Source organism: Bufo gargarizans, chromosome 7 (genome assembly GCF_014858855.1).
Source record: "Bufo gargarizans isolate SCDJY-AF-19 chromosome 7, ASM1485885v1, whole genome shotgun sequence".
NCBI classification, from domain to species: Eukaryota; Metazoa; Chordata; class Amphibia; order Anura; family Bufonidae; genus Bufo; species Bufo gargarizans.
Window position 1 is genome coordinate 22,721,989 of NC_058086.1, and position 144,179 is coordinate 22,866,167.

The following is a 144,179-nucleotide window of genomic DNA, read 5'->3' on the forward strand; positions in this document are numbered from 1 at the left end:
GGTAACCCCCGCTCTGCCCTGAACAAACACCACCTGGCTGGGGGAGATTAGTTTAGGCAAAACAGCTGCCAATCTGTCTGCCAGGATCTTGGATGCTATTTTCAGGTCAACACTTATTAGTGATATCGGACGATATAAGGAGGCTAAAGTGGGGTCCTTGCCTGGCTTTGGTAATACCATGATATGGGCTGTGTTCATATATGTAGGGATACTCTTCCCTTGCATATAACTAGTGAAAATGCATGAGAGAATAGGGGCTATGTCTTGTGCTAGAATACGGTAAAACTCCCCTGTGAACCCATCCGGGCCCGGCACTTTCCTCATAGTGAGGTTTTTGACCGTATGCAGGACTTCCTCAGTAGGAATTGAGAATGGATCTCCCAACCACTCCTGGACTCCTCTAGTCTGGCAACTCGAAGTGCCGTATAGTTTGGTATAAAAGTCCTGTAGAATCCCATTTATCTCCTTGGGGTGCGTACAAGTTCTGCCTGTGCTATCTAAGAGACCATGGATATGTGTCTGACCTCTTTGCCCTGCAGCCAATCTAGCCAGCCTTATTCCCAAATTTAAACATGTGGGCCTCCCATTTAGATTGCATCAGCTGTTCCCAGTGGGGAAGCCATGTGTCATAATTCTGCTTGATGCCATTGTGTCAGGATTACTTTGAAAGGTTGAATATGGTAACCTCAACTCATCGCTCAATTATGTGAGTTTTACTTTGGTTGTACGCTTTTTGTTATACATATATGCCATGACTTTTCCCCTGGGATGAATCAGACGCCAAATATCTACAAGGTTAGCATCCATTAATAGTCGCGCTAGGTTTAGGTTCTTGCCTGGTGGGTTTGGTTCCCTCTTTCTTTCCTCCACTTGACTAACAGTGTTCATATCTCCCCCCCACTATTTGTAGCGCCACAGGATCCCTAGTTATACGTTGCCTCAAGGCATCAGTTTCATTCGGCCCAAATACATTGTAAACACTTAAAGGATAACTGACCTCAATTTTCATATATGTAGTTACTAATAGAATGATATTCCAGAATCAGTTACTATTAGACCGACTTACCCCATATTTAATAAGATTCAGCCCTTAGCAACCAGTCTGCATAAAACTGCAATCTCACTATTCAGTTCAGATGGCCGCCACTGCCCTCACCCTGAGGCTAATCCCGCCTGCCCTCACTAGCCAGTAACAATAGCCCCCCAAAAGTGTCAGTAACCAGAGCCCTCCCCCCTAAAGGGTTAATCTCCTGCAGCACAAAGGGGTCCTCTTACCACATGTTGCTTTCATTTATACACTGAGCAGATGGCAGATCTCCCTTCCCTGGTCTGCGCTGCTCCAACTCTGCTGAGTGAGGGAGCGTCTGCCAAGTGCAGGGACAGGGAGAAGTGCACACAGCCCAGGCACTGTTATCAGCTGCTGGGGAGGACCTGGCTTTAATCATTTACCTACAGTCCCTGGCTGTCAGGAATATGACCTTGCACGCTGTGCTTCTGCGTCCTCCAACACAGAGGGACCCTGCATAGCAACCTGATTTTAAGCACAGGTAAAAGTAGGCAGTACAGGGAACAAAACTGTGGAATTAAGGGGTAATTGAATACACAGTGGAAGGTTGAAATAGGGCCACCAAGGAGATACCGTATTAATCACCACAATCCAATACTCCCAAAAAAAAAAAAGATTATACTTTAAGTCCCCCTTCACCGAGGTAAGATGGAGATGAGATATTCGACCCCTGTCATCCTGGTCATGCATTAGTACCTTATATGGCAGGCCCCTCTTCAGCAAGGTGAGGACTCCTGCTTTCTTCCCCATTGCCTCTGAACCAGAAACTTCCCCTACCCACAGCTTTTTCATGCGGTGGAAATCCTGAGATGTCAAATGTGTCTCCTGTAATAAAGCTATATCTGCCCCTAATCTTTTAAGACGTCTTAAAATCATCATGCGTTTACCCGGGGATCTCAACCCTTTTATATTCCAGGATACCATTTTCAACGGGTTAGCCATTGGGGGGTAGATGATTGATTTTGTTGTATATACCCGTGGGCTTGAAGCGGGCACCAAAAATTTCCCTTCTCCCCAAATCCCCAACCCCTAACAAGGACAAACTGTCTAAGATGAAACCATCTAATACAGCAAGAAAATATAACATTATCTCACATATTCGGACTTCACTTTCCAGCATAGCAGTATACGTGATAGCTAAATAATAGAAAAAAAAAAATTAGACCATTTCTACCTAGAAGCGCAGAGCGCTGGTGCCTTCTTAAACAGCTGATTGGTGGGGGTTCTGGGTGTCAGACCAGATACTGATGACGTATCCTGAGGATATGCCATCAGGAAGAAAATCTCGTAAAACCCTTTTGATGAAGCAGCATCCTGATGCCACAGACAATTAGACTCTGCTCCAGTACCCAAAACTTGCATTGCAAGGCTGGGGTGCACCAAGTGTAACTGAGACGGGGAAGGCATGGGCCGCCAGACCTATGGGGAGAGGGGTGGTCTTGAGCAAAGTTCCCCAACTCCAGTCCTCGGGGCCCACCTACCAGTCAGGATTTGAGAATAGCTCACCTGCTCAATAATAAGGAAATCCTAAAAACATGACCCGTAGGTGGGCCCCGAGGACTGGAGTTGAGGAACACTGGTCTTGAGTAAAGGAAACCCTTTATGGCATCCATATGTCTGTACAGTACATATATGGTGAGGAACACCCCAAGACAATCCTTTTAAATGTTTGTATGACATAGGCTACATGCACATGACAGTGGTGTGTTTTGCGGTCCGCAAAACACGGATGGCGCAATTTGCGGAACGGCATGGACAGCCTTTAATATAACTGCCTATTCTTGCCCGCAAAGCGCGGACAAGAATAGGACAGGTTATATTTTTTTTTTTTGCGGGGCCACGGAACGGAGCAACAGATGCGGACAGCACACTGAGTGCGGTCCGCATCTTTTGTGGCCCTATTGAAGTGATTGGGTCCGCATCTGAGCCGCAAAAATCTGATGATTTTTATGCATGATAAGTTTATAATGCTGACAGCCAACAATATCATAGGATAAAAAAATTGGCCATTTATTCAACAGCGGGTTTCTATCATGTAGCTTTAGCCGTCTGAGTTTTATTACACACCACAATTATAGCACTGTACAATTGTATTACATTGATGGTAATATTAACAGGGGAATACATGAAAATGACTGTTCTAAATCCACGTTCATTTACCTGCAATTTTGGATAGTCCCCCCCCCCAATAAAGCAGGGTGATCTACCGTGATTGCACAATGGATAATTACAGTGTTAAGTACTGCACAGCCCTGACAGAGGATCTGTCTCCAGGCTTGGGACACAAAATAAAATACACATACTAATTGTGTTGTCAGACAGACCATTTTATTACAACCGTATGGAAAGAATAATGTGTAACAGGCTCATAAATTAAGAATAAGATGCAAAATCCATGCAGAAAACAAAGGCTGGCAACAAAACAAATTCAAGTCACAACCTGGGGCACGTGTCGCCCATTACGCTGTTAAAATACCGTAGAAAAATTACAAGAGTTTCAGTATCCTTTAAAATGCCCCATTTAAAAATAGTGGAAATGCCCTAGAAAAACAGATCTTTTATATATTGCACTGAAACATTAGCTGCAAAGACAAGTCCTAAAATTCTGCTGTCAAGCAGAAGCAGCCGTTTCTAAACCGTAAAAACATTCAGCACCTTGGTTTATTCTACACAGGTGACTATGGACTGTAGTATTTGTAGGCAACTGGTGTTTGTGCATAAAACATCCTTAGGCCTCAGTTGCGTGTCGGACTATCCCGCCTGGCATACTTACTATGCAGAGTATATAGGCTTGAAATATTTGTACAAGTAAGCGGCGAGTCCATGTGCTACGTTGTTCCTAGCGCTCCTGAGGGTATGTCTGCCTTGTGCCTTTTTTGCTACTTTACCAATGCATCCAACACTAAAAATGAAGCAACTTGCAAATAGTCCATTACAGAATCATACAGGTCTTGTGTAGACCGCTCATAGGCAGGTTTATGAATCTCCATGTAGTCTGATGATGCAGCCATACAATACTTCATTCCATCTGCCAAATAGCAGGCGGTAGGGGCGAGTTAAGATCTTTTATATGGACCTCTGATGGGGCAATTATCGAGAGGAGAATTCTAGGATAATAATGGCCTATGTAAGGGGGGGGGGGGGGGGCATTCACAGGACCGTATTTTTAGCAAAAAATGCAAACCAGTATATTTCAATTTTGCAGACAAGAACAGGAATTTCTACCAAATATCTGATCACCCGAGAGTTTTCTCATTCATCAGGTGATGAGTGGCACCTTAAAGGGGCATTCACACAACCGTATCCATTTTGTGGCCTGCAAATGGCGGATCTGCAAAGGACCGATACCAGCCACGGACTGCAAAATAGATAAGGTCCTGTGAACAGTGGCGTACACACAATCCATGCCTCCACCACTCCCCTACCATTCACCCAACATGCCTCCCAACAGTACCACTTTGTGCGGGACAGGCCAATTTTGGATGGCAATCCTGCTGTACTGCCATCTGTGGAGGACACAGTTATGGGATATCTGTGGATGACACATATAGCATATTATGCTATATATGTGTCATCCACAGATCCCCCATAAGTGCCGTCTAGTAATGTATCAGTGGGGAGGGAGGAGGCGGGGACCCTAGAGGCGGCGCCGGTGCAGTGGCTCTACTCTAATACTCCGGCCCCGCACACAGCTGTAAAGTATATTTATGTAAAGCTTAATCTTTTTAAAAGTAGCCCAAGCTCTGCTGTACTTACTAACTAGGGTGGCATGCAAACTCGCCGCCGCGCCGGCAGCTTGAGCTTAACATCTCTCCCTCCGTCATGCGCCTCCTTCCGGCTTCATTCATAAAGTGGGAGGAGCCGGCAGACGGGGCAGGAGGCGCATGACGGAGGGAGAGAAGTTAAGCTCAAGCTGCCGGCGCGGCCACGAGTCTGCATGCCACGTTTCTGACACTGCACTGACTGCCAGAAGCTTGAGTGGCACAATGTGGCTGAGCGGGGATCATAAAATTGTGAGCAGGGCCACAATATTTGCTGGCCGCCCACCTGCGCAGCTTAGAGGGAACACTGACTGCAGGGGACAGGGGGGGGGGTGGCCGAGCCCCCTGTAGTGCCAGACCCGGTCGCAACTGCCTGTGAATGGCCCCTGAAGGTGCCTCCAATCACCTGATGAATGAGTAAATTCTTGGGTGATCAGATATTTGATAGAAATGCCTGTTCTCGTCTGCAAAACAGACAAGAATAGGACATGTTCTATATTTTCTCTGGCTCCCAAAAATCACGGCTCCTGGACAGCAGATTGCCCTGTGCAAACAGGGATCTGCTGCCCAGAAGCCTTGAGTCATCTCCTCTGGATGGGATCAAGCAATCACGGAGAGATGACTGCTGCATGAAAACACAGCTTCATCCCCACTGGCAATTAGGCAATTATCAAGAACGCTTGGTTCGTTCCTGATAATTGCCCTGTGTAAAAGGACATGCAGGATTCAGACTCCAGCAAAGAGTGTAGTCGATAAAAGGAGAGACACAGTTCCGCATAGAAGCTGTATACTCCATCGTACAGTATTTCAAATCAAGACTACAATGTTGCTCCATTTATTTGTTCGATGTATAAGGGCAATAAAACAATAAACCACCTTTGGCATATATACCTACACCGTATTACAGAATTCTATTTTCTGAAATTCCCCATTGGTAACCGAATAAAAAGGGGTGAAAATTTACAGCAAGATGTTGTAAGTCATATTCCTAATCTGCCCTCCTTACAGAAGCAGGGATTTAGGGAGAGACAGGATACAATTCCAAAATTTTACCCCAGGTACCTCCAAAGCAGAGATACACACACGGGCAGGCAATACATGCCAGGAACAACCAGCACAGCCAACGAGCCAAGCGGATATTTCTTCCATGTAACCAGCCCTAAGTCAGAGTATATAGGAGATAAAACAACACTAATCATTTACATGACACAAATGAAGGGGTCACTTTTGTTTTTCATGTAGCTACCTGGTAATTTGCTTGTTTTGTGCAATATTCCTATTACATAAAACAATATAAATACTTAAAATGTGTCTATATATTATTTTAAAAAGATTTAGGGATAATAGATTTAAAAGTACGAGAGTCGAGAGTCAGAGAAATGGTAAAGTGCAGCAACAATGACAAACATCAGAACTTTGAGGTTAACTGGGTTATATCCTGATAGTAAGTGTATATATATCTATTTAAAACTATATAGAAATCTTTATAAAGTCCTCTTATCACTGTTTGGCACAAAGGTTTCTAGTTGGAAGATCAGGTCGACGGCGGCATTCACATCAGGAACAATGTGCCCAGGTTCAATCAAGGCTGGATCGATCCTGAAATCCCGATGGCCGTGAAATACGGTTTCAGTAACAGACTGTGAAGGGTCGGCAGGCACTTCGGCATGAGGATTGTAGATCCCAGTGCACACGAGAACGGACTTGCACTGAGTCGCGCTGGGATAGGAGAGCTCACTTTCCCACGCCGCTTCCTCCTCCTGAGACACCGTGGTTACTCGCGCTCCAGAGCCAGCTTGCACCAATGCCTTGGAGCCTTTTCTGGAGTTCCTATTCTGAAGGTAGCGGTTGTAGAGGTTACCACCATAAATATCAGTCATTAAATTGTCCCTGCGGGGTGGAAAACAGGGAAATTATAGGCTGTTCTCAAAACAATTCATCGTGTCACAAGTAAAAAAAATAAAAAAAAAAACACACACACTGTGCCCACCGCAACAGTGTACCAAGCAAGCCCCCACTAAGGTGACCCCACAACCTCCCAAGCATCTAACTGATGGGGTTCTGACTGCTGGGACCTCACCATTCATTACAATGGCGATCCTGTTTGAAAGCATGCACATCCCCACACTATTCAAAGCCCATGGGACTTCTGCCAAGGACAGCACTTTGCCATGTCTGGCATCGACCGCCGCTCCAATGAACTGGGGAACATGAATGGTTGTCCTTCTAGTACAAATCTCCTGCAGCTCCATTCACTCCAGGTCCCCATAAAAAGGCCAGTGGCATCTTGCAGAAAGCAGTGGCGGCTATAAGAAATCACGACTAGTAAAGCGGTCAGTTATCACGATCTACTGGTCACGGTGACAGACCGGTAAATGGCGATTGACTATTTGCCCACCCATGGTATAGACTAAACGGTGATGTTCTGAGGCACGATACCATTTCAATAGTCAATTACCCTATTGCATAAAGCGTTTGGACGGGGTTCTTCCACTGCATCTCCGCTGCTTTGGTCCGGATGAGGTATTCTGCATAGTGATAGGTCACCTCACTGGGTTTTCCCATCAAGGCTTCGTATTTCAGCTCCTTCCCTGTAATCTTCTTATAGATGTTCTCTAAACAAACCATGAAGATGCCATGGCCGAACCTGCAAGAAACCGTGTGGAAAGTCAGCATCAAAATAAAAGCTGGAGAAAATGAACAGAATAGTGACCGATCGGCATAGGTTGCAGAGTACATTTTTTATGTTCATAGTCAACAGAGCACCCGTCACCTCCCTGCCATGTCCGTTTTAGTAAATCTATGCGTCCTCGTGGCGGAACTCTGAAGCAGCCCTTCTCATAGCTCTGTATACTGCCGTTTCTCTGTTAACTAAGAAATTGCCACCATTGTTACCCATACCCCTTGTCAAAGGAGTGCGTCCCTACACAGCCCGATACTGGCAGCGCTGACTGGACAATGTCAGACTGTGCAGGGGTACACCCCCTACTGGTAACACCCAGTTATCAATTTATTAATACATTACTAGGAGAAACGGAACAACCGAGAGGTATTAGAAAAGATGCTCCAGAACAAGAGAAAACAGGGATATTCTAAGACAGAGTGCGGACAAGTCCCCTTTAACACAAGAGGGAAGAGCTCAGCCCTGAATGGAAATCCAACCCCCCTTCCCCCACCTTACAAAAAGTTACTAAATATCAATGAAAAGGAAGACTTTGTATCGGCATCACTTAGTTCCTCTATAAAAAACACTCCACTGATACAAAGTCTTCATTTTTACTGGTATGTTAATAAGGACCTGTCACCACTCCGGACATTCCTGGTTTAATAGCTTCATGCATTCCCCATGTAATAACTATTCTGGAGCATCTATTCTTATGTCTGTATGTTGTGCCATTCCTTTATTATTTGTACTAGAAGTTATGAATGAATTGCTAGCAGTCTGCAGTAAGGGTACAGAGGGGAGGTAACCAGATGGGGGGGGGGGGGGGGGTGTACCTGCACAGTCTGAACATGGCAGCACTGATTGGTTAGAGTCAGTCTGCGCAGGTCTGCGCAGTTTGCAACAACGACATTAATTGCAAACTGACTTAATATTCCATAACTGTCCAATAAGTGGGGGCCCCCAATTTTTTGAGGTCCTGCAACCCCCAATGGGTGGTAGAACACAAGCAGGGAGTAAACAGCACTGCATGTTCACAACTCTCTCAATCACAATCAACGGTGAATGTCTTGATAACCCTTCTGCTGCTAGAGGCCTCGTCATAAATTTGGAGCGTCCTCCGGCAGTCTGTGCGACTAAACAGAAATCTGGTGTCAATTAAGATACATTTCTTGTGGCGGTGGTGGGTCACACCCTCTTGGAAATGTGGAGAGGATGGCGTAAAAAAGCCAATTGAGACCATTTTTTAAAGTCTCCTATAAAAAGGTCACGAACAGACGTTTGGAAGTTTAACGCCTTTTTTCTTGTGCAATCCGAATGGTAAATCTCTCCCAAAGTCTCTAGCTGTGCACTGTGATAAATTCGGCGCAGCCAGACTACTTGTCTAAGTAGTAAGCCATCTATAGGAGTAGTAAATTTGCCCCGCTATATTAGAAAGTTCCAAAATCTTAACACCATATGAGTCAGGTTATTTACATCATAACTAGAGAAAAAAAAAGTGGGGGAGGTGTGGACGAAGGAACCCTTTTTAAATTGACACCTTGGATGCAATATTCCTAACAAGCGATTGCACAGCACTTACCTGGGCGAGTGGGCCTCAGCCATCCACATCAGGTCCATGTTACAGGCCAGAATTGGGATATGTGGATAATTGGCAGGCTGATGGGGATTCGCAGGGTGACCGTCAGTCAGCAGAACATCCATGATGATCTGAAGGTTGGTTTCCCATCGAACAGGTTCTCCAAAGAGGATCACAGCTAAAAGTAGAAGACAGTTTATTACAAGAAGGATTTATGAATAAAAAGGTGGTCTACAAAAGAAAGCCTGAAGGTGGAAAGAGTATAAAAGTTTGTGATTGCACATGAAAAAAAAAATGTTATGTTAAAAAAACAAATGGAAGGGAGTCTGGGAGTCCCCCTCCTTTTTTTCCCCCATTGTTGTCTTAAGGCCCTATTACACGGGTAGACGATTGTCGGGAGGGAAGCGTTCCCTTCCGGCAATAGTCTGCTCACTAGAGGAGGAGACATCTGCTATTACATGCAGCAGTCTCCTCCTCAGTATAGGGATGAGTGATCGCTAACATTGCTTGTTCCTATACCGTCTCATTGTTTGCAGGTAGCAGAGCGCCTATTACATGGCTTGATCTGTCGCCGGCAAACCAGGTTTTTGTAACATGTTAACCCCTTAGTGACCACCCATAGGTGTTTTTACGTCCGTCACTAAGGGGCCTTAGGCTGGGCCACCGTTTCTTTACGGCGTTCCAGTCTAAGCCCTGCACGGGCCCCGCGTGCAGCGGGGACCCAGCTCTCACATCATAGGCACCCCGCAAATGCAATCGATGGGGTGCTGATGTGTTTAAAGGCTGCCTGGCATCTGTTGTGGGCTCGGGTCCCGTCTGTAGTAATTTCCAGCAGGCTGCGCCTCTATGGCGCAGCCTGCTGGTCAATGTTAGAGTAGCATTGCCATTAAAATGCAATGCACTATAGAGGGATAATGCATTGCATTTTAAAAGCAATCAAAATATTGTCTGTTATAGTCCCCTTGTGGGACTATTAAGTGGTAAAAAAAGAAACATTTATAAAATTCCATAAAAATAAAATAAACGTTTTTTTCCCCATTGAAAATACGCTTTTCAATGGAAAAAAAAAAAAAATCAAAAAAATAAATAAAAATTCTCCCCCATATGTTTGGTATTGCCGCGTCCTTAACGACCCGAACTACATAAATTATCCACTACGGTGAACGCCGTACATAATTACAAATTTATTCTTAGTTTCCATGAAAAAAAAAAAAAAAAAAAAAAAAAAAAACTTAACAAGCGATCAAAAAGCGGCATTTACTCAAACTATACCAACAAAAAAAATACGTCCCACAAAAAAAATCAAGACCTCACAACTCAAAAAAAAAAAAAAAAAAAAAGTTATGGGTCCTGGGGAGTGGCAATGCAAAAATATTTATTCTTAAAAAGGGTTTATTGCAAAAAAATATATATATATATATATATATATATATATATATATATATATATATATATATATATATATATATATATATATATACACAGACGTGGACAAAATTGTTGGTACCCTTTGGTCAATGAAAGAAAAAGTCACAATGGTCACAGAAATAACTTTAATCTGACAAAAGTAATAATAAATTAAAATTCTATAAATGTTAACCAATGAAAGTCAGACATTGTTTTTCAACCATGCTTCAACAGAATTATGTAAAAAAATAAACTCATGAAACAGGCATGGACAAAAATGATGGTACCCCTAACTTAATATTTTGTTGCGCAACCTTTTGAGGCAATCACTGCAATCAAACGCTTCCTGTAACTGTCAATGAGACATCTGCACCTCTCAGCAGGTATTTTGGCCCACTCCTCATGAGCAAACTGCTCCAGTTGTGTCCGGTTTGAAGGGTGCCTTTTCCAGACTGCATGTTTCAGCTCCTTCCAAAGATGCTCAATAGGATTGAGGTCAGGGCTCATAGAAGGCCACTTTAGAATAGTCCAATTTTTTCCTCTTAGCCATTCTTGGGTGTTTTTAGCGGTGTGTTTTGGGTCATTGTCCTGTTGCAAGACCCATGACCTGCGACTGAGACCAAGCTTTCTGACACTGGCTAGTACATTTCTCTCTAGAATTCCTTGATAGTCTTGAGATTTCATTGTACCCTGCACAGATTCAAGACACCCTGTGCCAGACGCAGCAAAGCAGCCCCAGAACATAACAGAGCCTCCTCCATGTTTCACAGTAGGGACAGTGTTCTTTTCTTGATATGCTTCATTTTTTCGTCTGTGAACATACAGCTGATGTGCCTTGGCAAAAACTTCGATTTTTGTCTCATCTGTCCACAGGACATTCTCCCAGAAGCTTTGTGGCTTGTCAACATGTAGTTTGGCATATTCCAGTCTTGCTTTTTTATGATTCGTTTTCAACAATGGTGTCCTCCTTGGTCGTCTCCCATGTAGTCCACTTTGGCTCAAACAACGACGGATGGTGCGATCTGACACTGATGTTCCTTGAGCATGAAGTTCACCTTGAATCTCTTTAGAAGTCTTTCTAGGCTCTTTTGTTACCATTCGGATTATCCGTCTCTTAGATTTGTCATCAATTTTCCTCCTGCGGCCACGTCCAGGGAGGTTGGCTACAGTCCCATGGATCTTAAACTTATGAATAATATGTGCAACTGTACTCACAGGAACATCTAGTTGCTTGGAGATGGTCTTATAGCCTTTACCTTTAACATGCTTGTCTATAATTTTCTTTCTGATCTCTTGAGACAGCTCTTTCCTTTGCTTCCTCTGGTCCATGTCGAGTGTGGTACACACCATATCACCAAACAACACAGTGATTACCTGGAGCCATATATATAGGCCCAATGGCTGATTACAAGGTTGTAGACACCTGTGATGCTAATTAGTGGACACACCTTGAATTAACATGTCCCTTTGGTCACATTATGTTCTGTGTTTTCTAGGGGTACCATCATTTTTGTCCATGCCTGTTTCATGAGTTTATTTTTTTACATAATTCTGTTGAAGCATGGTTGAAAAACAATGTCTGACTTTCATTGGTTAACATTTATAGAATTTTAATTTATTATTACTTTTGTCAGATTAAAGTTATTTCTGTGACCATTGTGACTTTTTCTTTCATTGACCAAAGGGTACCAACAATTTTGTCCACGTCTGTATATACACATACATACTTGAAAAAGGCTCAAGAGCAGAGCCGAAACGTTGCACCTGGGTGAATAAAGGTTCACTTGTATGTATATATATATATATACACACACACAAACTTCTAAAAAAATTAGCATATTGTGATAAAGTTCATTATTTTCTGTAATGTACTGATAAACATTAGACTTTCATATATTTTAGATTCATTACACACCAACTGAAGTAGTTCAAGCCTTTTATTGTTTTAATATTGATGATTTTGGCATACAGCTCATGAAAACCCAAAATTCCTATCTAAAAAAATTAGCATATCATGAAAAGGTTCTCTAAACGAGCTATTAACCTAATCATCTGAATCAACTAATTAACTCTAAACACCTGCAAAAGATTCCTGAGGCTTTTACAAACTCCCAGCCTGGTTCATTACTCAAAACCGCAATCATGGGTAAGACTGCCGACCTGACTGCTGTCCAGAAGGCCATCATTGACACCCTCAAGCAAGAGGGTAAGACACAGAAAGAAATGTCTGAACGAATAGGCTGTTCCCAGAGTGCTGTATCAAGGCACCTCAGTGGGAAGTCTGTGGGAAGGAAAAAGTGTGGCAGAAAACGCTGCACAACGAGAAGAGGTGACCGGACCCTGAGGAAGATTGTGGAGAAGGACCGATTCCAGACCTTGGGGGACCTGCGGAAGCAGTGGACTGAGTCTGGAGTAGAAACATCCAGAGCCACCGTGTACAGGCGTGTGCAGGAAATGGGCTACAGGTGCCGCATTCCCCAGGTCAAGCCACTTTTGAACCAGAAACAGCGGCAGAAGCGCCTGACCTGGGCTACAGAGAAGCAGCACTGGACTGTTGCATGTCATTCGGAAATCAAGGTGCCAGAGTCTGGAGGAAGACTGGGGAGAGGGAAATGCCAAAATGCCTGAAGTCCAGTGTCAAGTACCCACAGTCAGTGATGGTCTGGGGTGCCATGTCAGCTGCTGGTGTTGGTCCACTGTGTTTTATCAAGGGCAGGGTCAATGCAGCTAGCTAGCAGGAGATTTTGGAGCACTTCATGCTTCCATCTGCTGAAAAGCTTTATGGAGATGAAGATTTCATTTTTCAGCACGACCTGGCACCTGCTCACAGTGCCAAAACCACTGGTAAATGGTTTACGGACCATGGTATTACTGTGCTCAATTGGCCTGCCAACTCTCCTGACCTGAACCCCATAGAGAATCTGTGGGATATTGGGAAGATAAAGTTGAGAGACGCAAGACCCAACACTCTGGATGAGCTTAAGGCCGCTATGGAAGCATCCTGGGCCTCCATAACACCTCAGCAGTGCCACAGGCTGATTGCCTCCATGCCACGCCGCATTGAAGCCGTCATTTTTGCAAAAGGATTCCGGACCAAGTATTGAGTGCAGAACTGAACATAATTATTCGAAGGTTGACTTTTTTTGTATTAAAAACACTTTTCTTTTATTGGTCGGATGAAATATGCTAATTTTTTGAGATAGGAATTTTGGGTTTTCATGAGCTGTATGCCAAAATCATCAATATTAAAACAATAAAAGGCTTGAACTACTTCAGTTGTGTGTAATGAATCTAAAATATATGAAAGTCTAATGTTTATCAGTACATTACAGAAAATAATGAACTTATAATGAACAATTTTTTTTTTAGAAGGACTAATATATATATATATATTTCACTAATTGTAATGACCCAGAGAATAAAGATATTATGTTATTTATACCAATGAACGCCGTAAAATTTAATGTAAAAATGCAGTGGCAGTATTGCTTTTTTTCCTCATCTCCATCCCAGAAAGAGTTATTAAAAGTTAATCATAACGTTATATGTACCCCAAAATGGAGTGATATAGACAGTATAATAAAAAAAAAAAGTTATAGCTCTTGGAACAAAACAATGAAGGAAAAAAAAAAAAAAAAAAAAAAAAAAAAAAAAAAGAAGAAAAACGCTTGGTCAGTAAGGCCCAAACAGGCTTGTCACTAAGGGGTTCAAAGATCCAGATTACCTGATGAACGAGTAATCGGCAGCAGTATTAGGCCGAATGCACACGGCAGTGTTCCACGGCCAAGAGTGGTCCGTGGTATGCCGGGCTGGATTCCTGTTCAGAGCAGGAGCGCACGGTGTCATTGGTTGCTATGACGCCGTGCGCCTCATTCCACCGCTGCACTACAGTAATACACTCGTATAGCCTTACACTGCCAGATGCTCACTAACAAGTGTTCGTCGGAACGCTCATTAGCGATCATGTTAACAATCTGTCGGTGTAATAGGGCTTTTAGCAAAGTCAATTAAAGGGCAGCAACTAAAGGCCCCTTTACACCGACCAAGAACGGGCCAGATAATCACTAACAAGCGTTTGTAAGAATGCTAGTTATCTGCCCATGTAAAGGTGCCGCCGATTATCCGATGAACAAGCGAAACGGGTAATATGATAATTTATGCGGACACCAAAATTGTATGCTAGCAGCAGATCGTGCCATCTAATCACACTCTGCTGCCGGCAAACAATGATTCTGTATGGAGAGGAGCGAAGGCAATAGTGATCACTCCTCCCCATACTGTGGAGATCGCTGCACGTAATTGCTGAAGTCTCCTTCACTGACGAGCAGGCAATTGTTGGGAAGGAACGCTTCCCTCCAATCGCCTGCTACATTGTCCAGTTTAAAGGGGCCTTAACAGATGGGGCTCACCTCAAGCGGCACACACAAGAGTATTATGTAGATCTGGTTTCAAACACGGATTGCACCAGACAGGATCTGATGCCCTGTACAGCATAGGCCCAGAGGACGACCATAGACATTAAAGGGCACCGTCAGCAGATTTGTATCTATGAAACTAGCCGACCTGTTGCATGTGCGCTTCGCAGCTGAAGCTGTTGGTCCCATGTACATATGGGCCTGCATGGCTGAGAAAAATTATGTTTTGATATATGCAAATTAGCATCTAGGAGCAACAGGGGTGTTGCCGTTACACCTAGAGGCTCAGCTCTCTCCAACTGCCGAGCCCGCCCCACTTTAACTGACAGACACAGGCATGATCACGTTTATATTGCCTGGCCCTGCCAATCAAAGTGGAGGACGCTGCAGCTGCAGAGAGAGCAGAGCCTCTAGGTGTAATGGTAACGCCCCCGTTGCTCCTAGATGCTCTTTGCATATATTAAAACATCATTTTTCGTAGCGGAACGGGCACATATGAACATGGGACCAACACAGATGCCTTCAGCTGCCAAGCGCACATGTAACAGGTCAGCCAGTGTCATAGGTACAAAGCTGCTGACAGATGCCCTTTAAGTGGACTTCTTGCCGATGTCTTGTTCGCCCAGGAGAAAAGTGCTCTCAGAGGTGTCCAGCAGTATTCTCCTGTGGTGGGCACCACCACAGAGGAAATTAAGCATTACATTTTGTGACATGCAGGTCAGGACTGGCTGACTAGCTCTCTAGAACTGCTTTCCACCGAGGCCAAGAGATGAGGGTCCTGAACAGAAGACCACTGAATAACCCCTGGAAGAACGATCAGCTAATGTGGAGGGAAATAAAAATGAAGAAAACAGTGTACCTTCTATTTTGGGAAGATTCACGGCTGCAGATGGCTGTCAATGACAAAAGAAAAGAAATCCCATTTTATTCAAGTTCTTAAACTTTTCCGCACATTAAACAAAACCGGTTTCACAGCTAAAGTAAAGGTGATAGCCTGACGAAGACTGAAATTATGTACAGGACTGAGACGCCAGCTGGCACGATCAGTAGGTCACAGTGACACAGGGAACAAAATGGCATTGTAAGAGCGTCAATACATAAACACAGGGCTAAGATAAGGAGGATCCCTTCCCCAAAACACATCTACAGTAGATATTATATAGACAGACATATGTTGGGGAGCTTCTAATCAATTAAGTTTCCATCCCTGGGCCCTAATCATTATACTTAGGGATGAACGGATCGACTACGGATGAAACATCCGAAGTAGATTTGCATAATACTTTGTTTAAATACTGGGGAGCAAGCGCTCTGTACAGTATTAGTATTTGCTCCGATGAGCCAAAGTTATTACTTCGAAGTCTTGCGAGACTTCGTATAATAACTTCATAAATAAATTTCTACTATAAAAAAATGTTTTTCCTGAACTCTGGTTCAGTTCCAAGTGGTACCTTGGAACCAAACACAAGTTCGTGAAATGTTTTTTTATAGTAGAAATTAATTTATGAAGTTATTATGCGAAGTCTCGCAAGACTTCGAAGTAATAACTTTGGCTCATCGGAGCAAATACTGTACAGAGCAATCGCTCCCCAGTATTTAAACAAAGTATTATGCAAATCTACTTCGGATGTTTCATCCGAAGTTGATTCACTCATCCCTAAATATACTATATGAAAATGGCCCAAAAAAATAAATATACAACACTCACCAGAATTTTAGGTCTTTTACTATGATCCACCATATCCAGGAAAGGGTATGACTCCAGCACAGAGTCTATTGTGATAGGATTCGAAAATCCTAAACTGAATGATCAATTAAGGAAAACTGATGGAGGGAAAACAGAACATGACATATATTTGTTCTCCATTAGGCTGGGAAGACCAGGCATCATGAGAATTTTAGTTAAGGCCTCTAAGTCCTGAAACATCTATCCTAGTAAATACTTGTATCCCTAATGAAATAATTCTGGAACATCTGTTTTTATAAGTCTGCATTGTGCCATGCCTCTTATTATTCCTCCCGGCAATGTAAAATATATTGACAAATGGTCATTACCACTCCCCATTTGTAGGGTATGACCTCTACAGTCGGACACAGTCAGCAATGATTGGCCAAATTATGTATACACGTCCAGTAGGAATAACTAAGGAACAGCACAATGCAGATTTCTAAGAAAAGATGCTCCAAAAAGGCTATTTCATGCTGGTGTATTAATTAAAACTGGCAGGTCAGGAGAGCGGACAGGTCATCTGTGTCCGATTATTCACAGGTACGGGCTCAGTGTTTCAAGTTGCAGGTGAGAGAGTTGCAGGGGCTGGCCAGTATCTATTACTAGCGGCACATGTGCTGGGAACAATACATGCATGCGGCTAGTGATAAACATGTTTAAACTATTGGAACCAACATCTGATAGTTTAATATGAATAATTCATGTTTACATGCAGGTCCGCTCACCTGCTCTCTGGCGCTGGGCTCCAAAAATGGTCCCGTCCATCAGCAGCCTCCATTCATTTACAGTGGCAGTATACTCAGGGGTGCACCACCAAGGAGACCAGGTGAGGCGATCGCCTCGAGCAGCACCAGGTAGGGGCAAGAGGGGGGGCAGTGGAAGGGCCATGGGGAATGAGCGCTTTCATTGTGGTAAAGAGGTTAGGTTAAGAAATTGGCATGGGACGGGGGGCGCCCAAGTGTACTGTCCATGCGCAGTGTAAATGCATGGAGGCTGCTGATGGCTGGGACCCTCCACCAGCAGCCACTTTCAGAGTGCAGCACTGGCAAGCAGGTGTCGGACCTGCATGTGAAGATGAATTATTCATAGTAAAACTATCAGATGCCAGTGAGAATAGTTTAAACAGGTTTATATCTAGCTGCACACGTACTGTTCCCAGCACACATGTAATAGATACTGGCCAACCCCTTTAAACAAGCGGGCGGTAGCTAGCCTCAATACCTTCCCTGTTAGGCCCCCTGCACACAAACGTGTGCTTCCCGTTGCCGTATTGCGGACCACATTTGCGGATCCGCAATACACAGGTGCCGTTCCGTGGGCATTCCGCATCACGGATGCAAACCCATTCAGTTGAGATGCGGAATGGAACCCTACAGAAGCACTACGGAGTGCTTCCGAGGAGTTTCGTCCCGTAACTTCTGTTCTATCTTTTTGCGGAACGGCCGGATCGCGGACCCATTAAAGTGAATGAGTCTGCGATCCGCTGCGGCTGCCCCACGGACTGTGTTCGTAGCATTGTGGCCCGCAGCACCACCATGGGGTGCACACATTCGTGTGCAGGGGGCCTTATGGGTTTTCCTGCTGGCACAATTTCCTGTAGTATGGTGCTAAAAATAATGGGAAGCTACTACTAAGTAGTGTTTGCCTGGAAAATCACTGCGGTTAACAAAATGCTCCGCTGAACCACAGAGAAAATCCTTCTCCACTGACTTCACATCTGAATTAACTAACGGCACACTTCTCCTGCATCGGAAGCTCTCCGCACAGACCTGGCCGAAGCCGCGGCTCCATACAACTGCTGCCTGCCAGCTCTGACTTGCAGATGTCCTTGCATTCCAATAAAGATGACTTTCTGCTGGCAGTACTGACGAGGGCGACTACTTCCAGTGTCAAGAACCACTCCTGGGCCGCACGCCAGTGAGAGCAGATCTCCTTGGGAAGCAGGACACGGTCATCAGCTCGGTTATGGTTCACTTAGACTATATCTCTACCATCTTCTCTCATAGTTTCTCTCTCCTCCTGCTTTTTCACTCCAATTAACCAGGCACACACACTCTGAACTGGTAGGATGCTGGGCTAGTGGACGCACCAGACATTTTAAAGTCCACAGAGGTGGCTGTACACAGATGAAAGCTGTAAAGTGGGAATATTAAACTCACAATTCCCATTCCCATGCCTCCTGGGTCCCCACAGAGCCTCTGTCTTTCCTTTTACAGCTATGATATGCCAACATGAATTTGTGACCGCTGCAGCCAAGCACTGACCACAGTGGTAAACCTCTTGACACTTCACTTCTACCACTATCAAATGTTCCCGTCGACACATCTTTGCTGGAACAGGAAGAAAAGAAACCGACAGGGTAACTGGGAAGCTCTGGAACAGGAGCGGCAGGGGATTGGTAAGGTAGGACTTCTTACATTAAAAATGTATGTGGCTGAACAACCCCTATAAGTTTTAAAAGCATCATGGGTCCCAACCCGTAACTGAGGCCCATTGTACCATCAGTACAAAATGTCAATGTCACTACTATATCACAGCATACAAACTCTGCAGGCTAACCAGGAGGGGGCGTATTACCCATACATGCTATCCATCGGCTCATGACGTCAATGCTTCGGACCGCTGGGGAACACAGGTTTTAGGCTTCTCTGGATTGGCATTTCTCAGATAAGGGTACATTCACAGTAGCGGATGCCAAATAGAGCAGGCTGTTCCGCAAGGAATCAGCCTACCAGAGCTTACTGGATCGGACATATTCTACCATACACCGCTGGATCCCTATTGACTATAATGGGATCTGGCCACTTTACGGCATGAATGCTAGGATTAGGAGAGACAAATACCGTTGCATGCATGGGATTTGTCCGCCCAAAAGCTGGAATTTATGCCGGAACAGACTACCAGAAGACACATCAAACAATAGCCGTCAGCTCTCCAAAAGTGCACAAACTCAGCGTATCCCCCTGGAACAGCCTGCCAGATCTGAACTGCAACTGTGAACGTACCCCAAGACAAACTTTAGTGGGAAGTGGGGGGCATCAAAATTGTAAAATCTCCTTGCTTTAACACTTTATTGTAACCCAATACAATCCCACCCCATACACGCACAATTGGTTCGGCAGAGCATTCATCCATTTTAAATGAGAGAGGGGTGAAAGTGGCTACCAGACATCTGTGGCTGGCGGATTATCTGCACGAGAACAAAAGGATCGGACAGGTTGAAATCCGACCCTTCTCTCCCCGACGTCTCCTGTTGAAAGAGAGTTGGGAGCTCCCCCATACACATCAGATGGTCGGCCGGTCCTGCAAAAATTGACATGTTTGGCCAATGTGTTTCATATGCATGTACACGGCCAGCTTAAGACCATCTTCTCATGTAGAAAGGATACTATTTTGCAATATCGAGAGTAGGTCCTTGTCCAGACACCAAGACACACTTATTGTGATACTGCCTGAAAATGCGCAGAGGACTGTGCGACATCATCACTTGATCCTGAGAAATCTGTCAAATGGGAGAGAAAGGGAAAGCTTTATTATAAATGATATCAGGAATACAACTTTATCATATTTAGAATGATGCAGAATATAAAGCAGAAGGGACCCAACCGATGGACTGTGACCAAGAATACACCATCTGCATGGTTCCAGTTTCTCCAATTAGATCCAGCATACAATCAATTTGCTCCTCTCTAGTCCATGCAATAGTTGTCAAAAATTCGGATTACATTACACTTTAATAATCCATTCAGAATGTGACTGTCTGGCATTTGTCTTGTACCTTTGGCACGTGCTCCAGAAACACCAGACACTCCTTTCGGCATCTAACAGGCAAACATTGCACTTTCCTACATGGTGGTCAACTTAAAAAATCATATTGCACAGCAGAGGCCATAGGACTGGCCATAGACCCTACAGGGAAAATTCCTGGTGGGCTGGTGCCCTGGGGGCCGCCTGAGCTCTTCTCACTGCCACTAGCCAGGTGCATAATGATCTGATGCCCTCAGTGGTAATTAATGCTGGGAGCATCAGTACTTTTACATCTGGCTGCGGGCTACAGGAGTCCTCCGAATTTAATCGCAAGACCCCTTTCAGACGAGCGAGTTGCACACTGCAGACTTGCAGCGCGAGTATAACCCTGGGTTCACACCTGAGCGTTTTTGTCGCGCGTTCTTATGCGCGTTTTTTGTAATAGTAAACGCGCGTTTGACGCGCGTTTGTGTCATTGACTGCAGTGTCCTATGGCCACAAACGCGCGTCAAAACGCCCCAAAGAAGCTCAAGTACTTGTTTGAGCGTCGGGCGTTTTACAGCGCGTTCGTACGCGCTGTAAAACGCCCAGGTGTGAACCATTCCCATAGGGAAGCATTGGATTTCATGTCTTGAGCGTTTTACAGCGCGTTTGAACGCGCTGTAAAACGCTCAGGTGTGAACCCAGGGTTAGACTACTCTCCTGTCCTGTCCTCCCAACACTGCTGGTGGGCGCATAGTATTGATTTATGATGCTATGTAACCCTTAGGCCTCTTTCACACGGGCGTCGCGTGTGAGGGCCGGATAGGATGCGGGTGTGTCACGGGAAAATGTGTGATTTTTCCGCGCGAGTGCAAAACGTTTTAATACGTTTTGCACGCGCGTGAGAAAAATCGGCATGTTTGGTACCCAGACCCGAACTTCTTCACAGAAGTTCGGGTTTGGTGGTCTGTAGATTTTATTACAGGGGTGTGGAAATAAACTACTTGTCGAAGGACTAAAGCAGGGGCTCGATCTACTTGTCCCGATACAAAAAATAATTTTAAATCAAAACCATATTTCAATGCACCGTCACGCTTCCTTAGGCAGGGAGGTGGCTGGCGTGGGTTCCAATCTTTGTGGTGTGAAATGACTCCAAATTTAGTCCTCGTTCACAGAGGATTCCGTCTAGAATGCACATCGCGGCCGGCTCACCATGTTGTGGGGCAGGAGGGGCGTGACGATCCATTGAAGTGAATGGCACCATAGCCACAGCCGCAGGCTTGCAGCATTTTGTTTGGACTGGACCGCAGGCATAATGTGCCTTGCGATCCTGTGCAGCAGATTGCATTGCAGCCGTTGGGCATGGTTATGGTGCCAATCACTTCAACAGACCACTACGCCCCCCCCCCCCCGCCCCACAATATAGTTAGCCGGCTGCAATGCGGTGCAGTGCATTCTGAACAGAATCAGGCCGGAACGCACTGCCTGGTGTGAACGAGGCCTTAATGTGATCAGAGCAATTAGTTTAGTGCACACTCTTGCTCTTAGCACATTACTACCCGTACCTCTAGGTGGTTTATGCAAATTAGCTGCTGATGTGGCATGGAAAGGACACCCCTCACCTTCCCAGTTTGACAACACCTGCAGAAAGGGGTCCTCTGAGGGATGCTGGCAGAGTTGAGAGTTCATCAATGCCCCTGGCTCTGTAACGGCTCTGTCACTGCTCCTCCCCCGAGCCGGAGACGTGACAGAACCTTTCACTGCTCCACCTCTGTCATTTCTTCTTCCCCACGCTGTCACTATACCACCCCCCCCGCTCTGTCACCGTGGCTGTGTCACTGCTCTACGCCCACTGCTTGGTCACCGCTAGTGTTGAGCGAACACGGTGAAGTTCAATGGGGACCCAAACTTAATACTATTAGCTTTTTCAGATCTGAGTTTTCACAATCATGAAAACTCAGATCCGATGGTATATTCTAACAGAGGCGTTCCCCATGGTGATGGGGACGCTTGAAGTTAAACTATACCATCGGATTGGAGAAAACTCTGATCAGATGGTATATTCTAAACCCGAGGCGTTTCCATGGTGATGGGAACGCACCTCTGACAGGGCGCTGCCATCCGCGGCACCTGAGGGGTTAATTGCGCGGGCTGCAGCTCCCTGTCAGAGGTCTGGTGCCGGGAATGTTTCTACAATGTTTGCATTGGTGGGCAGTGCTGAAAACTTGGTATTGCTGACCTCGCCTACTTGTGTTGCCCCCTGCATTCTGTCAATTTAGACCTGTCTACAATATGGGGTCCACTAGTTGTTTTTTTTCCCCCAGGGCCACTTTAACTTCCCAGTTTGCCCCTGTTGCACAGCATACATTTTTGCAAACTTATGGACAACATATGCAGCAGTATGGTATACAGCTGCATACGTCTGAGCTTTGGTCGCCGCGTATGCTGGGGACGGGGACACAAAATGAAGGAAATACAACACACTTACCGGCACGCCGAGTATGTCTGACAGCTGATCAGCTTTGGTCTGACGGAGGCAGTTTCCAGCATTGGTGACAAATACGACGGGCACCAAGAATTGGCCTTGGCTGTTCACCAACTTCTGAAAAGCTTTTTTAGCAGCAGGGATCGGGGTCTTTCCTCGGACAAGTACTCCATCAATGTCGAAGAGCAGGCCAAACGATGGCTGGAAGCTTGACTGAAAAGAAACACAACAAAATTACATACTGAAGAGGATGCCCATCTAAATAAAAAAATGTCAGATTTATGGTCACTGCTGGGGAAAGCTGTTTCTGGCCAAACTAAAATGTCGTACTAGACGCCAGCCACTCAAATCCAGCATTATGCTAGGTCAGCTCCACCAGATTTACAAGAATCTCTTTGGCAGTAGTTATCTGCTCTAGTAAATTGAGAGTTGTCCCTCTACGACCTGACTGGTCAAACACAAATAGGCAATTATGGTCGAGACAACCCCTTGAAAAAAAATATAGCCTGCGTTTCTCCTTTTCCGTCAATTCAATACCAATCAAGGGGTGGTCTGGGACACTGTTGGTTGCACAAAGTCCCCTTGATTACACAGAACATAAATCAGAGGACTGTTCCTGTTTCTGTCAGGTTTCTTTTCATTCTCCCTTCCTTCTAGCAGCAGGTTGTACTGGACAGATCAGATTGTGGAGAGGGGAGTAAGAATCCAAGGAGGGCAGCTCACACAGGCCATATATAGAAAGAAAATCATCCTGAACACACAGACCTTACATTCAGCATGTTTTACTGGGAGGCACACATCCACATGAGAAAAGTCTGAAACTAGGAGTAGGAACTGAATACGAGTCCAAAAATGAATGAAGACTGCAGTCAAACTTTTTATACATGGTAACCATTAACATTATGCGGAAATGTCTTTTTTCCTGGCAAAGATGTCCATAGCCTTTAACCTAAAACTCAGTGTGATACACTGCCTAACAACTAGTATGGGGTAGCCAGGTAGTGTGTCTCTAAAGTCGGCCAAACACAGGATATTGGTCAGCACCAATGTGGTCAGTCAGTCATCTAAATTGGTATGTACGATCCCACTAGAAGCTGGACAGAAAAAAACTTGTCAACCAGTGATTCAGTTATAGAGAACACAAGGACAAGATTTTCCTACCTGAAACCTCACATTTTTGGCAGACAGAACTTGGGATCGACAAATATTGACATTTTGTGATTGATTTCCTCAAAAAGAATAGTTCGCCATCTGCTGCTCCCACACAGATAATTACCGTAGAGGTATTCTCCATGTAACTTTAAGGGAACCCGTCATCAAGAGATACCACAATTACTATGTACATTATCAGGGTGTCCCAGATTGTGCCATTGTTCTGGGTTTGGACTTATTCCCCGCTCAGAAGCACTTTCAAGTCAAGGGAGCTGGCTCTTGCATCCTCCTGTCACGGTCACCATGCCCAAATCCTGCCTCCTGCCCCTTGTTTGACATTTCAGAGCTGAGACATCATCATCCATTCGAATCTCCACATCTCAGGCAGGTGCACCCTACATCCTCTAGGGCGCCTGCACAGTGAAGCAGGGTGTACAGGTCTTGGCTTCTTTGCTCATCCGCCAGACAAGGGGGGCAGTGCACTCCCAATCCCCTGTTCATCCTGGATGTGTGCGACCCTTCCAGCCAAGCACTGTCCCCCTTGTCCGGCGCATGTGCAAAGAAGAAGTGCAGAAGCCAGGAGCTGTACACCCAAGCTTCACTGCGCAGATGTCCTGGAGGAGATAGACTGCACCTGCATGAGATGTGGAGAGGTAAGAGGAGGACACTGCCATTTCTCTGAAATGTTAAGGGCCAGAATATTTGGGTGCAGTGGCCAAGACTTGGAGAATGCAAGAGCCAGCCTCCTTAACTCGAAAGCCCCCACTGGCATCTGGCAGGAGCGGGGAATAAACTTGAACAATGGCAGTATCTAGGGCTCCACGAAAAGATATGGCAATGTGCACTGTGGATTATCTTGATGACTGGTTTCCTTTAATGTTGATGGATCCAGCAGACAACCTCACATCAAATGGTCCCTGCGTCACTAGATTATTCACAACTCTCTGCACGTCATTAAACTGCAGGATCTCATTCACTGAGAAGAAAGCTTCAAGGTTCCTCTGAATCGATATTCTATACTGTGAAATCCTTCAGCATATGCACTGGCTGATGTACACGTCCCAGGAACAGAAGATTTCCATAGTCCTTTAATTATCTGTAGATTTTCCAGTATTTCATGTTCTAGTAATATTACATAATGTCCACCGATCTATACAGGACACGTTCACGGTGGTGTAATATATCAGATAGGCTACAAGTATCGTAGCTATACCTTGTGATAAGATTTGCCTCTCCCCTTATAATTTAAACCAGACTGAACCTGAAGTTGTAACGCAACATCTCGTGTACCAGTACTTCCCAATGTTCCTGACGCAAGAGCTCATGCACGAAAAAAAAATTACCCCTGAAGCCATGATCTTCCTTAACCCCAATCCTGCCGCAACGATTTTCTGTTTTTTTTACTCTCTGGCTTCCCAGAGCCATGACATTTTTAGTTTTCCATTCACATAGCTGTATGAGTGCTTTTTATTTATGGGACAAGTTGTAATTTCTAATGGCTCCATAGCTGGAAAAAAAAAATAATAAAAAAAAAATATATATCTATCTATCTCTTTTCATGACAGGTATGTATGTGTTCCAGTGATCAGATCGTTATCCCCCTATCCAGTGGATAGAGAAGGAGTTTCTATCTTGACACAAGCCCTTTAAAGGCCCAAACAGGCCTGGCCATTTAAGAGTTAAAGGAAACACACAGTGCTTCCACTGTCCATAGGTTGTGCCGGGTATTACAGTTCAACCCCATTCAAGTGCATCAGGTGGAGCTGTAATACCAGACACAGTCCACGAAGAAGTGTGGCGCAGTTTCTCTGGGAGGCGGGTGGGGGAATGTTTTTTCCGATTTCTGACAACCCCTTTAACACAAGTGCTGAGTTAGCAGAATTTCTGGACCAAAGGAGTTTTACTACATGCTGCCTATGTGCATAGACAGGGACAACGCCCACAAACGCCATGCACTTTTGTCCTATGGAAAGGACCAGGACGCGTCTGAGAGGAAATAGGCGCAGTTAGCTTGTCACGTAATTTGTAGACAGCCACATTATGGCAAAGCTTCCACCTGTGAACCATGACTTTGTGGGAACAAGGAAGGTCTGTGGCAGGACAGGGGGCTGGAAACAAGCTTGTGGCCCCCAAGGTCACACATGTTCTCCATGCTCAGTATCCAGAGCAGGCCCTCAGGCCCTAAAACAGCTCTGAGGCAAAGGTCATGGGAGGAGGTCGCAGCCTTGGAGGGTTTATATCCAGTACGTATATATAGAGACAGAGGGTATAAATAGATGGGAAACAAGTCGTGCTCCTGTGAGACGCAAAGGCTGAGGATCGAGCTGTAGAAGATGATAAAGAGACAGTACATCGATGGTTTACACCGCCATCAGAGACTTGCCGGCAGATCTGACAGGAACAATGAGGCTCCATGTAGCGGTAGCCTTCCTTTCTAAAAGTTTAAACCCTACAGACCCCACTGTAAAGTTACTGGGGTCCACTGGATGCAGGTGGAATCCGTTGCACAGCAGATCCAGCAACACCATAGGGGTCCGGCTACACTGCGATCTTGGTTGCGGTGCCCAAGGAACACATTGTAGCGGTAGAAAAGAATAGGGTTGTAGCGTGACTTTCGCGTATGCTTCATCAGCACGTGGGAGGCACAGAGCGGTGAGGGAATCGCTCTGCACTGTGTACTGTTTTAGGCCTCATGCACACGACCGTTGTGTGCATCCGTGGCCGTTGTGCCGCTTTCCGTTTTTTTTCACGGACCCATTGACTTTCAATGGGTCCGTGGAAAAATCGGAAAATGCACCGTTTGGCAGCCGCATCCGTGAGCCGTGTTTCCTGGCCGTGAAAAAAATATGACCTGTCCTATTTTTTTCACGGCCAACGGTTCACGGGCCCATTCAAGTCAATGGGTCCGTGAAAGAACACGGATGCACACAAGATTGGCATCCGTGTCCGTGATCCGTGGCCGTAGGTTTTAGTTTCATACAGACGGATCCGAAGATCCGTCTGCATAAAAGCTTTTTCAGAGCTGAGTTTTCACTTCGTGAAAACTCAGATCCGACAGTATATTCTAACACAGAGGCGTTCCCATGGTGATGGGACGCTTCTAGTTAGAATACACTACAAACTGTGTACAAGACTGCCCCCTGCTGCCTGGCAGCACCCGATCTCTTACAGGGGGATATGATAGTACAATTAACCCCATCAGGTGCGGCACCTGAAGGGGTTAATTGTACTATCATATCCCCCTGTAAGAGATCAGGGCTGCCAGGCAGCAGGGGGCAGACCCCCCCCCCCTCCCCAGTTTGAATATCATTGTGCGGCCCCCCCCCTCCCCTGTTGTTAACTCGTTGGTGGCCAGTGTGCGCACCCCCCTCCCTCCCTCTATTGTTTTAATACATTGGGGCCAGTGTGCGCGCCCCCCCCAACCCCCCCCTCCCTCCCTCTATTGTTTTAATACATTGGGGCCAGTGTGCGCACCCCCCCAACCCCCCCCCTCCCTCCCTCTATTGTAATAATAGCATTGGGGCCAGTGTGCGCACCCCCCTCCCCCCCCCGATCATCGGTGGCAGCGGAGTAGAAGATTTTCATACTTACCTGGCTGCTGGCTGCTGCGATGTCTGCGTCCGGCCGGGAGCTCCTCCTACTGGTAAGTGACAGCAATGCGCCGCACAGACCTGTCACTTACCAGTAGGAGGAGCTCCCGACCGGACACAGAGATCGCAGCAGCCAGCAGCCAGGTAAGTATGAATCTTCTACTCCGCTGCCACCGATGATCGGGGGGGGGGGGGGGGGGGGTTGGCGCACACTGGCCCCAATGCTATTATTACAATAGAGGGAGGGAGGGGGGGGTTGGGGGGGCGCGCACACTGGCCCCAATGCTATTATTACAATAGAGGGAGGGAGGGGGGGGGGGGGGGGGTTGGGGGGGCGCGCACACTGGCCCCAATGCTATTATTACAATAGAGGGAGGGAGGGGGGTGCGCACACTGGCCACCAACGAGTTAACAACAGGGGAGGGGGGGCCCACTGGCCACCAATGAGTTAAAAACAGGGGGGGGGGTCTGCCCCCTGCTGCCTGGCAGCACCTGCCAGGCAGCAGGGGACAGTCATGTACACAGTTTTTTTGTATATTCTAACCTGAAGCGTCTCCATCACCATGGGAACGCCTCTGTGTTAGAATATACTGTCGGAAATGAGTTTCACGATGTAGCTCATATCCGACAGTATATTCTAACATAGAGGCGTTCCCATGGTGATGGGGACGCTACAAGTTAAAATATACCATCGGATTGGAGAAAACTCCAATCCGATGGTATAACAGAACTCCAGACTTTACATTGAAAGTCAATGGGGACGGATCCGTTTGAAATGGCACCATATTGTGTCAACATCAAACGGATCCGTCCCCATTGACTTGCATTGTAATTCAGGACGGATCCGTTTGGCTCCGCACGGCCAGGCGGACACCAAAATGACTTTTTTTTCATGTCCGTGGATCCTCCAAAAATCAAGGAAGACCCACGGACGGAAAAACGGTCACGGATCACGGACCCACGGACCCCGTTTTTGCGGGCCGTGAAAAAAAACTGTAGTGTGCATGAGGCCTTAGGGACACAATATGACGTCAGGTCATAGTGCAGCGCAGGCCAGAAGACGACCAGGGAGCGGTGAGCATCAGTGCCGTCCCGAGCAAGTGACGCAAGTTTATTATCATTTTTTTTTACTTCTGATTTGAGACTGACAGGGGTTCGGTCTGATGGAAAAAAAATATATATTTTTTTTCTAATTTTCCTCCTCCAAATCCTAGGTGTGTCTTCTAGTCCGAAAACTATAGTAATATAAAACAGACCCATAGGTCCCCACTCCCCTCCTGGAGCTGGTATCCATTAGGGATCACATTTTTTTCACTGTATGGAATGGCACAGCAGATTGCACTATTCCATGCGAAGAACATATACCTCATGGAATGCTTTTTTCTTTTACCCAGATGCCTACGGGTCGAAAAGCACACATCCAGGATGATTACTATGCAACAGTGGGGAAAGAGCCTAATCGTATCAGATGTCGTTCAGCATCAGCACGTCAGACCATGGTGAAATCTGCGTCTAGGGACACGTAAAGAGACACTACGGCTTTTCTTGCACAAGCGTGTTCAGTCCAGGAAACATGCTCCATGGCTGCATTTCCCTCCGCACCATCATGACTTAGGATGCTGTGAGCTCCTGCTGTAATAAACCCATGGCACTATGCGAGTACATTCCAGTAGATCTGCGGTCAGGCTGAGAGTTCGTATCAGAGGAGCAGCGTTCGGTGTGAGAAAGGCAGCCCGTCAGGCAGAGATTGTTTCACGGCCTGAACATTCTCATATGATATGAGCCTAAGGGCTCATGCACACAAATGTATTTTCGTTCCGCTTCCGTTCTTTTTGCGGACCATATGCGGTACCATTCACTTCAATGAGGCTGTAGAAAATACAGAAGTTACTCCGTGTGCTTCGGTTTGTCCGCATGGCCGTTCCGCAAAAAAGTAGCGAATGTCCTATTATTGTCCGCAAATCACGGTCCGAGGCCCCATTCAAGTCAATGGGTCTGCAAAAAAAATACAAAACGCACACGGAACATATCCGTATTTCGCAGAACCATACTGTAGAAATGCTATGCCCAGCCCATATCGCTCATGTGTGCGATGATTAATAAGTTACCGTTTCCGATCCGCAAAAAAACTGATCAAATACGGAAACCATACGGATATGTTTTGTGGAATAACAGAACGGAAGAGGACTTAAAACTGAGAGAAAAAAAAACTCAGATACAAACAAAAAGGATCCGTGAAAAACAGACCTCAAAACAACAAAGGTCGTGTGTATGAGCCCTAAACCTGTGAATTAAACACAGAACACCCCATTAGGCGCCATGCACAAGACCGTATTTTTGGTAATTTCTGACCCATTTTATTTCGATGGGGCCACGAAAAAAAGCGGATGGCACACAGTTTGCCTGTTCGGCAAAAAAAGATAGAACATGTCCTATTCTCGTCCTTTGCAGACAAGAACAGGCATTTTGAACGTAATAAAGCAGGATGCACGTGGCCAGCATTTGTTTTGCGATCCATAATTTGCAAACTGCAAAACTGATAGTCATGGGCATGAGGACTTACATAGAAGTCATCCAATCACGCACATATCACCAAGATCCAGACACAGCTCAATGTGTTTGGGGACATAAACACCAGTGGAAACAGATCAACATGTTGGGATTGCAACATGCACAATCCCCTGGAGAGAGACCCTCCATGTTTATGTCCAACAGCTTCCACATGTGTCTGACCAGCGGAGAACAGACCTGGTTTTTTTTTTTCTGCTGCTGAAATCCACCTTCCAACTAGAACCAAAGCACCCCCATCATCCTTCCCAACGTTTCCCACACAGGCAGACGGGCACACCGGGCATCACTCTTGTTGGGATATGGTAAAGAATTACATAACTAAGAGGGGGCGATTCATCTTTTCATTTGCACGCCCCGTTAGCAGCAGACATTTGCTCGGGAGCAGTTACAATCCCTGATCTGCTGTGATCTCTTAATCACTACAGGAAGGATCATCAGGACAATGAGACGACTTACTGGAACCCAATTACAGAAGAGGATCACATGGTGATTAGTAGAATCCCAGGTAATGACAGGACAGCAGAGAAGAGAACCATGACACACCCAGGAGAGAGTCAGTGGGTGTAAAGGGTATATTAGAGGGGCAGATTTCTGCCCAATGATCGCTAACGAACGTTCCTAGTAACGCTCATTAGCGGTCATTTTGCAGTGTAATATTGCCGCCCACTGCACGACCAACAAGCAAACACTAGTTCATCAGGCAATCCAGATCCTTCAGAATGCTGAAAGATCAGGATCTGCCGCCGGCAAACCACTGTACAGCATGGGGACGAGCGATGGCATAGGCGATCAGAATGTCTAATACACTCGTATAGTTAAGGGTCCTTTCACACGTCCGCAAGTGTCTATCATAGCGCACATGGCCAGCCCTATGATAGAAATGCCTATTCTTGTCTGCGATTGTGGACTAGAATAGGACATGCTCTATATTTTTTGCATGGCCGCGGAACGGAACTACGGACGCGGACAGCACGCAGTGTACTGTCCGCATCTTTTGCGGCCCCATTTGAATGAATGGTCACACCCGTTTCACAAAATTGCAGAACGGATGCGGACCCGGAGCTACGGACATGTGAATGGACCCTAAAGGGACTGTCCAGTTTCAGGAGGACAATGACAATTCCCTGAGATCCCCCAAAAGAAAGAACAGCAAAGTACTAAGGCCGTCCTGTATAGTTCACCGGAGCCTGGCCTTTTATGACCAAGTCTCCACCAGACACAAAATACAGGGCAGGCTCTCCGAATTAGGCCGAATGCACACGGCCGTGAGCGGTCCGTGGTAACACGGCCTGGATTCCGGCTGCGAGCAGGAGCGCACGGCGTCACTGGTTGCTATGACGCCTCTGTACAACAGTAATACACTCGTACTAGTGTATTACTGTTGTACAGCGGCGGCATGAAGCGCACGGCGTCATAGCAACCAGTGACGCCGTGCGCTCCTGCTCGCAGCCGGAATCCAGGCCGTGTTACCACGGACCGCTCACGGCCGTGTGCATTCGGCCTAATTCGGAGAGCCTGCCCTGTATTTTGTGTCTGGTGGAGACTTGGTCATGGAGGTTAGATCTGCACTGAGGAGACAATTAAAAGGGTTGTCCAGGATTGGAAAAACATGGCTGCTTTATTCAAAAAAAACAGCCCCACACCATCATCCATTGATGTGAATCTGCTGAGCTTAAAGTGTAACTGTCAGGCTTTTTATATTTCTGTAATGAATAGGGGCAGTGATAATGACCATTTTTTGTAATATACTTCAATTACTGAAATTGTGCATTTCTATCAGAAAAATATCTGTAAAGTGGCTCATTTTGAGCCTTAGGCTACTTTCACACTAGCGTTCGGGCGGATCCGTTCAGAACGGATCCGCCCATAATAATGCAGACGGAGGCTCCGTTCAGTACGGATCCGTCTGCATTATTTTAGCAAAAAAAAGCTAAGTGTGGAAATAGCCTGGGACGGATCCGTCCAGACTTTCAATGTAAAGTCAATGGGGGACGGATCCGCTTGAAGATTGAGCCACATTGTGGCATCTTCAAACGGATCCGTCCCCATTGACTTACATTGTAAGTCTGGACGGATCCGCACGCCTCCGCACGGCCAGGCGGACACCCGAACGCTGCAAGCAGCGTTCAGCTGTCCGCCTGTCCGTGCGGAGGCGAGCGGAGCGGAGGCTGAACGCCACCAGACTGATGCAGTCTGAGCGGATCCGCCTCCATTCAGACTGCATCAGGGCTGGACGGCTGCGTTCGGGTCCGCTCGTGAGCTCCTTCAAACGGAGCTCACGAACGGAATACCGAACGCTAGTGTGAAAGTAGCCTTAGCGACGCTCCTCTGTCTTCTGTTTACATAACAGTCAGTGTTAGCAAGTCTCCACTGTTATGTAAACAAGAGAGGAGCGTTGCTAAGGCTCAAAAATTCTGATAGAAATGCACAATTTCAGTAATTGAAGTATATTACAAAAATGGTCAGTATCACTGCACCTATTCATTACAGAAATAAAAAAATAAAAAAAGACCGACAGTTACACTTTAAAGGGAGTCTGTCACCAACCTGACCTGGGCACCTGCAGCAAACTCTCCACCCCTGGGCACTTGTGATGGCTCATTAGCATATCATAAAAACTACTTTTTGGGCGATTTGGAGGATTTGAAAAACTAAACAAAGGCAACATCTGCATCATCTCTGTGTCCCACTGAACTATGCGATTCGTTGGGGGCTGGGAAAAAAGCAGCCAGTTTCTTCTAACCCTGGAGAACCCCCTTTAAGCTATGTTAATGCACTTGTCAGATCTCTGCCATTATAAATCAAGTAGTCCCCAGTTCATGAATTAGCTAGACAGACGCAGGACTTATGATTTACATACAGCTCATGAAAATTCAGCTCTTCTCCTCATACTCAGTAGGTGATCTATGTGCTGCACAAATATAGGAACTGAGAGGGGGCACTAGTACCCACATGGAAGGGGGGGGGGGGGGTGGCACCCACGGGTACCTCAAACATGCACAGAATATGAAAGTGAGCAGAGGCGATAGGCTGTCTGGGTTGCATGGGTTACATGAGCCGAGTTCTGCGGGGGTGACGACCCCCCGAGGAAGAGAGCTCAGCTAAGAAACATCATAGCTCATTCAAATGTAAAAAGGATCTCGGTCCTTGTGCATTAGGATACTATGTGCGCAGGAAGTGGAAAGCTAGGACCTATGGAGCGGCCGTCAGTCTCAGTCATGTGATCGATTACTATGGTTTACAAATGCTCAAGGCAGAATCGGTCAGACAGCGGCTTAGGTTGGATGCACCCTGGCCCCTAGATTCCGATATTCTGTTCCAGCCTAGAAAGAAAATGCTGGATCCATCACAGATAATAATGCATAGATGCAAACATGATATATAGACTAAGCCATCACTGATAAAATCTGAGACTCTTAGCCAATATATTTTGATCAAAACACATCTGTGCCCGCCTGCCAGCACCAAGGTGGTCTCATCAGGCAGGTCCTACTCTAAACCTACCTATGCCGTTGGGCATCTACTTTCAGGAGAGCAGACCCTGCACATGTAGTGTACTGCTCCTAGTCACTACCCAGTCTGACTGAGATCACCTTGGCGCTAGTAGGCGGGCACAGATGTGTTTTGATCAAAATATATTGGCCGAGAGTCCCAGATTTTATTATATCCGAGTGACAGCTTAGATCATATATAATGTTTGCATCTATTGTGCATTATTTTCATTGATTTTTCTTTTATATATGTAGCCATGCACAGCCACATATTCATTGATTCGGGCCGAACTGGATGGACAAATGTCTTTTTTCGGCCTTATGTACTATGTTACTATTGTTATATGTTTTGTATCTTTTTAAGTAATTTTTGAAAACGCTGGATCTAGTATATACCATACACCGCCGGATCCCATTCCCTATAATGGGGTCTGTCGGGTACCAGCATTTGACCGGATGAAATACCGCTGCATGCTCCTTATATTTGTGCCGCAATCTGCGATAGAGGCTTTGAACGGATCCTCCACCGCAGATGTGCACGTAGCCTAATTTATCAAGGATAGATATACACACACACACACACACACACACACACACACAGTATATATCCATTATAAAACTGGACACACTAAAATCCAACACACCACTGGTAATGCCCACATTATCAGCAGCACACCTGGGCATCTAAGGCTCCGTTCACACCTTGTTTGTATACGGTGGGAGTATTCCCTGATGTACACTGGGTCAGCATGTGTTGGAGTTCCTTATTTTTTCCTTTTCATGCTATAGCCTGCTATCCTTCCCCATGCAGAGGGACACAGTTAAAAAAGCGTATGCGACATGGGAGCCCAAGGGCGACCTACCCCGCTGTGTGCCTGTGGAGACACGGGCTGGGAGACCCTCCCAGTGCACAGGTGACCTACCCCGCTGTGTGCCTGTGGAGACACGGGCTGGGAGACCCTCCCAGTGCACAGGTGACCTATCCCGCTGTGTGCCTGTGGAGACACGGGCTGGGAGACCCTCCCAGTGCATACCTCAGACGTAGGCTCGGAATGTCAACACAGCCTCGGTCGCAGATTCCGCCATGTAATGCTGGGCAAATAGCGCAGCGCTATCCCATCCAGCGACATGACGCCTCTCATTATAGCCAATGGGTCTGCGGTGCCCGTATAGCGACATCTGCCACCGCTGTCATTTTTCATTGTCCTGCTTCTGTGACAGAACAGGGGGAAATGAATAATGCCAATGTGAACGGAGCCTTAGATGGTCTGCGAGGGGAGCACACCGCCTAGGACAGTGATGGTGAACCTTTTACAGACTGAGTGCCGAAACTGCAACCCAAAAGCCACTTATTTGTCGCAAAGTGCCAACACGGCAATTTAACCTGAATACCAATACAGTATATCTTCCATGTACTTTATCATTTATCTATAATATCCTGCCTACATTCAGTGCGCTGCCTGTGCCGTTCATAGTGTCCTGTGCTGATGAATGGTAGGAAAAGCCTGGTACACCATAGACTTTTTCCAGAGTGTGGGTGCCCACAGAGAGGGCTCCGAGTGCCACCTCTGGCACCAGTGCCATAGGTTTGCCACCACTGGCCTAGGACATAATGACAGACCCCCATGGCAGATTTGTGCCCACCCAGCATGAAACCTGCACACTCTGCCAAACAGTCCCGGGTGGAGAGATTACCGACAACCAAACCAGTGTCTGCCTGACAACTAGGGGATACAATGTATATAGATGGGGGCTAGACTGGACCTGACCACATACTTCTGTCTATGGACAGCTCTGTAAAAGGCCCCCTGCGACCTCCATATAGACCCCCATTCTGACAGGACAGTCTATGATACCAGGTGTGTAGCTCTGACAACCCCCAAAAACTTCTGTAAAGTGAAAGCCGCACAAGTCAATAAAAATCGCATGAGACAGAGCGCTTTCTATGCGGTGGCCGGAAGGCGCACACCTCCCCCTCCTCGCACACCTGAGGTATGTAGCGGCTGAATGGAGCTCCCGCACCCGGGCGTTACCTGCGGCTCGTCGGCGGCCATGCACATCCCGCTCTGGTGGAGCCTCCGGGTGGATCCACGTGTCCTCAGCAGCCGGAGCCCCCGACAGAGCGGCCATAGCCCCTTCATCCTGCCCGGGACCCCTTCGAAGCTTCCGGCTGTACAGCGCTGTCGCGTCTCGGCAGGAGACACCGGGATCCTCCGTTATCAGTGCGGCTTTTGCGGGAGGTGCGGGGTCCGGCTTTGTCCGGGGGTCTCTGCACTGGCGATGTATACACGACTCCTGGGATATATCTCAACTGTGCGGAGACCGTGAGCCAATCAGCGGGCAGCCGCACGAGTAGAAGCGACCAATCAGGGGACGCTCAGATGTCCCTCCCCCAACCATCCCCTATACTGGGGGACAGGGACACTTCCGCCCGAGACAATAACCGCAGCTGGAGGAGCCCCAGCCCCCACTACCAGAGCCAGCGGCGGGCAGCGGTAACGCACGGCGATCGGCAATCATTGTACTCTGTATGGGAGCCCCGGAGCCTAACATCCGTGCAGACTGATAATATATTATCTGCACGGATATACATATATCTATCTAACTATATCTCTATATATAATATAATTTTATTTTTTGTATATACACACATATTGGTAGTACTACTAATTACCAATTAAGGCGGGATCAAGTGAAGATCATGTCCCCCTGGATTATTTATTGTATTTTATTTCCTGCCAATATTTTTAGTGATAACAATGAATTAATAACTGATCCCCATCGTTTAGACTACTTTCACACTTGCGGCAGAGTGATCCGGCAATCTGCATGCAAACAGAGAGCATTTGTAGACGGATCCGTCTCCCTGTTTGTCATCCGTAGAAACTGATCTTTTATACATTTTTACCGGTCTGTGCATGCGGATCCGGCATTGCGGTACTTTGAATGACGGATGGATCCGGCGCTAATACATTCCAATGGAAAAAAAATGCCAGATCCGGCATTCAGGCAAGTCTTCAGTTTTTTTGACCGGAGATAAAACTGTAGCATGCTGCGGTATAAGGGTACTTTCACACTAGCGTTTTTCTTTTCCGGCGCAGAGTTCCGTCCTAGGGGCTCTATACTGGAAAAGAACTGATCGGTTTTATCCCCATGCATTCTGTATGGAGAGCAATCCGTTCAGGATGCATCAGGATGTCTTCAGTTCAGTCTTTTTAACCGATTAGGCTTTTCAGAAAAGAGTAACATGTTGTATTTTTACACTTTGACTGAACGCCGGATCCGGCCTTTTTCCCATTGACTTGCATGAATACCGGATCCGGCGCCGTGGGTTCCATCAAAACGGATCCGGCTTTTGCATGTTAAACCCGAAAAATATGAAAATAAAGTTAAAGTCCATAAATGGCGGATCCGTTTTTTCCAATGCATTTTTTCATTGTGATCAAAATCCTGCTCTGGATTCAAATGTAATCAGTTTTCACACGTTTTTCTAGATCCGGCGGGCAGTTCCGGTGACGGAATTGAACGCCAGATTCAAACAACGCTAGTGTGAAAGTAGTTATCTCCATCCTGATCAGTCAAAAAGACAGAACTGAAGACATCCTGATGCATCCTGAACAGATTACTCTCCATTCAGAATGCATGGGGATATGCCTGATCAGTTATTTTCTGGTATAGAGCCCCTAGGACGGAACTCTATGCCGGAAAAGAAAAAACGCAAGTGTGAAAGTAGCCCAACTGCTTGTTTTATATTTCATCCAGAAATTTAGTGATATAAATAATCCAGGGCGACATGATCTTCACTTGATCTGGTTAAACTGACTGAAGATTTAATCAAATGTATATCTGACATGGACATCCCCTTTAATTTTTTAGCTGGAGGCGCATTCACACAGGCCAGTTGTACAAATGATGCCTGATCACTGCCACATGTACACATGCCCAGCAACGTGCCGACAAATGAGCGCTCTTTTACTGTTGATTCGCCTGTTATGAGGGCAATTAAAACCATTGTTTTTTTGCCACCACATCCCCTCAGTTAAACCTGGGATGTGCTGCTGACAATATGCAAACTATATGGGGGATGAACGATCGTACTGATGATTGTTCGTTCCCATACAGAGTACAATGATCTCGCCATTTAAAAGGGGTTTTCCGGGTTCAGAGCTGAACCCTGACCGGTCCCCATTTTCACCCCTCGGGCCCCTAGAGCGTGAGATCGCACAAGGTAAGGGCTGCTTCCGCCTAGCGGTGTTGCCTTAACCGTTTTACAAGCTAGGGCACCGCTAAAGCATGCCCATAAGCGCCGGTGACGTCACCGGGCTCACTGCTGGACAGAAGCCTTCACCTAGCTTAACCCTATGGAGAGCCCAGTACGTCACCGGAATTCCAGAAAAAGCCCTTGGGGCAATGGAGAGCATTGGAAGACGAAATGCTCATATCAGGGGGGCTGCCTGGGTGAAAAACGGGGATATGTCCGGGTTCAGCTCCGGACAACCCCTGTAAATATGCTAAGCGACCACCGACTGACATGCTTTATCATTGATCAGTGCTGGTTTTTGATCGTGGAGGTCTGACCTATGGACCCTTGGTGATCCGGGAAAGAAAATACCGCAAAGCCGTGGCCCCTTCACAACAACGCTTCAGCCACCCGCTGTGCAGGGAACTGCTGAACAGTCCTATTCATTACACTACAAGGCGTTGCAGCACCATGCCTTCACTGCAGCCACATCATTCTCAGGATCGGTGGGGGGAAACTGCACGCGCAGTGCGCACGTGTCGTCTCCTGTCTCTCTTCCTGCTCACCACCGCTTTGCTATAGACAGCAGCACTGAGGATAGGTCATCAATATAGGAGAGCCCGGAGAACCCCTTTAATCAATATCAGAGGAAGCAGAAGGTACCATCCACTGTGTCACGGCCGCGCTGGCGGACTGCAGCTCCGCTCCTATTCAAGTGATTGGGAGCGGCGCAGTACACTGGCACAGCCTCTCCGCACAATGAAAGGAGCCGTCTGCTTCCAGCTCCATCCACGGTTTAGTTTTCACTGCCTGCCCATACCAGCTGATCACCCACCGATCTGAAACCGATCACCTATTCTGAGGATAGGTCATCAATATCAAACATCTGGAATACCCCTTTAGAGCCATGTTATTTCTATAAGCAGCGTCTGACCCACAGTGCTGCCTATCCCTTTTTGACAGTCCCCAAAATGCACCATCTGAGGCCTGTTTCACACTTGTGTCGTGGCTTTCCGGTTTTGAGATCCGGTTTGTTCAGTTTAGATTAAATACAACCGGATCTAGCCGAAACTGGTGCATCCGGATGTATTAAACGGCACGGATCCGTTTAATTCCGGTTTTGAGATCCTCTGCCGGATGTCAAAACTGGAAAGTCACAATGCAAGTGTGAAAAAGGCTTTCGCCTGATCCTCGGTATAATCTAGTAGCTTTCCTGTAATAACATAAGCAGATCAGCGCAGCGCTCATGCACAAAGTTGTATCCTGACTCCTTACAGCTCCTGAGCGGCGCCGTGCCGTTAATGAAGCCGATATGGAGCCTTAAGAACTTAAAGGGGGGAAATTCATCATAGACCAGAGTTTTATGAAGGATCTATGACACCCCCCCTACACTGCCAGAGGATGTGGTTTCTGTCACCACAGTTTTCGCTATTAAACAGGCGGACATTATACAGGTGAAACTTGAAAAATTAGAATATCGTGCAAAAGTCCATTTATTTCAGTAATGCAAATTAAAAGGAATTGCATTAATGCAGCTTAAAATTTGAATTTTGTGAAAAGTTTCAATATTCTAGGCTCAAAGTGTCACACTCTAGTCAGCCAATTAATCCAAACCCCCTGAGCAAAGGGTACCTCAAAATTGAGACTTTGGGGTTTCATAAGCTGTAAGCCATAATCATCCAAATTATAACAAATAAAGGCTTGAAATCTCTCGCTTTGCATGTAATGAGTCTCATATGTTAGTTTCACCTTTTAAGTTGCATTACTGAAATAAATTAACTTTGCACGATATTCTAATTTTCCGAGTTTCACCTGTACATGTGCAAATGTCACCTGAATTTAAGTCTGCTATTTTTTTCTTTTCAGTGTGCCCACGTTTTTTTGTGCAATTATAACTTTTATAATATGCAAAATAGCCTCTAGGAGCAGACTCTCTTCCTCTCTCACCATGCCCCCTTATCGGGAAAGTGGAGAGGGCAGCGTAGAAACGCCACTTGTACCTAAATTTAGGCGCAATGTCATTCAAAAAGTCGTAAACACAGGGTTTGCAACTTTTTTACACCAGAAAATCTCCAGCACCTCCCCATCTCTTTATATGATTGGCGAGTGGCTGCTAGCATGACAGGGAAGTCTAATGTAAACTAACCATGATTATATACAGGTCCTTCTAAAAAAATTTGCATATTGTGATAAAGTTCATTATTTTCTGTAATGTACTGATAAACATTAGACTTTCATATATTTTAGATTCATTACACACCAACTGAAGTAGTTCAAGCCTTTTATTGTTTTAATATTGATGATTTTGGCATACAGCTCATGAAAACCCAAAATTCCTATCTAAAAAAATTAGCATATCCTGAAAAGGTTCTCTAAACGAGCTATTAACCTAATCATCTGAATCAACTAATTAACACCTGCAAAAGATTCCTGAGGCTTTTAAAAACTCCCAGCCTGGTTCATTACTCAAAACCGCAATCATGGGTAAGACTGCCGACCTGACTGCTGTCCAGAAGGCCATCATTGACGCCCTCAAGCAAGAGGGTAAGACACAGAAAGAAATTTCTGAACGAATAGGCTGTTCCCAGAGTGCTGTATCAAGGCACCTCAGTGGGAAGGAAAAAGTGTGGCAGAAAACGCTGCACAACGAGAAGAGGTGACCGGACCCTGAGGAAGATTGTGGAGAAGGACAGATTCCAGACCTTGGGGGACCTGCGGAAGCAGTGGACTGGGTCTGGAGTAGAAACATCCAGAGCCACCGTGTACAGGCGTGTGCAGGAAATGGGCTACAGGTGCCGCATTCCCCAGGTCAAGCCACTTTTAAACCAGAAACAGCGGCAGAAGCGCCTGACCTGGGCTACAGAGAAGCAGCACTGGACTGTTGCATGTCATTCGGAAATCAAGGTGCCAGAGTCTGGAGGAAGACTGGGGAGAGGGAAATGCCAAAATGCCTGAAGTCCAGTGTCAAGTACCCACAGTCAGTGATGGTCTGGGGTGCCATGTCAGCTGCTGGTGTTGGTCCACTGTGTTTTATCAAGGGCAGGGGCAATGCAGCTAGCTAGCAGGAGATTTTGGAGCACTTCATGCTTCCATCTGCTGAAAAGCTTTATGGAGATGAAGATGTCATTTCTCAGCACGACCTGGCACCTGCTCACAGTGCCAAAACCACTGGTAAATGGTTTACTGACCATGGTATTACTGTGCTCAATTGGCCTGCCAACTCTCCTGACCTGAACCCCATAGAGAATCTGTGGGATATTGGGAAGAGAAAGTTGAGAGACGCAAGACCCAACACTCTGGATGAGCTTAAGGCCGCTATCGAAGCATCCTGGGCCTCCATAACACCTCAGCAGTGCCACAGGCTGATTGCCTCCATGCCACGCCGCATTGAAGCAGTCATTTCTGCAAAAGGATTCCCGACCAAGTATTGAGGGCATAACTGAACATAATTATTTGAAGGTTGACTTTTTTTGTATTAAAAACACTTTTCTTTTATTGGTCGGATGAAATATGCTAATTTTTGGAGATAGGAATTTGGGGTTTTCATGAGCTGTATGCCAAAATCATCAATATTAAAACAATAAAAGGCTTGAACTACTTCAGTTGGTGTGTAATGAATCTAAAATATATGAAAGTCTAATGTTTATCAGTACATTACAGAAAATAATGAACTTTATCACAATATGCTAATTTTTTTAGAAGGACCTGTATATCCAGTGTACCCTCCACCGGCGGTCCATTTTTGGAATGTAGCACCGGCAAGCAGGTGAGCGGACGGGCAGGTAAACATAAATGGGTGCCGATAGTATAATAATGCTTATTACTAGCTACATGCATGTGCCGCTAGTAACAGATAATGGCCAACCCCTTTAATTTAAAGGGAATCTGTCACCTCAGAACCACCCCCTAAGGCCTGTTTCACACTTGCATTGTTATAGTCCGGTATTGAGACCCGGCAGATGATCTCAAAACCGGAATTAAACAGATCCGTTTAGATTTTACACATCAGGAGGCATCTGTTCCGTTAGGATGCGGTTGTATGAAATCAAAACGGGTCCGTCACTAAATACATTAAAAGTCAATGGTTTTTTTTTAAGGATCCTAATAAACCGGGTCATCTTGACTTACATTGTTTTAAGTGATGGATTCGGTTTGTTCTGTTTCCATGCTTGCAACGATTTTGTGTCCAGTCGCAAAACGAAATACTGACGGAACGGACAACATCCTGACGCATCATGAACAGATTTCTTTCCGTTCAGAATGCATGAGGGCCAAACGGGGCCATCTTTTTTTTTTCGGGTTCCGATATCCTTTGCCGGATCTCAATACCGGAGAACAACAACGCAAGTGTGAAACCGGCCTAAGTTAGAGCAAGCGATGAATAATGTAAGTGATGCCGATTCCGGTTTTGGCCCTTTTCCCTTCACACTCGCTTGCATTCCAATGCCGTGCCCTGACAAACCGGCTGAGAGGACTCCTGTGCTCACATACATGATGGAGAGGACTCCAATGCATTTTACTGCTGGTTTGTAGGAGCATAGCGTCGCAATTCAAGAGAGTATGAAGATATAAATTACATAAACGGACACTATACACCGTTTACTCTAGTTTAGGGGGTCGTTTTGGTGCTGACACATTCCCTTTAAAATCGCTAATGTCAAGACACTGGCTAGTGATTGTTTTGATAGATTTTTGAGCAATGATTAATATGAAAAAAAAATTGCATGTCAAAGAGGTTGGCCCATGGTTGCCTCTTATCACCCCCAGAGGATAGGTCACAAGTGTCTGAACGGTGGGGGCTGACTGATGGGACCCCCGCCAATGATGTCCTCGTGTGAATGGAGACCGGATATAGCCAAGTCTTGTATTAGGCTTCTCTCAGCAGTCCCACAGAGTTTGAAAGGAACAGGAGAGCACATGCTGGACCCCGGGGGGGACAGGACAGAGGGGGGGCCTTGGGCCAGCCTCTTTAAATTAACATTGAAGTCCACCATATCCAACACCACTGACCCCAAAAATGCCACACAACAGCAACAAAACCAATGTGCTTTGTATGTAGTCGTTTCTATATTTCATTACAGACTTTAAAGTAAAATCCGGCCACAGTTTTTTTACTGCAAAAGTCAATCAAAATGCTACATAAAACAATTCAGCCTTACTACAAATAAGTGGCAGAAAAGTGCACCAACACGTGGTTTTACCGCAAGCTGATTGTTAATGGCTGCTGATTTTGCAGGTAAGCGGTAGCAGCTAACAATCAGTTTGAAAACCGCACCAATTTACAGGAACACTACATGGCGGTACATGTGGCTCTACTTAAGGTGTATTTAATGGCACCAGCAGTCACCTGTATCACCTGGCACTTTGGTGAAGTGTCCTGAACGGTCCGTGGCCAGGACACCAAGTTCATCAGTTTGATCTGTTGCCAGTCCATTCTTTCCCAGGCTGGAAGGAGAAAGAAGGTGAGGACTTTTAATGATCATGAATGATCCTATACATCTGGCCCTGACGACAGAAGCAGCTGCTTGATCATGCCCAGTTAGGTAATTTTTAATTATATCTTTTGCACATGAAAAGTATCATCAAAGTCGCAGAGTTCAGGGAAGGTAAATAACACAGGAACATGTAGGACCTAAAAATAAATAAATGTCCAAGCATTAGTAAATTAGAAATTATGATGGTAAAAAGTTGTCTATTATCTTTTTCCCTTACAGAAGATACTTTGTTGTGACCTCAATTTTTGCAAAAGTGACGACAGAAAATGCGGCCATATTGGTTGTCAGCGTCTCACAAATGAATGACGCACTCATTACACATTATACAAAACTGAGAGGTGAGGATCTAACATGTATAGGGCCTTCTAAGTCTCCCCCAACAGTAGGTGTTAGGGGAAAGAAGGATTGTCCCCACGGCTGAAAGAGGGGTCTGCCTCCCCCACCCCTTAAAATAAACATGCATGTTCATCAGAACATGTATGTATGGGACAATCAGAAGTAGCTGTTTGGCAAACAGTTAATTTCCCCATAAACAACATTCATCACCCATCCATCATGAGAGCGGGTAACCTCAAATTCCCTACATGAATGTAGCGGTGGTGTGTGCGCGTGACCATTCTTTCATTGGACTCTGACAGTTCTCTACAAGTTAAAGAGGTTATCAGGAACTTAGAGACTTGCTTTCCTTCCCCTAGCTCGGTGGTGAGAGGTGCACCACAATGTCGGCTCACTTGCAGTGGATGATTATCAGGAACTGCTCTAGTTTCTTGATTAAGAGGAACAAGCAAACCTACAGCACTGAGCCCAACAATCTGAAGGCCAGGAACTCCTTTCGTTACAATGGGCTCATCCACAAGAAAACAGTTGGCATTGAGCCCGCTGCTGATGGAAAGGGCATTGTTGTTGTCCTGAAGAAGTGTGCTGGCCAATGTAAGCCTGCTACATCATACGAGAAAATCACCATCAACAAGAACTCACGTGCCACACTTAGTAGTGTGCGCAATATTATCTGCAAGAACAATTACAGGAGAGACCTTCGTATGGCTGCTCTTCGTCGTGCAAGTGCTATCTTAAGGAGCCAGAAACCCGTTGTGGTGAAGAAAAAACGTACCCGGGCTGCCAAGACTGCCTAAAAATTCCAGCAAACTGTTTAATAAAAAACTGAACACAAAAAAAAAATTAACTTGAGACTTCAGAGAGCGGCTGACCCGCAGTGGGGTTCATACTTACCTGGTCCTTGTCGCTGGCTTCCGGCTCCATTGCTCCCTGTCTCTGCAGCTCTGTGATGCTCTGGCATTACCATCCTATTGATGGGCGCCTCGTGACCACTGCAGCCAATCGCTGGCTGGCCAGATGCAGCTAATTGGTGGGGGGTGCCGGGTGTCATACTCCAACGATCTGATAATTTTGTGAGCTATCCTGAGGATTAGCCATCGATATCCAAATACCAGAAAACTCCTTTAATACTTAATGGGATAAATTATGTCCTATAACCACAGGAAACATGCTAGGGGGGGGGGGGTTGGTGTGTCTTGGTACAAATGAAAATATAACCAAGAAAAATAACCATTCAGAAAAATTAGTGTTAGGCATCATGCACACGACCGTTGTGTGTATCCGTGGCCGTTGTTCCGTTTTCCGTGATTTTCTGCTGACCCATTGACTTTCAATGGGTCCGTTGAAAACTCGGAAAATGCACCATTGTTCATCAGCAGCCGTGATCCATCTTTCCTGTCCGTCAAAAAAATATGACCCATTCAAGTCAATGGGTCCGTGAAAGAACACTGATGCACACAAGATTGGCATCTGCGTCCGTAGGTTACTTTCATACAGACGGATCCGAAGATCCGTCTGCATAAAAGCTTTTTCAGAGCTGAGTTTTCACTTCGTGAAAACTCAGATCCGACAGTATATTCTAACACAGAGGCGTTCCCATGGTGATGGGGACGCTTCTAGTTAGAATATACTACGAACTGTGTACATGACTGCCCCCTGCTGCCTGGCAGCACCCAAACTCTTACAGGGGGCTGTGAGCCGTACAATTAACCCCTCAGGTGCCGCAAGTATGATGCTTCTAATATTGCTAAGTAACCATGGCAACCAGGACTGCAGTAGCGTCCTGGTTGCCATGGTTACCGATCGGAGCCCCAGCGATTAAACTGGGATTCCGATCGGAACTCTCCGCTGCCACCAATGATCGGGGGAGAGAGGGGGGCCGCACACTGGCCACCAATGAAATTTATACAATAGAGGGAGGGAGGGTGGTCCGGGGGGGGGGGCCGCACACTGGCCACCAATGAAACTAATACTATAGAGGGCGGGGGGGGGGGCCGCACACTGGCCACCAATGAAATTTATACAATAGAGGGAGGGAGGGGGGCCGCACACTGGCCACCAATGAAACTAATACAATAGAGGGAGGGGGGCCGCACACTGGCCACCAATGAAATTAATACAATAAAGGGAGCAGGGGGGGGGGGAAACGCCTCTGTGTTAGAATATACTGTCGGATCTGAGTTTCACAATCTAACACATATCCGACAGTATATTCTAACATAGAGGCGTTCCCATGGTGATGGGGATGCTTCAAGTTAAAATATACCATCGGATTGGAGAAAACTCAGATCCGATGGTATAATAGGGACTCCTGACTTTACATTGAAAGTCAATGGGGGACGGATCCGTTTGCAATTGCACTATATTGTGTCAACGTCAAACAGATCCGTCCCCATTGACTTGCATTGTAAGTCAGGACGGATCCGTTTGGCTCCGCACAGCCAGACGGACTCCAAAACGATTTTTTTTTTTTTTACTTTCCTTCATGTCCGTGGATCCTCCAAAAATCAAGGAAGACCCACGGAAGAAAAAACGGACACAGACCTACGGACCACGTTTTTGCACACCTTAAAAAAAAACGGTTGTGTGCATGAGGCCTTACCCAAATATTCCACTGAAGCCATTATACCGCACAGTGCTACATCATTTCTTACCTGCGTGATAATCCATAGTTACTGTGTGACTTTCTATTTTGTGAAACTCCTGGTTGGGAACTGAACGACCATATAATTCCATACTGGAAAGTAGGTTTGCCAAATTGCATGTAACTGCCTGACAGTTCATCAGTGCAGCACCTCCTTTCACCAGGCTATAGAAATCAGTGTGTGAACCAGAGTACCAGTCAATGCCTCGTATACATAACAGTAGATGCCACATGATTAGATCTGCATTGTTACTGCAAATGATCCAACTGATCTTCCGGCATGGAGCTACTGTATAAGGCTCCATTCACACGTCCGTAGTGTATTGCGGATCCGCAATACACCCGTCCGGCACCCCCATAGAACTGCCTATTCTTGTCCGCAACTGCAGACAAGAATAGGACATATTCTATTTTTTTTCCGGAGCCGCGGACCAGAAGATCAGGGGGGAAGGGCGCTCCGGAAATGCGGATAGCACACATTCCTGCCCCATAGAGAATGAATGGGTCCGCACCCGTTCCGCGGACGTGTGAATGGACCCTAAAAAGCTGTTATTCTGGAGATCTGATAACACTTGTGCTATAAGGCCTGGAAGAGGAGGCAGTACATTGAAGAGGACCTGTTGCCTCTCCTAACGTGCCCATTTTAGAAACTACGTGCATTCTCCATGCAATAACAATTCTGGAGCATCTATTCTTAGGACTCTGTGCTGTGCCATTCCTGTAGTAAAGGTACTTCTGGGTGTTACCAATAGATAGTGTGTGCGACTGTCCATTCACTGCTGCTGGTGTCAGACTGTGCAGGGACACCCCCTAACTGGTAACACCCACCTGTACCTTTACTGCAAGCTGCTGACAATTAATTTATAAACTGCTAGTAGAAATAATAGAGAAGTGTCGAAGAGTGGGCGGTAGGGCTAATAAGCTTACAATAAATTACGTTTTAAACCAAATAAAAAAAAAAAACACAAATCTATGCCTGCTCAAAGTGAGAAACAGTCTTTATAAATTCGGCGCACTACACTTCAGATTAGGAATGGCGCATGAAAAGTCATTTACAACACTGACAGAAAGAAGAAGGAAATGCTTCTATACATTGTAAGAGAAAGAGTCATTTTACTGTCACAATTCCATGACCATTAGGCATCATGCACATGGCTGTTAGTGATTTGCAGTCTACAAATAGCGGATCAGCAAAACCCGTATCCTGCCGAGTTCATGGCTTTTTTTTTACTTCTGTAGAAATGTCCTCTCTGTCTGCAAAACGGACAATAGGACATGTTCTGTTCTGAAGTGAATTGGTCCGCATCTGATCCGCATACTGATGAGTATGCGGACAGAAGCTATGGTCATGTGCATGAGCCCTGATTTTAAATGGGTTTTCTCATCATAGACAATGGGGGCATATCGCTAGGATATGCCCCCATTGTCTTATAGGTGCGGGTCCCACTACTAGGACCCGCACCTATATTGAGAACGGAGCCCCGCAAGGTGGTGGCTGGAGGACTCCCCATAGAAGTGAATGGGAGCATAACGCGCATGAGCGGCCCCTGCACCCATTCATTTCTATGGGGCCAGCGCTCGTCTATTTTCGCCGGCCCCATAGAAAATGAATGGAGGGCAGCTGCACAGGCGCAGTGCGCCCTCCTTTACTTGCGGGGCTCCGTTCTCGATATACGTGCGGGACCTAGCGATATGCCCCCATTGTCCATGATGAGACAACCCCTTTAACTCCACCAAGATATTAAAGCGTTGCCATCACCTCTCCTGATAGGTCTGTTTCAGAAACTACTTAAACTCCACGTGTAATAATTATGGAGCAGCTATTCCTATGACTACGCAGTGTCATTCCCTTATTATTCATGCTAAAAGTTATGAATAAATTACTAGCAGTCTGTAATGAAGGTCCGGATGGGCTTTACTAGTTGGGAGGGTGTCCCCACACAGTCTGACAATATTCAATCAGTGCTGCCAGGGTCAGACTGCTACCCCCAACTGGTAAACCTGATCTAAGTTCAGTACAAGAGATCCGTGATCAGGTATGAACTGATTGCATCATAAAATAAACCTTTATGAATGAATTGCCAGCAGTCTGCAGTAAACATCTAGCAGGAATAATAAAGGAATGGTACAACATAGGGTCATCAGAATAGATGCTCCAGAATTGTTGTTATAAGAGGGATGCAAGCAGTTACTACAACAGACCTTTCAGGTCTCTCTAAATATTTCCCCCTTTCACCTTTATCATGTTAATGACCAGACAATACTCAACTGTGCAGCCCAGTTCACAAAGATTGGCCCCGCCACACCCAACTCTATATACCTGCAGGGGATGAAAGGGAAGAGGAGAAAACTGGACTTTATAACAACGCTTGAATACACTAAGGCCTCTTTTACACAAGCGAGTTTTCCGCGCGGGTGCAATACGTGACGTGAACGCATAGCACTGAATACTGACCCATTTTTTTTTTCATGCATCAGTTCTGCGTTGCGTGAAAAATGCAGCATGTTCTATATTCAGCGTTTTTCACACAGCCCTGGCCCCATAGAGTTGAATGGGGCTTCAGTAAAAACGCAAGCAAGTGTGGATGCAATGCGTTTTTCACTGATTCCTAGGAGATGTTTGTAAAACCTTCAGTTTTTTATCACACGCGTGAAAAAACACATCAAAACGCATTGTACCCGCACGGAAAAACCTGAACGCAATCGCAGACAAAACTGACTGAACTTGCTTGCAAAACGGTGCAAGTTTCACTGAACGCATCCAGAGCCAATCCCTCACGCTCGTGTGAAAGAGGCCTAAGGGCTCATGCATATGACCCAGAAAACATGGTCCGTGTCTGCCTGTTCTCCCAGGCCGACCGTGGCTCCCCTGAACTAAACGGACGGTATCACAGTGTCAGTGGCGTAACTAGAACCGACTAGGCCCCATGCAACCTGTTACTGTATATAATGTCATTGTATAATACTGTTGATGGGGCCCTGACAATAAATCTTAGTCTTCCTCCCAGGAGGGCCCCTTCTGAGATGGGGCCCCATAGCAGCCGCTGCCCCTGTTTTCACTACAACTACGCCCCTGCATAGTATTTTATGATGCAATCAGTTCATACCTGATCACGGATCTCTTGTACTGAACTTAGATCAGTAGAAGGGATCCGCGATCAGATATGAACTGACTGCACCATAAAAACACTATGCTACAGTCAGTCCAGTTCAGGGGAGGCGTGGTCGGCCCTGGAGATCTGGCAGACACGTGGACCACGTTTCCTGGGCCGATCACAGTCTTGTGCATGAGCTCTTAATGTTTATGTACCTAGAGATAATGCAGCATGCAACTGCTTCATGTATTAATCAGCATCAAGCTTCTTTAAAACCTTATTAGCGTGCGCAATGTTCCAGTCAATTATTGGGAAGAAGCGTTCATAGGAAATCCCGTTCCCGATAACTGGCCTATATTACCATGCCGCAAGTCAACCAATAAACCAGCAAACTCATTTGTTAGCTGATTTGCATCTTTGATCAGGATAAGCGATGCACGATTATCGGCAGCACATCTCCCTGTGTAATCCGGAAATCAATATAGAACTGAATGAGGAAGTGATCACTGCGGTAACAAACGGACGCCAGCGGGTGTGTTTACCATCCAGTGGCGCTAGTTCCTGCCTGAATATTAGACAGCCTGATAGGACCCTTACATTCCAGGTCAGACGCCTATAAAATATTCAAGGCTTCTTAACAGGTCTGTGGTTACAAGGAAAAACTGTCAAAATCCCGAAGAAAGAAAAGGTGGCCATATTTACCATCCACAATGTGCTCTTACATGTACAGATATCTGGCGGATTTCTGTGCAAATTAGTGTATGTAAATGACCAAATGATCTGATTTATCACAATGACTGCAGGATGTAAAACATATCATATACAGCAGGGATCAGCAACCTCCGGCACTCCAGCTATTCTGAAACTACAACTCCTAGAATCCTCCTTTTACTTGACAGTTACAAGCACAGCCCAGAAAGTTTGCATGCTGGGATTTGTAGTTTCACTTCAGTGCTGAAGGTTGCTGATCCGTGTCATAAATGGAACCTGTCTTCATGAGAATGCAGTGCAATCTTCAGGCTGCATGCTTTAGAGCAGGAGGAGATGGACAGATTTATTTCTGGTTTTATGAGAAGAGACTCGGCATTCAATGTAATGTATTCATTGTGGGAGAGAAGGAACCAGTCTATACACATTAGATGGTGGAGCGATACCGCAAAATCTAAGGGTTCAGGCAACTTTCATCTATAGTGTACGGGCACCTCAGCACACCATGCCAAATGTTCATGGTATTCCTATAAAGCCTAGATGGGTGAACCTCTGGCACTTTTCCAGCAGGAGGAAACATAAGGGAAATGTGGAATCAGAAAATGACCAATCATGTTTTTATGTTAAGCGTGTTTTTTTTTAGAATTTTGGCAATTTAAAAAAAATATGTCCCTATATACATTTCAAAAAATCCTGCAGTTCTAGCACTGGCCATTGGGTCAATTTCTGTTGAAACATTGCCTTTAAATCTTACTACCCACACTAATGTATATAAGGACCTTAAACAAGTCTTAAAGTAGTCCTCTGGGTCTTAAAACACCCAGCGGTGTAGCTAAAAACCCTTGTGCCATATAAGAAGACATCGGTATTGTAGAAAGTGCACACTGGGAGGGCTCTGTCAGATTTTGCACTGGGGCCTAGTATCTTCAAGTTACATTTCTGGAGGGAAGACGTTAGGTCAAGAATGTGGCATGGGGGGGGGGGGGATGGGGGGGGTGCCATTTCAATTTTTACCTCAGGCAGAATGAAGGCTATTGTGCTCCCTGGCCACAGAGCACTGAGGGAAGGGGGGCCCAAGCTGAACTCTTGCACCAGGGCCCATGAGCGTTTAGCTACGTCCCTGGACCCACCGATCAGTACAATGTAGTTTGGCTGCACTCCTGCCAGTGCCATGCCCCCTTCTTTGTTTACACAGACATTAATAATCATCCATATGACCCAATTGTTTTTGTACAAAATCAGTCTATATTTTATATTTTCTGTACAAAAAGTGACAAAACAGGATAATTTACAAGGACCTGGAGGGTTGCTGCATGCATTTACAATATTATACGCCTAAAAGCCGCTTGGCGTCTTCACTTTGAGCCATGAGAGCCTCGCTTGCGTATTTCTGGAGAAGTTCCATTTTCTTTCGTCGTATCAGGGCTTCTTCAATCTGTAAATGTAATAAGGAGAGGTAACTTTCTGAAACACATGAATCTGGATATTTATATAGCTGCTTTTTTTTATTGCCTGGACATCTTTTTAGAAATCACTGCAGGTCCAGTTATTGCCCATATAGCAGTAAGCCCCGGAGCATACAAAATGCTCGGAATGGTTAAAACTTCAGAGAAATCTATGGGGGGGGGGGGGGGGGGGGAAGAGTTTATTAAGACTGGAGTTTCCTTCTAAGGCTGAGTTCACATCACCATTTAGCTTTTTGTCCTCCATGCAGTACTTTTTCTTCCGTCAAAAATAACTGATCTCTGATGGAAGTGACGCAAACTGATCAGTTTTTTCGGGGTTTTTTTCCCCTGTTCTTCGACAGATCAGAAGAACAGAAAGCTAAACGGCGATGTGAACTTCGCTAGAGTAAGGAAGGTCTCTAAGTACATTTCTGGCAGTCCACATGCCAGAAAAGCAAATCTAGGCCAGGTTCTAAAATAAATAAGAATACATTTGACATTTTTTTAAATGTAAAGAGCAAAAAAATGTCACAAGTTCCATATTCCCCCTAACAGTCCATTTAACCTCAAATTACCCACAGGACTAATGTAGCCAATCATTGGCCCCAGTGGTCTTGTGCCATACACTTGGCAGTAGTGGTCACGTGGGCTTACTGGCATGTCATCACTGTAACATAGTAAATAAAGACCAGTGGAGTAATGGGTCATTTATTATTATGGTATCTCCCCCACTTGGCCACATTTTTGCTGATCTCGGAGAGAACCCTTTTAATCATTAGTAAATTCAATTTCGAGTTCCAAGTTGAATCGTAATTATAGCACAGTAGTCTGAAAGCAAATATTTACCTGGAAAACATGCAACTGAATGACAAAATGGTGAAATATGATGAATGAATGAAACACTAATAAAAATTACCAGCAGTATATACAGTATAAATGCAAAGGCCGGCCATATACATAAGATAGTTGTCATTCCTGATGCCCTCATACACATGCCTGCTCAACCAAGAAAGCATGCGTTCTCAGTAAAGGTCCCTCCCTGGCAATCGCCTGCTCGCCAGTGAAATAGGCCAGTGCATTTACATGCAGCAATCTCTTCTTGTTCCCATAAAGACTTGTTTGCCGGAAGCAGAGGCTATTTACACAGTACGATCTGCTGCTGGCAAACGACGATTTAGGTGCCTACACAAACTATCCAATTACCCGACGAATGAACGTTTCGCTGATCAGGTAATCAGCAGCACCTTTACACCGCCAGAAAATCACTAACGAGCGTTCCAATGATTGCTCATCAGCGTTTATCTTGTGGATTCTTGGCCTATGCAAAGGGACCTTAAGAAGGGGAAGGAAGCAGGGGCTTATCTCCCCGAGAACAAAAGGATCAGCAGATTCAGGGGAGACAAGGATTGGGTAGGTGGATTTTGACTGCTCTTTATCTCCTTTGACATCTGCCGTCAGGGGAGTCATCAATTTGTTTTGCTTTCTATCTAAATGTTATGATAATGCGTCATAAAAAGGGAAGGGCAATAATTCTCATGGGCATCATATTTGATGGCACTTTTCGTATTGAGGGGTGTATAAAATAAAGTGCCCATTACACAGCCTGATGTTCAGGTAGAATATCGTTAACAAGCACTCGTATGGACGCGAGAGATAATCTGCCTGTGTAAAGGTGCCACCGATCACCCATTGAATGAGCGGAACTGAATCGCTGGTGCAGTCCTCTATATCATCATTTGCCGGCAGCAGGACGTGCCATCTAAACAGTGCTCTTCTGGCACATAATCATTCTGTACTGGGACGAGCGATGGCATTAGCGATTACTCATCCCCTTACTGTGGAGGAGATGGCTGCATGTAAATGCAGCAGTCTCCTTCACTGACGAGCAAGGTGATTGTCAGTAAGGAACGCTTCCTTCCCAACAATTGCTTGCTAAATTTGGCCATGTAAAGGGGCCTTAAGACATGACAGCACAGCGCTGGGGTCCTAGGTTCGATTCCGACCAAAAACAACATCTGCATGGAGTTTGTATGTTGTCCCTGTGTTCTGTGGGTTTCCTCCAAGTACTCAGTTTCCTCACACACTCCAAAGACATACTGCGAAGTTTAGATTGTGAGCGGTACATTACCTCTTTCTGAGATGGTACTGGAACATGTGCAATAAACTTCTGCTGTCCCTCCTCTCTTTCATTCTCATCGTTGCTGTCTTCTCCAGACTGAAACAAAACAGATATTACGATTGTCAGTAAGAAGACCATAAAACAAGCAGCACATGGATGTCCCCTGTACACCTAGATTAGTGGTGACCTCCTCCATTAGGTTCTTTTTGTAACTTTAGAATATTTTAGGGGCACCCTCAAAGTGGTTTCACATCTTTAACTGCTTCTGCTGACAAGGCCAAGAGTTACCCATGATACTTATACAGGATAGTTCATACCCATAACAATATAACAAAACAATAACAAATACAGGTGCACTCTGCAGTCTCACTAAACCCTCAAACTGATTTTAAAATTGAGAGATTAGTCAACATGTCCTACGGTGTAGAACATGTCTAAGCCCGGGCACCACGTCAAGGTTTCTCAAGTAGCCCGAGACCTAACGCTCTCCTACCTGTAATTTGCCCACTGGCTCCTGGTATCGCCCATACGGCTCAGTTAGGAGAGCGTTAGGTCTCGGGCTACTTGAGAAACCTTGACGTGGTGCCCGGGCTTAGACATGTTCTACACCGTAGGACATGTTGACTAATCTCTCAATTTTAAAATCAGTTTGAGGGTTTAGTGAGACTGCAGAGTGCACCTGTATTTGTTATTGTTTTGTTATATTGTTATATTGATTATGACATACGCACTTGTTACCTTGTGTGAGATGTCTATTGTGGTACTTGTGGTTCGCCGCGGGCATCCTCCACCGTATGCATTTTGCTGGGGATCGCCATTAGCAACGGGCCACAAGTGCAGGATTTGCTCCCCTGTATATATGCACGACTGCATGTGGGTTTGAGCACCTCCTGCTAATGCCACCCTGCCTTTTTAGTTTGTAATTCATACCCATACCAACGTGTCTACATACAAGACCAAGTCATTTAGTTTTGCTCAAGCGAGCTGCAATAAACATAAATCTATACTCTAGGGTACACAAATAAAAAGATAAAAGGCTAAACTGTGCCCATAAAATGGTATAAACATTGCCCAAGCGCTAGGACTCTGCTCAATAAACAAACATTGAGTAACCCCTGGACATGCAGCATTTTCATGACCATTGTGTCAATCTGCCTTATGAAGCTTTGTTCTGGCCACAGGTTCTAGTCACGTTCTGTCCTAATCATATGACCCGTGTCAGACAGTGCCCTTGTCATATGTCCAGAATCACGCTCCAGACACATGAACACTCGGTAACCTGTGCTAAAAAGGTTCCTAAAAAGGTTAAAGGGTTTGTTTAGACTCATTTTGATCAGTTTTTGTCAGGAGTGGTCAAACCTTTTCATACATTTTTTTCTGTAACTCTAGTTATAAGATCTACCTGGGAAGCAGGGAAAGGTGGGTTTGTTAAATGGTGAACAATTCTGACAAATATTTAAATGCCTTTTTTCTTATGTCCCTTGAATCCAATATAGCCATCGCACTCACTGCACCTGCACAGCCATGATGCATTCAATACACCACCTTTTCCCCCTCTACCCTATGTGAAACCCACAACATATAGTACTGGTCAAACCTCACAATTCCCTATAAAAGGTATTACACTAGGAAAAGGTAGTGACAGGCACAGCGATCCATGGGCCTATGAGGATGCAATATTACCACCTCTGTGTTGAAGCAATTAGGAACATATTATGTGGCCAAACATCAAGATCTATTGACCTTCAGCTTACCATTTGGCCACTACTGCTCTAGACCCTAGCCACTCCTGCCTCAACGGCCCTCCAGGGGATTCACCTGTTCCACTGGGGTCAGTCCAAGCCTTCACTTGCCCATTTTAACGGCTTTAAAACTTCAACTTTAAAGGGGTTTTCCAGGAGAAGAATATAGACAACCTATCCTTAGGAAAAGGTCATCAATATCTTATCAGTGAAAGTCCAACTACTGGCGCTATGCTTGGTATGCTGTGGAGGCCACAGAGCTCACCGGAGCGCCGGAGCCTCTTCAAACAGCTGATCCGTGGGGGTTCTGAGGGTAGGACCTCCACTAAACAGATATTGATGACCTATCCTGAGGATGGGTCATTAAAATTCTACTGCAGGAAAACCACTTTAAGAACTGACTGACCACTTGTTGCCTAATATATCGTTCCCCTTGCCATATGCCCTAGTCACAAGATAATCAGCGTTATTCACTTCACCTGTCAGTGGTTTTAATGATGCACCTCATCAGTGTGTATTCCTACATGCCTGTGCAATAGCTCAGGGCAAGTCTGAGATCACATCAATTACCATCAATGAATGAAAGGAAGAAACCAGCAAATAAGCCTCATCTCCTTGTCATGTGCTGCATGTGATTATATTACTATCCCTAAATCCGCTTCAGACTTCATAACTAGCTCTTAAATGCTTAATGAAATAATTGGAGGCATACGATCACCTCATCTTCTGGAAATTTAGAAAATTTAACCTAATTAACCCAAAATCCTATAGAATGTTCCATCGAGGGGTTCTGAATTACTGCGGCTTCCAAACCCATTACCAAGAGCAGAGATTGATACAAAAAGCCACCATACTCATTAGTGTACTGACAGCCAAACCCACCAAGAATGCTGGGTTTGGCCAACAGACTAATGTGTGTGGAGAGCCCCTGATAGAAGATGTCAGGGAGAGAAAGATCGGGCAAAGTGAATATTTTCACTTAAAGGGGGTTGTCCCATAAAAATGAATCTAGTCTTCAAACCATTACCTGGATCTGAATACTTTAGTAATTGCATGTAATATAAATTTTAGAATAGCTATAGAGTTATTCAATACAATACATTTGTATAGCGCTACCTGCTGTTTTTTATTTTTCTTATTTCTTTGTCCTGCTCACTGAGATGGCTGCACATGCTCAGTTTCAACCTTCAACTGCCTCCTGAGCTGTCATAGGGAGAGCTAAGACACACCCCTGAGCTGTGATAGGGAGAGCTGAGACACACCCCCTGAGCTACAGCAGAAAAGACACTCCCGAGTTGTCAGCTTGATATAAATCTAGCAGAGCAATGACTGGGGAGATACAGGGCTGGTTCTAGCATTGTTAGATAGAGATTGTCATGTACTATATGAGGTCTGATTTTCATTTTTTTACATTAGTCATGGGATACACCCAGGAGACACCTCTGACGGTGCCTTTCTGCCCACGGAATACACATACATGTTTGGCTGAACGGAATGGATGTGGATGAGAAAGTCGGGAAACCTAGCTGTCTGCCGAATGATTAAGGCAGCCTTAAGGCCTCACTCAGACAGCTGTAATGCAGCTGCAGATCCTAGCCCAACTGTGGGGATAATGACTAGAACTGACAGCATCAAAGATTCCTATACGTCCACATTAATATTACCTGATTTAGGCCTAAAAATGTATTTCCCATGCGTAAGATGCGACGGAAAAGTGCACCTACCTCATTATCAGCAGTCACTGCATATATATTCACTTCTTCCTCCTCCTCTTCATTCTTCTCCCCTGGCGCCAGACGGGCTTCCTTCTCTATTCTCCATTTCTCTATAGCCTGAGCAATGGCTGAATAAAAATCAAACCAGAATAGGACAATGTTTTAGGACAATTGGCATAACCAGAGAAACACATTCATAGATATCTTCAGTCTCATATGGGAGCAGTGAAAACTGACACAAGATTATTACATGACCAAATTTGGACCAATACAGTCATCGCTTAATTTTATAACGGTGCAGGGTACTAAAAGGACACTAATGTTTAAAAGGACTCAGGAAGTAATGTATAATTTTTTTTCTCCTTGGGCCTATGACACATCCTTACCAAATAAATGAGGTTTTTGCCATCCTAGGAGGAACAGACAAATGGCTACAGAGATGGTACTGCTGATACACTCCATGGTCAGAAATGCCGGCATCATAGGAATAACAGCCAGCTGGTATTACTACATAAAAGTACCAGAACACAAAACTTTAAAGGAATTCACCATTAAGAGGGAGATAGTACTGTAGTTTAGGTTAGTATGTCATTCGTGATCTCCTGTGTGCTAGAGCGAGATGCACCTAATCTATTACCACATTGCTGGCCTTCAGTGCACCACACACACATCTATGGTCACTTATGGAGGGTCCTATAACCAGTCCCGTCCATCTGCGGCTTCCTCCAAATTACACAAATTTTGCGCAAACAACTCCAAAAAGTCTCAAAAGCCCTATTTTGTGACTTTTTGAAGATAAAATTCTGGAGTGCAGGGTTGATAAATAGCCCCCATAATGTTCAGTTCCTTTAAGGAAAATTGTCACAGTGTCATGCTGACCGAGCGGTTTATTTTTTTCTTTCACAGTTTGTCGTCAATAAGAATATGTAGAAGTCTTAGGCTTCTACATTAAAGGGTTTCTGTCACCTGAAAAATGGGTATTAAGCGGGCTGACAGTGGTGATGTGCTAATGTCAGCTGCACATAACTATATTAGCGCCATCTCACTGCCTGAAGCCTTTATTGAGAAAAACAAACTTGTATAATATGCTAATTAGCTTCCAGGAGCGGGGGGGGGGGGTTGCACTTGCTCCTAGAGACTCCATTTGCCCACCTCTTTTCACTCCCTTCTTCTCCCAATTGAAAGGGCCAGGGCAGCGCTGCTCTCCTCCCGCTGGCCGTGTCTACTAGGAAAATATCGCACCTGCACCGTCCCGTTCAGTATTCGGTGAGGGAAGGACGCTCGGCGGCTGCTAGCTTCCTCACTGCGCCTGCGCTGAATACGTCAGTGAGGAAGCCGGCTGCCGGAGAACGTCCTTCACTCACTGCGCCGAATACTGAGCAGCACTGCCCTGGCCCTGTCAATCAGGAGAAGGGCGTGAAAAGAGATGGGCAAACGGAGCCTCTAGGAGCAGGTTCAACGCCCCCCCCCCCCTGCTCCTAGAGGCTAATTAGCATATTATAAAAGTTTGTTTTTCTCTATAAAGGCTTCAGGCAGTGAGATGGCACTAATATAGTTATGTGCAGCTGACATTAGCACATCGCCAATGTCAGCCCGCTTAATACCCATTTTTTAGGTGACAGAAACCCTTTAATGATATTTTGAAGCTGTAGGAATGTAGAAAGACAAAACATTCCCATGAAAATTATCACTTAAAATCCATTACCTTTCTTCTCTTCCTCTATCTCCAGAGGGACCAACACACCATCATCTTCATCCCTGTACCCATAATACTCTGCATCAATATCTTTCATCAGCTCAGCACGTGCTTTCCTGGGTGGAGGAGCAGCTAAAAAAATAAAATAAATAATAAACATATAAAATAAATAATAAATCTAAAGAAAACATTGCCAAGGGGAAGAGAAAAACCAGTTCAGAAGATCTTATTTTTAAAGACAAAAACTTTACTACTATGAGAGGGCCTGGGGTGCATTACATATGACAACAATTAGGTCTTATTTAAAGGACTGTGCCAAAATTCAAATGTATCCCCTATCCACGGGAAATAAATGTCTGACTGGTGGGGGCGCTGCATTCCTTGTATGAATGGAGTGGCAGTCAGTCAATCATGTCTGCTGCCAATCCATTCATCTCTATGGGACTGCAAGAGATAGCCGTCTGTTGCTGTTCAACAGTCCCATAGAGATGAAAGGAGGGGCCCCCCATATATGCTTGACTGGTAGGGGTTCCAGGAGCCCCCACCAACCAGACATTTATGTCTTGTGCTGTGAATAGGGAATACATTTAAATCTTGACACAACCCTTTAAATAAGCCTGCTTGAAGAAGAAAATGGGGGTCATTTATTGAGGCACTTGCGACTACTTTAGTCGAAAAAAATAGTTGCAAGGCCCTTTTTCAACCGGTCGTGCAACAATATTTAGTCGCACAGCTGGTTTCACACTTTGTCAGCTGGGCAGGAGTGGGGGCGTGTCGAGGGCCGCAACTCCAGCCCTGGCAAATTTACTAAAATTTACGCCTAGGAACAGGCATAAAAATGTTACTGAAAAACTACGCCAGACAGGCATTTTCCCGCCAGGCGCAATAACTGCCATAGATGCTCTTAATTTAAGACTAGGCACATAAATTAGGACGACTAATGGCAGCTCAAGGGGACAAAACTAAGAACGGTGTCTTAGTGATGGCCAGTTCGCAGTGTTCGCTGACACACACATACGATCTGCAATCTTCACGCCCAAGTCCGGAGATGCAGAGGTAAGTCCTTACCTGTGCCTGCGACGTGAGCCGGTCTGAAACACATGTGGTCACTGGGAGCAGGCAGTTCTGAGAACAGGCCGATGAAGGCCCCCAGCGGCTGTTCTCGGAACTGCCTGCTCCCGGTGACCGCATGTGTTTCAGACCGGCTCACGCACAGGCACAGGTAAGGACTTACCTCTGCATCGCTGGATTTGGGAGTGAAGATGGCAGATCGCATGTGTTCGTCGGCAAACACTGCGAACTGGCCATCACTGGTCTTCGTAAATGTTCCCCAATACCTTAGAGCAGCTTCTCGCCAAATGTCCAGGCATCATAAATCTCCCCCGATCAGCTGCAATCCAAAGAAGCAGTCACCACAGGAAAAATGTAGTATTATATGCCTGCTATTCAGAATGAGAGTGAGGAGCCCCTCGGTGGCATAAACGTCACAGCCTCCAAATACTGGCATATGCATGTACATGTGTCCCAATAATGCCCTAGCTGCTCTGGCTTACAACAACTATTAAAAGAAAAAAAAAAAAAAACACAACTGCACGACTAGTTCAATTAGTGGAGGGAACATAATGAAAAAGCTTTTTAGCTCCAGATCTCGTTTCATATGACTGAGCTTGTGCAGCAAATTAAACTGAATGAGCCCGTGATGCAGCATCTTCCCAATGAGCGAGGAGTTCATCCATCATCTCTCGCAGACTCATCCAACTTCAATTATAAACCTCCTAGCGGAAAAATGAAGCCGTTTGATTTTAAATTAGGTAAATTTTAATCACATTTAACTTATTTAATGAAAGCACTATACATTTTAGTAAAATGCTGGAATTCATCTTAGGAGGACATTAACTTAACATTCAAATTTGGTTTAACCCTTTGGATACCGGAGTGTTTTATTTTTCTTCCCTATTTTCCGTGAGCCATAACTTTTTTATTTTTCAGGTCACATAGCTGTAGGAGGGCTTATTTTTTGCGGGACAAGTTGTACTTTCTAATGCCAACATTCATTATGGCATAAAATTTTGTGGGAAGCGGGGAAAAAAAGAAAATAAAAATAAAATAAAAAGTTAAATGGGGTGGAATTGAAAAAAAAAAAATGCAATCCCACCGTTTTACAGGTTTTGTTCCTACGGCGTTTTGTTTACCGCAAAACTGACCCATGCAGATCATTCTCTGGGTCAGTACGATTAAACCGATATCCCATATGTATAGGTTCTTTATGTCTAAATAGTGTAAAAATGAATGTAAACTTTGAGAATTTTTTTTTTTTTTTTTTTTTTTTTTTTATATATCACCATATTCTGCCCCCTATAACTTTTTTATACTTATGTCTACTGAGCTGTTTAGGGGCTCATTTGTTGTAGAACAATCTGTACGTTTAATTGATACCATTTTGAAGTGTGTGTGACTTTTTGATCACATTTTATTACATATTTTTGGGTAAGAGAAGCAATGAAAAAAAATGGCAAATTAGCCATCTTGACCCTTTTTCCCATTCGCCGTATTGTAATTTTTAATTTTTTTCTATTTTAATAGTATCGGCATTTTGAGTCGCGGTGATAACCAGGATGTTTATACTTATTGTTATTTAGGTATTTATTTTTTAATTATACCGGCGGGGGTGGTGATTTAAACTTTTATATATTTTTTATATATTAAAGTTTTTTTTTTTGGGGTTTAATCAGGAATTTATTATTAGCTTATTTTGCTCACTTTTGTTCTTTTTTTTTATCCTGGCCTGCCATCTGGTGGCCAAAATAAGAATTGCAGTTTGAATACTGCTAGCTTACTCAGTAAAGCTACCAGTATTCAGCGCAACTATCGATGGCGGGATTGGACACAAGGGGCATAGGTAGGAAGCCCGGAAGCGCGACCTTCCGGGTTTTTGAGCATTTAGGTGCCGTGATCTCACTTGATCACGGCATCTAAAAGTTGGATTTTTTGTACTCACCGTAAAATCCTTTTCTCGTAGTAGGCATTGGGGGACACAGCACCATGGGTATATGTCCAACTACCACTAGGAGGCACTAGACACAAAAAGTGTTGGCTCCTCCCAGGTGGGCTATACCCTCTCCACAGGCACGAGGCTATTCAGTTTGTACCAAAAGCAGTAGGAGAGAGAAGAAAAGCAAGGAACCAACAACTCCCGTACCGGGAAAGATCAAGAGACCAGCCCGGAGAAGCGGAAGAAAAAACATAGGGAGGGATCTGTGTCCCCCAATGCCTACTACGAGAAAAGGATTTTACGGTGAGTACAAAAAATCCAACTTTCTCGTGCATGGCATTGGGGGACACAGCACCATGGGACGTCCCAAAGCAGTCCCTGAGGGAGGGAAAAGAAGAGACGCGCCACCGGTTGGGCATACAGGTGCAGGAGAACCATGTGACCCAACGGGAAAAAACACGAGATGGGCAAGAGGTTCCATAACAAGGAAGAAACCTCAGAAGAAGCAGGGAAGACTGCCAGCACCCCAGGACAAATGACTGGAAGAAAATCCCAAATGCAAGAAGGTGGCAAAAGGAAACAGAGCGCAGCCAAGGGCTGGAGAAAAAATTAGGACAGCACCGCGTGGTGAAACTACCCAACGCTCTACATTGTTCCAGACCCAAAAAACCTGTGGCCATCCCCTGAAAGGCCAGGGGAGAAAAGAAACAGGGAAGCACTGAAAACCAAACGAGTGGGGGAGCCATAGCAAGGCTCACATGTGAAGGGAGGGGACTCCCCTCACCGCAAGGCCAGGAAAGAAGCTAAGCGCCCCATGTAAAGGTGAAAACCCAAGGCTGCTAGAGGAAACCGCCAACCCTGGAGAAGGAGGGGGTTGTAGGTAAAAAACCAGGAAAAGAACGATAGCTCCTGCGTCCCCAAAAACAGGAGACGAGGCGCAAGCCTCCGAAAACAAGATATCACCGTGAAGCGTAAGACCAGAGGAAACACTGGGCATGTGAAGTATCATGGAAAAAAGAAGCCAGATACAGGCCAGGCAACCTCGGCAGGACACACTGGACTGAGAGACATGGGAGTAGAAGGAGAGCACTCCAAAAAACCTAAAGAGGAAAGGTCCTACAACAGGAGGAGGTCCCTCCCGAAGGAGACCATACGGTGGAACTGCAAACCGCAGCACTAAACCACTCAATACCAGGTACTTGACGTGGGAGGCTGGAAAAAGAGACACAAATCCCAAGAGGACCTCAAATGAACAGGGACAGGGACTCCAGAAAGGAGTACCCAGTATGGGCTCACAAGGAACCAGAAGCTGAACCACCAGAAGACAACGCAAGCCAGAATATCCAGGAAAGGCGAAAAGAAACCACCATAGGGGAAGGGGCATTGGCCATGGACAACTAGCCGTACCAAGAATATTGACCAGCAAACCTTAAACATTGTCCCAGAGAGGGCAAGTACAGCAGCTCGGGATGTACCACAAAACGACAGACATCCATATGCATAAGGAATGCAGAAGTCGCCATGAAAAAACCGGGGTAGCCTACATAGAAATGTAGAAACCAGCTGCGACCGGCATACAGAAAACTTCCAGGGGGGAGAAAGCACCAGACAGGTGCAGACGACGGCAAGGTCCAAGAGGACTGCCCCTCCGCCATGTAGCACAACTAAGCAGAAAATACAAGGGAATACCGAAAACACCTGGACCCAAAAGGAACTACGGGGCCCTGTCCGATACCAGAGCAATCAGCTGAAAATTCAGACAGGTGTGTGTGGCGCTCAGAGGTCCTGTCCTTGACCCATCAGGGAGGACGTCCAGCAATGATAAAAGCCGTGGACCCAGAAGGATTCCGTGTGGCGGACATCCAGCGATGACAGAAAACCGCAGCCGCGGCCGATGCCACCAGCTACGTGTCCAAACAAGGTAGAAGATCCAGTGGAGATCCTTGTACTTCACCAGGAATGGGCCGCTCAGCAATTAGGAAACAACGCGAGTACTCCCCTATAACATGGGGTAACGCGGAGCACAGCATACCGTAGTACCGTAAAGAGAAGGCAAGAGCAACTACAGCACGAAGGCCAACAACCACCTGGCCACGGAGTAGGGAGCGTGGTTGAATGAGGACCACCCGCCGGATCAGACAGATCAGTCATATACTGGAGCTACCAGAAGTAGCAGTAGACCGACAAGGTGGGGGTTGGGCTGGCCCACACCTGCCAGACATGGAAACCATGCACACGCTGAACGAAGGGGGCCTGGTGCAGACAGTGCCTTGAGAGGTAGAAGGAGACCAATGAGCGCGACAGTAAAGGAGTGGCAGATGTATGGAAGAACCAAATGGATGGAACCAACATCCGCAGCACAGATTAGAACCCGTGGGCAGAAAACACCCAGTGATACAGAAACTGTCTGAGCTACAGACCGCACCACAGGGCCCAGCGCTTGGGGTACTACAAACACACGCCTAAAATATGGGCAAAGTGGCTGCATGTTGCCAACTAAGGAGAGTGGAAACATAGCCACAGCATCTGGGAATGAGACAGCATTCGGAGGGTACAGGTACACAACCTGTAAAGTAGAAATATGGCTGTGTTAGAGGAACTACATTTAAGATCGAAGCAATGTGGCCGCATGGTGCACCCTAGACCCAGAGCGGTGCAACAGCAACCGCGTTAACAATGGAACCCAGTAGGGCCGCACGGTACCACAAAGAACAAGACAGGTGCACACCACAATCAGGTAGGTGCAATGGCAACAGAAACAGGGCCGCATAGCACACCCTAGAAGCCAGACAGGTTGAACGGCAGCAGCATCGGAGACGGTTCAGGGACTCTACCCATGAAGGGAGTAAGATGGCCGTTTGGTGCACACTATGATGAGGTAGGTGCAATGGCCACGGCAATAGGAGGAGGCCTCAATATCTCGTCCTGTAAGGAGAGAAAATGCCACATGGAACACCATAAAGCCGGACAGGAGGAACGGCTACCGCATCCGGAGATGGCTCAGGTACTCCACCTGTTAAGGGATCAAGGCGGCAGGGAACAGACAGGTAACTGAACCGGACAGGGGCAATTCTACGGCAATTGAAAGTGGCCTCTATATTCCGCCCGTAGGGAGAAATGTTGCCGCATGGAACACAACAGAGCCCGCCAGAGGTATCGGCTACAGCACCGGTGATGGCGTAGGTACTCTACCTGTGAAGGAAGCAAATTGGCTGGGAACAGACAGGCGCAATTGCAGCGGCAATTAAAGGCAGCCTGTATATCTCGCCAGGAAGGGAGAAATAGTGTCGCATGGAACACCATAGCGCCAAGCCAGGGGAATCGGCTACAGCATCAGGAGATGGTGTAGGTACTCCACCTATGACAGGAGCAAAGTGGCTGGGAACAGACAGGTGCAATTGCAACGGCAATTGAAGCGGCCTGTATATCTCACCCGGAAGGGAGAAACAGTGCTGTATGGAACACCATAGAGCCAGCCAGGAGTAATGGCTCCTGTAGGTACACTACCTAAGAAAAGGGGCAAGGCGGCTGTACAATTGCTCTGAACTCACCAACCTACAGGAGGCGATAGCCGAGCTAACCGCTTGCCCAGAACAGGAACTTCCCGTAATGAGGTAGAGTGGCGAACACCAACACCAGGATGGGAACCCCACGGAAACACTCTCAAATGTGTAGAGGATAACCCCTGGTATAGGGGAACCAGGAAGGCTTGTCAGGGACAGCCTATGGCAGTGGTGCAGGAACCCCCCTGTTAAGGAGAAGGCGTACGTATCAGACACCGGGTAGGTGACTCAGTATGCTAAACACGGGGACGGCTGCCTTACCTGTGCGGTTGAATACCTGTGCGGTCAGGGGAGCACCATCCGAAAATCCACTAGAGGGGATACCAACCCTGTTTAGGTAGGAGAGGTTCCTCCGTGCACGTAGTCTTGACCTCCCAGAGGGCTTCTATATGGAGGAAGACCGCCTGATGCTCTGTTCCGAGGGAATCGGTGCAGAGGTGTCCCCAGAGGCAACGGATGGGGTGACAGGAAGGATTCGTCACCAGCCTCAGGCCTGTCCTGGGGGGGATCCGAGGATGCCGAGGAGGGGTGGGACCCCGTTGAGACCACCCGAGGGTGTACTGTGAGCTACCCCTCGCCGAACCCGGGTGCAGGTACCCCTAACTGAGCATGCCCCATCTGCAGGGAGGACCCTGGGAGGGCAGAGGTGGCCGCAATTTGGGTTGGTAGCGTTCCAGCGACACTGCCAGGGAGAGTCGGCCAAGGTTCCCATGGCATTGACACGGAGGGACCCATTCATGGGGAACCTACACAAAAAGATTGTTCAGGGAAAACAATGGGATCTGGGAAGAGGTACTGCACACCAGCAGGGACAGGATGACCACATGGCAGCCATTGTAGACAGCGGACGCACGTGAAAACACGTGGCGACCGAGGAGCTGTTGGGAGAAGAGATGCTCAAAAAGCAGCCAGCAGAGGCTGTCTATCCTGACCCGGACGCAGTGTTCCCCCAAAGAGGTGCAGCAGCAGCTGTTCCCCAAAAAAGAGGTGGTCAGTAGGGCTGCAGGGGACATGAAGCAATCGAGGGGTTAACCACCCCCTCCAACAGAAAAAACATGTTAGCCCAGGAAAGGGTGAGGAGATAGCTCCTCCCGAGGGCCGGGCGGGGCTCAGAAAAGCCCGGGAAGCAAGGGGGAGGGGCCGGGAAGATTGCGGCCTAGCAGGCCCAAAAGCCGGGGCCTCGATTTATGAGGCGGCCGGGAATGGAGCAAGGGGGGCGGGGCGAACCGCGGCCGACAGAGGGCCCACCGAACCATAAAAATAGGTGAGTAGGGTAGGGGGGGAGAAGCGACACCTGGGGATAGGCAGATCAGGGCAAACAGAGCACCTGGGAGCCGGGGACAGGCCATAGAAGATGAGGCCTAGTCCCGGCAGAAGCCGGGGACTAAAGTAGCGGGGAAGCCAGGGAGAGACTGTGGCCAGGGAGGAGAGAAAAGACCAACCGAGGGGGAAAAGAAGGGAGGAAAAAAATGAATATAACCCCCCCATGGAGGGGGAGGGGGTTGGCTAGGAGGAACGAAGAGGCTCCCCAGGACCCCCAGCTAAGGTGGATCCCATCCCCCTGGCCACAGAAGGGAACCTAACCCTGGGGCAGGGACACAGGGACAGGGGAGTATACTCACCATCCGATATACTCACCATCCGATGTCTTCGGGCGCAGCACGGTCACCCCTTCGGCAGACTCAACACGGGAACCGTGGGAATGCCGGCAAGCCACTGCGGATGCAGTCCGTGGGGACTGGGTGACCGGCGATGGTACCGAAGTACGCGCCCGCAGGGGGGGGCAACTAAAGTGGAACACGATGGAGCCCCAGCCTGCAGCAGGTATAACGGTGGAAAAAAACCGACCTGCGGAAGAGAGAAAAAAAGAATAAAAATAAACAGCAGAACCTGCAAAAAAAGCAGGACAGGTCTGCCTCCTACGGACACTAGACTAAAACTGAATAGCCTCGTGCCTGTGGAGAGGGTATAGCCCACCTGGGAGGAGCCAACACTTTTTGTGTCTAGTGCCTCCTAGTGGTAGTTGGACATATACCCATGGTGCTGTGTCCCCCAATGCCATGCACGAGAAAGCATTTAATTACCGCGATCTGCTATATTGCTGGTCACTGTAATTAGCAGCAGATCTCTGCTGTATGAAACAGCAGAGATTTGGCAGCCATGACGCCCGCTGCGAGCGGGCGTCATGTTTACACATCACACCAGTGCCATACATGTATGGCGCTGGTAGCCTAAAGGTTAAAAAGAATACCATACAGACTCCAACGAGGAACATTTAAAGGGAGGGGAAAAATAAAATGAAAAAAAAGTCCCAAAACAGATGTGTGTTCTATAAATACGCAATGTGAGTGCAAGATGTGGACCATAAGGGTATGCCTACACGTAATGTTATTTGTGGTAGCAAAATCTGCTTACATGCAGATTTATAACAAATTTCTCCATATGCATTACAAAGGGTGAGATCCGTGGTGAAAATCTCTAGGACAAATATGGCATAGTGTGGATTTAAAAGGGGTTGTCAGGGTTCAGAGCTGAACCCAGACATTAGGGCTGCAGTAAACGATTATTTTAGTAATCGAGTATTCTGTTGATTATTTTTTTACGATTAATAGAGTAATCTAATAAGAAAAAAAATGAATAAATAGAATTTTCCTTTAGAAAACTCCTAAGACCCCCTGCCATTAGTCCCAAACACCCTTCGTCGTCGTCGTCCACCGTGCGATCAGCCCCAGTGCCATCAGCTCCACTCCCCCACCCCAGTGCCAAAATGTGCATCGAGGATTTTTTTGTGTTGAATTACTCGATTTAAATCGAGTAATCCTTTCAGCCCTACCGGACATATACTCTTTTTTCACCCAGACAGCCCCTCTGAGATGAGAGTCATGCTCCGATGCGCTCCCATGACTGCAAAGGGATTTTTCATTAGATCCGGTGATGTACCGGGACTATGCTAGGCGGAGGCTTCCGCCTAGAAGTGCAAGTTTGTAGTGGGGTAGGCGACCCGGAGAAAAGGTGCTTAGTGCATGGTTTATCTTAGACAGGTTGGGTGTGGAACTTATGGTTAGAGAGTTTGCAATATTCTTCTCGGTGCTCTGTCATATTATACCAGTATTGGTGGGGTGGTGCCCGTCTCATCGCTGGTTGGGATGTGGTTTATGCAATGTTATTATGTACTGCAGATGAAGGGGTATTTTCCTGTATCATGTACTCTGTGTATCGAAAGTTGGATGTGATATACAGACGTGGACAAAATTGTTGGTACCCTTTGGTCAATGAAAGAAAAAGTCACAATGGTCACAGAAATAACTTTAATCTGACAAAAGTAATAATAAATTAAAATTCTATAAATGTTAACCAATGAAAGTCAGACATTGTTTTTCAACCATGCTTCAACAGAATTATGTAAAAAAATAAACTCATGAAACAGGCATGGACAAAAATGATGGTACCCCTAGAAAACACAGAACATAATGTGACCAAAGGGACATGTTAATTCAAGGTGTGTCCACTAATTAGCATCACAGGTGTCTACAACCTTGTAATCAGCCATTGGGCCTATATATATGGCTCCAGGTAATCACTGTGTTGTTTGGTGATATGGTGTGTACCACACTCGACATGGACCAGAGGAAGCAAAGGAAAGAGCTGTCTCAAGAGATCAGAAAGAAAATTATAGACAAGCATGTTAAAGGTAAAGGCTATAAGACCATCTCCAAGCAACTAGATGTTCCTGTGAGTACAGTTGCACATATTATTCATAAGTTTAAGATCCATGGGACTGTAGCCAACCTCCCTGGACGTGGCCGCAGGAGGAAAATTGATGACAAATCTAAGAGACGGATAATCCGAATGGTAACAAAAGAGCCTAGAAAGACTTCTAAAGAGATTCAAGGTGAACTTCATGCTCAAGGAACATCAGTGTCAGATCGCACCATCCGTCGTTGTTTGAGCCAAAGTGGACTACATGGGAGACGACCAAGGAGGACACCATTGTTGAAAACGAATCATAAAAAAGCAAGACTGGAATATGCCAAACTACATGTTGACAAGCCACAAAGCTTCTGGGAGAATGTCCTGTGGACAGATGAGACAAAAATCGAAGTTTTTGCCAAGGCACATCAGCTGTATGTTCACAGACGAAAAAATGAAGCATATCAAGAAAAGAACACTGTCCCTACTGTGAAACATGGAGGAGGCTCTGTTATGTTCTGGGGCTGCTTTGCTGCGTCTGGCACAGGGTGTCTTGAATCTGTGCAGGGTACAATGAAATCTCAAGACTATCAAGGAATTCTAGAGAGAAATGTACTAGCCAGTGTCAGAAAGCTTGGTCTCAGTCGCAGGTCATGGGTCTTGCAACAGGACAATGACCCAAAACACACCGCTAAAAACACCCAAGAATGGCTAAGAGGAAAAAATTGGACTATTCTAAAGTGGCCTTCTATGAGCCCTGACCTCAATCCTATTGAGCATCTTTGGAAGGAGCTGAAACATGCAGTCTGGAAAAGGCACCCTTCAAACCGGACACAACTGGAGCAGTTTGCTCATGAGGAGTGGGCCAAAATACCTGCTGAGAGGTGCAGATGTCTCATTGACAGTTACAGGAAGCGTTTGATTGCAGTGATTGCCTCAAAAGGTTGCGCAACAAAATATTAAGTTAGGGGTACCATCATTTTTGTCCATGCCTGTTTCATGAGTTTATTTTTTTACATAATTCTGTTGAAGCATGGTTGAAAAACAATGTCTGACTTTCATTGGTTAACATTTATAGAATTTTAATTTATTATTACTTTTGTCAGATTAAAGTTATTTCTGTGACCATTGTGACTTTTTCTTTCATTGACCAAAGGGTACCAACAATTTTGTCCACGTCTGTATGAAAGTGTCTTGATACTTTTCTAAATGTCCAATAGGATTGTATGTACCCATTCATGTATTCTTTGATGGGATGTTTTTTCTTTTATTTTGTTTATGTACATTGGGGGGGAAAATTGTTAATAAAAATTATCTGATTAAAAAAAAGAAGTGTAAATTTGTAAACATAAAACTGAAGCAGAGGATATGTGAAAGGGGATGTCCAGGTTCAGAGCTAACCCACCACGGGTTAGTTTATACTGCAGATTTCTTTTTCTGCAGCATGTGTATATAAGATTTCTTAAAATCTCAGCCACTTTGCTCACATTTACATGCAGCCAGGGCTGTGGAGTCGGAGCAATTTTGGGTACCTGGAGTCCGAGACGGCAAAAATGAACCGACTCCTACTAAATTGAAATACATTTTTATTTTATTTTTTTTAAACTCTTTAAATGTCCCAATTCACAAAAAGTTATAATTAATTACTTTCACTACTGTAAGAATAAAGGTCAATGCATGCAGTGCGTCACGTTACCGCAAAACGAACACGTTAAGTGACCGTGAAGAAGCATGCTTTTCAAATGCTTCACTATATGGCACGCAACGCACAGTTAAGGAGCGGCAATATTTATACTTTCCATTGTGTTGTGTTCCGCTGTTACAGGGAATGCAACGCCCATGGTTAACCTCGCCTCTCACTGATAACTGATTAAGTAAATAGGTTTTTTGCAGGACTAGAGACACTTGTATAAGTGACGGGAATGGATAGTCAATAGCTCAAGACTGAAGCTGTAAACCATTTGAAAAACAGCTAAGGCTATAAAAACTTGTAGACTCAGATTATTAGCTTAACCTTTAAACATGACTATGGGATTCTACTAGGGAAATCATGTTTTCAAATAAATGCCCAGTCCTGGATCCCCCCCACTGCCCTATCTTCAGCAGAAGATCAGCACATAAAGGAGAAGGCAGCAGCTTCCTAGCCAGTAGTTCTGTGGTAATGTCATGTATGTTGCCTTTCTTTCCTTCAAGGAATGTATAAAACACATTTGCATATTAAATACAGAGGAGTCGGAGTCGGATGAACCAAAAACTGAGGAGTCAGAGTATTTATCTACCGACTCCACAGCCCTGCATGCAGCGATCTCCTTCACAGTATGAGGACAAGGGATCGCTATTGCGATCGCTCAACCTCATACAGCTACACTGTTTCTGGGCAGCAGATCGACGTTTCGACAGCACCATCTGCTGCCCAGAAACAATTTATGTGCTTTGCAGGAACAACAGGATCAACCGATGAACAAGCGTTTTGCTCGTTCATCGGGTGATACGTGGCACATTTAGATGAACAGATTGTCAAAAACGTTTATTCCCGATAATCTGCCTAAATATCTGGCAATGTAAGTCCACCTTAAGGCTAGTTTCATGTAAAAAAAAAAAGTGTGAGGCTGTTCTGGCAGAGAACAGCCTGCCGGAGTTCTCTGAATCTGGCATAGCCAGACAATGCCGTGTGCCTGCCAGACACTACTGACTACCCTTGCCGTCTGTGGCAGCCACATGGATGCCAATGCACAGAACGGCCGGGCAACAGCCATGTGCATGAGGTCTAAGGTAGTAACAAATCTGCTCAAGATGTTTTTACCTTTTTAGTGACACCACAAAATTCTAAGGGACAAAGCACTTACGCTCTTTTTCAAACAACTCCCGAACGCCTGGCAGATCTTTGGCTGCTCCAAAGTACTTGTAGCCCCTGTTTCCTGGCACTTCTTTGCCTTCATGATCAAGCATCTTGGGCCCGATGCGCTATCAATAAAAAATACATTTTAAAGACAAAATGCTAAATGATTGAGCATGAAGGGCAGATTTACTAAGCCTGTCTAATATTTAGAATGTGTAAACAGGCAAGCAAGGAGCAAAAATTAAATTTTTTGTTCAAATGAAGCCACAATTTTAGAGCACGTAGATAAGTAAATCTCCCATATTGTGTAATATATAATAAAATATGCATAGTGTTCTGATGTCATAATGCCATACTGAAATCATATTAAGTGAGCAAAGCTAGATAAGTAGTTAAATAGGTACATTGCATGTAATAAAGGATTTGGCCATACTAAATGGTAAAAAAACAAATGGGCTACTAAATACGGTTTTAAAGGTGTTCTAAAATTCAATGCAAGTGACATTTATTGAAGCAGTCAAAGGGGGGGGGGGGGTTCCTTCCACAGTCTGATACTGGCAGCACTGATTGGATAGTGTCACATTGTGCAGACAACCATTTGCTCTTAGTCTCCTCTGCTTCATAGTCTTACTTACCCCATAATCAGGACCACCCAGCTCTTTAATTCGGTATTCCCAGTGCCCCTTTTCTCGGATTAGCTTGTTAATTTCATCATTTAAGTCACGGATCCTGAATTCGCCAAGACCAGCTGAACAGAAAATGACAGATTTTTAATATAAAGGCAAAACGCATGACCTTCACTACTGTGTAATCTCCATTGTCAAACCCTGGATGCCACATACAGGACAGATTTCATGCAAGGAATATCACAGGATTGTTGGGAAAGATTTAAAGGGGTTGTCTCATCTCAGACAATCGGGGCATATTGCTAGTATATGCCCCCATTGTCTGATAGGTGCAGATCCCGCTGGGACCGCACCTATAATCGGGAACCGAGCCCCAGATGGTGGCGACTCAGGTCTGGCCACCACCAAGAACTCTCCCCATAGAAGTGAATGGGAGTGCACCGCGCATGACCGTCCAATGCTCCCATTCACTTCTATGGGCGTGACGGAAATAGTGCTCGGCTATTTTCAGCGTCCCCATAGAAAATGGATGTAGGGCGGCTGTGTATGTGCAGTGTGCTCTCCGCCACTTTCGGGGCTCTGTTCTCGATATAAGACAATGGGGGCATATCCTAGTGATATGCCCCCCATTGTCTGAAATGAGACAACCCCTTTAACCACTTCAGCCCCGCTAGCTGAAACCCCCTTCATGACCAGAGCACTTTTTACACTTCTGCACTACACTACTTTCACCGTTTATCGCTCGGTCATGCAACTTCTTTGCAAAAAAATGACATTTTTCACTTTCAGCTGTAAAATTTTGCAAAAAAAAAACGACATTCATATATACATTTTTCGCTAAATTTATTGTTCTACATGTCTTTGATTAAAAAAAAAATGTTTGGGCAAAAAAAAAAAAAATGGTTTGGGTAAAAGTTATAGCGTTTACAAACTATGGTACAAAAATGTGAATTTCCGCTTTTTGAAACAGCTCTGACTTTCTGAGCACCTGTCATGTTTCCTGAGGTTCTACAATGCCCAGACAGTAGAAAAACCCCACAAATGACCCCATTTCGGAAAGTAGACACCCTAAGGTATTCGCTGATGGGCATAGTGAGTTCATAGAACTTTTTATTTTTTGTCACAAGTTAGCGGAAAATGATGATTTTAATTTTTTTCTTTCTTATAAAGTCTCGTATTCCACTAACTTGCGACAAAAAATAAAAAATTCTAGGAACTCGCCATGCCCCTCACGGAATACCTTGGGGTGTCTTTTTTCCAAAATGGGGTCACTTGTGGGGTAGTTATACTGCCCTGGCAATTTAGGGGCCCATATGTGTGAGAAGTACTTTGCAATCAAAATGTGTAAACAATGGCCTGCGAAATCCGAAAGGTGCACTTTGGAATATGTGCCCCTTTGCCCACCTTGGCAGCAAAAAAGTGTGACACATCTGGTATCGCCGTACTCAGGAGAAGTTGGGGAATGTGTTTTGGGGTGTCATTTTACATATACCCATGCTGGGTGAGAGAAATATCTTGGCAAAAGACAACTTTTCCAATTTTTTTATACAAAGTTGGCATTTGACCAAGATATTTTTCTCACCCAGCATGGGTATATGTAAAATGACACCCCAAAACACATTCCCCAACTTCTCCTGAGTACGGCGATACCACATGTGTGACACTTTTTTGCTGCCAAGGTGGGCAAAGGGGCACACATTCCAAAGTGCACCTTTTGGATTTCGCAGGCCATTTTTTACACATTTTGATTGCAAAGTTCTTCTCATACATTTGGGCCCCTAAATTGCCAGGGCAGTATAACTACGCCACAAGTGACCCCATTTTGGAAAGAAGACACCCCAAGGTATTCCGTGAGGGGCATGGCAAGTTCCTAGAATTTTTTATTTTTTGTCGCAAGTTAGTGGAATATGAGACTTTGTAAGGAAAAAAGAAAAAAAAAAGAAAAATCATCATTTTCCGCTAACTTGTGACAAAAAATAAAAAATTCGAGGAACTCGCCGTGCCCCTCACGGAATACCTTGGGGTGTCTTCTTTCCAAAATGGGGTCACTTGTGGCGTAGTTATACTGCCCTGGCAATTTAGGGGCCCATATGTGTGAGAAGTACCTTGCAATCAAAATCTGTAAAAAATGGCCTGTGAAATCCGAAAGGTGCACTTTGGAATATGTGCCCCTTTGCCCACCTTGGCTGCAAAAAAGTGTCACACATCTGGTATCGCCGTACTCAGGAGAAGTTGGGGAATGTGTTTTGGGGTGCCATTTTACATATACCCATGCTGGGTGAGAGAAATATCTTGGCAAAAGACAACTTTTCCCATTTTTTATACAAAGTTGGCATTTGACCAAGATATTTTTCTCACCCATTATGGGTATATGTAAAATGACACCCCAAAACACATTCCCCAACTTCTCCTGAGTACGGCGATACCAGATGTGTCACACTTTTTTGCAGCCTAGATGCGCAAAGGTGCCCAAATTCCTTTTAGGAGGGCATTTTTAGACATTTGGATCCCAGACTTCTCACACTTTCGGGCCCCTAAAAAGCCAGGGCAGTATAAATACCCCACATGTGACCCCACTTTGGAAAGAAGACACCCCGAGGTATTCAATCAGGGGCCTGGCGAGTTCATAGAAATTTTTTATTTTTTTTTGCATAAGTTAGCGGAAATTGATTTTTTTTTGTTTTTTTCTCACAAAGTCTCACTTTCCGCTAACTTAGGACAAAAATTTCAATCTTTCATGGACTCAATATGCCCCTCACGGAATACCTTGGGGTGTCTTCTTTCCAAAATGGGGTCACATGTGGGGTATTTATACTGCCCTGTCTTTTTAGGGGCCCTAAAGCGTGAGAAGAAGTCTGGAATATAAATGTCTAAAAATGCATTTGGATTCCGTGAGGGGTATGGTGAGTTCATGTGAGATTTTATTTTTTGACACAAGTTAGGCTACATTCACACGTCAGTATTTTCCTATATCCCGATTTTCGGTCCGTTTTTTGCGGATCCGTTGTTCCTGAAAATGTTTCCGTATGTCATCCGTTTTTTGCGGATCCGCAAAAAACGGAAACATGTATAAAGTTCAATAATCAAATAAAGTTGTTTGGATTTCTTTGAAAAAAAATTGAAAAAATAAAAATAAAAAAAATTTGTTATGCGTTTCCAGGAACGGATTCCGCATAAAACGGATGACATACGGAATGACATCCGAATGTCTTCCGTTTTTTGCGGATCCATTGACTTTGTATTGTACCAGGATCCGAATTTTGCGGACAAGAATAGGACATGTTTTATATTTAAACGGACATGCGGAACGGAACAACGGAAACTGCTGTCCGATTTTTTCCAGGACCCATTAAAAATGAATAAGTCCAGATCTGGTCCTGATCTGTTCCGCAAAAAACGGAACAGATCAGGAAAGAAATAACGGACGTGTGAATGGACCCTTAGTGGAATATGAGACTTTGTAAGAAAAAACAAACAAAAATATATATATTTCCGCTAACTTGGGCCAAAAAAATGTCTGAATGGAGCCTTACAGGGGAGGTGATCAATGACAGGGGGGTGATCAATGACAGGGGGGTGATCAATGACAGGGGGGTGATCACCCCCCTGTAAGGCTCCATTCAGACGTCCGTATGATTTTTACGGATCCATGGATACATGGATCGGATCCACAAAACACATGCGGACGTCTGAATGGAGCCTTACAGGGGGGTGATCAATGACAGGGGGTGATCAGGGTGATCGCCCCCCTGTCATTGATCACCCCCCCTGTAAGGCTCCATTCAGACGTCCGTATGATTTTTACGGATCCATGGATACATGGATCGGATCTGCAAAACACATGCGGACGTCTGAATGGAGCCTTACAGGGGGGTGATCAATGACAGGGGGTGATCAGGGTGATCGCCCCCCTGTCATTGATCACCCCCCCTGTAAGGCTCCATTCAGACGTCCGTATGATTTTTACGGATCCATGGATCGGATCCGCAAAACACATGCGGACGTCTGAATGGAGCCTTACAGGGGGGTGATCAATGACAGGGGGTGATCAGGGAGTGTAAATGGGTGATCACCCGCCTGTCATTGATCACCCCCCTGTAAGGCTCCATTCAGACGTCCGCATGTGTTTTGCGGATCCGATCCATGTATCCATGGATCCCTAAAAATCATACGGACGTCTGAATGGAGCCTTACAGGGGGGTGAGCAATGACAGGGGGTGATCAGGGAGTGTATATGGGTGATCACCCCCCTGTCATTGATCACCCCCCTGTAAGGCTCCATTCAGACGTCCGTATGATTTTTACGGATCCATGGATACATGGATCGGATCCATGGATCGGATCCGCAAAACACATGCGGACGTCTGAATGGAGCCTTACAGGGGGGTGATCAATGACAGGGGGTGATCAGGGAGTGTATATGGGTGATCACCCGCCTGTCATTGATCACCCCCCTGTAAGGCTCCATTCAGACGTCCGCATGTGTTTTGCGGATCCGATCCATGGATCCGTAAAAATCATACGGACGTACGGAGCCTGACAGGGGGGATCATGACAGGGGGGTGATCAGGGAGTTTATATGGGGTGATCAGGGGTTTATAAAGGGGTTAATAAGTGACGGGGGGGGGGGGGTGTAGTGTAGTGTGGTGTTTGGTGCGACTGTACTGAGCTGCCTGTGTCCTCTGGTGGTCGATCCTAACAAAAGGGACCACCAGAGGACCAGGTAGCAGGTATATTAGACGCTGTTATCAAAACAGCGTCTAATATACCTGTTAGGGGTTAAAAAAAAATCAGATCTCCAGCCTGCCAGCGAGCGATCGCCGCTGGCAGGCTGGAGATCCACTCGCTTACATTCCGTTCCTGTGCGCGCGTTCATAGGAAATCCCGGCCCTCGCGAGATGACGCGTATCTGCATTAGGCGGTCCGGAGGCGGTTAAAGAGAGAAAGAAGCCACTGGAAATTACGACCACCATGCAATCCATCATCGATTGTCGTTCTTGCACACTATAAAAAAAAGTGCCAGCCAATGTGAGCTCCCACAGTCTCGGACACCAGAGAGGCTGCCACTTTTTCCTATAGTGTGCAAGCACGGCCACCGCTGCTGGATTACAGGGTGGTCGTAGCCATAGAAACGAGCTGTGTATAATATGATGGAAACATGAATCCAGCCAGCAAAGGAGGCAATATGGATAACAATACATTAGAAAGTGGCTTGTCGTAACTTTCTCTACATGATAAATGCCACTTGCTGAAGTGCCACAACCCCTTTAAGTACTTTTCCAGAGCCCAAGCTGGGCTCGGGCAAAACAGTTATGTGGTTATAGAGGTCCTGTCAACTGTCATGATATGTCTACCTTATTAACTACTTGCATTCCCCATTCTGGAGCATCTATTCTATTCTTATGACTATATCCTTTATCTTCATGATTTCTACTAGAAGTTAATCCTAGCAGTTTGCAAAGAAGGTTCAGATGAGTACCGCCTGTGTCAGACTGTGCAGGTACACCCACCCCAAATAGTAACATCCAGCTGTACCTTTAGTGAAGAGTGCTGGCAATTCATTCATAAACTTCTAGTAGAAATAATAGGGGAATGGCAAATCACACAGCCATAAGACAAGCTGCAGAATTATTATATGTAGAATGCAAGTAGTACTAAAATAGAGGTCAAGAGAGATGACTGGTTCTTTTTAAGGCCCATGTTACATACTGTCTTACCATTTTGAATCTGTGCCACTTTCTTTGAGATTTCACCAATGATCTATTAAAAGACAAGATAATTAATTAGTCAAACTAGGAGGGAAAACGCAACATCTGACACTGAATAAGACCGAGGTGGATAACAGACAGAATATATAACACTCCAGCAGGACCCTCTTCCTCCCACGTCCCATAAACTGCAGAGAAACAGGCCACAGAGTGCAATTTATTCAGAATTTACATGCCACGCTGCACTGGGATGTGGACTGACATAAGGGATTAAGAAAGTTTAGGCGATAAGAACTTTGCATACACAGAGCCAAAACATTTTAATGCTGTAGGGAAACATTAAAAACAAAGGTTTTGAACGAATCTACTTCGGATCTATGAACCAAAGCTCGATTCACTCAAGCCCAATTGTCAGCATTGATTGGGCAGAGTCAGATAGTGTAGGAACTCACCTCCAGCTGTTAACACCCAGTTATAAATGCATTCAGAAACTTCTAGTAGGAACAACAGCCGAATGGCACACACAGTTATAAGAATAAATGCTCCAGAATTGTAGTTCATGTGGAATGCAATTATTTCCATTTTTTTTTTAAAGACATATCTGAGTGGCAACAGGTCCTCTTTAATGTCTCCCCATCATAACACAGTTTATATCCTTTTGAGACTGAAATTTAGAAGTTCCTCCCTTCAAAGTCTCTCATTCTGGGATTTTTAACCATCAAACAAGACAGATCACATACCTGTCTTCTCCATTTCTCCGCTTTTGGCAACTCATTACATTCAGAGGCAAGAAATGGCCGCCGTTCCTGTTTGGAGAAAATTTTAAATAATTATACCTAGTTTTAACCAACGTCTCATATACTCCTTCATGTTTCCATTATGGTGTCCAGCATTCTGACGCAATCTGCAAAGGGGGCCATTGTTAGGCATATGCCATCAATGTCAGACAGGTGTGGGTCCCACTTGGGGTGAAGAGGGATTCCTATGGCAGCCAGGGGCCCAATAATGGCACCTTGGCCTGCCTTGTACAGATGCCTATTCAACACACAGTTATTGCAGGGTATTATATGAAAAACATAAAAATCAATGGATCACACGCTCAAGTCCCCTAGTGATATACAGAAAAAAAAAAAAAAAGTGTTTGGAAATAAATATTTACATTGATTTTTTATTTTGATTTTTTTTTTTAGAAAAACACACATAATTGACATCACCACATCCGTAATAAAATTATGACTTTTTTTTAATGCAGTCCAGGATTTTCATATTGATGGTCTAGCCTTAGGTCAGGCATCCATATCAGATCGGTGGGGGTCTGACATGACGTCAATGGACAATACAATGGACAGTTGCTGTGTAGTTCCAGTGTATATTTCTGGCACCAGAGCCACAAGATAACAGCTGATTGTCAAGGGAGAAGGGTGCAGAGTATAAGACCCCCGCCGATCTAAAACTGAGGGTCCATCCTGAGGATAAGCTATTAAAACAAACCCTTTAAAGAGGAGGTTTCACCGCTCCAGTAGCTGCTTATGTTACCCATGCAGTAAATTCTGGGAATCATTTCTTATGATTCTATGCTATGCCCTTCATCTCCTACTGCTACTTGAAGTTTATGAATAAAGGTACTGATGGGTGGTACTAGCTGGAGGTGTGTCCCTGCATAGTCTGTTACTCGCAGCACTGACTGAAGAGTGTCACACTGTGCAGGGACACCCCATCAGCTAGCTGGTAACTCCCATCTGTACCTTTATCCATAAACTTCTAGCAAGAATAGCAGAAGAATGGAAAACAGTCACAAGAACATATGCTCCAGAATTGTCATTTCATGTGGAGTAAAATTATTTACTAAAACAGTCATGTTAGTAGTGGTGATGGGTCCTCTTTGAAGAAGACCTGTCATCACTTCTCACGTGCCTGTTTAAATAGCTTCATGCATTCCCCATTTAATATCAATTCTGGAGCATCTATTCTTATGGTTCTATGTTGTGCCATTCTTTTATTACTCCTGCTAGAAGTAATTGCTAGCAGTCTGCAGTAAGGGTACAGAGGGGTGGCAACCTGTTGGGAAGGGAGGGATGTGTACCTACACAGACTCACTCTATCCAATCAGTGCTGCCATTGTCATTGGGACACCCCCACCCAAACTGGTTACCTCCCCTCTGTACCCTTACTGCAGACTGCTAGCAATTCTTTTATAATTTCTAGTAGAAATAATAAAGGAAAGGCCCAACATAGAGCCATAAGAATAAATGCTCCAGAATTATTACATGGGGAATGCATGGAGCTATTAAAACAGACCTGTCAGGAGCGGTGACATCTGAAGTCGATTGGCATAAAACTTTGTTCTAATACTGTACGGAGCAGGAGCTCCATTCAGTATTAGAATGTATTGGCTCTGATGAGCCGAAGTTATTGCTTTGCGAAGTCTCACGACACTTCGGGCAATAACTTCATAAATTAATCTGTACTGTAAAAAACATTTCCCGAACCACTTTGAACCGAACCGAAGTTCGAGAATTTTTTTTTTTTACAGTACAGATTAATTTATGAAGAAGTTATTGCCCGAAGTGTAGTGAGACTTCGCAAAGCAATAACTTCGGCTCATTAGAGCCAATATATTCTGATACTGTATGGAGCTCCTGCTCCGTACAATATTAGAATAAAGTTTTATGCGAATTGACTTCGGATGTTTCATCCGAAGTCGATTCGCTCCTCCCTAGAGAATACAGTTAAATTATTTTATAAAGAAAGGCATTTTAAAAAATTGTAGATTTTCTGCTTATTCTCTCAGTACCCTCTCAAAAAAATAAAATAAAATTATATTACAAAAATGTTACAAATAAATGTTACAAATAAAAACTACAACTACAACCTACAAATATATGCCGTAGAATGGTATTCCTTGTTGCAGTAGCCGTGTGGGGTCGAAACACCTCACACACTATGTGGGCAAGGTTTTCAAACAGTGTTAGGCCTCTTTCACACGAGCAGGATGGATTGGCTCGTGATGCATTCAGTGAAAATCGTACCATTTTGCAAGAAAGTTCAGTCAGTTTTGTCTGCGTTTAGTTTTTTCTAGGCAGATTCAATGCGTTTTTCACACTTGTGATAAAAAACTGAAGGTTTACAAACAACATCTCTTAGCAACCATCAGTGAAAAACGCATCGCATCCGCACTTGCTTCACTGAAGTTCCATTCACTTCTATGGGGCCAGGGCTGTGTGAAAAATGCAGAATATAGAACATGCTGTGTATTTCACGCAACGCAGAACTGATGCGTGACAGACACATTGAAATGAATGGGTCAGGATTCAGTGCGAGTGCTATGAGTCCACGTAATGCATTGCACTCGTGCGGGAAAACTCGCTTGTGTAAAAGGGACCTTAATTAGTAACGCTCAACTAATATCAATCATGCTAATGGCCTTGTAATTTAGCATAATCTATTGTTTTCACCAATTGTTGGGCAGATTATTAGGAACGAATGATCTGACTGTGTAAAGATGTCTTAAATCACCTAATGAACAGGCAAAACGCTCGCTCATCTGTTGAAATGATCTTTGGTGCGGCCACCTCAATCACCATTTCTGTGCAGCAGATTGTGCTGAGGGAAAAGCTCTCTGCCCAGAAGCAATGAATGTGTATGTGGACGAGCAACGGTGGTAGCCATCCTGAAACAGTGAAGGTGATCGCTGCATGTAAATGCAGTGCTTCACCTCCACTAACAAGCCATTTTCTGCTCATTGGTACAGTGTAAACGTGTCTTGTCTAATAATAGCTAGAAATCCTTTTCACATATTACCTTAACTTTCCCTTCTTCAAGTTGTGCTTGGCGAAACCTCGCCAAAGCCGTCCTAGAAAAAATAAAATTTAATTAATTATTATACCAATAATTTCAGAATTACAAATAAACAAACAAAGCTTTCACTCTGAACCAGAAATGTTGTTGCATCCGTGTTTTAATAAAATCACTCAAATATTATATATTTTTTTTTTATAAGGCTGAGTTCACCGCAGTGTTCAGCCTCCGTTATAGGAGCAAAAGAACAGAAAGGACGGACTGGCACATAACTGAGCCCAACGGAGCCTACAGACCCAGTAGACTATAATGGGATCGTTAGGTTTTCGCTCAGAGGAAGATTTTTTTTTTAAGTGGAGACAAAAGTCGTGCTCCATTCGGCTCTGTTATGTGCCGATTCCGTTCTTCTACTCCTATAACGAAGTAGAAGAACAGAAAGGCTGAACGCTTGCTGTGAACTCAGCCAGGGTTACCATAGACATAAGATACGTGCATAAAATGATCAAGAAAGTTAAACCGGGAGCAGATTATCAGATTTAGAATATCAAACTTCAATCAATAGTACAAGTGAATATTATAAATTTTTCTAATATATCTTATCAGAGACAAACAGCTCTTTCCCCCTTTAGCAGCTAACCCCTTCCTTCTCCATAGACTTCTCTTCAGTCAGCTGACAGTCCATCACATCTCTCAAAATGTTAGTTTAGAAGGAGGGGAGAGAGATGAAATAGACATTTACCTCTGATAAGATATATTACAAAGCTTCTTATATTCAGCAGTACTACTGATGTAGGTAAAGTTTGTTTAAAAGTTAATGACCATTTAGGTGCTCATTTTGTTTTGTTTGGTATTTACTAGACATGAGCAAATCGATTTGTCTCATCAACAAATGTTCTTCACCTATGACGTGCCATTCCTGCTGCTAAACAAGCTCCCTCTGCCATGACTGACAGGGCCAGACTTCTCGCCTGACCCTGCCAACCTTGTGTCTGCGCCACCGTTCATGGTAATGTCGCCAACACGAAGGCCCTGCTTCCGTCTCCAGCATAGCAACTGTGCAGCTTTACCTACTGCCTTGTTAAAGGGGCATCAGCATTTCCTAATGTATGAAATCTTATGAAAAATACAACACTGATATTGTCAACTTGTTATGGAGGATTGGACCTCAGAATAAAGGCTGATATCTAAATAGCTAAAGATGCGTGTAGAAAGTAAACAGATACTTACATGGCTTTCTCTGCATTACGAGCCTGTGATTAAGAAATATAAAATATTACAATATTAACAGATAATCAGCCATAATTTCAGTTATGACCTAAATATTCATCTAATTACACATGCTCCTTGGTGATGGAACTCTTCATGACACCATTTGTTCCCCGAGCCCCGATTCCTCACTGTGGGCCATGTGATAAGTGCTGGTTTACAAATTCATCCAAGGGCAACAATCTCATGTGTCTGAAAACAGAAGTACAAACACTGCTCCCCAATCCACCCACTGCATTGGTACTTAGGGACGGCTTGCTATGAAGACAACCTCAGTCCACATGACATAAAAGGATGTAATAGAGGGTGGACCCCCGCATCCTCCATTACAAGGACCACCATTCATTTAAAAGGAACCTGTCACGTTGGACATGGTGTCTGGCGTCCGTGTTTTTGTAGGAAACAATGCTGTGAAAAACACCGGTGTCAAACAACAGAAAAAAAAAAACTATATCTGAAAGTAGCCTTGCGTTATTTAATGGGAACCGGTCATCATGAAAATGCTAATTTTTCTGCAGGCAGCATATTATAGAGCAGGAGGAGCCAAGTAGATTGATATAGCTTTATGGGAAAAGATTCAGTAAAAGTTGTAATTTATACATTTAACATACTGCACATTCTGAGATTTGAAGCAGAGGAGGCGGTCCTATCGGTGATTGACAGCCTTGCTTCCATGACTGTACATGCACAGATAGCTGTCAATCACCGATAGGACCGCCTCCTGGACTTTACAGCCCAGAATGAGCAGGAATATAAATAAAAGTCTATGGGAAATAGGAAACGTAGGACACACAAGAGTATTTTTGCTTCTGACATTTGTTTATTAAGTGTTTGTTTGTTTTTTGTCTTTACAAAGATGCAGTGGCTTTTGTTGGTTTTCCATTTTCTCTATCGGAGAAACAAAAGAATAATTTAACTCATCTTAATCCACTTGTTCGCGCACCTGGGTAAAGGACCTGTGGTGACATCACTGCGCTCATCACATGATCCATCACCATGGTCCTTTTTCTCACAGATGAAGACAGAAGAGAAGCCGGGCTGCGCGAACAAGTGGATTAAGGCGAGTTAAATTAATATTTTTTAACCCCTCCTGCCCTATTTTACTATGCATTCTGTATTAAGACTGCTATTATTATTATCCATTATAACCAGGTTATAAGGGAAAATAATAATGATCGGATCTCCATCCCTTTCATCTCCTAGCAACCATGCATGAAAATCGCACCACATCCGCACTTGCTTGCTGATGCTTGCGATTTTCACGCAACCCCATTCATTTCTATGGGGCCTGCGTTGCGTGAAAAACGCACAATATAGAGCATGCTGCGATTTTCACGCAACGCACAAGTGATGCGTGAAAATCACTGCTCATGTGCACAGCCCCATAGACATGAATGGGTCCGGATTCAGTGCTGGTGCAATGCGTTCACCTCACGCATTGCACCCGCGTAGAAATCTCGCCCGTGTGAAAGAGGCCTAACAGGGGCCTTTGGCACTACAACTGTTGTGAAATCATAACTCTCAGCATGCTCCACTACAACTGTTGTGAAATCATAACTCTCAGCATGCTCCATTCACTGCTGTTCGTTCCAAGAACACCTGAGCCAGTGTGCATGCTGGGAGTTGTAGTTTTAAAACCTCTGGAGTGCCTGAGATTGCTGACACACAACACCATAAAGTGCAACACACCAGGGAGGAGTGCAGCACTGAGACATTAGATGGCGCTATACACAGACACAATGGATGCCCATGCCCACCACTGGGGGGACCCTGCAGCCACAGCTGCTTTCCCCCCTCATTTATCAGCTAGACATAGACTACACGGACTGACTGGAGAAACGCATCTCTCCACATACAGAAGCGCAGAGACTGCAGGTTGAGGACGGAGATGGGGCAGCAATGCATGTCGTTCAAGCTATTGTGGAACTACAACCCCCAGCAAGCTAGGACAACCTGCGTTGCTGAGAATTATAGTCCCGCGACAGAAGCAAAGCCGCATGTCACACACACAACTGCTCCGTCATACAATAAATCACATCTCACCATTGTCGGAACACTGACAGCACCACTGCGTGAGGCTCACTGCACACAACTGGGGCACCGGAAATGACGACACCAAAGCGGCGCATATAATAAACGTAATACCGTTCTCTGCGTGGCATCTCCGTTCTTATCTTGAGCTCAGCGCCACCTGCTGTCAGGAAGTCATATTGCAGCCATATAAATGATTATATTATACTAAATTGCACATGAGCTGCGTCTATTCTGTTCACCGGTATGGCTGGGGCTTACTAAAATAGCAGAGGGGGTCTGCTCTATTATTTTCAGAACTCCCATAGAAGAATGGAGGGTGGCCATGCATGCAAGGGTTGCTATGTGCAAGAGTGCTATCTCTTCACTTTGTGGGTCCAGTCACAGAGATAGGAGTGGGTCCTAGAGGTGGAACGTGTCTGACATTCGTGGCATATCCTAGCGATATGTCATAAATGTTGTGATGGAACAACCCCCTTGAGGCCACTTTCACACAGTCACCAACTGTCCCAAGTTTGCCAGGACTGTCCCTGGTTTTCAGAGATAGTGTCAGCAAATGGGACAAAAATGGACGGGGCTAACACAAACCCCGCCGATAAGTGGGTGTTTCCATTCGGGGTCAGGGTTGCCAACCAGAATTTTTCTTTTTTCTGTACAACTTATCCCAAAATCACGGACAGCCAGCATTATTTATTGACAAATTGGAAAACCATAATGAAAGAAGTGCGGTCTGCCCCGGGTGCCGGCTCTCAGGAGGGTGCCAGAAGCAATGAGCGCTTCCATCAATACAGATGGAAGCACTTATTGCTGGAACGCTGATGCCCACATACTGCGGCGGAGCACAGGAGTGTATAGTTCCCTGCCCGGCCTAATAGGCCTGAAGCCTATGCAGTAGTGAAATCCTGGCGCAGGTGTGCGTGATGACGTCATCGCCCGCGCCTGTGCCGGAACGCAGCAGCACAGTGAAGTGGGCGCACCTTCCTCTCCTCTGCAAGCGCAGGTGAGTATTTCGCTTTTATTTATTTTTTTATTTTATGTGCCAACTTTGGGGGACGACATGGGGGGGCACACAGGAGGACAATAGGGGGGCACACAGGAGGACATGTGGGGAAAAAATATTATGGTGGGCTACTGTGTGGGGGAAAATTATTATAGGAGTGATTACTGTGGGGGGAAAATAATTATGGGAAGGATTACTATGTGGGGGGCAAATTACTATATGGGGCAATGTGGAGGAAATTACTGTGTTGGGGGGGGGAATTACTATGGGGGCGTTGTTATTGGGGAGGCACTATAGGGGCAATTATATTATTTCTGGGGACACTATACAGGGATTATTGCCTGGAGCACAATATAGGGTGTTATTATTACTGGGGCACTCTAGGGGACATTATAGCTGCTGTGGACACTATAGGGACATTTGGGGTCATTTATCAAACTGATGTAAACTAGAACTGGCTTAGTTGCCCATAGCAGGCAATCAGATCTCACCTTTCATTTTTGACAGCTCTTTTGGAAATCCAGTTCTACTTTACACCAGTTTGATAAATGACCCCAATTATGTCTATTAGGGTCACTATTCTTTCAGCAGTATAGTACCTGGGGCATTGGGGGCACAGTAATGGGAGTGGCAGCAGGGTGACATTGTGGGGACACTAGGATGGGGAGGTTGATGGAAAAACTGAGAAATCTAACGTGTGTATGTTACAAACTCTGTAGAGACGAGATGCGGCTGAAATAATTTTTCATGGTGGTCTAACGGAGGAGAAGAGGAAAGAGAAGGTCTAAATGACAGGAGATGTCCCTGGATGTAAGAGGTATGTGGTCAAGTATTGGAAGGGGGGTGCCAGAGAAAAGACGCCCCCCCCCCCCCTCCTCCTCAGGTGCCAAGCATAAAATTAGGATAAAGAATATAAGTAATCCATGTCTATTGCTCAATATACTGGTAAAATCTCATTACCAGCATTTACTGTGAGCTGTAAAATGATGATAATTACCTACCACCAGCCTCCAAAATATCACAGACACATCTTTTTTTTTTTTTTTTTTTTTCACGGATACAGGAAAAAAGTTGCCTATTTTTATAGACTGTAATTGTAAGCCAAAACCAGGTGCGGGTCAGGAACACAGAGCAGGTGCAGATCTTTCCATTATACCGTTTCTCTGTGGAGGCCATACTCATGGTTTTAACTGAAGGTCACAGATGAAAATCATTCATCAAACACTGACTGGAAGGCAGTCTAAGGAAATAAAAGCAGACTAGAGACGGGAAATGATAGTATTATATACTTATGTACTTGGCTTCTCTTCAGGAGTCCCATAGAGATAAATGGTGCAGCAAAGTGCACGTTTAGCCCCTCCACTCCATTCATATGGGGAGACATAGGATCCCCATGATCGGTGGGGCCCCAACGGTTGGACTTCCACCAATCACTCTCTCTTTTCTAGCTGCAAGACATTGACTCAAATGTGAGTGCTTCTCTCTCCTTGTTCTAGCAGTTGGTGGAGGTCTCGTCATTCAGACCCCCACCGATCGAAACCTTTGACATATCGCTATGACATGACATTTCTTCTTTCAAAGAATAAAGGGAGAAAATGGGGGAAAAAAACACTCAATAAAATCTTGTTAAAACAAAAAAGAATAAAGGGGTTGTCTGAGATTTTAATATCGATGGCCTATCCTGAGGATAGGTCATTAATATCTGATCTGTGGGAATTTGACTCCTGTCACATCCACTTCAAACAGCTGTATGAAGAGGCTGCAGCCCTCATTGGTGACATGGCCTAGGCACAGATAAGTCAAAGCCACTATACAATGTATGACGTATGAAACAGCTGCTTGGCAGGGGGTACTGGGAATCAGGGAATCCTAAAGATAGGCTATGAATAGCAACATCTCGAACAACTCCTTTAATTTTTCCCAATTGCAGAATCATTTTGGGCAGCAAAATGTATGTGTAAGATGTAGGGAGGCTACTAGGCATTGTGGTTTAATAGTTATATTCTAGTTAACGGGCCCTCATTAAGATGGATATATTAGGGCTGTTTCACACGAGCGGATGCCGTGCGTGACATCCGCTCCGTGAATGACAGCCAAGCATGGAGCATTAACATGACTGATAATGCTCCGTGCTTCTGCTGTCCGCATCGGGTCTTGGCACTCTTTCACGGAGCGGATGTCACGCACGGCATCCACTCGTGTGAAACAGCCCTTAGGCTTTGTAAATCTCACCATCTGATGGCTGATATACGGAACGTCAGACCTCTCAGGACAGGAGCAAAAAAATAAATAAAAATCAAACATCTCCCTGGGTACTAGCCAGGCTAATTGTGGAATCATGAAGATCAGAGGGCAGCATAGTCGGCCATTGACAAGAGGCTCCATGTGCACATCTATACCATCAGATCTTCCAGCCGAGTGGAGTTTTTCGGTATCCTTACTGTGGGGCAGTGAATAAGTGGTGCATTCACACAGCTATATTTATGTAATAATTTAATACATTATATATTTTTTTATATTTATGGAATAATTTAATATATTTTTTTGGTGTTAAGAAAAAACGTATATATGCGTAATATGCTTAATTATTGTCCAAAATGGTCGTCCACATTTTTCCTCCAGAATGTTGAAGAGTATGCAAAGTTTACAATTACACTAATGGGAAGGGGGGACAACTTTAAAAATATATATTTATTTTATTTTTGTAATGTTAAATAAAAATATAGAAATAAATGTTTAAAAGAGACTTTTTTTTTGCTTTATTTTTCAAAAGTTGTAATGCTTACATAACAATGGCGCACCAGTGTGGCTCAGTGGTTAGTACTGGGTTTGATTTTCCATGTCTGCATGGAGTTTGTATGTTCTCCCAATGTTTGGGTGGGTTTCTGCAGGAGATAACCGAGCGCTGCACTCAGCATGAAGGAATGTAGCAGCAACCTGCCCCTCCATGGATTTTGGTAACGGCCTCCATTATTGTGATCAGTCACAGTTGTTGGATTCCACCAGATGTTATGTTCACATAATAGGGGATACATTAAATACTTGGTGCCATCTTTAAAACTTATCCCATATCCTATGTGCTTGGCTGTCTCCAACTGGACCCCCGTTCTCAGAATCAGTGGGGGTCCCAGCAGTCAGACTAGTTGAATAGTTATCCCCTATCCTGTGGACAGAGGATAACTTTTATAGATGGCACAACCCCTGTAAATTTACACATTTCTAGCCTATCCAAAGACGTATCCACCTCCAGAACCCATACCTATCTCAAGAAAGGCATGCATGGCTCGCTCCATTCACTATTGAAGTCCCCAAAAAATAGCCGAGTAAAAGTGTGCTCAGTTATATTCAGGACTCCCATAGGCTGCATTCACATGACAGTGAAAAAAAATGGCTATTAAAACCGGCAAAGCGGTCTGTTTCAACAGCGTTTTTTTTCCCACTGATGCCTTTTTGAGAAAAGGCCATTAAAAACAGTTCCCTTTAATTTTATGGGGGGTGTCTGTGGAAATAGGAAAATGTTCTATTTTTTTGATGGCCATTATTAACAAGCCGTCCAAAAAACAGTTGTGTGAATAGCCCATGGCCATCACACTGACATTTTTCACTATCGTGTGAATGTAGCCATTTAAGTTATTGGTCTTCCCTTTAGCCACTAAATAGTAAATAAATAGATAAAAATCTATGTATTAATCTTAGGCTACTTTCCCACTAGCGTTTTGGCTTTCCGTTTGTGACATCCGTCATGGACTCTCACAAGCGGTCCAAAACGGATCAGTTTTGCCCTAATGCATTCTGAATGGAAAAGGATCCGCTCAGAATGCATCAGTTTGCCTCCGTTCCGCTCTGGAGGCGGACACCAAAACGCTGCCCGCAAAGTTTTGCTGTCCGCTTGGCGAAACTGAGCCAAATCCGTCCTGGCACACAATGTAAGTCAATGGGGACGGATACGTTTTCTCTGACACAATAGAAAACGGATCCGTCTCCCATTGACTTTCAATGGAGTTCATGACGGATCCGTCTTGGCTATGTTACAGATAAAACAAACGGATCTGTTCATGACGGATGCATGCGGTTGTATTATTTTAACGGATCCGTTTTTGCAGATCCATGACGGATCCACCTAAAACGCGAGTGTGAAAGTAGCCTTGAAAAAATGTTATGCAATATGATAGCAGCATGTTACAGAGCAGGAGGAGCTGAGCAGATTGATATATATTTTGTGGAAAAAAGATTCAGTAAAACCTGTAATTTATACATTTATATCTCTGCCTTTTCCACCTCCTGTGAACAGCTATCGGTACAGGAGGGAGGTGCTACCAGTGACTGACCGCTATGTCTTATACACACAACGCTGTCAGTCACTGGTAGCACCTCCCTCCTGTACCGATAGCTGTTCACAGGAGGTGGAAAAGGCAGAGATATAAATGTATAAATTACAGGTTTTACTGAATCTTTTTTCCACAAAATATATATCAATCTGCTCAGCTCCTCCTGCTCTGTAACATGCTGCCTGCAGACTGCACTGTATTTTTTGGGTGAGAGGTCCTCTTTAACATATTTGATCATTTCTGACTAATAATTTACAAAATAACACAGAGCTTAGAAGTGTTTTGTTCTGTAGGTTCAGTCTTTTCTGCTAACTGGTCATTCATACTGCAGATAGAGGCAAACTCCTGTAGCGTCTGTCGGGTCTCCCCGTGGGCACCAGTCTGAGTGATCTTTGTTTTCACATCTGTGGTTTTCTCAGATTTCAGGCATAAAAGGCTGCGGCATTTTATAACTTCTTCTGTCAGCAGGAAGATGTCCTCTTCTTTTCGTACATTTTCTCTGTGAAGCTCAGCTACTTTTTCTTTTAAATACTCAATGGTTTGCTGAGCTTCCCATAGCTGCAATAAAAAAATAAAAATAAAATAAAAAACAGACAACTAAACCATATGTAATCTGATGTGGTAGGAATGAAAAGGAAACTGTCAGCATGAAAATGCAGTGCGATCTACCGGCATCATGTTATAGAGCGGGAGGAGCAGAGCTGATTTAGATGGATTCAGTATTTGGTACCTCGGCTCACTGTGTGCTTAGGAGTCATGTGGGCAATCCTACTCATGCATGGCTAAGCCTACAGAGCTGTCAGTCAGTAAGTAGGAGCATCCACATGACTCCTCAGCATAGAGAGAGCTGAGGTTTAAATGTAAGTTACACAGAAACCTTTTCTTATAAAACTGTATATGTCCATCTGCTCAGCTCCTCCTGCTCTAGAACATGCTGCCTGCAGACTGAACTGCACTTCGCTTAGAAACGGATGTAAATCAGCTTTTAACAAGCTCTGCCTCTGATGCCACAAGATGTAAGGTCGCTATCCTATAAGTCAATGTTTAAGACATGACTGCTATTAACCCCGTAGTGACCAAGCCTGTTTGGGCCTTTATGACCAAGCATTTTTCTTCCTTTTTTCATGGTCTCGTTCCAAGAGCTATAACTTTTTTATTTTTTCGTCTATATAGCTTTATGAGGGCTTGTTTTTTACGGGACAAGTTGTAGTTTTTAATGGCACCATTTTGGGGTACACATAACTTTCTGATTAACTTTTATTAACTCTTTCTGGGAGGGAAATGGGGAAAAATAATTGCCACTGCGTTTTTACATTATAAATTTTACAGCGTTCATTTTTCGGTACAAATAACATAATATCTTTATTCTCTGGGTCAGTACAATTACAGTGATACTAAATACTTATAATTTTTTTTACGTTTTACTACTTTTTTTTCCAATAAAACCCCTTTTATTAACCAAAAAAATGATTTTGCATTGCCACTTTACAAGACCCATAACTTTTTTTTTTCTTTTTCTATGGAGTTGTGTGAGGGCTTGATTTTTGAGGGACAACTTGTATTTTTCATTGGTATCATTTTGGAGTAAATGGTGCTTTTTGATCGCTTGTTATTACGTTTTTTTCGGTGGAAACTAAGAATAAATTAGAAATTGTCTCTTTTTTTTTTTTTTTTTTTACGGCGTTCACCATAGGGGATAATTTATGTCATATTTATGTAGTCCGGGTCGTTACGGACGCGGCAATACCAAACATATGGGGGATATTTTCTTTTTGCAATTTTTTTCATTGAAAAGCGTATTTTCAATGGAAAAAAAGCATATTGTTTTATATTATGGAATTTTTTTTATTTAATAAATGTGTATTTTTTTTTCTATTTTTTTTACTACTTAAAAGTCCCACAAGGGGACTATAATATACAGTATTTTGATTGCTTTTAAAATGTAATGCATTATCTTTATAAAGCATTACATTTCAATAGCAATGCATTTCAAACATTGACCAGCAGGCTGCGCCAGAGAGGCACAGCCTGCTGGAGAGAACTGAACACAGGCTCGGGGCCCTGAACGGAAGCAAGGTAAGCTTCCGAACACATCAGCACCCCGCGATCTTATTTTCGGGGTGCTGATGGGAGACAGAGGGAGTCCGCTCCCTCTGTCACCACTTTACATGCAGCGGGCGCCATTGCGCCCGGCATGTAAAGGGTTAAACAGCCTGGATCGGCACTCCTGCCGGTCCGGGCTGTTAGAGCAGGGCCCTGGCTCTCATGTGAGAGCCGGGTCCGCGCTCCCCGCTGCACGGGGGAGCCGTGCAGCGCTTAGACCGGGCCGCCGTAAAAACGCGGCGGCCCAGCCTAAGGCCCCTTAGTGACCGCCGTAAAAACACGTATGGGTGGTCACTAAGGGGTTAAATAAGCCAGCACCTCATCTGCAGACATCTGCTTCGGGATGATTGCCCCTCATCAGTGCAGAGCAGAGAGTACTGGCGTTTCTTCCCAGAATTCCAGAGGAGCATGTGTGGCATAAAAGTTTTGTCACGTTGATTAAGGCGCTCTCTCCCCAAGGAGATATAGTTGTCACGTTCGGGTGTGGGAGAAAAACACCACACCGAAAATAGGAGGGAAAAGGGTGAGGGAATAAGGCCTGGAAACTAAGGAAAGGAGATGGACACCTCCTAGTAAAACCCTGATCAAAGTCCTTACTACCAGAGGTAGGTGAGTTCATACACAGGAATACCTAGTGTCCTAACTCACCCTATAGGACCCTGGTACTAATGTCAGGACTGAGACAATCTGTTTCTCCAAAAGGAAGGACGAACAGGAGTCTCACTCAAGCCTTAATACTAATTATAGGAAATGCAACACACAAAATAACCCAAACAAAATACAAAAGGGAAAGAAAACACTTAACTTTAAGTGGCTATGGCAGCACCAGGAACTCAGCCGAGATCCACAACTCAAACAGAAGCTATAAACCGCATAGCATAGTGGCAGAAACAACCATAAATAGAAGGTTAAAAGACCATAATAGCCACCCCTGGGGAAAGAAGGTGCGGCAAGCACCAGAAACAACACAGACGTGATTTGATCCAAACAGAAAACATGTCAGATCAAACCATGTGTTGCCAGTCTCACCGATCTCCTGCCAAGGGAACGTCCGTGACAATAGTACCGCCCAAATACTCACTTATCAACAGCCCTTCTCCCCATGTAAACAGGAAGTGCCGCTGGAGCAGTGTATGGGGGATGAACAATCTCAGTAACAATCGATCGTCTCCCATCCAGTTTCCATTGGCTGGTGTGCAGGATCTTTAAATTATCACTCAGGCTCAGACTTGCCCACAGGGGTACATGTGAATCCCCCGGTGGGCCCCTGAGCAAGGTGGGTCTCTAGTCTCCCACCGCTTGCACAAATGGCACATAACACAGTAGATGTACTGCACTACATAGAAATAGACAGTGTAGAGCACCTCAACCAGCCTATAATCAAATAAAAAGCTGGGTAGATTATTTAAGAAACTACCCAGTTTATTCTTATATACTCGATGAGGTGGTTGGGATGACTTATAGGTACAGAGGCAGGACAGCAAGTATCTTCTTTTCCTAGGAACTTACCTTCTCAAAGTAGCTGCAGGGACCCCTATAATTAATCATTTGGTAGCATCTTGCTGTTGTGTGAGCAGGTAACATATGAATGTACCGTAATGGTGGGCCCCCAAAATAAATGTTACTGGTGTGTCCTAGGCATACCAGTCCGACACTGAGGGTACTGATTGCCTTGTTTTATCATTAAACTGTGCTTGTTATGTCCTTGAATCAGGCCTGTAAAACCACCCTTATGCTTGTGGGGTTTTTTTTAGGGTGGTACGCACGCCCAATATAGGATTCTACCGGGATACTTGACAGTTACCAATTAAGAGGTATATAGCTGGTAAATATGTAATTTTCTAATCCTAATTTTATCTGATAAACCTATGATTTAAATCAATAAACAGAAAAAATACATACATTTTGCATTCTAAAATGATAATTTGTAGTACGAAAGTATAACAAATAATCAGTAAAATAAACCTTTAGGGTCCATTCACACGTCCGTTGTTTCTTTCCTGATCTGTTCCGTTTTTTGCGGAACAGATCTGGACCCATTCATTTTCAATGGGTTCTGAAAAAAAATCAGACATTGTGCTGTCCGATTTTTTTCAGGACCCATGGAAAATTAATGGGTCCAGATCTGTTCCGCAAAAAACGGAACAGATCAGGAAAGAAACAACGGACGTGTGAATGGACCCTTAAGTTGTTGTTTTTCTGCTAAATTGTTAATATTCTGTTCTGGTAATTCTTCCTTATAACTGTTTGTGGGGAAGCTGGATGAGAAACAGTTGGTCCACCACCACAAATGCCATAGGATTTTGGAATCACAAATTCAAATTTTCCTGATGCTGGGGAATTTACCACTGCAGTACTTGGTATAATCCTAGAGGTTTATGTTATCTAGGGTTTAACCCGTTCATGGCATCCACTGTACATGTACGGTGGAAGTCGGGTCTTTAAAAATGGCGCCCACTCAGCAGACTCTATTATACAGCAGAAAGCAGAGTGTCAGAAATCAGAGATAACTTTGGTCATGGACATTTAATTTTAAAATTTTTAAGAGCCTGCTCTGACAAGATTATATGAGCGGCCTGGGTGCTATAGCAGCCAAGTGTCTTCTAAAGGCTCCCAGGCCTGACATAGCAAAGTACTTATTATGCCCTCCCTGTGGCATGGTTTAATAGGAAAACAGTAATTTTACCATAGACTGCAATAGTGTATTGAAGTCCCCTTGGAAGACTTAAATTAAAGTAAAAAAAAAAAATTCTAAATACAAAAATAAACAAAAAACTAAAAAGTAAAATCACCCCATTTATCTTTTACAAATAAAAATGATAAAATATATAAACATAATTGGCATCACCGCATCTGAAAATGCCTGAACTATCAAAATCGAAAAGTATTTATTTCATTGGTCAACAGCTTCCCCCCCCAAAAAATGAAAAAATAAACCCCAAATACAGAGCATTCACAGAGCTCCATAGACATAAATATAAGGCTACATGCACACGACCGTTGTGTGTTTTGCAGTCCGCAAATCACGGATGGCGTCTGTGTGCGTTCCGCAATTTGCGGAACGGCATGGACAGCCTTTAATATAACTGCCTATTCTTGTCCGCAAAGCGCAGACAAGAATAGGACTTGTTATATTGTTTTTGCTGGGCCACTGAACAGAGCAACGGATGCGGACAGCACACTGAGTGCTGTCTGCATCTTTTGCAGCCTTATTAAAGTGTGCATTAGACCTAAAAAAGTTATGGGTGTCAGTTTTAAGAATATTAAACATAACAAATACTATATGAATTTGGTATTGCTACAATTGTACTTACCTGCATGATAAGGGTAACATGTCATCTTTACCGCCCAGGGAATGTTATAAATGAGAAACCTGAAAAAATTGTGGATTGAGTGTTTTATTTTTTCCCCAGCTTTCCAATACAATGTATGGAATATTGACTGATGCCCAGGGGCGGATTGGCCATAGACCCTACAGGGAAATTTCCCGGTAGGCTGATGCCCAGGTGGCCACCCAAACCCTCTTCACCACCGCCAACCAGGAACATAATGATCTGATGCTCTAATGCTAGAACCAATTAATGCTAGGACCATCAGGCACTTATGCACCTGGCCAACGTTTGCAGGTACCCCTCTGGACTCAACTGTATCACCATCCTCAGTACAGTGATACAGTTGAATACTGTGACTAGGGCGGCAGTATTGTGCTGCACTGTGGTATTTGCTTCTACTGGGGTGGCATTTTGTGCTGCACTACAGTATCGCAAGGCCTGCCTACTTCTGTTGTCTCTGCCTACTTGTTTTGGCCCTCCTTCTGTCAATTTGGACCTGCCTACAACATTGGGCCACTTTTAGTTTTTTTCAGTTCCCAGTCCACCTAAGTTTTTTCCATTTTAAGTTCCCAGTCCGCCCATGTTGGGGCCATTAGTACAAGTCCTCATATGACTGTAAACAGAAGAAGTTCTTGGCTCTTGAGAGGCAGCGAGGAAAATACGAAAATGATCTAGCAACTATAGCGATATTTTACTTTTTATAACAGTGCTGTTGGCCAGCCACAAGGGCTTCGAAACCTTCAGATGTACAATTATTTTTCTGATATTCTCAATAATATCTCCTTCTGATGAATCTTTTTGACAATTTTCATATTACGTATAGTGCTGTAAAGAAATCTAAAGTAATAAGCTGGTTGTACTGTACACATACTGTAGGACTGGCCAACAATGTAATGTGCATGGAGGCCCAACAGTACCTCAATGGTAGATGTTGGGGGGGGAGAAGGTTTTGGGGGGTTGGATTTCAGCATGTCATATCCTTTGTTCCTACAAGAGGTAAGCTGTTGACAGAGGTATCATGCCATGGCTCATTTCATTCTCCCCATTGAAATAACCATGCACACTCAGCTGAGCTGAGGAGGTTGAGCAGTATCTTATTTGTCTTAAAGGGCATCTGTTAGCAGATTTGTATACATGAAACTGACTGACCTGTAGCATGTGTGTCTGGCATCTGTGTTGGTCCCATATGTGTCTGCATTGCTGAGAAAAATGATGTTTTAATGTATGCAAATGAGCCTCTAGGAGCAACGTTGCCATTACTCTTAGAGGCTCAGCTCTCTCTGCACTTTGATTGACAGGACCAGGTGGGATGTTTTCACTGCCTGATCCTATCAAAGTGCAGAGAGAGAGGCAGTCGCAGAGAGAGCAGAGCCTCTAGGTGTAATGGTAACGCCCCCGTTGCTCCTAGAGGCTCATTTGCATATATTAAAACATAATTTTTCTCAGCAATGTGGACACATATGAACATGGGACCAACACAGATGTCTTCAGCTGCCAAGCGCACATGTAACAGGTCAGCCAGTGTCATAGGTACAAATCTGCTGACAGATGCGTTTTTCAAGAAATAAGTAGCTGCTATAATGATATATGACCATGGGAGGTGGTTGTGATATTTTTTTTTTTAAATCAAACTTACAGTACACATGACTTTCCTGCAGTAATGTTTTAACTCCTCCATTTGTTCTAGTTTGAAGTGACATTGGGAAAGTAGATCAATTAAATATGAGTTCTCTGCTTCTCCATCACTTCCCTGAGGATTTTCATCTTGTTCTCTCGGCTCTGGAAACTTTGAATCACTTTCGTCTGAGCTTGAAGAGGACTCATTATTACATTCTGATATGGGATGTTCTGGATGTGCTAACTGTTGACTATTGTATTTCAGCTTCAGGTCAAGGAGTCTAAGGTTTCTCAGCGTTTTCTTAAGTGGAAGGTAGATTTTAGCATTGTTTTGCATTGGTTCCATTTCTACCGTGAGGTGGGGATCTGTCTCGTCAACATCGTACTTTGAGTCATCTACAAATGTTGGAAAATCTTCCTCATTTAGTTTCTCAGCTCCGCCACCTGTCCAGTATGTGGCCGTTTTTTCATTGCACATTTTGGGTTCTTCCTCTAAATATTTAGGCTCCTCTTCTCTCCCGTCTGCTTCCATGCAAGAATGTTGAAGAATCACAAAGTCTTGGCCAGTTGTGTCCAGATTCATCATGTCCCTCATCTTTATTTCCAGTGAATTTTCTGAAGGTTGTCTTGTGTCCTCGGTCAGGGATGTGGGACACTCAGCTTCTTGATCAATTACTGTGTCATCCTTTATCGGTGTAGTAATAGGTTCAGTATCGAAAGGGATATCTGTTTTCCATGGTGCAAATGAGCTTTCCATGTCTTGTCACTTTGTACAGCCTGGAAATATGTGGGGCAGAAAACAGTGAAAGCTTATGTTATAGAAATATGTATGCATACTGTCATGCATTTTCATAAGTGTACAGTCTTATCTGAAGATATTATAGTCTAAATATCAATGCTCATTGCCTTTAAAGAGGACATTTCACTACAGCATGCCCTGTCTATCCCTGCAGAGCTTACAGGCTGAGGCACACACTCTGTGCTATGAGACCCTTGTGTATTTAAATCTCATTTACCATATCTTTCAGAAAAGTTTCCCCTGGGATTCAAACTCACAACCTTCCACATCAGAGGCAAGGCATTTACCCACACAGATATGACAGCTGTATTACAAATTACTTAAAAAAAAAATAAGACTTCTACTGTAGGTAACTTTGATACCTAGTGTACATACACATGACAGCTGCCCCGGCACACTGTGTATGGATGTAGCAGAGCTGGGTGTGTTGGGGCAACTGTCATGTGTATGGTTGTACACTAGGTATTAAAGTTATCTACAGTAGAAGTCTTATATATATTTTTTTAAGTAACTGGCTGCACAGCTCTTATGGCCGTGTGGTTAGGTGCTTTGCCTCTGATACAGAAGGTCATGGGTTTGAATCCCATCTTAAACTTTTCTGAAAGACAGGCTAAACAGGAACACGAGCACCAAATCTTCAACACTAGAGGCTGCTGGGAACACAGGAAGAGGAAGAGGCCTGCATCGCATAGCTGACATGGAGGTAAGTAGAAAAGTTTTTAGTTTTTTTTTAATACTGAACTGTTACTTTACTGGCACATGGAGGGGGGAGGGGGGAGGAGAGAGGCACTTGATACTGGCACATTAGGTACCAGGGGGAGAGGATGGCACTATGATATTGGCACATGTGGCGGGAGAGGAGAGAGGCACTTGATACTGGCACATTAGGGGGCAGGGGGAGAGGATGGCACTATGATACTGGCACATGGAGGGGGGAGGAGAGAGGCACTTGATACTGGCACATTAGGGGGCAGGGGGAGAGGATGGCACTGTGATACTGGCACATGGGGGGGGGGAGAGAGGCACTTGATACTGGCACATTAGGGGGCAGGGGGAGAGGATGGCACTATGATACTGGCACATGGAGGGGGGAGGAGAGAGGCACTTGATACTGGCACATTAGGGGGCAGGGGGAGAGGATGGCACTATGATACTGGCACATGGAGGGGGGGGGAGAGGCACTTGATACTGGCACATTAGGGGGCAGAGGGAGAGGATGGCACTGTGATACTGGCACATGGGGGGGAGGAGAGAGGCACTTGATACTGGCACATTAGGGGGCAGGGGGAGAGGATGGCACTGTGATACTGGCACATGGGGGGGGGGGAGGAGAGAGGCACTTGATACTGGCACATTAGGGGGCAGGGGGAGAGGATGGCACTATGATACTGGCACATGGAGGGGGGAGGAGAGAGGCACTTGATACTGGCACATTAGGGGGCAGGGGGAGAGGATGGCACTATGATACTGGCACATGGAGGGGGGGGAGAGGCACTTGATACTGGCACATTAGGGGGCAGGGGGAGAGGATGGCACTATGATATTGGCACATGGGGGGAGGAGAGAGGCATTTGATACTGGCACATTAGGGGGCAGGGGGAGAGGATGGCACTGTGATACTGGCACATGGGGGGGGGGGCAAGAAATGGACATGAATCATGAGGGGCAGAAATGTAAAATTTGGGGGGGGCGCCAAAATGTAGATTCGCTACCGGCCCTGGATAGGTGTATAGTGTGAATCCAGCACAGTAGTGTGTGTGGTGTATGTAGCAGAGCTGTATGCGACAGAGGGATGTATAATGTGCACAGCACAGCTGTGTATGTAAAATGTGTAACACAGTGATATATAATGTGCCACTCAGAGCTGTGTGTGTAGCAGAGCTGTGTATGTAAAATGTGTAACAGTGATATATAATGTGCCACTCAGAGCTGTGTGTGTAGCAGAGCTGTGTATGTAAAATGTGCAAAAACCCTCATGCTCTCAAAATGAGCAAGCAATATAAAACATTGTAGTTTGATACCTTTTACCCCTTGAAGACCAGGCCCATTTTCATTTTTACATTAGCCATAACCTTTTTATTTTTCCATTCACATAGTCATATGAGGGCTTTTTTTGTGTGGGACAAGATTCATTTTTTAAATGTCGCCACTTAATTTACCATGTCTTGTATCAGAAAGCAGGAAAAAAAAAAATTCTTTGCGGGTTAAAAAAAATAAAATAAAAAACACACACAATTCCGCCAAGGTTTTTGAGGTTTTGACATCACGGCGTTCACTAAAAATGACGTCTTTATTCTGCGGCTCAATACGATGCAAAGCTTGTATAGTTTTTATTTGGTTTAATTACTTAAAAAAATTACTTTTCTATATTTCGGTCTATGTGAGGGCTTGTTTTTGTGTAACGATTAGTAGTTTTCTTGGGGAGGAGGGGGCCCCATACAAAAATTTGCTGTGGGGCCCAGTCACTTCTAGTTACTCCCCTGGCATACAGACATGGAGAACGGCGCCCAGGGATCTCCCTGCACTTACTATTATCCCTGGGCGCCACTCCGTTCTCCCGGTATAGGCTCCGGTATCTTCAGATTTTCGGCTCAACTGGGTGGAGCCTGCCGGCGTCTCCTTCTCCCAGGCTGTAGCGCTGGCCAATCGCAGCGCTCAGCTCATAGCCTGAAAGTTTATTTTTTCTCTCGGGCATGAATTGGGTCTTAAAGCAGTACAATATTTCCTTCAAACTAGAGTTGGCCGTACCGTGCCCACAGTCACCTGATCCTTCAGTTACTTGAATTCACCTTAACCAGAAACGTTTTTTCATTCAATGGGCGGATATACCACCAGCTCAAGGGCACTACAATGGGAAGCCCGTGTGCCCCATCATATGCCAATCTGTTCCTGGGCTGGTGGGAAGCAACCATGGTATTCACCGAAGACAACGCCCTACATACCGAGCCCATAGGACTGTGGGCATGGTACATTGATGACATCTTTGTCTTATGGCACGACACTAAGATGTCCTTTGAGTCCTTCGTCAATGACCATAATAAGAATGAGGTAGGGCTTTGATTCACCTGTGAATCGGATGAACGGGCCCTCCCCTTCTTGGATGTCCTGATTGCCAAGAGCCAGACGGGTGAGCTAGACACTTTGGTGTATAGAAAACCCAACTCGACTAACTCACTACTTCGTTGGGAAAGCGAACATCCGCTCCCCTTAAAGCGCGGGATCCCTAAGGGCCAGTATTTACGCCTAAGACGAAACTGTTCCACAAAGAAAGAGTTTCTACACCAAGCTGCTGACCTTCGCCAGGGGTTCTTGGCAAGGGGATACCCTGTTCGCGTTCTTAAATCAGCTTTTAGATCAGCCTTGACAAAGGAACGCTCTACTCTACTCACTCCTAGACACAAATCGGTATCAACAAAAAAACTGATTCGCCTAATAACTTCCTACGATGGCGAAGCCAAGTCTATTAGAGGTATAATTAATAAGAACTGACACATTCTGCTGATGGACCCAGACCTGAGGGAGGTGTTGGGAGATTTTCCCCATATAACCTACAGACGAGGTAGGAGCCTACGCGACAGATTGGTACAAAGCCAATACACTCCTAAACCGTCGCTGGGATGCACCTGGCTCCATAACCCGAACCGGGGCTGTTTTAGGTGCAGCGGATGCATCGCGTGCCAGCATATTAAGACTGGCAAATCCTTTAAAAGTAATGTCACAGGCAGGGAATTCACCATCCGTGACTACATCAATTGCCGCACTCGAGGGGTTATTTACCGGCTTGTCTGTCAGTGTGGAAAAGAGTACATTGGCAAGACAATCCGGGAATTTCGCAGGAGAGTAGGTGAAGACCTCAATGATATTGCCAAACACAAGGACACTCCTGTGGCAAAACACAATTTCCATAATGGCTGTGCACATCTTTCTTTCATGGCCATTGACAAAGTACACCCACCAATGAGGGGTGGTGATTGGGACAAGATGATATTGCAGAGGGAGGCCAAATGGATCTATGACCTTAAGACCATGGCCCCCTCAGGCCTCAATGAGAAATTAAACTTTGGTTGCTTCCTATAATCATGTATGGGCAACCACTTGGCGGCCTGCGCATCTACTCTATTGACCCATCACCTTATTAACTAGCATGCCAGGGCGAGGTTAGTCCACAACTAACAAGGGGACATTTCGTGCCATTCCATGGGCCCCCCTCCCCCCTATTTATCATAACTTGTCCTGGGTATTTCAGAACTATGACACCTACTGTCCCCCTATTGAGGGACTTACTGTTGTATAGTCCCTCTTCCCCTAGTTCTTCCCCACTTTTTAGCTATTCTCTTTCATTATTTTCCCATCTTTCTCTTTTGTGCAATAGTATATTGCTCTCTGTTTTTGCTTATATACGAGCATATATGCCATGTTACCTGAATTCCTGGATGAAATCCTTTCCAAATTGTTGTACGAGCCTTGACTATTTTGTCCGCTCTGTCGCAGCATGCATCAGATGTCAGTGCACTCACTGGCGTCTTTCTGCTGCCTAGCAACGCGGGAATAGTTCTTGCCTGTCTCTCACCCATCCCACGTGACCGGGCGCTGCGTTCCACTTGTGGGGTCTACCAGTTTACAAGGGACCATTGTTGTCCTGTTCTAACATCCTAATGATCCACTGATCCAAGGTATGTCCCAGTTTAGTCTTCATATAGTTCTCTTTTTCTGTGAACCATCTTTTATGTTGTCTATAGTCTTATGTTGATTATATTCTCTTTGCAGGACTATCTTTTTGCACCTATTCCGGATCAATTCCTCTGATGATAGACCACTTGAAAGGTGACACGTTGGGAACTATCCAATAGGGCTTACTAGGGACACCTCCCTATCTTAGGTTTAGGTATCCAGACAGAGCCGCCCCTTGCGGGGTAGGAACTCTGTATAGACAGGCAGGGCTGCATCAGCAATGGCCTCATCCCCAACCAGGGATTTGTAGGGACATTGGTTCCCTTCACTGTCTACACCTAACAATTACCAACGACCATACCTAAATAACAGCCTGGACGTGGAGCATCCTCTTTACCACGCTCGGTTGATCCTAACCAGGGTTGCATCGGATCGGTAAGACTGTTCCTTATCTCTTAAGCCATATTTATCATTATCACCATTTATTTGTGTGTGGCGCTATGTTTTAACTATATTAGTAAAAGTTATATTTTAAGCTCCCACATTACTTCTGTTATTTTCAAAACTGCCAGTGGGAGCGCCAGTATTTATCATCCATTGCTATATACTTTGTCCTTCTATGAACTGAGCGCTGCGATTGGCCAGCGCTACAGCCTGGGAGAAGGAGACGCCGGCAGGCTCCTCCCAGTTGAGCCAAAAATCTGAAGGTACCGGAGCCTATACCGGGAGAACGGAGCGGCGCCCAGGGATAATAGTAAGTGCAGGGAGATCCCTGGGCGCCGCTCTCCATGTCTGTATGCCTAGTTTAGATTTTTTTTATTGTAGTGAAAGGTCCTCTTTAGGTGTAAAGTCAGACTGAACCAGAGTCTAAAAACTTTCTGTAGGATTGAAATAGGCCGAGATGAGTTCATGCTGAGTTTAGTTCGGGTAAAATGTTTATAGCGGACATAGAGTGTATGGTCTCTAAAAAATTATTGTGAACAGATGTAGTGTATCTGTTAATACTATAATGGGTCCTACAGACATGTGTCTGTGAGAGATAACCATTTAGATTGCAATGTATTATTTTACTTTATTACAAGGTCATTAAGGAAGTCATGCCTTATGGGAAACATTTGGTGTGTGAATGTCCCATTCATTTATTCATAATTATATTCTATATATTTCTGTGTGGTATATTTAGATTTGCAATATATCTTAACCAATGATTTATATAATGTGACATTTATGTATAACAGTGGGTCGATATATATATATATATATATATACATGTATATATATATATATCTATATCGTACCATGTATGTATCATTTAGAATATATATTTTATGCCGTGTGTATCTCACTGACTGAATATAGCCTTAGAAGGTCTAAAAAGTATTGAGGTTGTTTTCCTACTAATTGGATTTCATGAGGAGAGCTGAATGTTATTAGTCATCCATGTGGACAAGTTAAATATATGAACCCGGATGCCAAATAAGAAGGCCCATTGTCCCAATATCATGAATTTAAAAAGACAATAGAGGATAGTGACTCCAACATGTCTTAGATAACATGGGGTATAAAGTATGCATGTAAAAGGTTAGGCAGGTCTTTTCAACTGACAGAACTTCAACTAACAACTTACTTCAACAACTAAAATACAACTACAACACAAGAAAATCTTGCTACAAAGAAACATTGGCACTGAGAAAATTGCCCATAAGAAGGATTAATCACAAAGAAACTTGGATTAATTGTTGTCTACTGGAAGAGTTTTTGAGAACTGATCACACCCGAAACCCTGTTCATCCTTGACCCAGTAACGTATATTTGTACTCACTGATTGTAGTATTAATAAGATATTCCTCTCGGCATATAGTCAAGCGTCCCCATACTGAGGGAACATATACAGTGGGATTCTAAAGTTTGGGCAACCTTGTTAATCGTCATGAATTTCCTGTGTAAATCGTTGGTTGTTACGATAAAAAATGTCAGTTAAATACATCATATAGGAGACACACACAGTGATATTTGAGAAGTGAAATGAAGTTTATTGGATTTACAGAAAATGTGCTATAATTGTTTAAGCAATATCAGGCAGGTGCATACATTTAGGCACTGTTGTTGTCATTTTATTGATTCCAAAACCTTTAGAACTAATTATTGGAACTCAAATTGGCTTGGTAAGCTCAGTGACCCCTGACCTACATACACAGGTGAATCCAATTATGAGAAAGAGTATTTAAAGGGGTCAATTGTAAGTTTCCCTCCTCTTTTAATTTTCTCTGAAGCGTAGCAACATGGGGGTCTCAAAACAACTCTCAAATGACCTGAAGACAAAGATTGTTCACCATCATGGTTTAGGGGAAGGATACAGAAAGCTGTCTCAGAGATTTCCGCTGTCTGTTTCCACAGTTAGGAACATAGTGAGGAAATGGAAGACCACAGGCTCAGTTCAAGTTAAGGCTCGAAGTAGCAGACCAAGAAAAATCTCGGATAGACAAGCGACGAATGGTGAGAACAGTCAGAGTCAACTCACAGACCAGCACCAAAGACCTACAACATCATCTTGCTGCAGATGGAGTCACTGTGCATCGTTCAACCATTCGGCGCACTTTACACAAGGAGATGCTGTATGCGAGAGTGATGCAGAGGAAGCCTTTTCTCCGCCCACAGCACAAAAAGTGCCGCTTGAGGTGGGCTAAAGCTCATTTGGACAAGCCAGCTTCATTTTGGAATAAGGTGCTGTGGACTGATGAAACTAAAATTGAGTTATTTGGCCATAACAAGGGGCGATATGCATGGAGGAAAAAGAACACAGCATTCCGAGAAAAACACCTGCTACCTACAGTAAAATATGGTGGTGGTTCCATCATGCTGTGGGCTGTGTGGCCAGTGCAGGGACTGGGAATCTTGTCAAAGTTGAGGGACGCATGGATTCCACTCAGTATCAGCAGATTCTGGAGACCAATGTCCAGGAATCAGTGACAAAGCTGAAGCTGCGCCGGGGCTGGATCTTTCAACAAGACAACGACCCTAAACACTGCTCAAAATCCACTAAGGGATTTATGCAGAGGAACAAGTACAACGTTCTGGAATGGCCATCTCAGTCCCCAGACCTGAATATAATTGAAAATCTGTGGTGTGACTTACAGGGAGCTGTCCATGCTCCGAAGCCATCAAACCTGAATGAACTAAAGATGTTTTGTAAAGAGGAATGGTCCAAAATACCTTCAACCAGAATCCAGACTCTCATTGGAACCTACAGGAAGTGTTTAGAGGCTGTAATTTCTGTAAAAGGAGGATCTACTAAATATTGATTTCATTTCTTTTTTGTGGTGCCCAAATTTATGCACCTGCCTAATTTTGTTTAAACAATTATAGCACACTTTCTGTAAATCCAATAAACTTCATTTCACTTCTCAAATATCACTGTGTGTGTCTCCTATATGATATATTTAACTGACATTTTTTATCGTAACAACCAACGATTTATACAGGAAAATCATGACGATTAACAAGGTTGCCCAAACTTTTGCATCCCACTGTAATGTTTAACACCTCCCAAATGCTAGTTGTCCTCTTACCAAAGATGCATATTGCTAATGGGAGATTGGACATTATCTGAGTAGAGGGAAAAACCCTTGGGAAATTATATTTCCATAGTATGATTGCCGAGTGGGGTATAATATCATATTAATATCATATATTTTTGATTGGTCATAAGGAGACAGTGGATCAGTTATGCTTCCAGTATTAATCCATGTTTATCCTTTTTATATTCAATTTTGTATGATATATATTTCATTATTCTTCGGACAATTTTATGCTGGTGAGAAAGCAATAGTGGGTTACAGCACCTTCTAGTGGTGGTTTGTTGGTACTGCGTCAATTTGTCTATCCATTTATCTTGTCTGTTTTGTATTGGATTATCCTCTTTTATAAAAAAAATTATTTCATGTATTTTTACATAAATATCTGTCCCTTGTTTCACTGATTGCACACAACGAATTAAGATTTCTTATCAAAGAACTTAGAGGTGATATGTCAGCCTAGAGGATCCGATCATTTTAATATTTTATTTTTCTAAGATCTTCTCTTTTATATGAAGATTAATTTTATATAGAAGATAATTCGACAATACCTGTGTATGTGACATGTTTAGCTGTATATCATGTTTATTATATTCCATAGTAGCAGTAAAATGCTGTGCTTTTTCCACAAACCAGGGCAAAAAAACGCATCGGGGCCGCAATGTGTAAACCTTGTGTTACAAAGGCGGCTCATGGCCGCTGCGGACCTGTACGCACAGGTGCTGGCTTTGTGCAAATTAGGGCTTGCATTCATTGTACCCATCTCTACAGCACTGCTAGGGTTAATCTCCTGCTCTGCGAGCTGCTGAATGGCTGCTTCTATATATCCCTGGCCATTTCCTTCAGTCCTTGCATGGCAATTGGTCTCTACAGGTCTTGTTACATCTCTCTAGTTTACTAGAATCTGTATTAGAGCTATTATCCATTTGTCTGATGCCTGACCTGTGCCTGTTCATCGTACCGATCCTGTGCCGCTAGCTATGACCTTTGGATTGCTTCATGTATTCGCACAAATTCTGCCAGGTTAGAACAAATCAGGGCATGTGCACGCTGGCAAGAGCACACACAAACTAAGGACAGAATAGGAAGGGACTCTGCTGGCAGGAGCAGGCTGCGGCCTGCAGAAAGAAGACACATTGGAATTGCAGGTCCAGAGCCTCGGGACCCCAGCGGCAGCAGCAGCAGGAGGAGGGTGAGAGATGCTGTGCCCATGTCCGCCCCAGACAGTGGGATATTAAGGCTACATGCACACGACAGTGAAAAAAAAGTCTGTTAAAAACTGACATTTTTAACGGACATTTATTTCACTGATGCCTTTCTGAGAGACGAAACATAAAAAATTGACCCATTCAATTGTATGGGGGCAGTCTGTTAGTGAAAAACAGACAAGATAGAACATGTTAAAAAAATTTACGTCTGTTTTTTTAACTGACAGTCAAAAAAACTGCTGTGTGAATAACCCTGTAAAACCACCATTGGTCTTAAAACAGACATGTAATGGGCGTTAAAAAAAAATGTACATCACATGTCGTGTACATGTAGCCTAAATGTTCACACAACCGAACGGAAATAAAAGTTGAGACTTCCAAAGATGCAATAATTTTTTTTTCTTTTTTTTTTTTAGAAACAAGCTAACCAGAACAAAAAACAGCCCATTTTCGAATACACTATATCTGTTTATTATAGGGGCATTTAAGCTTCATTACCATTGTCTCCAGATACTGGCTGAGCTTTTTACATTTGGTTGTCCCTGACTGCACTTTACCCATATAAACTCCAGGATTAGAGACAATGTAATCTGAATAAAACAGCAACATGCCCTATAAATCATGCGGTTTTATGTTGCATAGTGTGGATGAGTTCACAGCCATGTACCATCTGGCTGCTGTGAGCAACAAAAAAATGAATGCAGTTAAAAACAAGGAGCAGGCCCTTAGAGATTAAGAATTGGGGGAGGGTGCAAACTGTTTTTTTTTTTTTAAATCGTATAATATAAAACGGTAGGAAAATTTCACTCATGATAGACAGTATGCAGAATAATACAAAATGTGTAGGGAAAAGCGGCTGCACCTGCTAGGAGAACAATGGTGTGGTGCCCCGATGTCTCAGAAATAAATTGGTATGGCAAAGCTAAATCAGGGTGGAGGGCACTTAACTATCTGGGATACGAACATCCCAGATAGTTGAGTATGCAGAATAATGTTCCCTTTTACTTCAGACTGGTTTCAGAAAAATATAGAGTTTATTTATTTTATATACATTTGCACTGTCCATTGATAAGGCCTCAGGCACAAGACCGTATCCGTTTTGCAGTACAAAAAAAGGAGATCCGCAAAATACAGATGCGGTCCACTTATTTTTTTTTAGCACCCAGTTTTTAATAGATCCTTTGTCTGCATTTTGCAGACATAGGGGGTCATTTACCAACAGATATACGCCACTTTAGTGGCGTATATCTGGCGCAGATTCTGTTGCACACCATGTAGCATCAGAATCTGCAACTTCTTCCCTGCTCACGCCAGGTCTAAAAAAGTGGGCATGGCGCGGGCCGGCAGACCCGTCTCTTTCATCATTTTCTACGCCTTGTTTAGGTGTAGAAAATGGTCTAAATGTAAGACAGCAAGGAAGCTGTCCTGCATTTAGAATCGGCGGTGGATATTCCGAAGTTATACAGAGGTCGGTGCCTCTACATAACGTCAGCGATCCACTGCCAGCGCAGGGGCTTATTAAGACCGGCGTCTAAAACTCTGATCTTAAGAAATGTGCCCCATAATCTTTTGCTTTCTGGTAAAGGCGTCCGGATGCAGAATGCACAGAGAGGATACGTGTGCTTTCTGCATCCGGATGTCCATTCTGCAAAAAGATAGAAAATGTCCTGTGGCCCACGGACTGTAGAACCCATTGAACAGACCGTTACTATTACTAAAGAGTCTCACTGGATCACATCGCACAGTACTTACTCCTAAACTATAATGAGACTTACCTGGCGTTGGGTGCTCTGCTTCTGCTGTGTAAGAACCTGTTACTGAGGCTTTGGCTTCTGCTGTAGAGATGCTGGACAACGGACCCTCTCATGTAACAGATGGGGTTACACTTTCTAAGCTGTGAAACGGAGATGTGCACAGCGTAATACAGCAACCATTAACTACTTCTTTTCTGAAGGAAATTATATTTACACCTCTGCATATAAGGTACATGCTTTGTTCATAGTATGCTTCCTTGGAATTGTTTGACAAGGGAAATATAATAAATATATTTTATGGGTTGAAAACCAGACACGTTGTGGGTCTTCACTTAGATTCTGCACATATACATAATAGACGTTCACCTGCTGTTCATGCTTTGCATTCTCTCAAATGTATGTGCTGTGCAGTAGCCATCTGAGGTTACTTTTTTTTTACTTCCATACCAAGTTGGCCATAGATGTACAGATTATGATTAAAGGGATTCTGTCACCAGTGACCTCCCTATCCACCTCTGCATAGGCACACGGCTATGGTTCACCTGTTTAAAACAGTTTTTCTTTGGGTGGTCCAAGGTTTCGTTCCCGAGTTACGATACATTTTCTTAATATGCAAATTAGGCATATGGTGCAATGAAGGCGTCGCCATTGCTCATGTTGCACCCAATATCCACTCATTTCTGTGGCCAACCCCTTCCTAGCAGCTTTGACAATCCCTGGCCCTGTCAAGTAAAGCCGCACGGGAGGGTCTAGCTACAAAAATGAGCGGATATTGGGTGCAACAAGAGGAACAGTGACATCCTCATTGCACCAAAGAACTAATTTGCATATTAAGAAAAAGTATCCTAACTTGAGAACTTGGATCGACAAAAGAAAAACAGTTTTTTAATCAGTCACAGCTATGTGTCTATGCAAACAGTTGGACAGGGAGGTTGCTGGTGACAGATTCCCTTTAAGTATGATCGTTCACAATAATATTACTGTCTATAGTATGTGCGGCGATACACTTGAATGCTGTAGCAGGACACTGGAGCCAATATCTCACTTCCCCACCATTAGGCCTAAAGTCCATCAGAAGCCGATGCAGGCGGCGCCTGAGCTAGGCTGCAAGACACCTTTGTGTCCCGCTCTACATCAAAGACGGTGGCATTGAGGTATTTGAGTTTGTTTTCCTTTGGCACCTAGTGGCAGCACTATTGGGCCACTATAAGGGGTCATTGTTATTACTGGGGGGGCACTATGGGGACATTAGTACTAGTTGGAAGCGCTACAATTTTCTACCGGGACACATTATGTGGTCTTTTTTTTTTACCACTGGGGCATTACTAGAAGGTATTAGCACTAGCGGAGGCACTATAGGCAGGCATTAGTACTTCTGGAGCATACTATAGGGTCTTAGTTACTACTGTCGAGCACTATGTTTTCATTACTACTGAGGGGGGGGGGGGGGGTCACTATAAGGGGGCATATTTACTACTGAAGCACACAGTTGGGCCTTTAATTCTACTGGGTCATTATAGTGGACTTTACTGTGGCACTATGCCGGTCTTTATTTCTGCTGGGGGCACTATGTTCACAGCACTAGTACCATTAAGGACACTATTTGATGGACACACACTGTGTGGCAATAATTTTTGAAGGGGGTACTAACTGTGTGGTACTAGTACAGGCTTCAGCACTCCTCAGACTCTTTGCCCTAAAGCTGAAATACAATAATCAAGAGTTCTGAGAAGAGCATGCACGCTGGGAGTTGTAGTTTCATAACCGCTGGAGTGCCAGGGAGACTATCCATTTTTGCAGTATAATATTGGGAAGCACAGAATTGGGGAAGGCAGGATGGGGCGTTCAGAAGAGGAGCAGGATAATGGGAAAAGCAGGAACCAAAGATGCCTGTGTGGCAAACTCTGCAGAGACAAAACATATAAGAGCAGACATCACTGCATGTAACAGGTATGTAGTGCTGTATTTTCCTGTATGTTTGATAGTGTGGAATGTAATTTAAAAAAAGGTCATTCATCATGGGTCCTAAAGTGGTGTCTGTCATTTCAACACAAAGATTTGTGCTGCATACTGCGCTGTTCTTTGGTAGAGTCTATGACAGTGGCGTTATTTGATTAACATGTTTGCTTCCTTCGTGCCTCCTAAAATAAATACAATATTACAAATATTTATTTTGCAGCATTAATGTCCCTGCTACAGGGAACTTGGAAAGCACCGCTCTCCCTGTCAACGGAGCACCCTCTATTCTTGCTGAACGAAAGGCAAGTTCCTGTCACATTAGAAACTTCAGGGGGGTCTTACCCAGGCACCAATATCATCCGAAAGCCCAAAACAGGAGAAAATGTAATCTGTTCCTCAACCTCAAAGCGTTTCCACCTGTTTCTTATGTGATACACCACGTGTTTTTTTTATATGGATGTTTTAACCTTAAAGGGGTTCTGCAGTTTGTTTAATCTGATGATCTATCCTCTGGATAGATCATCAGCATCTGATCGGCAGGGGTCTGATACCCGGGACCCCTGCCAATCAGCTGTTGTGAGAAGGCCACAGCGCTGCTGCCTTCTCACTGTTTACCTCAGGCCCAGTATCACTGGCCTGGGCAGGGCTAAGCTCTGTTCACTTGAATGGAGCTTAGCCCCACCCAGTTGATACTAGTCGTGATGTCACTAGGCCAGCGGTAAACAGTAAGGAGGCGGCGGTGCTGCTGGAGCACCGCTGCCTTCTCAAACAGCTGATAGGCAGGGGTCCAGGGTGTCGGACCCCCACCGATCAGATGATCTAGCCAGAGGATAGCTCATCAGTTTACACATACTGCAGAACCCCTTTAATATTGTGAGCTGCATTGAGAAACCCCTACATCACGTTTAAATCTTTCACAGCAGACCTTATGCTATGGTTTACTGACTGGATATTTATCGTGCTGCACTAGGAGATCAGGAAGCCTCCAGTAACACCACATTAACTCCATTCAGCATTAATCCTCTTTGAGGAAAGTGCTGAACGTGGCATATTTTGGACATTGTTGCAATACCAAACGAGGTTAATTCTGGAATCTGTCTGGTAGTTTACACATAATTTCTATGCTAATGTCCACAGTCTGAAACACTTGGCCTTTACAACCGAGAGATGACTATAATTATGAATCTAGGGCATAACTATGTTCCCCAACATCTACAAATATGTTGTACAGTGTTTCTTAATCACACAAGCAAAAAAAATATAAAAATTCTTTGAAGTCTGATGAGGCAGTGTCAGTTCTTGGTAAGGCCTCTTGCACACAAACTTTTTTCTCTGTGTATGGTTCGTTATTTTGAGGCGTTCCATATACAGACCGTAGCATGGCTCTTCCAAACTGCTGCTTCTCTTCCTGACTCCTAACACACATTCAAAATTTAAAATGGAAACCATGAGCTTCTAGGTGAGAATAAGGTCATAGTTGCCTACACACTGCTTTATCTTGTGCACAAGACATTTGTTGCAGTAAGGACAAATACAAAAACCCAATGATGTTTAGAAGGATTACACTGACCACTAGGAAACCACAAAAAAAATATAAAAATTAAAAGGGGTATGGCAGTTTCAGTTCTTCTCTGGATAGGAGAACCATTAGATCAGGGGTTTTTTGACACCTGAGAGAAGTGGGGGTAACATGACCAATGCACCATTTAAACAGGGCACACTTCTGCCCATTCAAGATTGGTTTGGGGTCTCAGCAGCCAACACCTACCAATCTAACAGTTATGCACTTATCCAATTAGGAATACTCCTTTAAAGACGTTGCCCAGTCATTAAGAAATGGACTACCCTAAGAATAGGCCATCTCTAGCTGACTGGTGGAGGTCCAACACCCCGGTAATCAGCTGTTCTGTGCAGCTCTATTGCAGGAACTAGACAGTGTAGTGAATGGCACTTGTAATAGTCCCACTGAATGGAAGTAGCACTGAAGTTACTAGCGTCAGCAACTACAATATGTTGACTGATGTGTAGTTCTACACAGATGAGCTATCAGCAGAGGTGCAGGGTGGCCAACCCTTGCTGATGAGCTAGTGATGGCCTATCCTGAGGATAGGCCATCACTTAAAGGCTAGAAAAACTCTAATGACAGTATTTTTCAATTATTCCAAAATAAATAATTGAATGGAAACAGACTTTAGGCAAACTCCCCTTCCTCCTCCAGCTTTATTGATAGTTTAAAATTACATTTCTATGTTCCAGGACTTCAGTTTCTTTTACCATCTGACATTAAAAACTGATTACAAGCAAATGAAACTCAAACTGTTGTCTAAAGTGATATAGTATACAAAAATAACATCTTGATTTCTGTGAAAACATTTCTCTGCAGCTCCTGAACAGCTTACTTTCGCTATATTCATTGATACATGTTCTGGGTTTTACTCATTACTTCCATGAAAAGGTAAACAAAAAAAAAATCCAGATCTTTCTTTCACCTGTATCTCCGATTCAAACTCAGTGGCCACTTTTGCCGGATTTGTACACACAGCCACTCGCTGACATTGACGTGTTAACTCTGCCTTAGCCTGATACAGATGTAGTTGATGTCAAGAACAGCTGAGGTCAGACAATGAGACCATCAAAATTTAATTTGCAGAAGTTTTCACAAACTCTCCCAGTAGCAGTTCTCCCTTTTGCACAGGTGCTGCAATAAACCTGAGAAGGGTCTACTGGTCTGACTCAACTCTTCCAATTCATTTCATCCCAACTCACCAGTGGCACGGAAAGGGGGTTCTTTAACAAAGCATTATACATAACACCTCTACCAAACTAAACATAAACATTTTTTGTAGTTAAATGCAGGAAGTCGTTTTTTCCACCCTTTCCTCCTTTTGCACGTCAAGTAAAGCTCACTGGCCTGGGACTAGCTCTATCTGCCAACCTTTGGCCAGTGAAGAGGATTCAGAGAAAATAATACAACCATCAATCAGAAAAAGGAGGGGCGACAAAGGAAATTTAAGCTGTAGCTTCAATCGTGCATTCCCGTGCAAGGTGCCCCGACTCCCCACAGCGATAACAGTTGACTTCACTGGTCTTGCTGCAGTTGATGGCTACGTGCCCAGTCTCACCACACCTGAAACAGACCATAATTACTTAGAGGCATACCTAGTACACAGAAATCTAGATTCAATTTACCAGAATCATCATGTCTTACCTGTAGCATTTCACTTTGGTGCAGTCTTTCTGAATGTGACCAAACTCTCCACAAGAATAACACTTTTGTTCATCAGCATGGTCACAGTCTCGAGCAAGATGACCAGGTTTGCCACAGTTATAGCAACACTGCTCTCTCTCTTTCCTTGGCTCCTTGCAATCCTTCGCAATATGTCCACCTCTTCCACAATTATAGCAAGCTGACCATAAACAAGAAAACAAGTTTAACTAAAAGGTATTTAATACATTTTGCACATATTAATGCAGAATTTGCAGCGTTGTCATCTGTTTATATAGTTAAGGGCCTATAGCCATCTCAGACATCTATGACATATCAACTGGATAATTATAAATGTCTGATAGATGCAGGTCACATCTCTCACACAGAACACTGCCCCCCTACCACTCCCTGCTTGGATGCAGCTGCCAGAGTTCGACAGGACAACAAGAACAGCCTTCATTTGTCAGCATCACATCCAGTTTACCCAGGGACATATGCTGGATAGATTTTAGGCACCACACTAAAGATGTGATGACCCATCTAGTCATCACGAGGGCCGAGTTCTCATTACAGCACACTTTATAATAAAATACAGTGGCAGCTCATTAAGCAATGATATATGAGTGCACAGCCTGCATCAGCTAAAATGTATAAGTGCAAGCAATTGTAGAGGGCTGACTCTAAATACACATTTATTTGAGAGCCAGTCCTAATAAAATTGCTTTTACAGCACAATTTATATTGTCAGAGTATCACACTAATTTCCCAGGCAATGACAATGCAGTTCAGGATGTTCGGTGCTTCCATAGTCTTAGGATTTGATAAAGTTAAGTTTCAAAGCACCACAAAAGTACCTTGCATTGCCAGCACTTACCATCTTCTTGTAGATCACAATCCTTAGCAAGGTGGCCAGACTCGCCACAACGATAACAAATGTCTGGAAGAGATGAAGAAATGAATTGGAACCCTATATTGGAGAAGAAAAAAAAGGTATATTAATAAAACTGCAAAGCAATAAGGATGTTAAATAAATAAATAAGGGACAAGAGGGATGGGGACAGCAGCCAAAAGCAGAAAACAAAAAAAAACAAAAAAAAAACACTGGTTACCTCTGGAAGAGTTAAATCCACCACGTCCACGACCTCTTCCACCACCTCTGCCACGTCCAACACCAACACCGCCGCCACCAACACCACCACCTCCAGTAGGGCACTCCCTGGCCCAATGACCGGAGCGTCCACACTTGAAGCACTCGTTGCTGCTCATGTTTTAAGATTAAATTTCTAAAAAAGAAAAATACAAGTCAATAAATTGCTCCTTCCAACGTTAGTAATACTCTGTACAACTGCATTTAAGGGGTAACTGCATATGGGGGGGGGCGGTCACCCTGGTTGTCTGGGTAGCCTTCATCAAACATGGCATTACTAATGTCAGTGTATATAGTTGTAACATTTAAGAAACTATATGAACTTTTGCGTATGCCGTCAGGTTGGTTAGTGCGCGGCTGGAGCCATTTTCTGTCTTGTACACAATGCTCACACACCACATCCCACAAAGCGCTCACTAAAACAGGTCACTGAGTGGCCGCTTAGGGAAATGTCTACTTGGCTGATTTCAGGCAAAACCTATAAGTAAATGGCTTGTCTTCTCCTCTGTTGTCTCTCCATGGACGTCTACATCAGAGTTTAGAATTTGAATTCTGTGGCAATAGACTGGCCACATTAACGGCTGTGTGGCATGCCAAATCAATGGAGAAGCTGCTGCGTGAATTGAGTCTAAGGATTTATTAGCAACAACTTCCCTTAGTGCCAATCACTGAAGCCACTGAGGGTTTCTGAATACGGGTTCAATTTAACAATCCCTACATGGAAATACCCCTTTAACCCAAATTAACTGTCTAAATTGGATGCTGAGATTTGTTTTACTAGTTAATAAGCTCTTCGCTAATGTGCAAAGACAAAGTGACATACCACAGTGGAGGGGACCATGAGCCCACACCCACAACCGAAACTATACTGCACCAAACCCACTTTAGCTTATGCCACATGAGGGAAAAAGCCGGCTAGCATCTAGAAAAAAACTTGCCAAAAATGTAATTGGCCATGCGGAGAACTAGCATCATCATTTGCTACTATGCACAAGGATCAAGGGGTCAGTTTTCCAGTGTAGGCTACTTCCACACTAGCGGCAGGACTGATCCGACAGGCTGTTTATCCTGTCGGATCCATCCTGACGCTATTTCGCAGTGCCACAGGACTGCCACTCCGTCCCCATTCACTATAATGGGGGCGGAGCTCCTGCGCAGCACGGCAGTGCTCGGTGAGAGGCCGCCAGACTAAAAAGTCAGACATGTGGTACTTTTAGTCTGGCAGCCTCTCGCCGTGCGGCGCTGGAGCTCCGCCTCCATTATAGTGAATGGGGACTGAGTGGCAGTCCTGTGGCACTGCGAAATAGCGGCAGGATGGATCCGACAGGGTGAACAGCCCGTCAGATCCGTCCTGCTGCTAGTGTGAAAGTAGCCTAGGATACTTTCACACTAGCGTTTCTATTTTCCAGTATTGAAATCCATTATAGGGTCTCAATACCGGAAAAAAATGCTTCAGTTTTGTCGCCATTCATTGCCACTGGGGACAAAAACCGAAAGGAATGCTCCAAACTGCATTCAGTTCTCAGACCGGAGAACAATCTGCAGCATGTTGCCGTTTGCTTTCCGACCTGGGATGCGGAACAAGGTGGACCAGTCATGACCCCCAGTGCAAGTCAATAGGGACAGATCCGTTTTCTCTAACGATATCAAAACGGATCCTCCCCCCACTGACTGTCAATGGAGTTCATGACGGATCCATCTAGGCTATGTTACAGATAATACAACCGGATCAGTTCATAAAAGATGCAGATGGTTGTATCATCAGTAACGGAAGCAGGGTTTTTTTTCAAGAAAAAAACTTGTGTTTAAGTAGACTTAGCCTGGCATGCTGGTGGAGAAATCATTCATATGAACGATCCCACAGATGACCGATTAGGCGCAATACTGCCAATTGTCATCCCAAATTCAAAAGGCACCGAGGCCAAATACCATTAACGTAGTGGGGTTCGGGCGATCAGTTGAGGTTAAGGACCCTCCTATCTACAAATCCTGCAGTGGACCAGGCTCATGGGACTCCCATCAGGGTGCATTTCTGAAGTTCGTCTCTGGCTAGATAGCCCCTTTAAAAATGAGCACTCACAGGGGGCCAAAACTCAAGACGTCTGGCCAATGACCGCCACACAATACAAGCCCTACCCTTTGCTTACAGGAACATGCGCTCTGCCCTCTCTGGGGCCTGCCCTGGTTACCATCTGGCCAGAGACGACGACCCCTCTGCACAGTAACCCACACATGGTGTCTGACGATCCCTCTGCACAGTAACCCACACATGGTGTCTATAGCTGCCCTTTCAGTCAATGCCTTAGACCCAACGTAAGAAAATGTGCTTATTGGGGGGAGGGGTTGCCACACAGCCAGAGCAGCACGGTGTGGACCCCTATCCCCTCCCCCATTAGCCTACCCATACATGGAAGCGACGATCCCAGCACGAGCTCCTATCACCACTGCAGCAGAGTTAAAAATAGTAAGGCGCGTGTACGGCCACGAGGAGCCGCCGCCGCACGTGAGGCCGCAGGACGAGGCGGGGAGCAGGCCTCGGCGCTGGGCAGTACAGCTGCGCGCCCAGTGATACATCTCCACCGTATAGTAGCCCTACCGCGCCCCCAATAATACTCAGCCCCCGGGAGAGTAACGCGTCCGGGCCTAGCACCGCGCCCCCTCCTCCTCAGCGTACCCTCACGTCCCGGAGCTGACAGACCCGAGCTCCTCCGCGCTACCCCCATAAGGCCCAACACTTTTTTTTTCCTACCCCTTTTCCCTCCACACTCTCCCACTGCGATACCTTCCCTTCAGCCCCCAACAGCCACGCGCCCACTCACCGACAAGCTGCTGTTTATCTCTAGTTTCTCTTCGCTGCGCCACACGCGGTTTGCACACGACCCCAAAATGCCCGTCGTCGAGCTGCGCACGGCGTCCCTGGCTAACCGACCAATCAGCTTCCACAACGCCAAGGCACTGCCTCACAACGAACCAACCACGAGCGGCGTAGAGCCCACAAAACCACGCCCACTGGTAGTTAAGGTAGGCTGTCGCTTGTCAATTAGAGCGAACCATTTAGCCCTACATTATAGGGGTTACGTTTTGGAAGTGAGGTAGAAAAAAAGACTTTCGCAGCTACTTTGCTCTAAAATGTTACGTCGGCTAGGTTGAAAACATTTGTAAATGAATCTGAGGCAGATGTGACTTAATATTCACGCTCACGCTGCATTCCATTTATCCATAGTCACTTGTTTCCCACCCCCGCAGCTTCGGAGCGTACAGTGGGTTGGTGTACAGCAGCGCTATTAGGTGGTACGTTCCTCCCACGTGATAACGAGGCGCGCTGTTGGGGAGGTTCCCGCCTTCTGACCTGTCAGGCGCGGCCGCCATTTTCTGCTTTTTTAGAACCAGCTGACTGGTTTCTGAGCTGTTGTCGTAGTGAAACAACGTGCACGAGTCTAGGGTTACACGTGCTGTAGTGGAGGACAGTCAATGACTGCCACTGGTTTACAATGTCTGCATTCCTCTAATGTACTTAGCTGCAGGCTCCAATATGAACAGAATGGGATGGCTTGTGAGAGAAAAAACGTGAAAACCTCAGTTCTGACGAAGTGTAGTGTGTCTATATGCTGTGGGAGGACAGGAGTGCTGTGTTCAGACATTCAGTACTCCTGGGGCCGATATATTCGGCAGCGCTTTACAGACATTAGCATCACACTGTCCCCAACGGGCTCACAATCTAAGCCCCCTATCAGTATGTCTTTGGAGTGTGGGAGGAAACCTGAGAACCCAGAGGAAACCCACACAACCACGGGAAGAACATACAAACTCCATGCAGATGTTGTCCTTGGTCGCAGTTGAACTGTATCTGTACAGTAAACATTTTGCGGTTCGTAAATAAAGGATACAGGCAGTGTGTGCGGCCCACACTTTCATGTAATGCACGTCCTGTGCTGTTGTAGAAATTGATATTTTTGTCCAAAATACGGACAAGAATAGGACATGGTCTATTATATTTTTGCGGAGCCGCAGATGCAGACTGATCCGAAAAAAATGAGGCTTGGATAAGGACAAAAAAATACCTTTGTGTGCATGGTAAGGCCTAAGGCAGCTTTCACACAGCCCGTGTTTGAGAAGTGATTGTGAGCCGTTACCAGAAGTAGAGGTTACACACAGATAAGGTATAATGGAAAGATCTGCACCTGTTCTGCATCTTTGATCCACACTTGTTTTTGGCTCACAAACACTGTGCTGTGTAGGACCTGCACTCCCCGTGATGCCAGGTCCATTTGCATTCAGTGAATAGCAAGGGTTTGAGGAGCTAGTGTTCCGTGCGCGTTCAAGTGGATGAGGTGACTATTTTATTTCTTTTTTGCCATCAAATTTTCTGTTCCTTTTAGGTGGACTGCTAAAATAGACAGGACTGTTCTTTCTGCCCAGCTGAAAACCTGATCTGCCAATGACTGAAGGGGAGGGGACATCCTAAAACATTTACTATATTTTTAGCCCTATAAGATGCACCAGCCCATAAGGCGCACCTAGGTTTTACAGGAGGAAAATAAGAAAAACATTCTTTGCTTCATTAGACCTTAGGTCAGACCAGCAATCAATCCAATGTTAATCAGACCTCAGCTCACAGCCCCGATCAGACCCCTAATGTTAATAAGACCTCAAATCAGCCCCCAATATGAATGACCCACAATCAGATCTCAGATAAGAGCCCCATGCCTCTCATATCAGCCCCATGCCTCTTATGTCTGCCCCATGCCTCTTATTACTGCCCCCCCCATGCCTGTTATGTCTGCCCCATGCCTCAGTTCAGACCCCAGCAGCCTCAGAACATGTAAAATAAAGAAACCACTTACCCTTTCTGCTCCTGGACGCTGCCGCTCTTCATCGTCCTGCCGTCGGCTGTGCTGTGAACTGGCGTGCGCAGCATGAGGTCACAGAGCGCCCTCACGTTGTGCGCAGCCACTGCACAGCCGAGCGGAGGACTAGGAAGCGGTGAGTACAGAGCCTTCGCCGCTTCCCAGTCCTCTTGTGCTAATGAGTTCTTCCATAATGGAAGTGCTCATTAGCATTCACCTCATAAGACCAAGCCTCTCCAGGTGAAACGTATGTCAAGGTGCAGCTTTTGGTCACACGCTCTGGGTCCAGCATATCATGGGTAATACATGTTTTGTTGTTTTGCTCAGTTAGTTGTTACCGTATATACTCGAGTATAAGCCGACCCGAATATAAGCCGAGGCCCCTAATTTTACCCCCAAAATTATTGACTTGAGTATAAGACTAGGGTGGGAAATGCAGCATATGTGGGGGATCTGTGGAGGATACTTATGGGGACCTGTGGATGGCACTGTTATGGGGTGGATCTGTGGGGGACCCTGTTATGGGGTGGATCTGTGGAGGACGCTGTTATAGGGGATATGTGCTATGACACATAGGGCCATGAGGGGGGGGGGCAGCATAAGACATATAGCATCTTATGCTGGTCCCCCTCATGGCCCTATGTGTCCCCTCATGTCCTAAACTGTGCACATAACTGCCTTTGCGTGTAAAGTATGTTACTCCTGTGTAAAACAATCTCTCTCCTATTGATAACAGGTCCGGCCTCTGTATTCACTGTCACGATGAATGCACTACAGCGAGCGGGAGCTGGCCGGCCGGCGCGTGACTGACATCACTTGGTAACGCTCCTCCCACTTCAGGAAGCAGGAGCGTTACTAAGTGACGTCAGTCACGCGCCGGCCGGGCCGCTCGCTGCAGTGGCATTTTCGGGTCGGCCAAATCGAGACTCGAGTATAAGACGAGGGGGCTTTTTGAGCACAAAAATATGTGCCAAAAAACTTGTCTTATACTCGAGTATATACGGTACATTTCTTTTTATATCTCTATTACCACCTGCACTTGGCACACTTGCCTCTGTCTGTATTGTACAGTTCAATGGCTATGTGCATATCATATGCGGCCATCCCAGGTTTTTGGGTGGGCTAGTTTGCCTTGTGCTATTTGTAAATTTTTTCATTTATCTTTCTGTGCATGCAACATACATACCAGTACATGTTACTTTGAGTGAACCTACAATTCTCACAATTTTCATGCTGATGTATACCTAGGGCTGTGACATTTTTATTCCCTGCCAGTTGGGTGTTTGGGAGAGAGGTTGTATCTGACCTCCTTACATGAGGTCTCCCCCCCCCCCCCTCCTGTACACTTGTGCCTTTTATTTCATATATTGTTTATGTGATCATGTCTCAATAAATTACATATATTTTATATGTGTGTCTCCCACTTTTCTTTGGGGTTATTGGTTCTGTTTTTGGGTTGGAGCGGTGAGTACAGAGCCTTCACCGCTTCCCAGTCCTCTTGTGCAAATGAGCGCTTCCATAATGGAAGCGCTCATTAGCATTCGCCTCATAAGACGCAGGGACATTTTTTCCCCACTTTGGGGGGAGGGGTCTGCATCTTATATGGGGGAAAATACGGTAATGTGAAAATGGCTTAATGTACCATAATGTGCCTAAACCTCAATCAATTACCTTGAAACTTTGCACAACTTAAGTTCCCAGCTTCACAAACCTATCCTGGAAGTTTCATGGATTTGGTCTACCCACAAGGCAAATGAATGACATTAAGCTTGTTTTTTGGGGAGCTTAATGGGACTTAACGTACAAAAAACAACTCGGATATTAAACAATTTCCCCCCAAACTTCCCATCCTACTAGACTCTCTCTATGTCAACATATTCTGAAGATTTTGGGCCATTTGATAAAACATACCAAAAGTTATTCACATTAAACTATTTGATGCCATAGATAAGAATGTGCATACTTATTACCCTCACTACCTCCTCTGTAATGGATTTATCATGTATTCTTCATTCCAGATGGTGCGTTCTATCCTCTATAGGGACATACCAAAAGGTTATGGATACAGGCTGAAGTTTTCCTCCAAGATCACTATTATGTTTTGGTTTATATAGTTAAATAATTGTCTTCTTGCAAACTGAGTTATTGCAATATGAAGGTAACGTTGACAGAAAACAAGAGATATGAAGTCATGTACCCCATGTCATATTTTAAAAAAATAATAGAGTGCTATGTTTTTACTGAAAGCACAGATTTTTTTCAGGATTTATTTGAATAGATAAGAGTTAAATTATGTGAAGTTTGGGGGAAATCGGTTAACATCTTAGTTGTTTTATGTACGTTAAGCCACATTAAGCTCCCCAAAAAAACAAGCTTAAAGAGGACCTTTCACCAGGATACATGTATTGACATAGTTATATTACCTTACAGTGCAGCCCCCAGTGATGTCTTTCTGCTATTTTTTTTTTTCAAAGAACCCCTCTTTCGTCTGCTGTGGTCCCTGTTTTTTTTGGCAGCCTCATATGCAAATGAGGAGATTTGGTTCAACGAGGCGGGGACTTGAATTTGTCCTGGGCACGGTTTTCTTCTCCCTGGCTGCGAGTGAGTGCATCCAATCAGAGCGCCCCGCTCTTAGCCAGGGAGAAGAAGCTCAAGTTCTCGTGAGAATCGCAGCTCCTTCTCCCGCGAGAACTTGAACCGAATCGCCTCATTGGCATATGAGGCGCCAAAACAAACGGGGACCACAGCGGACGAAAGGTGGTGTCCTTTGAAAAAAAAAAAAGCAGAAAGACATCACTGGGGGCTGCACTGTAAGGTAATATAACTATTTCAATACATGTATCCTGGTGAAAGGTCCTCTTTAATGTCACTTATTTGCCTTGTGGGTAGCCAAAATCCATGAAACTTCCAGGATAGGTTTGGGAAGCTGGGAATTTAGGTTGTGCAAAGTTTCAAGGAGACAGTGTTCATATTGCCTGACATGATTCACCCTTTAAAAGATCTTCCACCTAGAGGAAGGTCTCCAGTACTGCCTTTAATTTCCTGTAATGTGATGACCTGTGGGATAGCTCTTGATGCCATCAACTTGAAAAAAGAGGTCTCGGACCTGGGCTCGCCAGCCTGTCTTGCTGGTGTCCATTGGTACTAGAATATATGGATTTAATGTCCAAATTATGCCCTGTGACAAATTTTCATCTCAGACTTTCTCACCCTGTTGGATAATAGGATTGTTAAATCTCAAAAAACTCTGATCTCTATTCCAATGTAACAGTATTGTCTTCTGGAGGGGTTGAGTATGAAACTGGCTCCAGGAAACCGTAGGGATACAAGATGTCATCATGCCTAGGATTTGCATTGCTGTTCTTAGGTAGCAGGGCTGCTTTCTTTGGAAGACCGATATTTCCTGTTGAATCTGGAATTATTTCTCTCCTAGTAGAAAGGAGCATTAGACCTTTGAATGGGAGTGTACCTAAAACAAAATTTTTTGGTCTCTGGTAAAAGATCCGACTTTTCCGTATTGACTATCCATCCCACACGAGAGAGAATCTGCAGAGTGGACCACAGATGACTCAGCAGAATATTGACCGACTGAGCTGTCTGAAGAAAATTGTCTATGTACAGGATTATAATAATACCTTTTTCCTTCCTTAACAACGACATTGCTTTTGCCAATATCTTTGTGAACACCCTTGGAGCCTAGGAGAGGCCAAAGGGAAGGTACTGGAAGTGGTGGATTGTCACGGCCTTTGGTGTGCGCTGTGACACTTATGCCACGCTTGCTGTTGCCTGTGGCAACGTGTTGCTGTTTCAGCATGCAGGGGCAGTGTCATGTCGTTTGTGGTGTGTGCTGTGACATGGTTGCCTTGCATGTTGTTGCCTGCGGCAACGTGTAGCTTTTTATGCTGGTGTGTGCACTTCCCCTTTCAGTTGTTTACGCCTCTGTTCGGTGCTGGAGGGGTTAACCACCTTGTTGGGCGTGGTCACTAGGTGCTTCATCTTACCTGTGGCTAGAGGCCAGGAGTCAGTGGTACTCCAGCCACGGTGTGTTGGAGTTATGCTCCTGCTCTTTATGTTCTATCTCCCAGAGTGAGGGCCTACTAGTCGGACATACTGTCACGGCGGGGAGTGGGGAAAACCCCCCACCGTACAATGACTGGGGGATAAGGAAAGCAACTAGGCCTGAAGATAAGGATAACGGAGCAGGTCACCTCCTAATGCATCCCTATACCTAGCCCTAACTCCTCACCGTATGAGTGGACCTGGATGGTAGCACGGCTCACACCCTGGATACCTAAGGCCCTGAGTCGCTCTGAGAATCCCTCACAAAGAAGCTGAGGAGAGGCGCCCTGTTCTTCGGGGACACGGAAGAACAGGAGTCTCAAAAGGCCTAGAAGCAGGGAAAGGAAAAGACAATATGCAGCAAGAGAATCGGCAGGTAAGAAAACAAGACAACACACTTACCTGCCGCTGCCACCACGACTGGAACCAGTCAATACGTACCAGAGCCCTAACACCAAACAGGACACCGTACCCAATGGAATTTCACAGTAAGTTTTTGTCACGGAAGGTGTACAGAAAACTAGAAGACACAAAATGAAGATCCGACTGACTGGATCCAAAACTAAGGAACAAAAGGGAGAGCCCTGCAACAGACCTGGCTCTCCCCCTAACTGCTCAGCCTATGCAAAAATCTCAATGGTAGGTGATCGCATATCCTCGTACCTCGACTGTATAACACCTGAACACCCTATAATAGTGAGGGGACACGACCACCGGCTCCCTACACTTGATACGGATGGAGTCAGGGTCACCTGGGATCCAGCAAACAGGAAAACACAAATGAATGAACAAAACTTATCTGTAGAAGACTCAGTAGTAGCATCAGCATGCACACACTCCAGGAAGTTGTATAAACCGCAAAGTGATGCAGTATGGGAAGGGATTTAAAGGGATGCAATCAGTGCAACTACATGACAGCTGAGAGAGGCTAACGAGATGAGAAAATGAAAGCAAAACAAAAGGAAGCTCAAGGAGGAGGTTCTGAAGGACGTCTGTCAGAGCTTCTCAGCTGTCTGGTGGTGACAGTTTTTCGGCAATGGTCCTTCACTGGTTACTTGTGGTGCACTCACATTCAGATGGGGGGTCTGACCAGACGCATTTCGGGGTTAAAATATCCCCTTCCTCAGTGGTCCACTGATATTTTCGGGGGATATTTTAACCCTGAAACGCGTCTGGTAAGACCCCCCATCTGAATGTGAGTGCACCACAAGTAACCAGTGAAGGACCATTGCCGAAAAACTTACTGTGAAATTCGGCGGGAGAAGGTGAGTGTGAGCTGGAGCCTGGATTTGAACCGGCGGGCCCACGTCCCCTGTGAAACAATCCACCGACGCGGCAAACAAACATCCTGGAAGACAAAGGGAAAGTATCCCACTAGAGTCCACTGGACGGCAGAGGTCTTCAAAATCTGGTAAGACTGTTCCGACAGTAGAGTGATCACTAACTTCATTATTCACCTCTAGCGGTACGCCGCTAGGTTCAGTGACAGCGGGACGCCGCTGTATTCAGTCGAAGTACTCTCACTTTAGATGCACCTGCGGTTTTGGCACTGACCTACCGTATAGGTTGCAATATTTCATGGTTGAAACAACGGAGACTATTTGTTGATCTTTGTGCATGACTTTGATTATCAGAATGGACATATAACAATGAAATAACTTGCGGCTGTCAGCCGCCTCGATACATTTGGTTACATCCAATACTCTTTGCTGCAACAAACTTATCATTATTGGAGACACTAGATTTACGCTGCTATACAGAGCCTTGACCCAAAACACTAACGCTGCTATATGTGACACATGCTGCTACATTTATTGTATTGTTATTTTATCGATCGATGTTTTAATCCTACCTTATTTATCCAAATAGGAGGTCAGCGGATTCATTCAGTTTATCATATATCCTGTATATTGTGCATTACCTACATACTGGTGTTATATACTGTATTTCAATCATACAGCTTATTATATACCTATACATCGGAGGGCTAAGTGAGTGTATTATCCTTTTAGTGACGTGCTTTTAGCCCTATATTTCAATTAATAAACGTAGTGACCAAATTTCCTCAGGTGTATCCAGTATCTATATATATATATATTTTGTCCTTATTTGAGTAGTGGGGTGATACTACTTGACTGTGAGCACCCTGGTTGGTGACTAGTAGCCCTGTGCGTCCTACTATCCTATATTTACAGGATAAAAGAGCCAGAGGCCACACCCAGCTCCACCAACCAACACACATCCTAACCCCAAACACACAAGGATGGGAAGGGACACACAACTTAAAGGGGAAGTGTCAAAACATGCAAAACAACATGTTGCCATCAGCAACAAGCATGCACGACAAAAGTGTCATGGTCCACTACTCCAGACCATGACACAGCCATGACATGGATACAAGAATCTTTCTGAATTCCAAATCTTAGGTATTTTTTGATGGTCTGGGTGAAATGACACATGATAGTGTGCATCTTTTAAGTCCAACATATATATTACTACTCCAGGAGGGATAAGATGTATTGTCTATTTTATAGACTTCATCTTGAATCTTTGGTATCTCACCTACTGATTCAGGAATTTTAGATTTATTATTGAGCAATATATGCCGTTTGGATTTTTTTCCCACCAGGGATAGACTGGAGAAGTGTCCACTGAATAATTATTTTGAAGGGACTGGTCTAATGGCTCCCAGGAATAAAAACTTGTTTATAGTCTCTAGAAGTGCTGAATTTTGTTCGGGCTGAAGAAATTGCATCAATTCGAATTTTTTGGGTGGAAGGGCTGTCAATTCTATCTTGTAGCCTTCTCTTATTATACTGAGGACCCATGGATTGCCTGTTATTTCACTCCATTGAGGAAGGAAGAATTTGTAATCTTCCTCCCACAGCCAAAGCTTCATCGTTTTCCCAGAGCGAAGTTGGGATTAAGGAGAAATCCTTTAGCCATTCCTCCTTTGGAGTAATTCCACCTACCCGTCTTGTGTTTCCCTTTGGAAGACTGAGCTTGATATCTAGGAGCAGGTTTCCAAAAGGGCTGCACCTTTTTAGGTTTTCCTCTGGAAATCCTTTTTCCTTGTTGGTAGTTTTCTCTAGAATAGTATCTAGAACTTGACCTAAAACATAAGACCCCCAAAAAGGTCAAGCTTATTTTTTTATGAAATATCTGTGGACCAAATCTTGAGCCATAATGCTCACCGTGTAGCATTATAGATCCACTTCTAGCGACAAACCTGATGGATTCTGCATAAGCATCCTCAACAAAAGCAGTGGCAATCTTCAAGAGTCGGATCGATTCCAGATTCTCCTCTGGCAGTTCTAATTTTTAGATGATTTTCCAGCTGGAATAGCAATAAAAATAAAGATCTAGCTACCGAGGTTGCAACAATATTTCTATTAAGCCTGAGGAGGCTTCACAAGTTCTCTTTAGGAGACAGTCCATCTTCTTATCCATAGTGTCCTTGAGTTGCGGGGAATCTTCAAAGGAAGTGAGGTCTTTTTAATGACCTTTGCAATTGGAATATCTATTTTAGGGATTACATCCCACAATTTCGTATCTTCTGCTTCAAAGGCTCATCTATTTTTACATTCTCTGGAAATGTGTCATCTCTTCTCAGCATATTCCCATTCTTGCAGAATTAGACTCTTCAGGTTTGCATTTACCGGACGAGGCATTTTCATTTGGCTCTTAGACCCTCAAACATTTTGTCCTGGTTGGAGCAGGGTTCAGAAACCTCTTCTATGTCTATAGTCTGACAGACTGCCGAGAGAATATAATTTTTTCACTTCTTCCGCCAAACCTTGGATGTTTGCTGGCCTCAGATTCCGAGTCTGAATCCATCTCCAGTCTTGGTCTTTTGATCTGTCTGTGAATAACGGAGAGCTGAGGAATCAAGTTAGCTGCTGTTGTTGACTGGACTTCTTCCCGTATCATCCACTTCATTTCCGTCAGTGATGAGGGTTGCCCTTCTTGCATCTCTTTATGAATATAAGCACAAAGCTGCTTGGTATAAGAATCTAACAACTACTTTGAAAAAGTTGTGCAGTGTTTCCCCCAGTGTTTGTTTTTTCTTCTTCTGCTGGCATCTTGTGAGCAGAAACCTTGTCCTCCTAATAAAATATACAGAAGGACACTTTGCTAGCTAAAGCTGCATATATAGTATAATACAGTGTATGTAACATTTAACTTACTTGACCCTGAGCAGGGGATTCTGAGACCGACCAGAAGCAAGACCCTCCATGTTGTCATCAGCTGTTTGAGAAGGTAGCTGCACTCTTGTATACAATGATGTTTTAAATAGTCCTACCTCCCTGCTGCCATGGCGCTCCTCCTCCTATTTTCTGGGGACTCAATCCTCCTGGAGAGTCAACCCATGAATTGCAATGCAAGTCTACCCCATCAGGGGACACCAGCATTGATGTTGCTTGTGCTCCCTGGTCAGTCTGGATACTTCTGGTCACACGGACAGTGCCAAGAAGTAACGTTAGACACCAAGGCCTCATCCTGAAGAACATGGAGGCCTCCACTGTGACACGCAGCGGAGCGCTGAACTTGACCGCCAGGTCGAGGAAGAAACCTAAGAAGCCCAGCCTATTATTGGAGGGGAAGCAGCAACCAGTGAACCCCTACCATGAGGGGTGCTAGCCAAGCCTAGACAAGATGGGATGGAAGGAGAGGTAAGAATCCCCCTTTCCTATCCTGGGGTCACTCCATGGTTTTTCTTTCTTTATTCCCAAGCAGGAAACCTCAATGCTGGAACCTGACCTGTAAAGGCACAGGAAGAACACTGTAGAAGGAGAATGGGCCTTTTTTTTTTATTTTAACAAGGGAGAAAAAGTACCCCATAATGTATTACCCATTTTCTCCTGAATACAGCATATATGGGGTATATGTGGCCATAAACTGCTGTAGGAGCACACCGCAGTACTCTGAGGGCAAGGAGCGCCATATGGCATTTGCAGTGCAGATTTTGATTTAGTTTACAAGCACCAGGTTCGTACTAAACAGTCTCTAGGGTACTAGTACAGCTATTTTCTGACAACCATGTTTTTCTTCGTGTGATAACTTCTTTTTTGTGGGATGAGTTGCCATCATCATTGGTTCTATTTTGTGGCACATACAAATTTTGGACCCCTTTTAATTTCGCTTTTTGGGAAGCAGGATAAAGAAATGCAACAATTCTGCCACTGTTTTTTTGGGTTTTGTTATTGTGGTGTACAGCGTGTGGGGAAAAATGACATGTTATCTTTATTCTAATGGTTGATATGATTACAGAGATACCAATCTTATATAGTCTTTTTATTTTATTTATTTTTTACGTTTTACCACTTTTAGGCTAGTTTCACACTAGCGGCAAGGAACTCCGGCAGGCTGTTCCGGCAGGTGAACAGCCTGTCGGATCTGTGGTGCCGCTAGTGCACGCATGCCCCCGGACTACCGCTCCGGCCCCATTGACTATAATGGGGGCAGGCTGGAGTTCCGGCGGCAGCACGGCAAACATGCCGAGAGGCGGCTGGAATAAAACCTACGACATTTTAATAAAGAAATATCATGTTCTGCAACGCCATTTACTTATAGCTATAATTTATTTTTATTTTTTGGGCTATTGTTTTATATGAGGGCTAATTTTTCGCCGAATGAGGTAACATTTTAACAGGTACCATCTTGGGGTACATTGACTTTTTGATCACTCGATATGCATTTTGTAGGGTGGGGTGGCAAAAAAATGACCGCTCTGGCACTTTTTAGGGTACTTTCACACTAGCGTTAAAGTTTTCCGGTATTGAGTTCCGTCCTAGGGGCTCAGTACCAGAAAAAAACTGATCAGTTTTATCCTAATTGCATTCTGAATGGAGAGAATTCCGTTCAGTATGCATCAGGATGTCTTCAGTTCTGTCACTCTTAGGCCTCTTTCACACGAGCGTGTCCGGATGCATTGCGGCAAACCCGCGCGGGTAGGTACCCAATTGCAGTCAGTTTTGACTGCGATTGCGTTCCGTTCAGTTTTTATCGCGAGGGTGCAATGTGTTTTGCACGCGCGTGATAAAAAACTGAATGTGGTACCCAGACCCGAACTTCTTCACAGAAGTTCAGGTTTGGGTTCAAGGTTGTGTAGATTGTATGATATTTTACCATGGTGATGGATCATGTGACGGACCATGTGATAAGCGTAGTGACGTCATCAAAGGTCCTATTCCTCTAACAAGTGGATTAAGGTGAGTTCAATTATATTTTATTTTTTAACCCCTCCAGCCCTATTGTACTATACATTCTGTATTCAGAATGCTATTATTTTCCCTTATAACCATGTTATAAGGGAAAATAATAAAGATCGGGTCCCTATCCTGATCGTCTCCTAGCAACCGTGCGTGAAAATAGCACAGCATCCGCACTTGCTTGCGGATGCTTGCGATTTTCACGCAGCCCTATTCACTTCTATGGGGCCTGCGTTGCGTGAAAAACGCGCAATATAGAACATGCTGCGATTTTCACGTAACGCAAAAGTGATGCGTGAAAATCACCGCTCATGTGAACAGCCCCATAGAAATGAATAGGTCCGGATTCAGTGCGGGTGCAATGAGTTTACCTCACACATTGCACCTGCGCGGAAATCTCGCCCGTGTGAAAGAGACCTTAAGGTATTTGGCCGGAGAAAATACTGCAGCAAAATTCCGGAATTCAGAGGAGGGCAACTAAAGTAATAACTTTAGAGCTCTATTTGGGTGAATATGACAAGGGTTCTAGCCCTTAAGGAGGCTAATAGTTATTAAAAAAAAAGTTTAAACACCCCCCCCCCCCAAATATAGAAAACAATATATCGCGATATATATCGCATCTCGCACATGCTTAAAATTATATTGCAATATAGATTTTAGGCCATATCGCCCACCCCTAAGTAAAAGCATTTTTTTTGTTGCCATTTTCTGAGAGCCATATTTTTTTTTCGTTTTCTGGCGATTGCCTTATGTGGGGCTCATTTTTTGCGGGATGAAGTGTAGTTTACAGCGCTGGTCGGGAAGGGGTTAAAGGGGTTGTCTCACTTCAGCAAGTGCCAGTTATTATGTAGAGGAATTTAATACAAGGCACTTACTAATGTATTGTTATTACCCATATTGCTTCCTTCATGGCTGGATTCATTTTTCCATCATGTTATACACTGCTTGTTTCCATGTTTACAACCACCCTGTAATCCATCAGCTTGCACACTATAGAAAAAAAACACTGGCCTATTTGGTGGCTGGGACCGTGGTAGCATGCATAGGCTGGTGCTTTTTCTTATGGTGTGCAAGCATGACCACCCCTTATGGATTGCAGGGTGGTCGTAAACATGGAAACGAGCAGTGTATAATGTGATGGATAAATGAATCCAGCCAGCAAAGGAAGCAATATGGATAATAACAATACATTAGTAAGTGGTTTGTATTAACTTCCTCTATATAATAAATGCCATTTGCTGAAGTGAGACAACCCCTAAGCATGCTGCCTAGTTTGGTACTTAAAGAGGCAAGATGGGACTAAGTGCTGTCCCCTGTTGGTTGGACTTACGGAAACAGCCAAGTGGGCCTGCACTCCGCTGTTCCGTAACTCCCATTGGAGTGAATGGGAACTACACTGTTTCTGTAACTCTGGCAGTGGTGTAGCTTATTCTGCTATGCTGTTTCTGTAACTTCCATTTGTTACATGGAAATAGTGGAGTTCCAGGCCGCTCAGCTGCTTCCATAAGCCCAGCCACCTGGGGACGATGCTTAGTCCCATTTAGCCGTGGACACAGCGAGATGGGACAACCCTTTTAAGGAAGTTGGGATAAAAAAAATAATAATAATCATCTCAAATTTCAAAAGTTATAACTTGATTGATTTATGTAGTATGAGTTGTATTTTTTAATGCCATCATTTTGGGGCACATCTGAATATAGGGGGTCTTTTATCAAACTGAGGTAAAGCAGAACTGGCTTAGTTGCCCATAGCAACCAATCAGATTCCACCTTTCATTTTCCAAAGGAGCTGTCCTAAATGAAAGGTGGAATCTGACTGGTTGCTATGTGCAACTAAACCAGTTCTGCTTTACAACAGGTTGATAAATCCAATAACAAGAACACACATATACATGAATGACAAAAATATTTTATTGAATAGTCACATAAAGGACACCAAATAGACAATTAATAATATAGTAAATATGAAGCAGTAATGTGGTGGCGCTACGAATCAGCGCCCCACCAAGGCTACACCGGATAACTGTACCCCCTTAGTGCACCCCTCCTAATGGCCTGAAATTGCTATACAGAGATAACATATCTCACCCACAGGTCAAAGGAAAACGTGCGCTAAAGTAATCATGCAGGTGATATCATGCCAGCCAAATTATGATGGTTAATGGACATAGTGTATGAATATAATATCCAAGACATCAGACACATATGTGTGCCACATCCATCCAACACGGATTTATTATTGTCTATTTTAGGGTTGTTGCGGGTATCGAAATTTCGATACCCAATCGATACTTTTGTCCCGGTATCGATACGATACCGGGATTTCCGTTTTTTCGATACTGGGCTGCGCTTCTGCGCAGTCTAGTATCTCTGAACATAAGCGCGCTGCTATCGGCGCGCTCATGTTCTCTCTCAGCAGCACGGGGAGAAGGAAGCTGTCCTCCCTCCCCCTGTGCTGCTGCCGCTGCCACCAATGAGAAGAGAGGGGCGGAGGAGGGGCGGCAATGAGAAGAGAGGGGCGGAGGAGGGGCGGCAATGAGAAGAGAGGGGCGGAGGAGGGGCGGCAATGAGAAGGGAGGGGCGGGCGCACTGCGCCACCAATGATAGGATTATTTCCACACAGAGCGGAGCCCAGCGATGTCCCAGCACTCACCATTAGTCCTGGGCGCCGCTCCGTTCGCCCGCAGTGCTCCATTACTGTCTCCTCTCCTGCTCCACATGCTGCTGATTACTATCGGAGCGATGGGAGGAGACATCAGCTTCACTAGTGGGCGTTCCTTCTCCCTGCGCTGCGATTGGACAGTGCTACAGCCAGGGAGAAGGAACGCCCACTAGTGAATCTGATGTCTCCTCCCATCGCTCCGATAGTAATCAGCAGCATGTGGAGCAGGAGAGGAGACAGTAATGGAGCACTGCAGGTGAACGGAGCGGCGCCCAGGACTAATGGTGAGTGCTGGGACATCGCTGGGCGCCGCTCTGTGTGGCCTGATAGTGAAAGTCAGTCTAACACAATACAGGAGGCGGGTGCCGGCAGCAGAATCGCATTGCCGGCACCATGCCCCTGACAGGGAGCTGCGATCAGATCTGCCAGTACCCGCCTCCTGTATAAAGGGGTAGTTATCATTGGTGGTGCAGTGTGCCCCCCCCCTCAACCCCCCCATACCATTAAAATCATTGGTGGCACAGTGCGCCGGCCCCTCTCAACCCCACAGGGACCTCTCCCCTCCCCCTCATTGGTGGTGCAGTGGCAGCTTCTGATCGGAGCCCCAGCTGTGTAAGCCTGGGGCTCCGATCGGTTACCATGGCAGCCAGGACGCTACAGAAGCCCTGGTTGCCATGGTAACATCCCTGATGCTGTGTGCACAAAGCACAGAGCAGCAGGGACAGTGTGGAGTCCTATTCACCCTGATAGAGATCTATCAGGCTGAATAGGAAAGGGATGAAAGATCCCAGGTTCTAGCCCCTAAGGGGGAAATAGTTATTAAATAAAAAGTGTAAAAAAAACTAACAAAAAACACTAAAATATGAAGTATAAATCACCCCCTTTTCCCAATTTCACATATAAAATATATAAATAATAAACATATTACATCGCCACGACAGAAAAGTCCAAACTATTAAAATATATTAAAAAAATCTAGGTGGTGAGTGCCGGAACAGAAACAATAAAATAAAAACTGCGCGATTCGCTATTTTTAAAAATGAGGAATGCACGTGGCTTTTTTTGTTTATTTTTTTCGCGTGGTATCGAATGGTATCGAGTATCGCAATACTTTTTCATGGTATCGAAACCGAATCAAAAAATTGGTATCGCAACAACTCTAGTCTATTTGGTGTCCTTTATGTGACTATTCAATAAAATATTTTTGTCATTCAGGTATATGTGTGTTCTTGTTATTGGATTTATTGAGTTTGCGCTCACACATGATTTTCTCATTTTTGTTGAGGATTATTTCGGTTATAATAATTTACAACAGGTTGGTTAATTACCCCCATAATGTTTTTGCTTTTTTGGGAGATGACGACCTGAGAAAAACAGCAATTCATTTTTTGAGTGGGGGTTTGTTTTATGATGTTCACCATGCAGTACAGAAAATATATGTTTTTTGTTTTTTCCTAGTTTTCACAATGAAATCCTGTTTTTTTTTATTATTTTTTTAAGAGAATTATTTATGTTCCTACATTGAAAGACTTAGAACATTTTTTTCTGTTGATGTAGCTGTGTGATGACTTGTTTTTTGTTTGCAGGATGAGTTGTACTTTTCATTAGAAATGTTGGATTTCATTGTGAATGATTCTTTGCTCTTAAAGTAATTTGGGGATCTGGCTCCACTCCTCATTGAAACAAACATGCACCTTAGGCTTCATGAACATAACCATATGTGTTTTGCAGTTCACAAAACACAGATAATGACTGTGTGCATGCTGCCTTTTTTTTCCGCTTCAATAGAAAGGTCCTATCCTTGTCAACAAAATAGATAAGTATTGGACATGCTTTATTTTTTTTGCAGGACTATGGCAATGCTGTCTGCTTTTTTTGCAGCCACGTTGAAATGGATGGGTCTGCATCTAATGGACCAAAAATACAATTGTGTGCATGACACTTTGTATGTATGGCCAACTTTAGAAATAAATAAAAAAAAAAAAAAACATACTGTTAACCCTTAGTGGACCCGACGACTTTCCGTTTTTGCATTTTCGTTTTTCACTCCCAGCCTCCCATAACTTTTTTATTTTTCCGTTCACATAGCCTTATTAGGGCTTATCTTTTGCAGTGCGATCTGTACTTTTCAGTGATACTATGTTCATACCATTACACCAGTGTGTGTGACTTTATCACTTTTTATAAACATTTTTGGGGAATTGAAGTGACAATAAATGGCAAATTGGCCTTTTTTTTTTTTTTGTTACACCATTGGCCATATGAGATTAATATTGTCATTTTAATAGTACGGGTATTTTTGCAAGCGACAATGCCCTTGTGTTCCTCTGACGGCTACATGGCAGCACAAAGAAGTTATTTTGTATTGATATTTTGTTTGATATCAAACACAACATATTTTAATAAGCTTCTCCCAGCATATATATTTATGGCCTATCCTTTCAGACCAGGAAAACATTTGAGGCAATGTTTCTTGTCTAGCCCAATGAGATCTCCAGTGTGAACTGAGTCAGAAATGATCAATAAAATATGGCACAAAATGTTTGAAACTTCTGGAAAAATATTGGCTTCTGCCTGCAAAAGAACTGCAAAGGAAAGTGAATCCTAGAATCCACCCACACCCCTGTCCCTGCCTACTTGCACAACCATGCTAAGCAACAGACCACAACTGGACGGCAGTCCCTCCTTGACTGAGTGCTCTGACTTACAGGGGACAAAACTAGGGAGAAAACAATAAACAAAGTGACAGGCAGGCATGTAAGAATAGAGAAACAGAACCAGAATACACAAAGTCGGACGAACATGGTCAAGACCAGAAGAATGCCATCAGAGCCAAATCAGAATACAAAGAGCAATACAATACCAATCCGCTGTCAAATTAGGGTCCAAAAATCAAACCTAAGTCAGACCAGGAGAAACAGTAACTACAAATCAGAGTCCAAATATCAGGGTCAGAGGAGTCGCCAAGGTCCGCAGTCAGAGGTCCAGAGTATCAGTACAGAAGTCGCTGGTTAGATAAGGAAAACCATTTACAGGCAACCTGTGGTGAACAGGTTGTCTTTTTAAATAGGCCATGCTTCTTGGTCACCTGATGTGGTTCCTGGCGTCATGTGACCAGTGCCCTCAGCACGCCTGACATGAGAGTGCTGGTTCTAGTTGGCCGGCGCTGCTTCACAGGGAGACCCTAGCAACTGGACGCCGGCAGCGATGTGGAGGAGCACGTCTGCTGGGGTCTGTTGTCATAGTTAACATTTGTCACCTATCTGTAGTACAGATTAAAAAAAAAATCATTGTGGCTTTTGATGGAGATTTTGAAGCCAATGTCAGCAATGGATTGTAAAGGGATGTATTTTGTATAAATTAGTATAGTATGCATTTTTATATAATTAGCATTTTTTTTATCCATAGTTTGGGTTTTAAAAGCTGTATTAGAAAACTGCATCAAAAAAGCACCTGACACACAGATCGGCAGAAAACTGCATTGAGCCATAAAATAAATTAGATACATTATAGTGAGGCTGTGTTACGTGTTAGCAGTATGGTTATCACTTCAATAGTTTACAGAAATTATGAAAAATTTTTGTAACCTAGGTCATGGTCAGGCTACTGATTTCTAGACCAAAATAATTTATTTTTAACCACTGTATTTTGTACGTGAAACACAAAATAATCACTAGAGGTCACTATAGTTAAACAATGATTACTGATTAATCCCAAACACTTTGGTCCTCATGCATAAAAGCTAGATCTCATAGCAACCTATTATATCTCTTATTTAATTGTAAAACCTGCTGGAAAAAAAAACACAAAAGTTTGCATAAATGCATGATGAATGGGGCTTACACAGAGTTATTTCCTTTTACTGGTTATCTGTCCATGTAAGGAGTACCATTCAGGGGCGGATTAAGTGTATCTTAGGCCCAGGGCTGTTTACCCATCTTGGGTCCCCTCCCTCCATTTGCCCCGACCACCCCCTATCTTTCGTGTTCCGTCCCACATTTACTTTTTTCTAAGAAATATTAAAGAAAACAATACCAGATATTTAGTATAAACACCCCCAGACCCACACAGTATATAGTATAACACCCCAAACCCCACACAGTATATAGTATAACACCCCAAGCCCCACACAGTATATAGTATAACACCCCAAGCCCCACACAGTATATATGTCAGGATATGACAGCAACTTAGCATGCACACGCAGGGATGGTGTAGCCCTAAAACTCCCCTAACCCACTAACCCTGCCTACTTGCACAGTCACCCTATACGGTGACCCCACAATTGGTTGACGGTCGCTGTACTAAGTATGTGATGAAGCGACACACAAACAGGGAATAAACAGACCCAATAAGAGTAGTCGCACATTACCAGGATCAAAAGCCAGTTGGTCAACAAAGTGACAAGAATGCCGGAAGCAAAGGAGAGAGCCAGACATGCAAGATATCAAAAACCTGCGTAATAAACTAGAGCAATACAAGACCAAATTGCCAAAAGCCAGAAAATGTAGTCACAATACCAGATCCAGAAGTCACAGCCAAAGTAAACACAATACCACCAAGGAACAGTAGGGGAAGCCAGAGGAACAGAAAAGTCACCGACACCTGCACCTATATAGAGAGCAGGGAATGATCTCCAGCTGGATTCCCTACACGTTGGGCAGAGCTGTGAGCTGACACCCTAATGCTCTGCTCTGACGTGCTCCTTCATTAGCCCCAGGCTGCGAGGGCTGCATCACAATGTCATTTCTCTTGGCAACGAGATGCTGCTGTCTCACCGAGGCAGTGCCAGCCAGGGGAACTGTGACAGGTTAACCCTCCCCTTTCAGGAGGGGCCAACGGGCCCTCAATAGGGGTGGATTTTTTGGTGTGTTTAATGAAATCTCTTAGTAATCTTATCCACATGGACCTCCTCATCCAACACCCATGATCTCTCTTCAGGACAATAACCTTTCCAGTGAACAAGGAATTGTAGTCTATTATGGATCCTTCTGGAATCCAGGATTCTATCAACTTCATACTCCATCTCACTTTCTACCTCCACCGGATCAGGAGGTTCCTGTAAAATCAGAGGAGTAATTTATCTGGTTTTTTTGCTTTTTTTTTTTTAATAAAGACTTATGAAACACATTATGAATTTTTAACTAGTAACCTTCAGATCCTTGCGTAGACCGTTGCAACCTGTACTTGGATGTTTTTAATATTTGATACTCAATAAAGTGCTTTTGGAATTCCACAAAGAAAGGCTGGACAACTCCTCTTTTTCACTTATCGTCATTGCTCTTAATCCGGGTGAGGGAGTTGTTCCGTGCCCCAAGGTTGGAATTTCCAGGCAGGTGAGAGCTGCTCTGATTACGCTTTATTTTTGAATGACTTGTTCTTAACCCGGTGAGCGTGCACTCCCAATCCTCCTGCACTATATCTTCCTGCGAATTGGTGATATAATGGCGCATGTGTCTTTGCGTCCCATGGAGAACGAACAAGAAAGATTTCAAAAAATCAATGCCATCTTTGAAAAAACACAGCAGGGCATCCAGGACAGTTTTAATTCAAATACACTTATGTCTACACTAGAGAAACTACTATTAAAAGAGCCCCGTACATGGTCGGATTATACCTCATTGCAGAAATGTATTGAAAAACATATGATCCCAAGGGGCTTACGCCTAAAGAAGAAACCTTCTACAATTTACTCTATGTTTTTATAAAAATGGGAATCCATCTTATCCAGCTGTTCATTAAAATTAATGGACCTGATTATCCGCAATGAAAGACAAACACTGGAAGATCTCAGAAAGGAGTTCAAAATCACACAGGACTCACTTCTTGATTATGTTAATAGCCCTGAATTCCTAAAGTTTGACGACAAATTAAAAGAGGATCTCAAACAAACTGAAGATGCACTCATCCAAATGAAGCAATCCAAATTTAACCGTGATCTACTGTAACTAGATTATAGCCGCAAAGAAGTCTACTCATGGGCAGAAATGAGTGCACATACAGTACAGGCCAAAAGTTTGGACACAGCTTCTCATTCAAAGAGTTTTCTTTATTTTCATGACTATGAAAATTGTAGATTCACACTGAAGGCATCAAAACTATGAATAAACACATGTGGAATTATATACATAACAAAAAAGTGAAACAACTGAAAATATGTCATATTCTAGGTTCTTCAAAGTAGCCACCTTTTGCTTTGATTACTGCTTTGCACACTCTTGGCATTCTCTTGATGAGCTTCAAGAGGTAGTCACCTGAAATGGTCTTCCAACAGTCTTGAAGGAGTTCCCAGAGATGCTTAGCACTTGTTGGCCCTTTTGCCTTCACTCTGTGGTCCAGCTCACCCCAAACCATCTCGATTGGGTTCAGGTTCGGTAACTGTGGAGGCCAGGTCATCTGGCGCAGCACCCGATCACTCTCCTTCATAGTCAAATAGCCCTTACACAGCCTGGAGGTGTGTTTGGGGTCATTGTCTTGTTGAAAAAAAAATGATGGTCCAACTAAACGCAAACCAGATGGAATAGCATGCTGCTGCAAGATGCTGTGGTAGCCATGCTGGTTCAGTATGCCTTCAATTTTGAATAAATCCCCAACAGTGTCACCAGCAAAGCACCCCCACACCATAACACCTCCTCCTCCATGCTTCACGGTGGGAACCAGGAATGTAGAGTCCATCCATTCACCTTTTCTGCATCGCACAAAGACACGATGGTTGGAACCAAAGATCTCAAATTTGGACTCATCAGACCAAAGCACAAATTTCCACTGGTCTAATGTCCATTCCTTGTGTTCTTTAGCCCAAACAAGTCTCTTCTGCTTGTTGCCTGTCCTTAGCAGTGGTTTCCTAGCAGATATTCTACCATGAAGGCCTGATTCACACAGTCTCCTCTTAACAGTTGTTCTAGAGATGTGTCTGCTGCTAGAACTCTGTGTTGCATTGACCTGGTCTCTAATCTGAGCTGCTGTTAACCTGCAATTTCTGAGGCTGGTGAGTCGGATGAACTTATCCTCCGCAGCAGAGGTGACTCTTGGTCTTCCTTTCCTGGGGCGGTCCGCATGTGAGCCAGTCACTTTGTAGCGCTTGATGGTTTTTGTGACTGCACTTGGGGACACTTTCAAAGTTTTCCCAATTTTTCGAACTGACTGAACTTCATTTATTAAAGAAATGATGGCCACTCGTTTTTCTTTACTTAGCTGCTTTTTTCTTGCCATAATACAAATTCTAACAGTCTATTCAGTAGGACTATCAGCTGTGTATCCACCTGACTTCTCCACAATGCAACTGATGGTCCCAACCCCATTTATAAGGCAAGAAATCCCACTTATTAAACCTGACAGGGCACACCTGTGAAGTGAAAACCATTTCAGGTGACTACCTCTTGAAGCTCATACATTCCTGGTTCCCACCGTGAAGCATGGAGGAGGAGGTGTGATGGTGTGGGGGTGCTTTGCTGGTGACACTGTTGGGGATTTATTCAAAATTGAAGGCATACTGAACCAGCATGGCTACCACAGCATCTTGCAGCAGCATGCTATTCCATCCGGTTTGCGTTTAGTTGGACCATCATTTTTTTTTTTCAACAAGACAACGACCCCAAACACACCTCCAGGCTGTGTAAGGGCTATTTGACCATGAAGGAGAGTGATCGGGTGCTGCGCCAGATGACCTGGCCTCCACAGTCACCGAACCTGAATCCAATCGAGATGGTTTGGGGTGAGCTGGACCGCAGAGTGAAGGCAAAAGGGCCAACAAGTGCTAAGCATCTCTGGGAACTCCTTCAAGACTGTTGGAAGACCATTTCAGGTGACTACCTCTTGAAGCTCATCAAGAGAATGCCAAGAGTGTGCAAAGCAGTAATCAAAGCAAAAGGTGGCTACTTTGAAGAACCTAGAATATGACATATTTTCAGTTGTTTCACACTTTTTTGTTATGTATATAATTCCACATGTGTTAATTCATAGTTTTGATGCCTTCAGTGTGATTCTACAATTTTCATAGTCATGAAAATAAAGAAAACTCTTTGAGAAGGTGTGTCCAAACTTTTGGTCTGTACTGTACACCGCGCTCAATATTAAGAGGCCTACGTTCTAAAAAAGCAAATCGTTGCAAAGTTTCCTTCAGCTCTACGGAGGCTGTCTCTTTAGAGTCAGAGTGTGATGTGGATCAACTACAGGTGAAGGAAATTATTAATCCCTCTGCACAAGAGCCTAGTTCACACAAGCAGGTGGCAAAAAACGCAAGGCGGGTCGAAGACACCATAAATCGCTGCTACCCCGCGAGATTCAAGAAAGGAAAAATGAATTACAAATAATGAATTTATCTGCTAGCATATTGTCACAACATGAGTTGAATGTATTGGAGAGAGGATTGACATTCTCTCCAACGTGCAATTTTGATCTCTATAAAACTATATTGGATGTAAACAGGCTGGCTCGCAATTTAACTCTCCAGCAACATTTCCAATTGTTCAACTCACATATGGAGAAGGCAAATGATGCGGAGGCCGGCCTGATTGCCTCCAATACAGAAATTAATGTCAGCGATGATAATATGCATAATGTTCTTGCTAATAAGCATGATACAGTGAATATGTCATTTATGGAGATGATACATGTAGTATATAATTTGCAGGAATTAGAAAATATAAGTTCTCCTTTACATTTGACTCATTGCTCACAGAACTTTAATCCCTCCAACCAGGATTTTTATCCAATCCGGTCAAGATCACATGCGCTGGATAGGTTCCAGGAATTGGTTGAGAGAGATTTAGTTCTGTTGAACAATAAAATTCCCATAATTCAATAATTTATCAAAAAATGAATCTGCAGCACTTCGTGGATTGGGTGACAGGGCTGACATCGTGGTTAAACAGGCTGACAATGTGGGAGCAGTGGTTATCATAGATAGCGAACTATACAGGTTTTTAATTCATCAGATGTTACAAGATGAAAGGATATACAGGGCTCTGCCTGGTAACCCGCTCCCCTCTTTTCAAGTAGAACTTAAGGAATTGCTATTTTGAGGGTTAAATATTGGTGCTCTCAATCAAAAAGAGTATGATTACATCTACGTCGAATACCCTGTTATCCCTATTCTACATGCCCTTCCCAAAGTGCATAAACAGACAATTCCTCCACCACTTAGACCCATTGTATCGGGTATAGGGTCGTATTCTGAGCGCCTATGTCAATGGGTGGACTCATTACTGCAACCACTAATTCCCTACATTCCAGGTTTCCTGAGGGATACTAAATCAGTTTTACAAGCAGTAAAGGAGTTGGAGTGGTCTGAACAATATTCATGGGTAACGGCAGATGTTATTGCACTAAATCCCAGTATTCCACCCAATTTAGTTATTACCTCTTTAACATGGTTTTTGGAAAACTTTGGAAACTTCACTGACCAATTAATAGAATATGTGGTGGCTGTGGTGGACTTCCTCCTTGGGCTGAATTTCTTTATGTTTGATGTAGGGCTGCAACGATTAATCGATGTAATCGATTATATTCGATAACTGGATCGAATAATCGCCGATTCGTTGCTATTCGGGCGGGCGCTGCATCTTTATTTTACCTTTTTACAATGACGCTCCCGCTCCTGTAACAGCCAGGCAGAGCGGACGGCGGCATAACGTCACTCAATCACGTGACGCGCCTGCTCCGCCTCCTTCATTCATGAAGTGGGCGGAGCAGGCGCGTCACGTGATTGAGTGACGTTACGCCGCCGTCCGCTCTGCCTGGCTGTTACAGGAGCGGGAGCGTCATTGTAAAAAGGTAAAATAAAGATGCAAGCGCCGGGGCTGTTAGGGGGAAGGGGGGTCTGTGTATAGCACTGCTATGGGGAGGGGGGAGGATCTGTCTATAGCACTGCTATGGGGAGGAGGGGGGGTCTGTGTATGGCACTGCTATGGGAAGGGGGGTCTGTGCACTGTTATGAGGAAAGGGATCTGTGCACTGTTATGCCCATAACAGTGCACATATCCCCCTCTCCATAACTACGCCTTCCACAGATCCCCCATAATAGTGTCGTCCACAGATCCCCCATAAACGCCGTCCACAGATCCCCCATAAACGCCGTCCACAGATCCCCCATAATAGTGTCGTCCACAGATCCCCCATAAACGCCGTCCACAGATCCCCCATAAGTGTCGTCCACAGATCCCCCCATAAGTGTCGTCCACAGATCCCCCCATAAGTGTCGTCCACAGATCCCCCCATAAGTGTCGTCCACAGATCCCCCATAAGTGTCGTCCACAGATCCCCCATAAGTGTCGTCCACAGATCCCCCATAAGTGTCGTCCACAGATCCCCCAT

General features: G+C 44.6%; 4 protein-coding genes across 5 annotated transcripts; 1 reads left to right on the top strand and 3 right to left on the bottom strand.

Moving 5' to 3' along the window:
- Positions 1 to 2,967: 2,967 nt before the first annotated feature.
- LOC122943247 (haloacid dehalogenase-like hydrolase domain-containing 5) lies at positions 2,968 to 35,951 on the bottom strand. The gene is made up of 8 exons (XM_044300833.1): positions 35,671 to 35,951; positions 22,837 to 23,046; positions 20,009 to 20,121; positions 16,599 to 16,692; positions 15,750 to 15,783; positions 9,072 to 9,246; positions 7,286 to 7,474; positions 2,968 to 6,717 (listed from the first exon to the last, which is right to left on the bottom strand). The coding sequence occupies exons 1-8, from the start codon at positions 35,776 to 35,778 to the stop codon at positions 6,312 to 6,314; spliced, it is 1,329 nt and encodes a 442-aa protein (XP_044156768.1). The 5' UTR covers positions 35,779 to 35,951; the 3' UTR covers positions 2,968 to 6,311.
- An 8,104-nt stretch (positions 35,952 to 44,055) lies between these two features.
- On the top strand, positions 44,056 to 44,551 carry LOC122943869 (60S ribosomal protein L28-like). The gene has a single exon (XM_044301953.1). The coding sequence runs from the start codon at positions 44,092 to 44,094 to the stop codon at positions 44,503 to 44,505; it is 414 nt and encodes a 137-aa protein (XP_044157888.1). The 5' UTR covers positions 44,056 to 44,091; the 3' UTR covers positions 44,506 to 44,551.
- Positions 44,552 to 51,394: 6,843 nt separating this feature from the next.
- ISY1 (ISY1 splicing factor homolog) lies at positions 51,395 to 85,476 on the bottom strand. The gene is made up of 11 exons (XM_044301032.1): positions 85,398 to 85,476; positions 83,316 to 83,338; positions 82,092 to 82,143; positions 79,031 to 79,096; positions 78,300 to 78,342; positions 72,592 to 72,704; positions 71,964 to 72,081; positions 58,882 to 59,004; positions 57,186 to 57,304; positions 53,729 to 53,815; positions 51,395 to 51,590 (listed from the first exon to the last, which is right to left on the bottom strand). The coding sequence occupies exons 1-11, from the start codon at positions 85,398 to 85,400 to the stop codon at positions 51,483 to 51,485; spliced, it is 855 nt and encodes a 284-aa protein (XP_044156967.1). The 5' UTR covers positions 85,401 to 85,476; the 3' UTR covers positions 51,395 to 51,482.
- A 28,445-nt stretch (positions 85,477 to 113,921) lies between these two features.
- LOC122943844 (CCHC-type zinc finger nucleic acid binding protein) lies at positions 113,922 to 119,059 on the bottom strand. 2 transcript variants are annotated; one of them, XM_044301918.1, is made up of 5 exons: positions 118,906 to 119,059; positions 116,049 to 116,222; positions 115,814 to 115,876; positions 114,940 to 115,138; positions 113,922 to 114,858 (listed from the first exon to the last, which is right to left on the bottom strand). In XM_044301918.1, the coding sequence occupies exons 2-5, from the start codon at positions 116,203 to 116,205 to the stop codon at positions 114,741 to 114,743; spliced, it is 537 nt and encodes a 178-aa protein (XP_044157853.1). In that variant the 5' UTR covers positions 116,206 to 116,222; positions 118,906 to 119,059; the 3' UTR covers positions 113,922 to 114,740. The 2 variants fall into 2 exon arrangements, with proteins under 2 accessions (XP_044157853.1, XP_044157852.1); XM_044301917.1 differs by having other exon boundaries at positions 115,814 to 115,906.
- Between the last annotated feature and the right edge of the window lie 25,120 nt (positions 119,060 to 144,179).

Excerpts from the sequence above, each read along its gene's own strand:
- LOC122943247 (XM_044300833.1), bottom strand. The coding sequence starts at position 35,778 with ATGAAGGGGCTATGGCCGCTCTGTCGGGGGCTCCGGCTGCTGAGGACA. Across the intron at positions 20,122-22,836 it reads CAGACATACTCGGCGTGCCG|ATTTCTCAGGATCAAGTGAT; the intron begins GTAAGTGTGTTG and ends CCCATTTGACAG. Across the intron at positions 9,247-15,749 it reads GAATCTTCCCAAAATAGAAG|CTGTGATCCTCTTTGGAGAA; the intron begins GTACACTGTTTT and ends TTCTACTTTTAG.
- LOC122943869 (XM_044301953.1), top strand. The coding sequence starts at position 44,092 with ATGTCGGCTCACTTGCAGTGGATGATTATCAGGAACTGCTCTAGTTTC.
- ISY1 (XM_044301032.1), bottom strand. Across the intron at positions 53,816-57,185 it reads CAGTGACTGCTGATAATGAG|TCTGGAGAAGACAGCAACGA; the intron begins GTAGGTGCACTT and ends GTTTTGTTTCAG. Across the intron at positions 51,591-53,728 it reads CAGTACCATCTCAGAAAGAG|ATTGAAGAAGCCCTGATACG; the intron begins GTAATGTACCGC and ends TTACATTTACAG.
- LOC122943844 (XM_044301917.1), bottom strand. The coding sequence starts at position 116,205 with ATGAGCAGCAACGAGTGCTTCAAGTGTGGACGCTCCGGTCATTGGGCC. Across the intron at positions 115,139-115,813 it reads TTGTGATCTACAAGAAGATG|CTTGCTATAATTGTGGAAGA; the intron begins GTAAGTGCTGGC and ends GTTTATGGTCAG. Across the intron at positions 114,859-114,939 it reads ACCAAAGTGAAATGCTACAG|GTGTGGTGAGACTGGGCACG; the intron begins GTAAGACATGAT and ends GGTCTGTTTCAG.